We start from the raw sequence: 144,179 nt of genomic DNA, 5'->3' as shown, positions 1-144,179 counted from the left end.
TAGCACGGAAGAGGAGAGAAAACCCAGGGGACCTACCTCCTGGCAGCTTCATGTTATCGACACTTGGAAGGAAAACTTCCTTGTCCATCTTCTCCTCCGACGGCGTGCGCTCCACGGTGATCTGGTACAACTTCAGAGAGATGATGTCATGGTTGTCTGGGAGGAGGATGGGACAGAGTTATGTGCTGCAGGGTTACCTACCTATTCCATAACACTGATTTACCCCATGGTTTGCATATAACCCTATAACCCCCATTTCAGTCATCTAAGCCATATCCACCAGTTATGCCATAAATGTATCCACCTATGGGGGGGGGGGGGGGGGGTCCCCTGACCCCTGTCTTGCGGCTGTTTGCGCATAGATGGCTGCACATTTGTGATTCTCGCCATTCACTTCTACAGGTGTTCCAAAAAATATCTGAGCATCCTTACACATGCTTAAAGGGGTTGACCCATCTGGGACATTGATGGTCTAACCAGGCCCCTGATGAAGAACGACTTTGAAAACGCATAGGGACTTTGGAGATAAGGTATACACAAAGGAGGACAGGTTCATAGGGTTAACAGAGACCTACAGGGACGTTGTAAGAACTGGAATCAACTACCTGATTAACGCTGCTCCCCCTATTATCTCTGCTGACATTAAGGCCTCACGCACATGGCCATCGCATACAGCGGGTCCGCAATACACGGGGCACCGTCCGTGTGCGCCCCGATCTGTCACAAATTGCGGGGCCCCAATGCATGGAACGGCCGCACAACGGCCATGTGCATGAGGCCTAAAGGAGTATTCTGGATACATTAAGTTATTCCCTATCCGCAGGATAGGGGATAACTATTAGATTGGTGGGGGTCCTATCACTGGGATCCTGCCAATCATGAGAACGGGGGCCCCATACACCCTGCAGCCCCCCTGAAATGAAGGAAGTGGCCAGTCAGGCATGCATGTGGCAGATCCATTCATTTCTATGGGCATTCCGGAGATAGCCGAGTACAGTGCTCGGATATCTCCAGAATTCAAATAGAAATGAATGGAACGGCTACACGCACGCCTGACTGGCCCTGCAGCACATACAAGTCGGGGGACCATGGTCTTGATATGTGTGGGTCCAAGAGGTGTATAGGCCATAAATGTTGACATGGGAATAAACCTTTATCAACCCTTAATCCTACCTGTAAGGTCTCCTGTAGCTGCTGAAGCCCCAAAGTAATAACCACGGGGCAAGCGCACACCAGGAACATCCAGGCAATCCCTCCATTCCTGCTTTCCATCAATGTCAACCATGATCTGCAAACGATAGAGACGATGAAGATCACACGGTAAGAGTTTGGCAAGAATTGAATATCAGATAAATATCGCTCTCCTTAAAAGGTGAATAAGTAAAGGTTTTACTTTCGATGCGATATTTACAGTATTATTATTCCAAGGGGAGAAGGGTGTCCTGTCCATGGACACCGGGTATAACATTATGTCGCCTAGTCACTGTTTTCTGAGCTCAGCATCGCTGATCTGAACGCCGTGACCATGAAAACTGCTTACATACTGGAGAAGTAAGTAAAAAGGCATAATCTTACCGTCAGCCTACGCTTTACATAGCGTATGACAAGGAAAGTGTCGTGGTTGAGATTCCTAACCATGGCTGTGCATCCCCCGAGCTCAGTAGGATGGCCATCCCGGGTGTGATCATATATCAGCGATCCATTGCTCACCATTGCCGACACATAAGGAAATATACGCTGGTGAAAGAGAGCAGGGAAATATCAGGATGACTCTAATACAACCTCACACCGTAGTCTCCATACCGGATGTTACCAGGCCACAATGGTAATGAACAGTCATGCTAATGGCGGGTCTTTTCCTCATCCATCAACATGCTGCCAAATGTGGAGATGACCAGCTTCATGCCGACTGCCCCCTCATTACTATGACATAGGCCTCATGCACACGACCGTTGTTCTGGTCCGCATCCGAGCCGCAGTTTTTGCGGCTCAGTGCGGACCCATTCACTTCAATGGGGCCGCAAAAGATGAGGACAGCACTCCGTGTGCTGTCCGCATCCGTTGCTCCGTTACATAGCCCCGGATCCGAAAAAAACGGAACGGTCGTGTGCATGAAGCCATACAGAGAGGGCCGGCTAATATCGACCACCCTCATTAGGCGCTATGGGGGCGGGAGGGGTAAGTTGCTCAACACATTGCTGGCTTTGCTTGTTTTGGCCCTTTGGGACGGGCAGAAGTCAACCTGGCCTATTTTTTTTTGCCTCACTGAGGGCACCTCGAAACTCTTTTTGAGATCCTCCCTGTACACTACATTTGGCTGGTTCTTGAATTGTGCATTATATTACGGGAGCTCTGAGAAACATATGGTCTGTGCAGTAAGCCATGGCTGATGATCACGCCACAATGAGTTTAGTCTAGGAGGCAGAGCTCATCTTATCTAGCAGCTCATGAAGCTGCGTACAGGCACTAAACACTGGAAATTAATCCGTGCAGAAGGGAAATGACTGTATAAGATGATTACTGTCTGTAGAGATATATACAGTACAGACCAAAAGTTTGGACACACCTTCTCATTCAAAGAGTTCTCTTTATTTTCATGACTATGAAAATTGTAGATTCACACTGAAGGCATCAAAACTATGAATTAACACATGTGGAATTATATACATAACAAAAAAGTGTGAAACAACTGAAAATATGTAATATTCTAGGTTCTTCAAAGTAGCCACCTTTTGCTTTGATTACTGCTTTGCACACTCTTGGCATTCTCTTGATGAGCTTCAAGAGGTAGTCACCTGAAATGGTCTTCCAACAGTCTTGAAGGAGTTCCCAGAGATGCTTAGCACTTGTTGGCCCTTTTGCCTTCACTCTGCGGTCCAGCTCACCCCAAACCATCTCTATTGGGTTCAGGTCCGGTGACTGTGGAGGCCAGGTCATCTGGCGCAGCACCCCATCACTCTCCTTCATGGTCAAATAGCCCTTACTTTCAAAGTTTTCCCAATTTTTCGGACTGACTGACCTTCATTCCTTAAAGTAATGATGGCCACTCGTTTTTCTTTACTTAGCTGCTTTTTTCTTGCCATAATACAAATTCTAACAGTCTATTCAGTAGGACTATCAGCTGTGTATCCACCTGACTTCTCCACAACGCAACTGATGGTCCCAACCCCATTTATAAGGCAAGAAATCCCACTTATTAAACCTGACAGGGCACACCTGTGAAGTGAAAACCATTTCAGGTGACTACCTCCTGAAGCTCATCAAGAGAATGCCAAGAGTGTGCAAAGCAGTAATCAAAGCAAAAGGTGGCTACTTTGAAGAACCTAGAATATGACATATTTTCAGTTGTTTCACACTTTTTTGTTATGTATATAATTCCACATGTGTTAATTCATAGTTTTGATGCCTTCAGTGTGAATCTACAATTTTCATAGTCATGAAAATAAAGAAAACTCTTTGAATGAGAAGGTGTGTCCAAACTTTTGGTCTGTACTGTATATATATGGCAAGGCTCACCCTGAACCATGTCAGCCGATCAGCCAGGGCACAGTGCACCTTTATTCACAGTCTAGTGCACCTCGCTGCTTGCTTGTCCAGATTTGGTGTGCAAATCTATGCCAAAACGCAGGGTTAATGAACGTTACAGTTACTGATAATACAACCATCTGCATCCGTTATGAATGGATCCGGTTGTATTATCTTTAACATAGCCAAGACTGATCCATCATGAACTCCACTAAAAGTCAATAGGGGACGGATCAGTTTTCTATTGTGTCAGAGAAAACGGATCCGTCCCCATTGACTGGCATTGTGGGTCATGACGGATATGTCTTGCTCCGCATGCTGCAGTTTGCTCTCCGGTATGCGAACGCAACCAAACGAAACGGAAGGCTTTTTGGAGCACTCCATTCTGTTCAGTTACGTTTTGTCCCCATTGACAATGAATGGGGACAAAACGGAAGCGTTTTTCTCTGGTATTGAGACCCTATGACGGATCTCAGTACTAGAAAATAGAAACACTAGTGTGAAAGTGGCTTTAAAAGGTCATTCCGGCCATATAATGGTGATTATACTAACCTCAGTGATCCCCTCCTGCTGCTCCGGCAATGCCCGGTCCCTGCTGACACAGCAGGAAATGTCTGTGCATGGCACTCGGCCAATCACTGGCCACAACTATGACCCGCCTTACCCAGTGATTGGCTGAGCAGCATTCCCTGCTTTGTCTGGACATCAAGAGGAAGTTAGAGCACAGCCATGGACCCCGACAACATAGGAGCAGCAGCAGACGGGGAGGAGAGTATAAGCTGGGTTTTTACACACACCATTTGTATCCTACTGCAACCCGTATTGGCTGGAACACCCCTTTAAGCCTGTGCTGTTCATACTGGCTTTCAACATGAGGTAATCATTTACAAGGGGCACATTTTTTTCTATATAACCTTTGACTTGTAAGTTGTGAAAGGTGGAAGAGTGGAGAAGGAACCACAGACAGCTGTCTGAAGGGGGCACCGGAGCCCCTTTGCTCTAGCATGCAATGGGGGCCACAGCACCAAGATCTCCACATATCACAATTTTTCTAATACATGCATGACATGTACGAAATAGCAAGCAACATTTTACATGTATGAACAGAAATGATCCTGGAGTTATAGGCAAAAAAATTGCTATTTAAAGGTGTTGTCCAGTTTTCTCATAAAGATGGCCTATCCTCCGGATCGGTCATCAATATCAGACCGGCAGGGGGGGCGACTCCCGGCACGCCTACTGATTAGCAATTTGTGGAGAGCCGGCAGCACTCGTATGAGCACCGCATTCTCTTCAACGTTTACATCTGCTCCTTGCCATGGGATAGAGCAGATGCAATTACAATGCTCGCCGCCGCAATGTTGACAGCGAGCAGGAAAATCGTGAAGAGAACGCAGCACTGCAGTCTTTTCAAATAGCTGATCGGTAGCGCCGATCTGCTATTGATGAACCATCCTTAGGATACGTCATCTATATGAGAAAAAAGGAACCGACCCTTTAAAGGGGTATTCCGGCTGAAAAAGCAACTGCAAGGACCCCGGTTCTTACAGCACGACCGGAGTTAATAATCATGGGGTCAAGCGCTTACTCTGCTACAGAAACTGCCATACGGAGGGCATGCTCCTCCTCATCAAAACTGGGGGGGACACAGCAATTAAACTTATATTACCCCCCACACCCAGTGGATAGGTGAGGTGATGAATATTTCTAGTCGGAGTAGCCATTTAATGTTAGAGGAAGACGAGGCACAGGAGGCAGCCAGTGGCAGGAAATAGAAGAGCGATGGCAGATAGCATGTGCAGAAAGTGTATCACAAGAGAAAGAAGACGAAGAAAGGCAAGCTTATTAATAGAGCCACTTAATATACCTGATTCCCTGCGGAGTACCTTTTCTTCTGAGACGGCCGTCCAGAAGCAGAGGAGAAAGCACACACAACAAACATTGCATCTTAGTAACAGGAGGAGCCAGCACAGATCACCCGCTGAACGCGCCTCCGCCAGAGGGGGACCACACTTATTATACACCGGCAGTGTCCTAGAATATTACCACCTCATATATATATATATATATATATATATATATATACTGATCGCTTCCCCTACCATTACTCCCACCGACGTGTCCAATTCTGTATCGTCTTTTCTCTGCATCGTGTCATTCTTCTATTATTCCTCTGGGAAATGTATCGATGGCCTGACAACTTGTGTTACCACCCCCCAACGTGTCTCTAGACGCTCTCGGACAGTCAGCGATAGCAGAGCAAATGTAGGGGGCACAATCTACGGACAAGGGGGAATGGTACACCCCAGTTATCAATTCATCTATACATTTCCCAGAGGAAGAACAGAGGAGCGACTCTATGCCAACTTCTAAGAAAAGCCGCTTTTCCTCAAACAAACGTATCAAATAGAATCGCTTTTAAACTAAAATTAACATTTCTCTAATATTCACCTTGTCATTTCTTTCTCGCCTAATCTATTACCAGACACGGCCACATTAGAGGCAGCATCACCGAACAAAAGTTATAAACGCCTAATAAAACATAACCTTTAATATCACAAAAAAAAAAAAAATCAAATACAAAACTCCCACAATAATGTCACTTAATATTTAGTATATTAAAGGCACTACCGTATTGAGTATGGGTTACTTAGGTAGACTATGCTGTAGCCAGGACACTATGGGGGTCAGTTATCAAAACTGGTGTAAAGTAGAACTGGCCTAGTTGCCCATAGCAACCAATCACATTTCACCTTTCATTTTTCAGAGCTGCTTTGGAAAATAAAAGGAGGAATCTGATTGGCTGCTATGGGCAACTAAGCCACTTCTACTTCACACCAGTTTTGATAAATGACCCCCTACGTGTGTCCGGCCCTTCTGTACTCACGATGAATGTGGTTCCACACTGCATTAGGGCTTCTTGTGTAGAGAAGTGGGGTCCACAGTGAAGTTCGGTCTGCTGTCCCTATACGTCCCTTCACTACTCCTGCCTACAAGCGGAGCACCTGCCCCCAAAAGGGGCGACCCCACTTCTAGGTGGCTACACCCTTAATGCCCCTACAATAACCCTCATTTAATGCCCAACTTCCACAGGGTGGATCCCAGGATTTGAACGCCCCGACGCGTTTCTCCAGTGCCTAGGATATGCTGGTTCTTCAAGGGACCTTGGGTTAACTAGGCTATACAGACAATACTGTGTTAGAGATCCAGTGGCCACCTCCCATAGATGTTACTGTGCCCAAGGTATGTAGAGGCCAGCGCCTCTACGTAACTTAAGCACATCAAGCGCCAGCGCAGGGCTTAATGAATGACGCCATTAGTCTGTAAACAGTGGATGCTGATGGACATCAGGATGGCCGCGGCCCTCATGATTCCCCCATGTCTCCACTGTCCTGACTGCATCCTCTACACTGACGCCTGTATTTGCACATGGGCTGAATGTTTTAAACGAGGGATGCCCAACCTGCGGGACTCCAGCTGTTGCAAATCTACAACTCCCAGCATACCCGGACATAGTTTTGCCACAGGCTGGGCATCCCTGCTTTAAACAACGGCTAACCATGTGACCGCTGCCATTTTGATTGCCATAAATACGGTGCCCACCTCACCTGCATCCATTGTTGGCAGACTGAATTCATGAGCAGTGGGGGACAGAGGGGCTGCTCTAGCACAAGAGGGGGCTTGGCGTGCCCTACGCTAGTGACCACAAGATTATGGCATTTTATAGATTCTTCTAGGAGGCCGCCAACCCCTTTAATCTGCCTATGTGACCACAACAACCAGCAATGAGATCAAGAGAAACATGGCGTATGCCAATACGATCATGGAAAGCTACGGTAAAGGACGTCTCAGGTATCGTAGACTCGCACTTACTTCATGCTGCTTCTCCTCGTTCGGATACGTGTCCACAAACACGCCAAGCCCCACAAAGTTATGTTTACTTCCAAACACGGAGCCTGCAACATCAGATCAGACAAAATCACGTTAAAGCACATGGAGAAACGCTGCTGAAAAAACGTAAAGGGAAACGGCTTCTAACCTTCCTGCATTCGATCCTTGGTGAACCAGATGGCAAAGCCATCACCGTTTAGGTTTTTCTTGCCTTGTCCATGGATTTTGAAGTGAACTTGTAGCTCCCAATCCCGTAGGTAGCAGGGCTGGAAAAAATAATTTTATGTACAATATTTAAAGGGGTCGTCCCATGAAAAATATTCTTCAGTTTTCAAACCAGCACCTGGATCTGAAGACTTTTGCAATTGCATGTAATTAAAAATGTAGTATAACCGCTGAGTTATTGAAAAAAATGTATCTGTATAGCGCCACCTGCTGTTTGTTCTTATACTTATTTCTCTGTTCACTCTAGTAACATTGCTGAGGTGGTCGCACGTGCTCAGTTCCATCCTTCTCCTGATACCAACCTTATCTACTTTTAGAAGCTGTGAAGGGGAGAAAGCTGTGGTAGAAAGGACCCCCCCCCCCTTCTTGCCCCACTCAGCCCCTCTGACATTTCATGCTCCGATGCTCTCCCTTGCATCGCGCAGGACGAGGGTCGTTTTGTTTATATTTTCACACTGCTAGGAGGAGGCTTCCGCCTATCAGTGTTCTCGGTGACGTCACGACACTGATGGGCGGGCTTTAGCACTGGCTAGGGAAGCGCTAAAGCCCGCCCGTTAGTGTCTGTCAAGTCCCCGTGCTCACTGCTAGGCGGAAGCCTCTGCCTAGCATTCCCATGGAGAGCCCAGTACATCACCGGATCTGCTGAAGAAGCCTTTGCCTTGCGCGATTCAGCAAAGGGCAAGGGAGAGAATCAGCGCATCAAATGCTCTGATGCTCCACTCAGAGGGGCTGCCTGGGTAAAGATGGGGATATGTCCGGTTTTAGCTCATAACCTGGACAACCTCTTTAAAGGATAGGTCCTCAATATTAAAGTCCTGAAATACCCTTTAATAGATTCATGTAAAGCCTCATGCAGACATCCGTGGAACACTGGACTGGCATTGCAGGAGCGCACAGTGTCATTGGTTGCTATGACTCCGTGCGCTCCTCCAATGCCAGTCCGGTATCTCACGGACCGTGTTCCACGGATGTCTGCATGAGGCTTAATTATATGCATTCTGACAAGCTCTCTCTACCAATCACTTGACCAGGAGGATGAAGATTTCTAACTATATGAAACTATAAAGTAAAGCTAAGCCAAACCTGAAACAGTACAGCAATCCCTGTGTCTACTTACCATTCGGTTCCACACAGCCCCTCGTTTGCTCTGTAAGTCTGGGGTCAGGCGGACATATTGAGGAGTAACCAGCACACTGCCCATCAAGTCCCATAGTGATGAAGAAGAAGAGCCCACACCTGAGAAATAAAAAAATAAAATAACGTTGCTTTATGACCTCAAAGTTCCTGCAAAAAAAAATGCGTATAGCAGCACAACGAAAAAATAAATAAAACCTTATCTTGTGGTGGTGCCAGCCTGAAGTTCCCCCTTGGATGCGTCATGTATGAAGAAACCGCAGCACTCGCTTGTCTTCAATTCTGTGGAATTTATTTCACCAGCAAAAATGCGACGTTTCGACCGTAATGGTCTTTCCCAAGCCTGAGAAAGACCATTAAGGTCGAAACGTCGCATTTTTGCGAGTGCTGCGGTTTCTTCATACATGACTCAAAGTTCCTGCTGACATTCTGACGCAGCCCTGGACAGGGCCAGAACCATCCTCCCCCCGGAGAAGGCGCACATAAGGCTTCTTGCACACGAACGTTGTGTGCCCATGGCTGTATTGCAGCCCGCACGCCGCATTACGGATGCAAACTGCGGTTCCGCAATGCACGGAACGGATGCACAACGACCGTGTGCAAAAGGCCTAAGGATGATTCAGGAGTCCGCACAAGCGTCAAGAAGAGGAAAATTTCCGGCCCCATCCACAGCACCTCATCCATCCTGGGCCGCAGATATTCAGACTGAAGAATGTGACGTCGGTGGATATACGATTTCAGAGCCGCGTCATGTGACCAGGTGCCAGAGCGGCCGATCCAAACAATTTTCACATTTGCGTTTTGCATTCCAGTTTCGAGATCCGGCATTGATTGTCAATGGGGACAAAACAGAACAAACCAAATCAAGCTACGGTTTTGTGTCAGGTCTGCGAAACTTAATCCGACACTAAAAACAACCTAAGTCAGTGGTGCCGATGCCTGGGTGTCGGACCCCCACCGATCAGATACTGATGACCTATCCTGAGAATAGGTCGTCAGTATCAAAAATCGCAGAAAACCCCTTTAATGTCTCTGGATCTAGTGGGATGTGATAAAAGCTCCTGCAGCTGTAGTGTGAAGGATCCTAGTAGGATGACAAGTCCCTGAAAACCTCTCTAAGGGTACTTTCACACTAGCGGCAGGACGGATCTGTCCTGCCGCTATTTCGCCGTGCTGCCGCTCCGTCCCCATTTACTATAATGGGGGCGGAGCTCCGGAGCAGCACGGCAGTGCACGGCGAAAGGCCGCCGGACTAAAAGTACTGCATGTCCGACTTTTTAGTCCGGCGGCCTCTCACCGCGCACTGCCGTGCTGCGCCGGAGCTCCGCTCCCGTCCCCATTATAGTCAATGAGGATGGAGCGGCAACCAGCGGCACGGCAAAATAGCGGCAGGACGTATCGGACAGGGTGAACAGCCTGTCAGATCCGTCCTGCCGCTAGTATGAAAGTACCCTTAGGCTACTTTCATACTTGCGGCAGAGTGATCCGGTAAGCAGTTCCGTCGCCGGAACTGCCTGCCGAATCCGGCAAAACGTATGCCAACTGATGGCATTTGGAGAGACTTATCAGGATCCTGATCAGTCAGAAAAATGCATTGAAATGCCGGACCCGTCTTTCCAGTGTCATCCGTCAAAACGGATCCAGCATTTACTTTTTTCACCTTTTTTTCGGTATCCGCACTAATACATTCCTATGGAAAAAAATGCTGGATCCGGCATTCCGGCAAGTCTTCTGTTTTTTTGCTGGCGATAAAACAGTAGCATGCTGCGGTTTTCTTTTTTGCCTGATCAGTCAAAAAGATTTTACTGAAGACGTCCTGATGCATCCTGAACGGATTACTCTCCATTCAGAATGCATGGGGATACAACTGATCAGTTCTTTTCCGGCATTGAGCCCCTAGGACGGAACTCAGTGCCGGAAAAGAAAAACGCAAGTGTGAAAGTACCCTTCTATCCTCCTTGATTATTTGGGGTGACACATACTGGAGCAGTAGACGCACTGTATGAAGTTGCTGTGTGCACAGGCGCCAATCCCCCCCAGCCACATGATTACTCAGTACAACCCGCAGTCACACGTCCTCTCCACCCTTCCCCGCCGTCTCCCGGTCCTCTGGCCGCCCCTGTGCCACCTGACGACTCACCCTGATAGGGCTTACTCAGCGAGTGCTCCCTCTTCAGGTACTCCTCGGTCTGATCGGCAGCCGCAGTGCAGAGCCACACCAGCAGCAGCTGAATGACACCGGAGCACAAGCCCCCCGCCCGGACCCTGAACCCGACTCTCCGGTCACCCGCTGCCGCCATCTTGCTACTCTCCTCTCAGTAAACTGACAGCAACCAATCAGAAACCAAGGAGACGAAGCGGCGATCAGAAGCTTCCGGAACACTGAGCGTTACCATTGGAAATGCGAAGAACCAATGGGATGACAGATGGGCGGTGCTTCGTAAATGCTGCAGTCTGATTGGTTGGTTAAATGTGAGGCTGGTTACCTGGGTTACGGGGGCGGTAGTAATGTTTACTGTCAGTCGGGGGGAGCGCAGACTGTTACTACACAGCGCTGCCGCTAATTAGCCATTTATGTAGTTAAGAGCTCTCCCATCCTAATCTATTTTTAATATCTTAACCCCTTGAGGACTGGGTCAGCTTTTTGCCTTGAGAACATCACTCATGTTATTTTCATATTTGCAGTCCTTTGATATTTTTTGCTGACATGGCTGAGGCTTTAAAGGGATACTCCAGAATTCAGATATTGATGGCCTATCCTCAGGATAGGTCAATATGACATTGGCGGGGGTCCAACACAAGGCACCCCCACCGATCAGGCCTTGGTGCTGATAGAAACTTGCCAAGCACAGCACCCTCTATTGTATAGTGGTTGTATTTGGTATTGCAGCTCAGCCCCATTCACTTGAATAGGACTGAGCCTTGCCTAGGCCAGGTGACTGATGAATGTGATGTCACTGGCCTAGGAAGAGGCCCCCACCAGTCTGATATTGATGATCTATCCTGAGGTTAGGCCATCAAAATACCAGAGAATCCATTTAACCGCCTCCGGACCGCCTAACGCAGATGTGCGGTCCGGAGGCGGCATCGCTGCGCAGAGTCACGCATATACGCGTCATCTCGCGAGACGCGAGATGACGCGCTATGCCGGCCCGCGCATGCGCAGTTCGGGCCGGCATTTCATCAGGGACTAAATCGTCATCAGCTTGCCAGCCAATGATCGTGGCTGGCAAGCTGATGATTTTTAAAAAATCCAATCAGAGCGCCAGATAACAGATCATATTTGTAAATATGATCTGTTATATGGCTGCCTGCTCCTCTGCTGGTTCTTTTCGTCGGTTGGATCCAGCAGAGGAGCAGGCTACACAGTGAGTACACCAACACTACACACTTAGCCCCAGATCACCCCCCTGAACCCCAATTAACCCTTTGATCGCCCCTGTCAATCACTAGTGAAAGGGAAAAAGTGATCAGTGCAAACTGTCACTTTTTTTTTTCACTGGTATTGACCGTTAGGTTTTAGGTATAGTTTAGGCACCTTGGTTAGGTAGTTTAGGGATCGGTTAGCGCCCAGCCCACCGCACCGCAGTCCGTCATTCGCTGATTAGCGTATCGCTTTTATAGTATCTGGAAGTGATCAAAACTGATCACGGTCAGATCTATAATAGTACTAGTGTCACTTTAGTTCGCCCTCCACCCAAAACGCAGTGTTTGCCCGATCAGGCCTGATCGGTCGCCCACACGTGCGTTCGCCCACGCCCGCCCCACCGCAGTGACAAAAAAAAAATTTTTTTTGATCACTACACATTCACTTTACACGCACTGCGGCGATAAAAAAATCAGTTTTGATATTTTTTATCAACCGCAGCGGCCTCCGGTACTTCGCTAGCCTCCCATTTGTAAGACAGGCTTGCTTTTTTTCTTGGGTAGTCTCAGGGAATACCCCTAAATTTAGTTGCCCACATGTCAAACAGGGGGTATTCCTCTGAAGAGGCCTACAGGCTTCTGACCCAGTCGGATGTGGAGTGGGAACCCTCATCTGATGAATCCAGCGGGTCAGAATACGAACCTGTAGAAAGCAGTGGCTCTCTGACCCAAAGTTCGGACGAGGAGGCTGAGGTCCCTGATAGCAGCAGGCGTACCCGGCCCCGTGTCGCTAGACCACAGGTTGCGCAGGATCTGCTTCAAGAGCAGCAGAGTGGGGCTGGTGCTGTCGGATTACGTGGTGAGGCATACACCAGCAGCCCAGCCCTTCCTGGACCTAGTACCAGCACTGCCGTACAACCTGGTGAAGTAGCGAGCACCAGAAGGGCAGTTGAAGCTGGTACGGTGGCACGTGCAGTAGTGACCCCGTCGCAGCCACCGCAAAGACGTGCCCGTAGAGCCCCTAGAATCCCAGAGGTGCTGGCAAACCCTGATTGGCAGTCCCCAACTTCAGCCGCACCTGTAGTTTTCCCTTTCACTGCCCAGTCTGGAGTTCGGGTTGAGATGGCTCAGATCGGTTCGGCCCTGGGATTTTTTGAGCTGTTCTTGACTGCGGAGCTCTTAGACTTAGTTGTGGCCGAAACAAACAGATATGCCACACAATTTATCACCGCCAACCCGGGAAGCTTTTATACCCAGCCTTTCCGGTGGAAACCAGTCCAAGTTTCCGAAATTAAAACTTTTCTGGGCCTCCTCCTCAACATGGGTCTAACTAAAAAGCATGAATTGCGGTCATATTGGTCCACGAACCCGATTCATCACATGCCCATGTTCTCTGCTGCTATGTCCAGGACACGATTTGAGGTCATCCTGCGTTTCCTGCACTTTAGTGATAACAGCACCTCCCGTCCCAGAGGCCACCCTGCTTTTGACCGGTTCCACAAAATTCGGCCCCTCATAGACCATTTCAACCTGAAATTTGCAGATTTGTATACCCCAGAGCAAAACATCTGCGTAGAGGAGTCCCTGATACATTTTACCGGGCGCCTTGGCTTCAAACAATACATCCCAAGCAAGCGCGCCCGGTATGGGGTCAAATTGTATAAGCTCTGTGAAAGGGCCACAGGCTATACCCACAAATTTCGGATCTATGAGGGAAAAGATCAGACCCTGGAGCCGGTCGGTTGCCCTGACTACCTGGGGAGCAGTGGGAAGACAGTCTGGGACTTGGTGTCACCCTTATTCGGCAAGGGGTACCATCTTTATGTGGACAATTTTTACACAAGTGTGGCCCTCTTTAGGCATTTGTTTCTAGAACGGATTGGCGCCTGTGGTACCGCGCAAACTAGTCGCGCGGGCTTCCCCTAACGGCTCGTTAGCACCCGTCTTGCAAGGGGGCAGAGGGCCGCACTGTGTAACGAAGAACTGCTCGCGGTGAAATGGAGAGACAAGCGTGACGTTTACATGCTCTCCTCCATTCACGCAGACACGACAATACAAATTGAGCGAGCAACCCGTGTCATTGAAAAGCCCCTCTCAGTCCACGACTATAATTTGCTCATGGGAGGGGTGGACTTCAATGACCAGATGATGTCTCCGTATTTCGTTTCCCGCAGAACCAGACGCTGGTATAAGAAGGTGTCTGTATATTTAATTCAATTGGCTCTGTATAATAGTTTTGTTCTCTACAGTAAGGCTGGGAGAACTGGATCCTTCCTCAAATTTCAGGAAGAGATCATCGAGAACCTCCTGTATCCAGGAGGTTCCGTGGCCCCATCCACCAGTGTAGTTAGCCGTCTACACGAGCGACATTTCTCCAATGTCGTTGCCGGTACCTCAACCCAACCGTCACCCCGAAAAAGATGTTGTGTCTGTAGCAGGAGTGGAATAAGGCGTGACACCCGCTATTTCTGTCCTGACTGTCCTGACCACCCTGCCCTATGCTTAGGGGAGTGTTTCCGGAAGTACCACTCACAGGTACACTATTACCATAGGGATCATCTCACCAGGACAGGCACACAGGGCTATTAGGGCCTATTCACTCACACAGCTGCTGCAAACGTCTCCTTTCACATGGGACAAAGTGCATAACGCACTTCGCCACATCTTTGGGCGATTTGCGCTTTGCACATTGACCCATGGGGAAGGAGAGGTTTGTTCTATAAAGGTAAAAAAAAAAAAAAATAATATGAGACTTTGTAAGGAAAAAAGAGAAAAAAAAAAATCATCATTTTCCGCTAACTTGTGACAAAAAAAATAAAATTCTAGGAACTCGCTGTGCCCCTCACGGAATACCTTGGGGTGTCTTCTTTCCAAAATGGGGTCACTTGTGGGGTAGTTATACTGCCCTGGCAATTTAGGGGCCCAAATGTGTGAGAAGTACTTTGCAATCAAAATGTGTAAAAAATGGCCTGCAAAATCCGAAAGGTGCACTTTGGAATATGTGCCCCTTTGCCCACCTTGGTAGCAAAAAAGTGTGACACATCTGGTATCGCCGTACTCAGGAGAAGTTGGGGAATGTGTTTTGGGGTGTCATTTTACATATACCCATGCTGGGTGAAAAAAATATCTTGGTCAAATGCCAACTTTGTATAAAAAAATGGGAAAAGTTGTCTTTTGCCAAGATATTTCTCTCACCCAGCATGGGTATATGTAAAATGACACCCCAAAACACATTCCCCAACTTCTCTTGAGTACGGCGATACCAGATGTGTGACATTTTTTTGCTGCCAAGGTGGGCAAAGGGGCACATATTCCAAAGTGCACCTTTCGGATTTCACCGGTAATTTTTTACACATTTTGATTGCAAAGTTCTTCTCACACATTTGGGCCCCTAAATTGCCAGGGCAGTATAACTACGCCACAAGTGACCCCATTTTGGAAAGAAGACACCCCAAGGTATTCCGTGAGGGGCATGGTGAGTTCCTAGAATTTTTTATTTTTTGTCGCAAGTTAGTGGAATATGAGACTTTGTAAGAAAAAATAAAAATAAAAAATTCATCATCATTTTCCGCTAACTTGTGACAAAAAATAAAAAGTTCTATGAACTCACTATGCCCATCAGCGAATACCTTAGGGTGTCTACTTTCCAAAATGGGGTCATTTGTGGGGTTTTTCTACTGTTTGGGCATTGTAGAACCTCAGGAAACATGACAGGTGCTCAGAAAGTCAGAGCTGCTTCAAAAAGCGGAAATTCACATTTTTGTACCATAGTGTGTAAACGCTATAACTTTTACCCAAACCATTTTTTTTTTTGCCCAAACATTTTTTTTTTATCAAAGACATGTAGAACAATAAATTTGGCGAAAAATTTATATATGGATGTCGTTTTTTTTGCAAAATTTTACAGCTGAAAGTGAAAAATGTCATTTTTTTGCAAAAAAATCATTACATTTTGATTAATAACAAAAAAAGTAAAAATGTCAGCAGCAATAAAATACCACCAAATGAAAGCTCTATTAGTGAGAAGAAAAGGAGGTAAAATTCATTTGGGTGGTAAGTTGCATGACCGAGCGATAAACTGTGAAAGGAGTGTAGTGCCGAAGTGTAAAAAGTGCTCTGGTCATGAAGGGGGTTTCAGCTAGCGGGGCTGAAGTGGTTAAAGGGGTTGTCCAGTTTCAGGAGGAAACCGGACAACCCTTGGGATCCGCCGACAATAAAGAAGTAATAATTACTTACCTGACAGATCCGTCCGGGCTCTACTTACTCGGCTGCAGCGGTGGCATCATGTCGACAACACGTGACCACTGCAGCCAATCCCTGGTCTCAGCAGCGCGCCTAACAAGGTCTGCGATTGGCTGCAGCGGTCATGTGTTGTTGACATGACGTCGCCAGTGTAGCTGGCTAAATAGAAGCGGCTGCTGTGGGATCTGTCAGGTAAGTACTTTCTTGCAGGCAGAGGTCACACTAAATTTTTCCCAGAAAATACTCTTGGTAGTTTTCAGGAGTGTTTTTAGCCACACAGGAGTACGAAATAAGATGGTGGGTGGCTTTTTTTATTTTCTGGCGATATTTTTTATATTTTTCTGTTGATATAGCCGTATGAGGGGGGCACAAATTGTATGTTTTGGTGACACCATTGTGGAGTACATATAGCGTATTAACTTTATCTATTATAAAAGTAGAGAAATTGAAATTAGCTAATTTTTCCAATTCTTTTGTAAATTTGGTATTTTTTTAAATAAATAAAAATGAAATATTTTGACTCAAATTTACCACTGTCATGAAGTACAATATGTTATTGAAAGTCAATGGGGGACGGATCCGTTTTCTATTGTGTCAGAGAAAACGGATCCGTCCCCATTGACTTGCATTGTGGGTCATGACGTCTTGCTCCACATCCAATGACGGAAAGTAAAATACTCACCTCTCCTGCAGCACTGTGTCTCTGGTGGTTAGTGCCCACTACCCGTGTGTTTCCACACTAGTCCCACACTGTCTCCTGTTTGTTAGTTCCTACATCCCTAGGGTACACTCCTTCTGGCTCTTAAAGGGCTACTACATGGCCAAATCTTTCCCCAGCCAATAACCACATGCCCTGGGCTATTTTAGGCACCTCTGTATGTTTACCTGATTTGACCCTGTGCTACCTGTCCTGCTTATTGCCTGAATACCAGATTGAACGAGCTCAACTTGTCCTGACCTTGGCCTGTCCACTGACTAGCCTGTTGGCTTGCCATGCACTTGTGTCTCTTAATCCCCGTGGGTCAGTGGTCACTGAACAGAGACTTTTTTGAGAGGAGAGCAGAGAGCAGAGTCCAAATCCCTGTACATCGGTTCCAAGGAGGCCACTTAGGAGTAACCCCATACCAAATATATGTATTGATACAAATGCTTATCCTCAGTAATTGCCAAGATCCTTGGCCCATTTAAAAAGGCCTTAACATATATAGCAAGACGTGCCAAAGTTATTGTAAAGCGTGCGCTACTAAACCTTGCCCTGTCTAGATCTGAGCTATTTAAAACTTAGGACAGTATTAAGAAATCTGCCCCACTGTGCTTACAGAAGAGCAGCCAACAGATAGACAGGTGCTGGTGTCATTGGTTTTAGGAGGTGTAGTGGTCTCCGCCTTTTCTGCCTATAATTACACTATAAAGTTATGATTAGTAAGGTCAAAAAGGTAGAGCAGGCAGAAGTCAAAGTTGGAACACAGGAATATCAAGGGTGCGGTTCACAGCTTGTGCCAAGGAAATATACCTATATTCTGTAGAAATACACAAGTCATGACATCAGCTCAAGCTTCTGCAGTTCAGGCAACTCAAAAGAGACCCAATTAGATTGTCTTCTTGCCACTAATGTTCCTGATAGTTGAAATTTTGATTTCTGGTCAAAAAGCAGAGCAAATCCCGACAGGACTCCTAAGACACAGTAAGAGTCTAGACACCTTTCCATTGATTTATTTAATTGTTCACTTGCTTCCTAAATCATGCAAAATCAGGCAACTTTCTAGAAAGCCTTCATGAAAAACATTCTCCTATTTTGCTTCTTCAGAGGAGCTGTGCTCCTGTTTCTCCTCCCGTCTTTCATTGATAAAGTTAGGATTGGAAGATGTGTGGAGAAGGGAGAGAATCCAAGAAGGGCAGCTCACACAGCGTCTAGATAGGCAGGAAAGCACGCACAATACAGTTTGCAAGGGAAGACAGCAGCATCCTGGACACACAGATCTAACGTCACATCCACATTCAAAAAGTCCCAAACTAGGAGCAGCTTGTAAACTGAATATCGGGGGTCTGAAGACTGCAGACTGAAACTTACTACAACTTTGTTACGCAAGGTAACCACTAACATATGTAATCATTTTTTCCATATCAAAGGTGTCCTAAGTTTTTAAAGTATACAGAAGTCACACAGACCGGTGCTTACATAACAAAATGTAAAATGTGATTTTAAATAAGCATATTTTTTTTTTTACTTAAAGGATTGGTCTAACTTTTAATGATATATATATATATATATTGTGACACAGTGAGAGGTTTGGTCTGGGAAAACAGGTATTTTCCTCCCAGCATGTGCTGCTGGGCTGATTTACAGCCATGTGAGGTCAAATACCGGACCGGATTTTAAGTGCCGGTCCAGGTTTTGGCAGCACCTGGCTGTCCTTAAATAGGCAGCTGGGCTCAGAAGTGAGGTCTCTTTGTTGCGATCTCGGCGCCTTGGGTCTGGATGAAGGCTTTCTACCTGTTTGGCGTGAAAACAGGTTGGTGCTGCTATGGTCAAGGACTCTTTGAGGCAGAATTGCTGCAAGGTGTGAATTACCACCAACACCACAAGGTGACTTTTTGCTTGTTTATGACTGCTTGTTTTGTCACTTGCCATCCCACCTCCCACACTAACCTCACCACTATAGTTATCCCTGCCATAACCCACCTCTTCAACCTATCACTAACCACTGGCGTCTTCCCTTTTAAAAATTACATCATCTCAGCCATACTCAGGAAGCTTTCCCTGGGTCCATCCTCTTTATCCAGTTGTTGCCCCATTTTGCTACTTCTATTCACATAAAAACTTTTAGAACAACATGTCCATTTCGAGCTGTTCTCTCATCCCACTCACTTTTTGATCCGCTACTATATGGCTTCCGTTCCAATCACTCCACTGAAACTGCCCTAACCAAAGTCGCCAATGATCTGCTAGCTGTGAAAGCTAAACATCATTACTCTGTAGTCCTTCTACTTGAGCCGTCCTCTGCCTTTGACACGGTTGACCACTCTCTCCTGCTGCAAACCCTCTCATCCCTCTCTCTCTTGGCATCAGAGACCTGGCCCTCTCCTGGATCTCCTCATACCTCACCAACATAATCATCAGTGTTTCCCATTCATACACCACCTCCTCATCATGCCCCCTCTTCGTTGGTGTCCCTTAAATCTCTGTCCTGGGTCCACTAATTTTCTCTATTTTAATTTTGGCCTGGGACAGCACATAAAGTTCGATGGCTTTCAGTACCACCTCTGTACTGGTGCACATCTCTGGCTAAGATATCGCCTCCCTACTATCCAAAATCCAGACATGTCTATCAGCTATATCTTCATTCTTCTCCTCCCCCTTCTTAAAATTCAACATGAAAAAAACAGAATTAGTTATCTTTACCCCATGTCATTCAGCCTCCCCTAACTGACCTAGCCTTTACATTTTACAGCACCATGCCTTCTCCACACTCACAGGTCAGCTGCCTAGGGATAACTTTGCACTGTCCTTCAAACCACACATCCAAACCTTAATCTCGATCTAGCGCTTTCAACTAACGAATCCCTCTCATATTCGCTCCTTCCTCAACCTGGAGTCAACTAAAATGCTAGTGCATGCCCTTGTCATCTCCTGCCTGGACTACTGTAACATCCTCTGTGACCTCACACCCCTCCAACCTATTCTCAACTCTGTCCACTTTTCTCTTCTGCCTCTCTGTTCCTCCAGGTTGATCCTCACTGATGCAATGAGGGGGCAGAAGAACTGCCTCATAAGAGAGGAAAGGTTAAAGGGGTCATCAACATCTGATTGGTGATATACACTTTCTATGAGCCCATATACCTCTATGCTCAACAAGAGAGCCTAAAAAAGCAGAACATAGGGGGCATACGGCTTGGCTGATCGCTTCTGCTCTTTTGTTCCAGTGATTGGTGGAGGTAACAGAAACCGGATTCCACCGACTAAAACTTCTGACACGTTACTGTGAGATCTCAAAAGTCCACCAAAAATCATATTATAGACATACTAAAACTCTCAGCAGCATATCCTCACCATTAGGAGGCGGTATGTATATGTTTATGGCTCCTAATTGGGAGCTGCATACAGATTTGCCCTCTAGTGGTGAAAAGGTAGCCAAGATTTTTATATAGGTACATTTTGAGAAGGGGGGGGAGTGAACAGTTGATATACTGTGTCAAATCAGTTATACAGCTGCTTTATTATATTTAACAGATTTTTTGTACTGACTTGACAGAAGGTGTTGGGCATCTATGCCTACCCATAGCATTGTTGTACCAGTCCTGAAATAATCTACTGGTAGGTGGTTCATTTACAAGGAATTTTCCATTCTGTGACTAACTGTATAAATTATTGAAGGCAAAGTCTGAGATGTCACTCACGGAGTATAATCCCATTAGGCTCCATCACCAAAAACTATCTCAATTAACAATTAAACAGTCACTTTACTTTCACACAACCTTAAATAAATCAATAGCAAAAGAGGCCACAATAAATTTTTGTAATATGTTGTCAAGCTCTGATACATGAGCCTTAAAAGAGAACAGCAAGGAGGGAACCAGCCAGTAAACAAGGCACCAAGGACACTTCAACAAAGATAGTCAGGTAAATCCCAGGTTGAGGCAGGAAGCCAGAATGAAACAAGGAAGGTATCTAGGGAGCTTAGTATGTCTCGCCAAGAGGTGGAACAACTCAGCACTGAGCCAGGGCTCTGATCAGGTTTTTATAGCCAGAGGGGGTGTGTGTGTCCACCCCTGGTCTCCAAGGTGACCAGGAAGCTTCCTTTCCTGTGGCCCAATAGCAGGTGAAGGCGAGTCTGTGTGGGCTGGGAAACCTCCTCCAGCAAGGTCCACAGCTGAGGACTAAATGAGCGCATTAGCGGCTGGGAGACCTGTGGATCTGCCAGGCTGATGGGAGGCTCGTACCCTACAACCCCGGGGAAAGATGACGTCCCGTCTTCCTGACATATGTTTCATCAGTGATAAATGTCTAGTTCTCATATTTTCAGCTGTTTATCTCTTTGACCCTGTGCTGGCATCAGCCTCAGGGAACAAACTGCACATGCGCTAGCTGCGAGATCACGGTGCTCTAACTTTGTGACGTCCGGGAGCAAGGAGGAGATTCAGAGGATGCGGGCGGTGCTGGGCTCCTTCACAGTGGGCGTGGCTGGGCTCCAGAAACGTTAATAAAGCCCCTTGGGCTCCTTAGGATACTTTCACACTTGCGTTGTTTGATTCCGGCAGGGAGTTCCGTTGCCTGATCAGGCAAACTGTATGCAAACGCATGTCATTTTTTCTGACTGATCATGCATTTTTCAGACTGATCAAGATCCTGATCAGTCAGAAAAATGCATTGCAATACCGGATCCGTTTTTCCGGTGTCATCAGGCAAAACAAATCCGGTATTTATTTTTTTCTCATTTTTAAAGGTCTGCGCATGCGCAGACCAGAAGGACGGATCCGGCATTCTGGTATGATCCGGCACTAATACATTCCCATGGAAAAAAATGCAAGTCTTCCGTTTTTTTCGCCGGAGATAAAACCGTAGCATGATACGTTTTTCTCTTTTGCCTGATCAGTCAAAATGACTGAACTGAAGACATCCTGATGCATCCTGAACGGATTGCTCTCCATTCAGAATGCATGGGGATATGCCTGATCAGTTCTATTCCGGTATAGAGCCCCTGTGACAGAACTCTATGCCGGAAAAGAAAAACGCTAATGTGAAAGTAGCCTTACTTGCCTCATTTAAATATATATAAAATGCCTAAATAAAAGCACTCAGAGCTATGGGGAATGTATATTGTGGATGTGCTAGCGGCAATCTAGCAGCGCATGTCCGCAGCTCTATAGGCAAAACCCAGGTGACAGAATCCCTTTAATGAAGGGTTTGTTGAAAGGTTAGGTTCGCTTTAAATATCAGAATGCTTTAATATGTCATATGATCCTATAGAAATCCTTTCTGGTGTCTCCAACAAATAGTCGTAGTATCCATAGGTTGTACAAATTGAAACCATTGGAGGTGTGCTACTGATGTGTATGATGTAATGGACACCTGTGACTTTAAAGAGGTTGTCCCATGGAAAATATATGTATTATTGCAAGCGTCACCTGCTGTTTGTTAATTTCTTTATTTGTCCGTCCACCTTGACTAGTTGGCGGGACGCTTCCATCCTCCAGCTGGCTCTAGTCATATCTATTGTTAGAAGCTGTGACTGTTATAAGGAGAGAACAGCAGCAGGAAGGGCATGGACCCTGAGAAAGGACACGCCCCCTGAGCTGTGATAGGGAGAGCAGCAGCAGAGTAAGCATATGCCCCCTGAGCCACCAGCTTGATATAAATGTAGAACAGTAATTGCAGCAATTAATGGGGAGATCTTTGGATCCATGTGAGGTACAGGGCTAGTTCTAGGTTTGTTAGAGATTGTCGTGTACAATATGATATCCGATTTTCATGTTTTATATAATAATAATAGGATCACCCCTTTAAGCTTATGTAACAATGCCAAGTGAGCTGCTCCTGTTCTTGTCTTCAAGAGGGCACCAGCCAAGTGTGCACTGGCATTACGTAACCCTGATTGCTGCTGCCAGAGATGAAGAGAGGGCCATATGGCGTATCATGATAATTGCACAGCTATCCAACTGCGCTGATGAATACTTCATTCGCCCTGTCTCGCTTTTAACCCTTCCAGCACTACTTCTGGTAGATGGGTGCAACATAATGTTGAGCAAAAATGTGTGCAAAGAGCTTCTAATTTTCATATAGTAAGTATAGCACTAATACAATCTACTTTTATTCATGTTTCCAGTGTTTGCATGTGCCTTTGTGCATGGCAGTGTCCTTTTTGGCTTTTACATTGCAGCCATGGTAGCGTGCACCTGAACCCTTTTTTTCCACATTGTTTGGAGGTGCGGGTCTAACTTTGTTTACGTGGCACAAATCACATGGTGAAACATTTGTACAATCTATAGCCCATAGAAGTCAATGTAAATGTGAAGCCACTATCATTCTACAGAGTAACTTGTGTCTGACCTACAGCATTTGCTATGGGACTCTGGTGCATAGAGAGAAATTCAATTCTTTCTGCAACAACCATTAGGGGGAAGCTCCTTACATACAGATTTGGGCTGGGGCTATGCGGCGGAACAAGCGTCATGTGACCAAAGATCGCTGTGTAGCACTGCTTCTATCACAAGTAATGTGATTTTTTTTATTTTTTTTTCGATACAAGTCGTATCAATTTGGAGGTCACAACGCACTCCTATTCATGCACATTACTTGTAATGCCACACAGCAATCTTTGATCACGTGACGCTTATCGTGGCCAAAGTTGCCAAGAAGCCCCAACCTTGGACATCTATTATTGATATCAATGGGAGCTGCAGCAATCACGATGCGACATGCTCCCACTAGTGGCAGCTGCAGGCACAAAGATTATTACTACGTAAGGCTTATGGGACCTGCTGTGTGGCTCACCTCTGTTTCCTAGACCATTACACTTGTGGCAGGTCTAGCAGACAGCCAACACATTTTTTGTATTGCAGTGGAAGGCTCTTTACAGGCCAGGAGGAACCATAAAAAACGATGGTGCCTCCTCCTAAAGCATGAAATGTCATCCACACTGTGGCTCAGGCTCTGCTAATCCACTCACCATGTATGGTGTCTCCAGGATAGGGCAGGCATGGCTCCTGATCACTCCTCTATGACGGTATGTAGTGACTGGAAAAACGTGTTAGGAACATGAACATCTCTTCATTAGAAGTTCTGAGAAATGTGGCTAGTTCCTGAAGCCATTCCTCTTTGTTAGCCAAGCCTGAAGATGGCTGCTGATGGAGAGGCGTGTAACCCGACACATCCATAACCACCTGCCATTGACACTCACTGTGTCTTCTCTAGTTTCCTGCATGTCTAGGAGCCGCACAAGTGAAGCTTGGGGACGGAGAGAAGATCTGGATAATGATGACAAAGATCCATTAGTACCACAAGATAATTTAGACTAGAACCTTCAGAATCACAGGTGCATATCCATGAAGCAAACATAATTATAAAAAACAAAATGGCTGCACACCGATATACATAAAAAAAATAGAGCTAAGAAATAGGGGTCATTCTAAATAAAAGTGGTACAATACCGACTATAAATGAGTTAATGGAAGCTCTTAGCGCACATATTTGCTCAAACATGTGTCGGGCCCATCTACCAGGCGTCAAGGTGGCTTCCGCAGATGGGTCCCTAACACTAAATTTTCTGCCTTTCTTTGGACTTATTTAAGTCTACAATATTCAGGGCAGTGTAGAGACCAGCTACATACGTACTCTGCTCAGAACTCCCAGGTAGATGGGCGTGTTTAGTCTAAAAGAGGAGCTACCCTCAATATATACCACAAGAGAATTTAGACTAGAACCTTCAGAATCACAGGTGCATATCCATGAAGCAAACATAATTATAAAAAACAATGGTGTGCAGCCATTTTGTTTTTTATAATTATGTTTGCTTCATGGATATGCACCTGTGATTATGAAAGTTCCGTTTCTGATAAATAACCTCAGAAAGTTGCCTGAAATTACTAGATTACACAGCCAGCAGCTGGCCGGCCTCCCTCACTCCTGTCAGGCTGACAGGGCTCAGCACAGAGCTGAAAACTCTGCCACAGAGAAATGATTTGTGACGATGTAGCCGGCCTCCCTCACTCCTGTCAGGCTGACAGATCACAGCACAGAGCTGAAAACTCTGCCACAGAGAAATGATTTGTGACGATGTAGCCGGCCTCCCTCACTCCTGTCAGGCTGACAGGGCTCAGCACAGAGCTGAAAACTCTGCCGCAGAGAAATGATTTGTGAGGATGTAGCCGGCCTCCCTCACTCCTGTCAGGCTGACAGGGCTCAGCACAGAGCTGAAAACTCTGCCGCAGAGAAATGATTTGTGACGATGTAGCTGGCCTCCCTCACTCCTGTCAGGCTGACAGATCACAGCACAGAGCTGAAAACTCTGCCACAGAGAAATGATTTGTGACGATGTAGCCGGCCTCCCTCACTCCTGTCAGGCTGACAGATCACAGCACAGAGCTGAAAACTCTGCCACAGAGAAATGATTTGTGACGATGTAGCCGGCCTCCCTCACTCCTGTCAGGCTGACAGGGCTCAGCACAGAGCTGAAAACTCTGCCGCAGAGAAATGATTTGTGAGGATGTAGCCGGCCTCCCTCACTCCTGTCAGGCTGACAGGGCTCAGCACAGAGCTGAAAACTCTGCCGCAGAAAAATGATTTGTGACGATGTAGCCGGCCTCCCTCACTCCTGTCAGGCTGACAGGGCACAGCACAAACTGTGATAAAAGTAGATTCCTTTTAAAATTGCCGCTTCAGAGCCCTGTTGGGTGCCTGAGATGGATCGCAAACACAGTCTCCAGGGAACTGTTTTCTCCCTTCCTCTTCACTGGGAACTGAAAGCACAGTGCGCACGCTCTAATATGCGCGTTCACGTCTCACTAGCAGTCAGCTCAACCAGGAAGTAGCTGTTGCCTCAGGCTGAACAGTGTCTCGAGCTGCTGGTGTTGACGCAGCCCATCCTAGTGACTGTACTGGGCACTCTAGGACATGTTTCTGATGCAATGACTTGATGGCAGCCATTTTAGGGTCCCACAATGATAACTCCCTAGGGAAAATGAAAATGAACTTATGAATGTTTTTACTATGACATAATATTTCTTTTTTTTATTTAGTTTAGTTTCCCGGAGAACCCCTTAAGCACCACAGCAGCACTCTCTAGTCTAAAGCAATTGTAAAGATGGACAGTACGAAATACACACGTAATACTACTGCACACCGGCAATTTTAGGTAATCAGTATTTAGAACAAAGGCAATAAGTACCGTGCAGTTGAAAGGCAATGTACATATGACAAAATTACGTACAAATCATAAAGCAAGCATAAACACAGTGTGAGGTATTGCTCTAGTAGACAGGCTAGCGGACGCAGTATAGAGGCAATTAGGGCTGCAGCTAACGATTATTTGAATAATCGATTAGTTGTCGATAATTTTGTCGATTAATCGGGAAAAAACACCAAAATGACAAAAAAGGTGTTAATATGATTTTACTAGAAAAATTATGTACAAAGGCCATATTAAAACAAATTTAGGAGTTACATAATTATAAAAATTTTGCATTACAATGTAAAAAAGACAAGTTATGGGGGATCTGTGGATGGCACTGTTATGGGGGGATCTGTGGATGGCACTGTTATGGGGGATCTGTGGATGGTAGTTGTACTGTTATGGGGAGGGGGATCTGTGGATGGCACTGTTATGGGGAGGGGGATCAGTGTCTCCACAGATCCCCCTAATCATAACAGTGCCATCCACAGATCCCCCTTCCCACAACAGTGCAAAGATCCCCCTCCACATAACAGTGCCATCCACAGATCCCCCTCCCCATAACAGTGCCATCCACAGATCCCCCTCCCCATAGCAGTGCACAGATCCCCCTCCCCATAACAGTACCATCCACAGATCCCGCTCCCATAACAGTACCACTGCCATCCACAGACCCCCCTCCCCATAGCAGTGCACAGATCCCCCTCCCCATAACAGTACCATCCACAGATCCCGCTCCCATAACAGTACCACTGCCATCCACAGATCTCCCAATACACCAGCCTCATCAGTATTCAGACTATTCCTAAACTAGCAGTAACTTTTACTTGAACTTTAAATCGGCTCTATGATCATTATTACCTTACAATGAAGCTCCAGTAACAGGCAGAGCGGGCTGCCGCGTAACGTCACTCACGTAACATACCTGCTTCGCCCACTTTATGAATGAAGCAGGCGGAGCAGGCGCGTCACGTGAGTAAGTGACGTAACGCCGCTGCTGTTTGTCCCTAAGAGTATTATAATTTGTATGATCTAAGGATTCTAATAATGATTTAGTTTAAGAATAAGTAAAAGTCACATTATCAGAGAGGTTGCAGACACACGCTCTTGGTCCAAGAGACCAGTTAAAAAAAAAATCTGTTTGCTAAAAATAGCGTGGTAACCTCCTGCAGGATCTTATTGTTTGTTAAAAATATTGTAACGCCGCTGCCCGCTCTGCCTGTTACCGGAGCTTCATTGTAAGGTAATGCGCTGATTTAGAGTTTAATATAATTAGGACCTGACCTGGGTAAGGTAATTTTACTAGTTTATTTACAAATGCCTATCCAGGCAATAGAACCCGTCTTGACCCAGGTATAAATTAATACTTCACTTTTATTTGAATACAAGTAAAACCTAAATGCTGAGTGTGTGCGAGGTGCACTCTTTAATTGAACTTAAACAGAACCAAAAAATTAAGGGGTGTTAAAAACACAGTACCCCACTTCACTGGTAGGTGTATTGCTTTGACAATTAGGCGGGGTGAAGAGATGTGCACTATCTCTCACCCTTACCACTGTAAGGGCAGAACACTACCGTACCACCGTCCGCGGTGACTCTGCCAGCTGAGAATGGTTGTGATAACAGCCATATAGAGTGGTGGGAGAAATGGAAATATCAACCCACTATGTGAACGGCGCATAAAGCGTCTCAGTTGATCTCAGACTGGGATTAGTGGCAACTAACACCGCAACACGGACTCGGTGCACAGTAGCTAAAACCACAACTAACTTGATTGCTAAACCAAACCAAGCAACGTCGGCCACCTGACCGCTAGTTGCTGGTTAACAGTGGAGGGGTGCACAGCGATTAAAAACTAACACTGCCCCCCGACATGTTTCGCCAGTATTCTGGCTTCTTCAGGGGTTAATGGGCAGCCATGATTTAGAGTTCAAGTAAAAGTTACTGCCCGTTAAGGACCCGCAGGCATAGCGCCTGACCGCCCGCACAGCAACGAATCGGCCGATTATTCGATAACGGGATTCATCGACAACGAATTCCGTTATCAAATATTATCTTTGATTAATCGTTGCAGCCCTAGAGGCAATGACAAAGTCTTTAACTTAAACAGTTCGATGTTTATTCACACATAAGGAAAAACAAAATGACGGTTCACAGTCTTGGTCTTTGTTCACACCATGCAATATCCATAGAACAAAATCTTCACCTGGTTAGCAGTTTTCCACCCACAGTCCACACCAAGTTTTAGGGGCCTGTTTCCCGGGATGCGGCTCTCAGGTCTTTAGCACGGCACAAAATCACAAGTTCCAAAACACAGAGACTCCCCAGATTCTCTGTAAGATGGAGGATAAATCACACCCTGCTGAGACTGCTGGCTAGGTTTTATATAGTGCCTTTTGTACCTTAATGTATTGGTAGCATCCCCCCCTTTCCTTCCTGTGGGATTGGTTTATGAATAATGGGGTCTGGAAATAAATAATTAACCTCCTAGTTTATTACACACTGCCCTTCATCTTGTTGATGATTATATAGGTTGTATAGGTTTTATATAGGCTAAAAAAGACCCGGCCTGGAGCGTGGGGAGGAGCCACCCACCCAGCACTTTGGCTACTCCCAGTAAGAGCTGGCCTTTACAGCCATACTAACAACAAACAGTGTCAGTCAGCACTAGCTGCCGCTGACACTTAAAACTACCGGCTCTTACCTCACTGAGGCCAGGAATCTCGGTGACACATACCTTCCATCAATGACGGCCCCTTGCACCTTCCTACATACCTCCCCTTTTGTTCAACCCTGAGGGGGTGAACACCCGCCAGTGTAGTCGGGACAGGGCATCTGCGTTTCCCTGTAACCTGCCTGCCCCATGTTCCACGGAAAATTTAAAGTTTTGTAACGACAAGAATCAGCTGATGACCTGAGCATTCCTCTCTTTGAACTTGCTCATCCACTTGAGAGGGGAGTGGTCGGTCACTAGACGGAACTTTCTCCCCAACAGGTAATAGCAGAGAGACTTGAGTGTCCACTTGATGGCCAGGCACTCTCTCGCCACTATAATGTACCTAGTCTCGGCTGGGGTAAGCATTCGGCTCAGAAAAACAACAGGATGTTCCTCCCCATTGATGTCCTGAGGGAGTACAGCTCCGAGGCCTACTTCAGAGGCATCGGTCTGTACCAAAAAGTCCCTCTTACCGGGGACCCACACAGGGCCGACTTCAAAGCGGAGAAAGCCTTTTCCACTTGCTCGTTCCACTGAACCGTCACTGACTTGCATCCCTTCAAAAGGCCTGTCAACGGTGCCGTGACTGTAGCAAAATTGGGGACAAACCTCATATACAGTCCTGATCAAAAGTTTAAGACCACTTGAAAAATGGCAAAAAAATCATATTTTAAATTGTTGGATCTTAACAAGGTTCCAAGTAGAGCTTTAACATGCAACAAGAAGAAATGAGAGTGAGACAAAACATTTTTTGAGCATTCAATTAATTGAAAAAAACGATTAAACTGAAACAGGCTGTTTTTAAGCTGATCCAAATTTTAGGACCACATGCCTTTAAAAGGCCAAATCTGTGCAAAGATATGGATTCATTGTCATTTTCTGTCAGGTAGTCACACGTTGTGATGGCAAAGGCAAAAAAACTGTCCCTTTGTGAACGTGGTCGGATTGTTGAACTGCATAAGCAGGGTCTCTCACAGCGCACCATCGCTGCTGAGGTGGGATGCAGTAAGACAGTCATTTGGAATTTCTTAAATGATCCTGAGGATTATGGAACAAAAAAGTCAAGTGGAAGACCGCAAAAAATTTCATCAGCATTGAGCCGGAGGACCCAATTGGCTGTCCGTCAAGACACTGGACGATCCTCGACCCAAATTAAGGTCCTTACTGGTGCTAACTGCAGCCCCATAACCATCAGATGGCATCTGAGACTGAAGGGCTTCAAAAACAAAAAACGTCTTCAAAGACCTCGTCTCCTTGAGCGCCACAGAACTGCTCGTTTGGACTTTGCAAGAGAGCACCAAACATGGGACATTCAAAGGTGGAAGAAAGTTTTGTTCTCTGATGAGATTTTTTTTTACCTTGATGGTCCTGATGGTTTCCAACGTTACTGGCATGACAAGCAGATCCCACCTAAGATGTTTTCTACGGCGCCATAATGGTCTGGGGTGCTTTTTCCTTCAGTGGAACAATGGAGCTTCTGGAAGTGCAGGGGCGTCAAACGGCCGCTGGCTATGTACAGATATTGCAGAGAGCATTCCTCATGACTGAGGGCCCTCGTCTGTGTGGTAACGACTGGGTTTTTTAACAGGACAACGCTACAGTACACAATGCCCGCAGGACAAGAGACTTCTTCCAGGAGAATAACATCACTCTTTTGGCCCATCCTGCATGTTCCCCTGATCTAAATCCAATTAAGAACCTTTGGGGATGGATGGCAAGGGTAGTTTACAAAAATGGACAACAGTTCCAGACAGTAGATGGCCTTCGTGTGACCGTCTTCACCACTTGGAGCAATGTTCCCACTCACCTCATGGAAACACTTGCATCAAGCATGCCGAAAGAAATTTTGGAAGTAATAAACAATCACAGCTACTCATTACTGAGCTCATGTTTGGAAGTTGGATTTTTGTTTTGGGGGGGTTTAGGGTTTTTTGGGAGGTGTGGTCCTAAACTTTTGATCAGCTGAAAAACAGCCTGTTTCAGTTTATTCGTTGTTTTCATTACATTGAATGCTCAAAAAATGTTTTGTCTCACTCCCATTGCTTCTTGTTGCACGTTGAAGCTCTACTTGGAACCTTGTTAAGATCCAGCCATGCTAAATATGATTTTTTGCCATTTTTCAAGTGGTCTTAAACTTTTGATCAGGACTGTAGTACCCCACCATACCCAGGAACGACTTTACTTGCCGAGTAGTGACAGGTCAGGGCCAATTCCTAATTGCCTCAATTATGTTCACCTGAGGTTTGATAATTCCACGCCCAATTACATACCCCAGGTACTTGGTCTCTTCCAACCCTATTGCGCACTTTTTTGGGTTAGCGGTTAAGCCAGCTTTCCTAAGGGAGTCCACTACAGCCTGTACTTTAGGTAGGTGACTTTCCCAGTCAGTGCTGTGGATAACGATATCGTCCAGGTACGCCGAAGCGTACCGACTATGTGGACGGAGTACAATGTCCATTAGCCTTTGAAACGTGGCGGGAGCACCATGGAGACCAAAGGGTAGTACCTTGTACTGATACAGCCCCTCTGGCGTGATGAAAGCCATATTTTCCTTGGCAGCCTCTGTCAAGGGTACCCGCCAGTACCCTTTGGTGAGGTCCAACACATAAAAATAACGGGCTTGGCCCAACTTCTCAATAAGCTCATCCACTCGGGGCATGGGATATGCGTCAAACTTGGACACCTCATTCAGTTTGCGGAAGTAGTTACAGAACCGCAATGTCCCGTCCGGCTTGGGTATTAAGACTATCGGACTAGCCCATTCACTTTTTGACTCCTCGATGACACCTAGCTGGAGCATTAGCTGCACTTCCTCCACGATGGCTTGTCGCCGAGCCTCGGGTGCCCGGTATGGTTTTAACCGGTCTTTTGCCTGAGGCTCAGTGATAATGTCATATTGAACTATGGAAGTGCGTCCAGGGAGGTCCGAGAACACATCCGTGTTCCGACTAATGAACTCCCTGGCTTCCTGAGCCTGTTTAGAGGAGAGGCTGTCAGCAATTTTCACTGTGGCAGCTGCTTCCCTTGCTTCAGACAGAGGGGCCGAAACCGCTTCCCCTAGAAACCCTGGACATGGGCTGTCTTCCGTACAGGTTTCCCTATCTTTCCAGGGTTTGAGCAGATTCATATGGTACACCTGCTCCAGCTATCGCCTCCCTGGCTGGTGTACCTTGTAATCTACCTCTCCAATTTTTTCAAGCACCTCGTAGGGCCCCTGCCACCTATTTAGGAACTTACTGTCTACGGTTGGTACCATAACCAATACCCGATCACCCGGGTTAAAGGTCTGGACCCAAGCCTGCCGATTATAGATACTACTCTGGGCTCACTGTGCTGCCTCCATATGCTCCCTAACCAGAGGTAAAACTGTTTCCATCCGTCCTTGCATCTGGGTGACGTACTCAACAACACTTCTGTGTGGTGTGGGTTGTTGTTCCCACGTCTCTTTGGCCACATCCAATAGACTGCGAGGGTGTCTGCCGTATAGCAGTTCGAAGGGCGAGAACCCAGTAGAGGCCTAGGGCACCTCTCGCACTGCGAACATGAGATAGGGCAGAAGGTCCCAGTCCCTCCCATCCTTAGAGACCACTTAGCGGGGTTGTCTCCCCCTCTTCCACCGAAGTGTTGGTCACCCCTAGCACTGGTCCTTCGGACTCAGGTTCCCAGGGTTCTGGTCTCCCCCCTGAGCCGGGTCACATCTGTCTCACGGGTATCGGTTACTTTTGTGTCCGGCCATAGTGCCAGGAAACCAGGGTAGTCTCTCCCAATTATTAGTTCATATGATAATTTTGTGGCGACTGCCAACTCATGAGTCCACCTGCCAGCCACCGTTGATATAGAGACTAGGGTGGTGGGGTAGTCCTTTAAGTCCCCATGAATGCACACAATGCCGACCCTTCGGCCAGTATACTTGACGGGCCGCACCAGGGCAGCTCTTACCAGGGACACCAGGCTCCCTCAATCGAGCAGTGCCAACGCCAGAGTGTCCCCCACTTCCACAGGTGGCTATTGTCTACAGTCTTGGAGGTACCTGTGGCGCACAGCTTACTGGCATACAATGAGTGGCGGTAGCCATAGTTGGTATCCATGGGTTCACCCTGATGGGGACAGTCAGCCCTTATGTGTCCAGGCTCGTGACACCGCCAGCAAACCACCGGGGCTGGGTCTACAGGGGGTATGTCCCGGGTGGGCTTGGCTGGCACCGGCCGCCGGGTCTGGGTGGAGATTTCCAGGGTTTGACTGGCCCTCTCCCAAAAGAACCCCCCTGCAGATTTCTGGTGGCCTCGTAGCACTCCAGCAGGTCAGCCATCTCTAAGGCATTACCAGGAGACACCTGGCCGATCCAGTGCTTGAGAGGGTACGGCAAGCCCTCCAAAAAACATCCGCCAAGAGACGGTCCAGCATAGCAGTGGGAGTCAATATGTCAGGCTGCAGCCATTTCTGCAACCGGTGTAGCAGGTCATAATATTATGGTCTGGCGGGTTCAGCCGAGTTAAATTCCCATTGGTGCACCGGCTGCCCGCATCCTCCACCAATTGTGGGGTATTTATCTGGTAGACAGGCTAGCGGATGCAGTATAGAGGCAATCACAAAGTCTTTAACTTAAACAGTTCGGTGTTTATTCACACATAAGGAAAAACAAAATGACCGTTCACAGCTCTTGGTGTTTGTTCACACCATGCAATGTCCATAGAACAAAATCTACACCTGGTTAGCAGTTTTCCACCCGCAGTCCACAGCAGGCTTTAGGGACCTGTTTCCCGGCATGCGGCTCTCAGGTCTTTAGCACGTCACAAATTCATAGGTCCCAAAACACAGAGACTCCCCAGCTTCTCTGTCAGATGGAGGATAAACCACACACTGCTAAGACTGCTGGCAGGGTTTTATATAGGCCAAAACAGACCCAGCCTGGAGTGTAGGGAGAAGCCACCCACCCAGCACTTTGGCTACTCCCAGTAAGAGCCGGCCCAGATCGGCTTTACAGCCATACTAACAACAAACAGTGTCAGTCAGCACTAGCTGCCGCTGACACTTAAAACTACCAGCTCTTACATCACCAAGGCCAGGAATCTCAGTGACACATACCTTCCATTAATGACAGCCCCTTGCGCCTTCCTACAACAGGTACAAGCTTTGTAGAAACCATGTAATAGCATAAAAGCAAAGCTGCATAGTCAAATCTGTATCCAGTCTGGTCTGTCTGGAAATAATAAACTATAAATCCTACAACGACCAGGTTGTAGCATATATTACTCGAAAGTACACAAATAAAGACACAAAAAGCAGAAGAAAAGAGGAAAGAAAGTAGAAAAAGAGGTTAATCCCTCAAAAAGAGAGCAAAAAAAATACGCCTACTGCTAATAGAAATTTGTGAAGTCCAGGGGCTAAAAGCACATCCATCACGGACCGGGCTCATGCGCACGACTATATGCATTTTGCGGTCCGCAAAAAATACGGATGACATCCGTGTGCATTCCGTATTTCAGCTGGCCTCTAATAGAACAGTACCGTTTTTTTTGTGGACCCATTGAAATGAATAGTTCCGCATATGGTCTGCAAAAAAAACGGAAACTGGAGAATTAAGTAGAATGTAGGAACAAGGAAAGGGGACTCCATCTTAGATTTCCAATGTCTCGGAATGACCACTCTGGACGCCATTAAAAAATATCTTCATGCATTTTTTGTATCTTGAGCTGAAGAGCCTAGCAACAGAGAAAGCAAAGTAACTGAGGCAATTTAGGAATGGGTTTCCACACGAATGTTTCATATATATGGAGCACTTGATTCCAAAAGCTCCGAATAAGGGTTCATGCACAAGAACGGATTATCAGTGCGCATCCGATCTACATTTTTTGTGGGTTGGATGTGGATCCATTCATTTCGATGAGTGCTGTCCGCATCCGTATGTACGTTGCGTGGCCCCACGTTTACGCACAAGGATAGGACTGTTCTATTAGGTGCCGGCCGTTCCGCAAAATGCGGAACACACACGGCAGGTATCCGTGTTTTGCAGATCCGCAATTTGTGGACAGAAAAACAGCCAGCGGTCGTGTGCATGAGCCCTAACAGGGCAGGCCCACTAAAGGGGTAGCACAGTGCCCAGTTCTTTCTGACATCGCCAACACTGATCAGACACAGAGCAGAACATGCGGTACTCAGCAGAACCAATGGCGTAACTAGAAATGACCGGGCCCCACCAAATCCCACTCCTGAGGGTAGCCAAGATGGCACTCTCAGGCGATACCCGGCAGCCACAACGTCGATTTCCTACATGTATATACTGTATGTCATGTCACTGTATATAATGTTGAGGGGGCCCTGACACTTAATACAAAGTTGTCATTTTACAGAGATATTTCTCTCACCCAGCATGGGTATATGTAAAAATACACCCCAAAACACATTGCCCTACTTCTCCTGAGTACGGCGATACCAGATGTGTGACACTTTTTTGCAGCCTAGGTGGGCAAAGGGGCCCAAATTCCAATGAGTACCTTTTAGGAGGGCATTTTTAGACATTTGGATCCCAGACTTCTTCTCACGCTTTAGGGCCCCTAAAATGCCAGGGCAGTATAAATACCCCACATGTGACCCCATTTTGGAAAGAAGACACCCCAAGGTATTCCGTGAGGGGCATGGCGAGTTCATGTAAAATTTTATTTTTTGTCACAAGTTAGTGGAATATGAGACTTTAAAAGAAAAAATCATTTTCCGCTCACTTGTGCCCAAAAAAAAATAATATTCTAGGAACTCGCCATGCCCCTCACGGAATACCTTGGGGTGTCTTCTTTCCAAAATGGGGTATTTATACTGCCCTGGCATTATCTGTAACATAGCTAAGCCGGATCCGTCTTGAACACCATTGAAAGTCAATGTAGGACGGATCCTTTTATTGTGTCATAGAAAACGGATCAGTCCCCATTGACTTACATTGGGTGTCAGGACGGATCCGTTTGGCTCAGTTTCATCAGACGGACACCAAAACGCTGCAGGCGGCCTCCAGAGCGGAATGGAGACAGATCGGAGGCAAACTGATGCCTTCTGAGCGGCTCCTTTTCCTTTCAGAATGCATTAGGGCAAAACTGATCCGTTTTGGACCGCGTGTGAGAACCCTGAACGGATGTCACAATCGGAAAGCCAAAACGCTGGTGTGAAAGAGCCCTGACTTGAAGGTAAGTTTGCGGACTAAGACAGTGCCAAGTGTCCTGCCGTCCCAGGGGGCAGATAGCTGCAGGGGCTGCAAAAAAAGAACCTTCATGGAAAAACCCTCAAAGCTCTGAGTCATCCCAGCCCCAGCTGTAGTAGTCGGACTGGCCCACAGGGGTACAGGTGAATAAGGTGGGCCCCCAAAATACATTTTACTGATGGGCCCTAGGCACTGTCTGGGGGGCATTTTGGCCCAGGTGTCAGCACACCCTCAGTGGAAACGTTACAGGACGATCCCCCGTCATTACATGATAGGAGTTATCCTCCGACCGCTGCTCCCTGTATCTGTTTATCTAACCCCCTCCTATCTCCCAGGAGTACACAGAACAGGATTGCAGAATTTGGGCGGGAACCTGAGCTCAGCAGGCGGGACCCGTCACTCAGGGAATGTGCTGTCAAAAAGTAAGGGGCGTGTCCCAGACGGAGGCTCCTTTCTGACACGCCCTAAGACCTACAGAACGGTAGCTGTAGAAAGGTAAGGGGCGTGGTGCATGGCTATAAGGGGCGTGTCGTGATGGGTGCCAAAAGAGCGGGGCGTGGCTTGTCCTGGCGCGGGGCGTGGTTTACAGCGTCGCACACCCGGCCGTGGTCCCAGGGGAGTCACTCGCGCTATGGCCGGGCTGGCTGTCTCCATAGCCTGCTTGCTGACGGTCTTCTTCCTACCGGCGCTGGGCGCCTTTCACGGCAATTCTTCTTCCCCGGAGGACTTGCCTCTTATTCTCGGCTTCCGGCTGGAGAGCAGCGACCATAAGGCTGAGCTGTCCGCGGCCGGGGAGCTGGAGGTGAGGGAGGGCAGTAAGCTCCAGCTCCGCTTCTACGGACTCTACCTGCGGCCCGACAGCGGCCACCTGATCGCTTTCACCGAGGTGTCGGCGGGCCCGCAGGACAACCGGAGCTGCGTGGAGGACACCCGGGACCTGGTGCGGGACGCCGCTGGCTTTAACGTTACTGACGAGGCCGATGGGATGGCGGCCCTGCTGCGCCTGGAGGTGCTGCCGCTGCGGAAGAGCCAGAGCTCCCGGCTGTACATGCTGTGTACGCGCCGGGGCCCCGGCTTGCCGTGGACTCTACACCCGGGACCGGACGGGCGGCTGCGGGTGCTGGAGGAGCACAAGCCGCTGCTGCCCGTGTGGCTGCAGGGGATCATCATTGTGGTGCTGCTCTCGCTGTCCGGCATCTTCAGCGGCCTCAACCTGGGGCTGATGGCTCTGGACCCCATGGAGCTGCGGGTGGTGCAGCGCTGCGGCTCCGAGCGGGAGAGGAGGTACGCCTCCAAGATCGAGCCGGTGCGCCGCCAGGGGAACTACCTGCTGTGCTCGCTGCTGCTCGGGAACGTGCTGGTCAACACCACGCTCACCACCATGCTGGACGAGCTGATCGGCTCCGGCCTCTGGGCTGTGGCCGCCTCCACCATGGGCATCGTGGTTCTGGGGGAGATCGTGCCCCAGGCCCTCTGCTCCCGGCACGGCCTGGCTGTGGGCGCCAACACGCTGTGGCTCACCCGCGTCTTCATGGTGCTCACCTTCCCTGTGGCCTATCCGGTCAGCCGCCTGCTGGACTGCGTCCTGGGCCAGGAGATCGGCACCGTGTACAACCGGGAGAAGCTGCTGGAGATGCTCAAGGTGGGTAAGAGAGAGGCTGCTGGGCCTTGTAGTTCTCCAGCCAGGGCTAACGATCATTGTATATGTTATGGGTAGTATTTTGAAACTACAACTCCCAGCATGCTCTTCTAAGAACTGTCATAGAAAGGAATGGAGCATGCTGGGAACTGTAGTCTCACAACAGCCGGAGTGTGATATCAGCGGTCTGACTGATGCCGCTGATCTCTGGAATTTTATTCAACCTTAAAGGGTCCATCCTATCGCTGTCTAGGACAGGGGTGGCCAACCTGAGGTTCTCCAGCTGTTTCAAAACTACAACTCCCAGCAAGCCCACACTGCCTATAGCTATCAGCCTACAGCAGGGCATGGTGGGAGTTGTAGTATTGCCGCAGGTTGGCCATCCCTGGTCTAGGACATGCCATCAGTGTCACAGCGCGCTCTCCATTCATCGCTATGGGAGCTCGGTGCGCTCCACTGTCCCCGGAACCCCCCCATAGCCATGAACAGAGGGTGGCTGTGCATGCTGTTCACTTTGGGGGTCCCGTACTGTACCTAGGTATGGGTCCCACAACTAGGATCGGCTCCTATCTATCCTGATGGCCTATCCTAGTGATATGCCATCAATGTCCCAGATGGGCATACCCCTTTAAGGTAGCAGTGCACATTAAAGGGGTCATCCAACCCCTATAATGACCCCCCCCCCCCCCCCCCCCCCCGGGACCTGCGTCGCTCCTGATCCCCACACGGCAGCTGCTGCATCTCCCCGTCACGCGGATGAAAACATTCGGTGGGATTGCCATTGTCACCTGTGAAGTCGCGACCCCCCCCCCCCCCCCCAAAGTGCCGGATGTTTATTTCCGCGCGACGTGGGTTGCGGGAGAAGACCTTCAGGGGCAATTTTATTTTTATTTTTTTATTGCAATCTCATTTTGGGCTAAAAAAAAAAATTATTAAAAGTTTTCAGCAGTTTTTTGTGATACAGAGGTTAAGGTCTGTATGACACCGCCAGATTATCTGTCCAATCAGACGAATAGTCTGTGTGTGTGTAAACGACCATCTGCCCAATGATTGGCCAGGAGATCTGTCGGGTAATATAACAGCCTGTCCCTTTCTCTTTGCTCGGAATCCTGTCAGATCCTTATCTCTGATCTCCTGACCTTATAAACACTTTTACGCCATCTTCTATCAGTTTGATAACCATTTAGCTGTGATGAGTGTTTATGAGGTCAGGAGATCAGAGATAAGAGCTCTACACGAGTCTCCTCTGCAAATGGACTGAAATTTGACCCCTGTTTCACAAAACTGTTGAATTTTTTTTTAATAAAGACAGATTGCAAAAATAATTTTTAGCCCCAAATGAGTACAATGCAATCACAGAACTTGCCCTGAAGGTGTCCGTAGCCTTTAAGAACACTTGTTTGGTGGATGCTTGTTACTCTGCCGCCGTGTGGACCTTTTACACAGGCCGATGATGAAGCTGAAAGAAACTTTTGTTCTCAGTCAACGGGCGATCAGATGAGTGGCCGCCTGTTACCCGCTGATCAGTTCTTACATGTTGGTCTCCTGTGTGAATGGTGGAAGTGCTGCTGACAGAAACGTAGGCCGGGCTCGCACTGCCGGCAGGCTGTCCAGTATAGAATGCCGGGAATCTGCTCGACAAAAAACATCTTTTGTCCTGTTCTCTGCATATTTGCCGTATCGCGCCCCGATCACCACCAGACCCCATTATAGTTATTGGGGCAGGGTGGCATTGTGGTAGCGTCTGACAAGCTGCTCTCGGCTGGAACTGCCTACCGGATCGGCAAACGCAAATGTGAAACGAGTCAATCTTTTAGAGTATGTCTAAACGGCAATAGGAATGAATGGGGTCGTAGTGCGACTCTCAGATTTGCTACAACTTGCAAAAAATCGAGCACTGCTGTTGCAGCAAACATGGAAGCTGCAGCCCCTTTCATTCTTATGGCAGCCCTGCTGCACCGCGATACTTGGGTGCTGGCCACATGTCATGCCCACAATCACCATGTAGACGTTCCCTCGTGCGACCATTCGGGCATTTATCTGTCCACGTGAGGGTCTTTAGAAAAGCGGTGAACAATTTGCTATATGGTTGATCGCTGTTCGTTACCGGGTGTAAAAAGGACCCGGCCATACCGCTGATTTCAGTGGCACTAGCGTTAGTGAGAACCGGCAGGGAAGGTCCTGCCGGGCCTCTCTGGATCTGGCTTTTCCAGAAACGACATGATTGCCGTCCTCCCCCATTAACTATATTGGGGGAATGACTGAGAGCTGGCTGCAACCCAGATAGTTCATGGGACCAGACGGCAATCATGTAGTTTCCGGCAATGCCAGATCCTGAGACGCAGTAGGCTGTTCCCTGCCGGAGCTCGCCAACGCTAGTGTGAAACTAGTCTAATTTCTACAGATCCCTTCCGACAGCAGATATTGGGGATCGAACAGTTGGCTTTCTACATGTCCGATCCTTTTTTTGGGGTGATGAGCCACCACCAGAGGAGTTTGGCAGAGGCTGTGTCCCCTCCCTCACACCCGGAGAACATGCTAGCTGACCAGACGGTTGAGGGGACGGGTAGTGATGGCTGTCTAATATGTACGGCCGGCCATAGTTCTTAGTCGTTGAGACATCAGCTGTGTGACTTGAGATCTTCCTGGGAATATACTTTCATGGACGGGTCGTCCATGGACTAGCGACTATGTGGAGAAAATGGTAACTGCGATAAGCTTCTCTCCAGGCTAGGACAGCTACACCCGGTGAATGATCATTCTGGTCATCTTTAGCCAAATATTAATGGCCGCCTACTCGCCTAGGATGATTATGGTTAGCAACCATTAGTGGTGGTTTTTAGGTCCATGATTCTTCTGTGCTATCAAAGATCAGAGCGGAACAATTTGTGTCGGTAATGTAAGTGTTAGCAGTAACCTCTGCAGGTAATAATCTCAGGGAATGTGATGGCAGTCCATTAGAGGACCTCCTTTGGTCTGGTGCTACACATAAGATAATAGTTAGCTGGACCTGACCGCCGACTATCCTGTGTATGGTAGCCTCCTGACTCTCTCCCGATACTGTATCGGAGGCCTATCAAAGCCTTTTTTGGAAGGAGGGCACATGCCACCAGAGGAGTCTGGCAGGGTCTTACACCTCGTTGACAACACCATGTATGAGCGGCCAGCCAAGTTTTTGGCACCTTCTATGCCATTCGCAGACCTTCAGTCCCCATTTCTTGGCTAATAATCGCAAGAAATCCAGGGGACATGCAGCATCAGCCATCGGTGTGTCATGTGCCCTCGTAGACTTCCATAATGGATGGCCTTGTCCTGTAGAGCCCTAGGGGTTTTCCAGGATTTCACACGGGTTATAATGTCTGACGTCAGAATCGCATGTCTAAGATATAGAAAAAATGAAAAAAATCCAGTGTCACGCCCTCATTGCTGGTATGAGTAACTTAACGTGACCTTCTGGTTCAAGAGAAGAAAATTCACATAAGTTGAGGATTGAACACAACACTTACCTGGTGACCCCCTTTTCAATTTATTAGCTGCCGATCCATCAGTTCCCGGGCTCTCTTCCGGCCATCCTAGATGGGTGCACCGCTCCTCAGACGACCCGAGGTAGCCCAAGATGCTTCCTCACATGAGCAGTGCTGGCCAATCAGAGGGAAGCAGGAAGTGCATGGTATACATCAGGTAGTCTGAGAAGCGGTGCCGCCATCTTGGATGATGGAAAACAAAACCACGGAAACTGGATCTTCAGCAAAAAAAAAAAAAAATGAAATGGGGGGGGCACCAGGTAAAGCCTCATGCACACGACCGTAGTTATGGTCCGCATCTGAGCCGCAGTTGTTGTGTTTTTTTTTTTTTTTTTTCCCCCGAGGCCCTGCAAAAACATATAGCGTGTCCTATTCTTGTGTGTGTTGCGGACATAAATGGGCATGTCTACAATGGGCTTTCCGTTCCCCAAATTGCGGAAAGGCACACGGGCGGCTTCCGTTGTTTGCGGACAGCAAAAAACGGTAAAGTCGTGCGCATGAGGCTTAAGTCTCCTGTTTCCCAGTTAGGTCTCATGCACACGGCAGTATCCGTTTAGTGATGCGCAAAGAACCAAAAATAGGACCTGTTCTGTCTTTTTGCAGAATGGATGTGTACAGGACATGGATTACACTGGTGGGCGCTCCTTTCTTCTTCTTTTTTTTTTTTTTTTTTTTTTGTGTGGCGTGTACTCCATTTGCCGGAATTACACGCCGGATCCGGAAAAACGCAAGTGAACTGAAAGCATTTGAAGACGGATCCGTCTTCAAAATGCGTTCAGTGTTACTATGGCAGCCAGGACGCTATTAAAGTCCTGGTTGCCATAGTAGTAGTGGGGAGCAGTATACTTACCGCCTGTGCGGCTCCCGGGGCGCTCCAGAATGACGTCAGAGCGCCCCATGCACATGGATGACGTGTCCATGCGATCACGTCATCCACACGCGTGGGGCGCCCTGATGTCACTCTGGAGTGCCCCGGGAGCCGCACGGATGGTAAGTATACTGCTTCCCCGCTCCCCAGTACACTTTATCATGGCTGCCAGGACTTTAGCGTCCTGGCAGCCATGGTAACCATTCAGAAAAAGCTAAACGTCGGATCCGGTAATGCGCTGAAACGACGTTTAGCTTAAGGCCGGATCCGGATTAATGCCTTTCAATGGGCATTAATTCGGGATCTGGCCTTGCGGCAAGTCTTCAGGATTTTTGGCTGGAGCAAAAAGCGCAGCATGCTGCGGTATTCTCTCCGGCCAAAAAACGTTCTAGTCCTGAACTGAAGACATCCTGATGCATCCTGAACGGATTTCTCTCCATTCAGAATGCATTAGGATAAAACTGATCAGGATTCTTCCGGCATAGAGCCTGAAGTATTTCTCAGGATTCCAACCAGGGATGTCTACATCCCAAACCATGCACTTATCACCAAGCTATAGCATAGCCACATCGAGAGGCATGTTTTTCTATTCTATGGTGCCTTAATCCTGCATTCGGCCTGTGAATAAAGCAGTAATATGTAGATTAGCTTTCTGAGCAGATCTCGGTGTGGTGAAGCTGTAGTACATGGAGTATATGATAGGTAGATACTAGGACACCGCTCTGCCCTCAGCCTGCTGTCTAGCCCTGTCAATCAAGGGGAGTAGGGAGTGTGCAGAGCTCAGGGGGTGTTACAAAGCAGTGCTCCAAGGATGTAGCCCTGCCTTTTGGTGCTCGAACTTCTCATTTGTATATTAAAAACACAGATATCTCTGCAGCTATTTATCGTACAAACAAAATAAATGTACAGTTTTAGTCAGCAGGATGAGCCCCACAGGCGGTATGTTTGGTTTAATAGGGTTGATCCTGGTGACAGAGCCGCTTTAAATCCACGCCCACTTCAGATGCTTTGGAAAACTGTACAGAGGACAGATGGGAGCAGAAGTCACGGTACACTGTGTAGTGGTCATTCCCTTGAATGGAGCTGCAGTACTACAACATGGACATTACCCAGTGTACTGTGCCCTCTGCTTCCGCTCTCCACTGTGTAGTTTCCGCTTGGGGTGCGGGGTGTCGGACCACCCCATTCATCTGATATCCATGACCTCTCTGGAGGGTACATCAATAACTAAGTTTGGGGGGGGGGGGGGGGGAATGACGTCATCTGTCTGGTCGCAGCACCACCGCCTGTACGCTCAGCTAGTTATAATATTTTTTTTGCAAACTAAGTATTTCACAAAAGAGAACGAAAATGTATTGCAAGAAATGAGTGTTCTCTGCTGCGAATGGTGTCAGCAGTTTCCAGAGGTGGCTTCTGAGGTGACAACAATGACCTATATGAGGACAAAAAGCAACCGGTCCGAGTTCAGCCATCATTTTCCTATCTTCATGTGCAGCTTGTAGGTTGTATGAGGCGAGAAATCTGCATCTACGTTCCTCACGGTTCCTGTGGTTTGTTTTGCGCAGATTTTTGAGTTTTCAGTCATCATGTGGAAAATAAAAATTCTGAGTGGACCACAGTGCGGATCTCCCATTGAGGGGGGGGGGGGGGGGGGAGGGGGGACACGGTTTTGTGTGGATTTTAGTCGGGGAAAACTCATGTGGAAAGTCCACTACGTGAGCGTGGCCTAAGGGCACTTCCGGTACATGGGGCAGATTCCTCCTGTTCTTAACTGATTTGGCGTGACCACCGCTGGCTCTTTACCGCGTCCCATTGTTGCTTGATGGTGAAATTGTTCTGGTTCTGACAAAGCTGCCAGTTTGATTTGATGTACTGCTCCAAATTAATTAATTAAGATACGTGCACGGAGAGATCAGACAGACAACTCACTACATGGAGTTAATCAGTATCTCTGGTTTATTTCTGAAAACAACATGGGTTTCATGAGAGGAGGGAGTGGGAGGGGGGTGAAAGATAAAGTATATATTTTCTATTGGCTATGAACTCTCTACTTTTCTGTAACCTTGACGGCCAGAGGAAATTCCTTCTCCCTCCCCCCTGGGTGAAACCGTTACTTCTTTCTTTGTAGCTGCTTGCTTGAGCTGAACAGAAACCACAAAGAAACACATGATAAAAACACAAAGTAAGATTCTAGTTTATAGGTGTTGGCTGAATGCCTGGCCACCATCTTAGCTCAACAAGCAAGTATCCATTTTGTATCAATAGTCCATAACAGTCCCCCCTTGGAGACTTGATTGTAGACTTTCCCTTCGCCTAGCGAATCCCCTGGGCATACCATTCGTATCCTCTTCACCCGCAGTGGCGACAACCTACCCCTTATAGGTAGGCTCCCGGTTGCTCGGACTTGTGGTAATACCCTGGGATTCATCTCACCCTATCTCAGCCAGGCATCATTGTGAGGAGGGGGAGCTGTGTTGAACGATGTTTCCTTCTGTCCTTCTTCATCATAGAGGAGCATAATAGGTCGTTCATCAGTTTTCTTCATTCTTTTTGAAAAGCGGGTCACACAAATAAGAACGAGCTTAATCACTACATATATCACCAATATTATTAGGGCTACCTGCAATATTACCTGGACAATTCCCATGAGCCAACCCCCAATACCTTTGAACCAGTTATTGGGGTTAAGGGAAGAGAAGGTATCAGACCACCATGTATCTTTATCAGCTTTATGTGCATCCAGCCATTTATCTCTTAAATCCGCCATTTTCTCTATACCCACCTTAACTTGCAAATTACCCTGCGGGTCTATGTAATGGCAACAAGAGGGTCCCACAACCTGGCACATACCTCCATCTTTAGCTGTAACATAATCTAGAACTAATGTGTGTTGGTTGGTGACAATGATTAACTGGTTTTGCACAATGTTTGAGGTATTCATAAGTCTCATCACTTCCCATATTTGGTCATCCAGGTAGTCTGTTGCTACTACCAGATGATCCCACATCTGCACTATCATGGGATATATGAAGATGGAACTAACAGTTTTGTTGGTAATGCTCATCTCTACTACATGTGGCTTGCCATTTGGTCTGGGTGTGTTATCTTTGGCCCTATGATACAAGGTGTGTTTAGGTACTGCATTTATGCCAATTTCAGAGTGTGGTACTATAAAGGTGGCAGGAGTAAGCTTGGCGATGGTGCACAGTCCTGTGACATTCTCAGATAACCATTTGTATGCTTTGTGTCCACAAACTAAGTATATATCTTCTGGAACTGCTACTGCTGTGCCATTGAATAATCGGGTAATTAGTTTGGCTAATTGTGTCCCTTTCACCAACTCATATCCTTTTGACTGACTTTCGGTGTCGTTAGCTAATATACCTGTCCGGAGATCCTGTACAGTACGGTGGTTACAGGGCAGATCCTTTCCGTTCTCAGCATCTACACCAATACACTGCACGTGGCTGTCTGTTTTTGAATCATTGCAACCTGAGTGTATGTGTGGACTAAATGTCATACCTTTGGTTTGTACTTGGAGACAATAACAGTGTGTCCAGCTAGGAAAACATGTGACATTAGCCCAGTGTCCCATTCATTACCCAGTGGCGTGAACACTGCAGATATGCCCACTGTCAAAGTCATGATCAGTATGTGAATCCTCATGGCTTATTGTTCCAGGGTCGTCGGGACAGCCTTTACTCTTTTACAATGTGAGGTGTGGATCCAGGTAAGCCTCCATCGAGTTTCACAGAGGTCGGGGTAGTCAGCAACATCTGGTAAGGTCCCTCGTATCGTGGTTCGAGGGTGTTTCTGACGTGTTTCTTGACCACCACCCACTCTCCAGGTTTGAGAGTGTGTATTCCCTCTAGGGAGTCAGGATCTGGAATGGAAGAGAAAACTTGTGCACATATGTTAGACAATTGTTTACTATGGGCAATCACATATTTAGCAACAGATTCATAATGCATTTGCAATTGCTGTGGGAAGTACTGTCCCATCCTAGGCCGTGTCCTAAACAAAATTTGGTGTGGAGGCCTAGGGGTGTGTCTAACTGAAAATAGTGCTATTGGCAGGCATTGTACCCAACTGAGCCCTGTCTCCCCAGTCATTTTCAGCATCTTGGACTTCAGTACCCCATTCAGTCGTTTGACTTTGTCGCCGCTTTGGGGTCTGTAGGGTGTGTGATAGGCTAAGTGTGACCCTACCATCTTCCAGACTTCTTGGGTTAATCTAGCAGTGAATGCTGGGCCCTGATCACTCTCAATGACCTCAGGTACTCCGAACCTACAGACAAGCTCCTGCATCAGTTTTTTTGCAGTAGTGGTTGCTGTCTGGTTTCGGACGGGGTAGGCTTCTGGCCACCCAGAGAACAAGTCTATCACTACTAGCACATATTGAAACCCTTGGCACATTGGCATCTGGATGTGGTCAATTTGAATCCGTTGGAACGGGTACTGGGCTTTGGGGAGACATTTGGTTGGTGTAGGCTCAGGTCTTCCCGGGTTGCACTGCGCACAGATGAGGCAAGACTGAGTATGCCTCACCAGGACAGGGGTTATCCCTGGGGCCATTGTCTATTAGTTCTTTCATGATGGTCTTAGATTGGTGGGTGGGCCCATGAGCTATTGAAGCTATCAGAGGATAGAGAGCTTTGGGCAGAGATGCTCTCCTTCCTTGGGTCCACAGTCCAGATTCTTTCTCTTCTTGGGCTGACTCTTTTAGCCAATCCAATTTTTCTTGTGGCGTGGCCTGTTTCTGTATTTGTTTCAGGAGGTCCTATGTGATTTCTTCTTGTTCCAGGTCTTCCTGTGTTATCATAATCTGGTCTGACTGGACTCTTTCCTCTTTCACTGCTGCTTCCTTCGCAGCTTGGTCAGCTAGGGCCTTTCCTCTGGCTTCAGAGGTGTCAGCTCGAGTGTGCCTGTAGATCAATAAAATCTTCAGATTCTCCAGTATACTCCCCCCTTGGAAGAGGAAGGAGTGCAGCAGGATTGAGGATGCGGCACCTCTGAATGGTGACATTATCTGGCAGAAGCAAACTACACGGAAGCCGGAGGTGGCGCTGTGCAGTGAGGTGTTTAGGTTGAGTCTGCTGGAGGATGGCAGAAACGTCATGGAGAGCCAGAATAGTGAGGGGATGACCTAGCACAACGTCAGATGTGACGTTTAGAAGAGAGCTGGCAGCATGGATAGCTCTGACACAGGAAGGGGCTTCTCTGGCTACTGGGTCCAGTCTCTTTGTATGGTAGGACTTTGGGGTCCTTCAGGGTCACAGTGACTGGTGGGACACTGAGGTATCCAATATCCTGGGGTCCTCTGGCCCAGAGAGTATTGGGGATGAGGTGCAAAATGGTTTGCAGCGAATCCCCTTGCTCATATAAATCAGTGCAGAATTTTATTGTCAGACATCCGGCAGCCGTGGGTGTCACATAATTTGAGTAAAAACCACAAAGACCAAGAAGCGAGACAGTTTCTTATCAGAAAGAGGAGCTTAAACTAACACAGCAGAAACTAACATTTCTGTGAAAAGAAAAAAGGTGGGGGTCAACTGATCCCCCGCAGCTGTCCTGCAGTGTGGTGAAATGATCTGCTTGGAATGATCTGCAAATTTAGCTTTTGTCCATTTCTGTAGTTGTTCTATAAAGAATTCTCCAGACTCATGATCTTGGGGGTCAAAGTTAGCACCTTTTAAGTTCAGGGATGTGGATTTGATCCATTATCAGTGAGGAGTATTCACCTGTCTTGTTTTCCACTATACTTTGCAGGTCCGACCATGTGCACCCATAGGTTTGATGCACTTGGGACAGCTTCCTGAAAAAGGGCATGGGATGGGTCTCAGGGTCAGGCAGTAAATTCACTATGGTGAATAACTGTTGTGGGGTGAAAGACACATATTTTGGTGGTCCCTGTGGCCGGTTAAGTGCTAGGGCTTCTTTCAGTGTCTCAAGGTTTCCCTGCTCAATTTTCTGTAAGTTCTTTTGTAACTCTGTAATCCGACCCTGCAGTATTTGATCTTGTGAACGTCGTGATGGGCGCACGGTCATGGGTACAGTCCACTGTGGTGCCAGGGGTAAAGTTGGCGGATCCCCGTAGTCTGTCGGGGTACCCCGCGAAGGAGTCTGCATATTACCCGGTGCATTTTGTATGCCCATTGTGGATTCTGCAGCACCGTCTGCATCCCCCTGTTCTGCTTCATCAGGTTGCCCCCCTACCATTATAGGAGTAAGGGTGGCAGGTGAGTGGGGTAGCATGAATGTACCGTCCGGGTTTATCATCGGGTACAAGGTAGTAGGAAGGGGCAAGGGTGACATAGGAGTGACGGGGGGGGTCCGGACCGAATGATATTAAAGGTCCGTTCATGGGCGTTGCCTGGGGACAAGATGGCGCTGTAGCTAACACGGGAAGTGATGGGACGTGCCGGGGAGTAGTTACCAAGGTGTGGTTTTGTGGGTGGGGAACCCCACAGGGAAGGCACGTATCACGGGAGGAGGGATTCTGTTGACCACATGTTTTGCAGGTCCACCCACCTGCTTTCTTCCCGGCGCCATTATAGGGTGGTGGCAATTCATGTATCAATGCAACACCAGGCTTACAGAAATATCTCTGTCTTTTCTCATCAAAATTTAGTTCCCCCCCGGTCTGTTCAAATTCTTTACTACAGTCCAACCACACACGGACCATGTCTGTCAATTAATCATCTTCTAACTTCCCTCTCTTCTCGTTTAACAACACTTGCCAGGTAGCACTACATAGGATGCCTCCTTTACAGACACCTTTAACTCTTCTCCAACTTACTTAATCCTTTTATGAGGATGCCTCCTTTACAGACACCTTTAACTCTTCTCCAACTTACTTAATCCTTTTATGAAACGTTTGCCTCTCCTGTCCGCCACGTACTGTTCAGGTGAACAGTAACCCTTCGGGACACTTTCCTCATTTCCCATTATCTCTCGTACCTACTGAAGCCGCCTAAAGACCTCTGCATAGAGTAATCACTGGACGTGAAGACCTTTGAGTTCCGGTCAGCACACTCTGGGCTACCGCGAACCGCTCTCCACCCATCTGTGATCGTCCCCTTTATGGAGATTTGAGTCAGACACCGGGCTGAACTCCGATACAGGAACACAGGAGAACTCCGTGTCTCCAGTCAATGATACTTGTCAACAGGGTCTTCACAACTTATAGGCACAACACAGTACATCAAGACTTTAAGAAAACATATGGGGTTCTTACTTTCATGCCCTCGAGGACGTCCCAGACTGCTTCCGCACCCCTCCCTCAGACGAACACCAAGAGGCTACACCAGGGGACACTTTATAGGCAAGATGACTCAATTTTCCTACCTCATATCACGGGTTGCGATCCCGGTGTCCGTTAGTGCGCCTCTCCTCGTCTGGTCTCTGGGGGTACGGGAACAGAGGGTCCAATCCTCGAGCCCCACGTTGGGCGCCAAAATTGTTCTGGTTCTGACAAAGCTGCCAGTTTGATTTGATGTACTGCTCCAAATTAATTAATTAAGATACGTGCACGGAGAGATCAGACAGACAACTCACTACATGGAGTTAATCAGTATCTCTGGTTTATTTCTGAAAACAACATGGGTTTCATGAGAGGAGGGAGTGGGAGGGGGGTGAAAGATAAAGTATATATTTTCTATTGGCTATGAACTCTCTACTTTTCTGTAACCTTGACGGCCAGAGGAAATTCCTTCTCCCTCCCCCCTGGGTGAAACCGTTACTTCTTTCTTTGTAGCTGCTTGCTTGAGCTGAACAGAAACCACAAAGAAACACATGATAAAAACACAAAGTAAGATTCTAGTTTATAGGTGTTGGCTGAATGCCTGGCCACCATCTTAGCTCAACAAGCAAGTATCCATTTTGTATCAATAGTCCATAACAGAATAAGCTTACTTACGAAGGACGTGCTTAGTTTTTTTTTTTGGTTGCATTTCCTCCGGTCGCCTTTCAGATGTGCGTTTCGCCCCCTCTGTCTTTATTGGTCCTGATAACTCTGGATATTATCAGTTCACAGTAGTTTCTTCTCTGCCTGTCGCCTCCCCTGACATGCCTCACGAACACGACCATATCTATTTTGAGGTCCACAAAGGATAAAACATGTCCCCATACTTCTCTGCCAAATGCGGGTCACAAAAATGTAGATACAACACGGACACAAAATACATAGTGTGCACGAGTCCTTCGTAACTACTTGCTTCCCCCATGTAATGGCAATTCTGAAGCGTCTATTCTTAGGATTATTCCTACTAGATGCTTATGAATGGCAATAAAGGACCAGATGTGCGTTACCGGTTGGGTCTAGTGCTGGCAAGGACACCCCCCAACTGGTAACATCCATCTGGACCTTTATTTCCGACTGCTGGCAATTCATTCATAAGCTTCTAGAGGGAATAATAGAAGGATGGCAGAACATCGAGCTCCAGAATTGTGATGAAGGTAGTTACAAAAACACACGTCAGGAGAGGCGATATACGATCCTCTGCTATCTGCTCTGCCCTTTGTGTTGTGGTGACTGATTGTTCTGATGAGATACAAGGAGAACTTGCTATAAAAATACTTTTCAGTAAGCCCTACACAGTGTGGCGGAGCGTTGCAGACGTGCCTGACTGTCACTGATAGCGACCGCTCTGGACGTGACCGATCGTATTACTGGAGGGATTCACATTGTCTCTATAGAGCAGGGATGCTCAACCTGTGGCCCTCCAGCTGTTGTAAAACTACAACTCCCAGCATGCCCTGCTGTAGGCTGTACGGGCATGCTGGGAGTTGTAGTTTTGCAACTGCTGGAGTGCCGCAGGTTGGGCATCCCTGCTATAGAGGATACACCGTGTACAGCGGCTATGCTGGAATTTGCCCGTCATTGAAGCAAGGTGATGCCCGCTCCTGGTGTATGAGCAGAGATGATTAATTTCTGTGTGGCCTGAGGCTTCAGTTCTAGTGACTCGTGTGCAGGGTATATTAATGACGCAGTCGCAGGGCTATAAATGGCTAATATACTCTAGTCACTGCTAAAGTCCAGTCTGATGACAGGGACATTGACTGCAGGGTAATGGGAGCAGTCCTTATATATGGTCATGTATATGTTGGTCTTTAAGGATATGACACATGGGCATGACAATGTCCAGTACCATTCTTCATTCTGGCATTTTATTTATGAACCAGGTGGCTCAGGATGAGCATTGCTGAAATGTCGCGTGTACAGATATATGGCAGAATGACAGCTTGTGCAATAAACAAATGTTTTCACTCTTGGCGCAGGTTACAGAACCGTATAGCGGACTGGTGCGGGAAGAGATGAACATCATCCAGGGGGCTCTGGAACTCCGCACAAAGACAGTGGAGGATGTGATGACCAAGGTGGAGGACTGCTTTATGCTGCCCAGTGATGCCTTTTTAGACTTTAACACCATGTCCAGTATCATGGAGAGCGGCTACACCCGTATCCCTGTGTTTGAGAATGATCGCTTCAACATTGTGGACATCCTGTACATCAAAGACCTGGCCTTTGTAGACCCTGACGATTGCACCCCTCTGAGCACCATAACACGGTTCTACAGCCACCCTGTCCACTTTGTCTTCAGTGACACCAAGCTGGACACTGTGCTGGAGGAGTTCAAGAAAGGTAGGTGTCTGCCCAGTGTATCTAGAAAGAGACATTCATATTTCCCTAAATTTAAAAGGCTATGGACACCTCTGACAAGCAAAAAATGATTATTACCTATGTTAGTGGTTACCTTGAGTAAAAAATAAATAAATTGCACTTCGTTTCGGACTGCAATCTTCATCCCTTTATTCTTTATTAGACCCCCAGATATAGTTCACAACCTGCTCTTAGTTTGAGACTTTTCTCATGTGGACGTGTTGCTCCCAGTAATACATGCTAGATGAGAGATTTGTGTGTGCAGGATGCTGATGTCTTCACTAGCTTCATTCTTGGATTACTTTACCTAATACTGTCCCTGAGAGATTTGTAGCTAAGGGAATGAGGTGATATCAGTGATTGATAGCATAGTGTATATAATGGGCCCTTTACACCCTTTACAAAAATTGAACAGATTATCACTAATAAGTGGTACTATTAACGCTCGTTAGTGATGTGGTGTTAATGCGCCGCCGAATGATGCGGTTTTCCAGTTGCAGATCGTGCTGTGTAAACGGCATCTGCTGCCGGGAACCAAAAAGACAGTATCGGGAAGATCGTTAGCAATAGTGATCACTGATCCCCGTACTCTGGAGGAGATTGCACCGATCTCCTCTGCTGAAGCAACCCTTTCTTCCTGACAATCTACCAGATCGTTGTCCCGTGTAAAGGGGCCTTAAGTATACATGAAGAGATGGCTGTCGGCCACTGATAACCCCCCCTTCGTGTACCAATAGCTGTTCACAGGTGGTGGAAAAAGCAAGGATATAAATGTATAAACTAAAGGTTTTACTGAGTCTATATATCAATCTGCTCGGCTTCTCCTGCTCTATAACATGGTGCTTTCAGATTGCACTGCATTTTGTGGTGGCAGGTCCTCTTCAATACAAAGATTAGAACAGATGACGCTACAGAGCCAGCTGAAGCAGCCGCACAGACTCTACTATGGTCTTACATTTTTATTGAAAATTATTTAGAAAGTTGCTTCATTTTGCATAAGAAAAAATTATTGCTGAAGTGTCCAAAGCTTTTAACGTGATTCATTAACCAATATAGTGATTAATTTCTTATTCCCTCTTATTTTTCATTAAAGGGGTATTCTGGTTAGATTAAGTTGTATGGGGGTCCTACCGCTGGGTCCACCACTGATCATGAAAATGGGGGCCCCGGACCCCCTGTAGCTCCCCGAAATGAACGCAACGGCCGGTCGCACATATGCCTGGCCACTCCGTTCATTTCTATGGGAGTTCCAGAGCTGAGTAAATCGCTCAACTATCTCTGAAATTCCCATAGAAATGAATGGAGCGTCTGCATGCATGCCCAACCGGCTGCACCGTTTATTTCAGGGGGGCTGCAGGGGGTTACGGGGCCACCCATAATTCTTGCCCCTTCCATGACTCTTGGCCCAATTCCCACCTCTTGTTTGCTATCAGTTCAGTTCCTCTGGAGCAGCCGGGGGGTCCTGTACATTACTTGAAAAGGGGTTAGGACCATCCAAGGCTGGGACTCTTATCTCCAAGAGCCCTATTACAGCTGCCTGTATGGCTCTTCGATGACCCCATGGCCATATTGAATGAACCAGTATAACTCCAGAGCTCTGTATCTCCTAGCCGTCTGCTGAGAACAATCAGTGCTTCTTCTGATGTCAGCATAGCTCATCCTAACATCTGTCATCTGCGGGGGTTACAGTAGACGTACACAAAGGCAACAGATTGCTGGCATCTCCTCTAGTCACGTTCATGTTTGGTCTGATGCAGAACATTGAGGTTGTGCACACAGACCCACCTCCCTCTTATAGGTCCAAAAGTCATGTCTCCTGGAGTCTTAACGAAGGGCACCGCAGAGCTCTCCGAGCCCGGTTATCACCCTTCATTGTGTCATTACCTGCTTGGCACACAAAGCGTCGTTTATATCCCATCTACACTGCACCCATTGTATTCGTGGTGGAGCTGGGAATATTACACAACTGTAATTCTGCCCGTGTATTTGGTTTTCGTAATAACTGGATATTGTGAGAAGTTTATGGGAGCAGTTTGACGTGTCTTGCGTGCAGTGGTTTGGGCCATCCATCAGTGGGTGGAGAGGGCGTAGGCGGAGGTCTGTGATCACCGGTACGGCTTGGGTGCCCCATGTTTATCTTGTGATGAGGTATTTTAGGAGGTCAGCCCATACTCATGTGTTTTGTCTTTCTGTCCGTTCTCTGAAGGAAAGTCGCACCTGGCCATTGTGCAGAAGGTGAACAGCGAAGGAGAAGGAGATCCCTTCTATGAAGTGATGGGCCTGGTGACCCTGGAAGACGTCATAGAAGAGATTATCAAGTCAGAGATCCTGGATGAATCTGATCTTTATAGTAAGTTTAGATTTTAGGGCTTGTTCGAACGACAATTGTATAAGAGATGCAGAACCATTAATTTCAATGGGGCCGCAAAAGATGGGGAGAGCACATGGCAAATTTCTCTTCCGTGGCCCCGCAAAACAGATGGAACATATCCTATTGTCCGCAATCACGGACAAGAATAGGCATTTCTGTCATAGGGCTGGCCGTTCTGTTCCACAAAATGCGGAACGCACACGGGCAGTATCAGTGTTTTGCAGACCACAAGAACTGATGCGGTCGTCTGAATGAGACCTTACACATAGCCATTGTGAGGCAAAAGCCAGGAACACCCATAACTGTGCCCGAGTGGTAGAAAATCCACACCGTGCTAATGATTATGAAGGCTACAGCATCCTATATGTGATGAGGGCAACGTTAGAAAGGGTTTTACAGAAATGCTTGAAGGCCTGGGACCTGGGGGTTACAGCATTCAGTAAATGATTGGACCGGGTTGGGTACAATGCCAGAAAAGCCATTCATTTCACTGGGACATTGTTGGCTTCATCAGAGAGTGACTGTGTAATGGGCAATGTTAGGGTCGTATCTAATGGTCTAAAGGAGTTGTCAGAATATTTGTGGGGTCATTTATCAAACTGGTGTAAAGTACAACTGGCTTAGTTGCCCCTAGCAACCAATCAGATTCCTCCTTTCATTTTCCAAAAGAGCTGTAAAAAATGAAAGGAGGAATCTGGTTGCTATGGAATCTGGATAACTGAGCCAGTTCTACTTTACACCAGTTTGATAAATTGCCCCCCCCCCCCCCCCTAAGTGCCGGACCGATGCGCCTCTCCTCCTTTTGTATTCCCGCTCGTGTTTTTTTTTTCCTCAAAAAACTGCATCAAGTTGACATGTGTGGTTTCAGCCTTAGGTTCTCTTTTACAGAGGGTCCTTTTCTAAACCCCTGCACAATTTCTGCTGTACATGTATGTCGGGTCTTTAAAGATGATGCCTGGTCAGGGTTGAGAGCACGCCTGCTGATTGCTGACTTTCAACCTCTCAGATGCCATGGTCAGTTGCGACTGACCTCTGAGAGGTCATTTACAGGGAGCTATGGGAAACTCATCCCCCCCCCCCTTTGAGATTGCAAAAGATATTTGGTTATATATCAGCCTGAAGGGCCCCTGGCCTGCCATAGTTGCAGTAAACTCCTTTTAAGCCTGCCACAGGGCTTAATTTTATATATCGCCCCCTTTCCCGATTTTGAACATAAAAGTAAACCGTAAAAAAACATTGGTATGACTATGACCTAAAATAAGCCCTTACATAGACATGAAAAAAAGTTATGGATGTCAGAAAGAGGGGATGCAAAGATTTATTTTTGTTTGGAAGTTTTAATTTTTTTAAAATAAAGTATTAAAACAGAAAAAAAAATAATATAAAATCTATTCCGCCATCGTTTTTATGGGTTTTGTTTTACACCATTCACTGTGTAATAAGAAGGACCTGTTAACGTTATTCCATGGGTCGGGACAGAGATGCATTTTATATAATATAATTTTTTTTTTTTCATTTCCACCCTTTTTTGAATTTTGTGCTCACAACTACATAGCATGCAATATTAATTCTAATATTAGAAAGTACAATTTGTCCCGCTAAAAACAAGCCCTCATACGGCTGAACTGAAAAGTTAAAGCTATGGCAGAGTGTGAGAGAGTAAATAATGGAAAATGTCAGGAAGGGGTTAAAGGCGATCTGTCATTAAGATATTAGCAGTGTAATTAAGCACAATGCCTAGTAGGGATGGGATGGACCATTAAAACTGTACCTTTTCTATGTAAAACCATTGCTGCAGTCCGCTGAAACTATCATTTCTTCCTGTATGCAAATGAGCTCTAAGGTTACTTTCACACTTGCGTTTTTATTTTCCGGCATAGAGTTCCGTCACAGGGGCTCTATACCGGAAAAAAACTGATCAGTTTTATCCCCATGCATTCTGAATGGAGAGCAATCCGTTCAGGATGCATCAGGATATCTTCAGTTCAGTCGTTTTGACTGATCAGGCAAAAGAGAAAACCGCAGCATGCTACGGTTTTCTCTCCGGCCAAAAAAACTGAATAGATGCCTGAACGCCGGATCCGGCATTTTTTCCCATAGGAATGTATTAGCGCCGGATCCGGCATTCAGAATGTCGGATCCGACGTTCCGGCATGCGCATGCGCAGAACGGCAAAAATGTGAAAAAATGTACAAGACGGATCCGTCTGTCCGCATGACAACCGGAGAGACGGATCCGTCCTTGCAATGCATTTGTGAGACGGATCCGTCTCACAAATGCTTTCAGTCAGCGGCGGATCCGGCGGCCAGTTCCGACGACGGAACTGCCCGCCGGATCACACTGCCGCAAGTGTGAAAGTAGCCTTACCCGCAGTGACTTACCTCATTGGCACATGCGCCATACGGACCTTTGAGCTGGTCAGGAACCAGGTCCTGTACTGCAAAGTAACACAGGCGTGAGATTACAGGGCCAGGCAGTGCTGAATACAGACGCCTGGCTCTGTCAGTCAAACAATGGAAGGAGGGGCTTTGTTTGTGCAACGGCAGAGCTTGAGTGCACTGAGGGGCTAGAGCCTGCCCTCTGTGCACTTAAAACAGGATTTCCGGGAGTAGAATATTGATGTTCTATCCCCAGGATAGGTCATTAGTTAATGATTGGTTGTATAGCGGCTGTGCTTGGTGTTGCAGTCCAGGCCCATTCACTTCTATGGGGCTGAGCTGTGCCTAGGCCACTTGACCAATGAACATGACATCACTGGCCTAGCAAGAGGCAGCAGCCATGGCCTCTTCAGACTGCTGTTCGGCAGTGGAGCCAGAAGTTGAACCCTGACCGATCAGATATTGATGTACTCCTGGAAAACCCCTTTAAGAGCTCACTTGCATATTCAAAAGAGCATTACTTTGTAAAAGAGAATACCATTGGCGGGAAAAAAAAAAATGCAGAAATGTCAGAAACCCAAGAATGGTGTGTGTGTGTGTGTGTGTGTGAACATAACTTTAACGGTTTTTGGAACAAAAAATATTTATTTATTGTATGCACTTGTATAGCGCTGACATATTCCGCAGCTCTTTACAGGCATTGGCATCACTCACTGTCCCCAATCAGTATGTCTTTGGCGTGTGGGAGGAAACCCTGCGAGCACAGGAAGAACATACAAACTGCATGCAGATGTTGTGCTTAGTCGGATTCGACCCCAGCGCTGCAAGGCACCAGTGCTAACCACTGAGCCGGGCCACCATGCTGATGTTTAGCATAGGTCTTGAATATTAGATTTGTGGGCATCTAGCACCTGGCACTCCTGCTGGTCAGCTGTTCACAACAGGCAGTGGCACTTATTTGAATGTTGGCGGAGCTGCAGTAACCTGGCATGACCACTACACAGAGAACGGCGCTGTCTGCTTCCATTCTGGGTTCGTTCTAGTGCCAGCAGCTGCTGAGAGCAGTGGATCGATGGGGGTGGAGGGGCTTATAAAAAGTATATAAAGGTGTACAGCCCATGCCGAAAGAGCGGAGCGAAGCTCGGCGGTTGAAGGGGGAACAGCGCTCGGCTGAGTGTTTTGCCTCTTCATTTTAGCAATCTGTGGGTGCTATTGCCACCCAGACCCCTATGAGCAAAGCTCTGAGATGTCACCAGCTGATTAGTAAAGGTGCTAGGTGTCAGACCCCCACCGATTTGGGTATTGATGACCTAGAAAACAACTTTAACCTCTAGGTTTGGCTAGGGAAGGGTTAAAACGAGCAGACTGGCTTCATAACTAAACTTTTAGAGTTTTGTTTTCTGTTCCCGGTGTGTGTAATCCTTGGCGGTCTGGCCCACCTATTTTCTCCCCTCATGTCCCTAATCTGCAGCCTCTTTAACCCTTGATTGTGGGGGACCTGTAGCTCCAGACATGCTGTCCCCTAGTTGGTTTGCTTGAGCCTGTTTACTTCATTATTGAAAGGGGAGATAAAGACCCCGCTATGGTGAGACTCTGAGATACCTTAGACATGGGCAAAGCATCCCTGTGTTGGAGCCTGGGCTTTAGAAGCGAGGAGTAAGGATCTGCCGGCGGTGAAAGCCTGCGGTTTATTAGCTCCCGTGCGCTCGGCATTTTATTTGCTCAGTCTTTCCGAAGCCAAAACAAGCGAATGCACAAGCTGACCTGACAAGCCCCTATGTAAACCTCTGCCGTGGTTAATAATCGCCTGCAACAAGCCAGCGATTGAGAAGACAGACGTTGTCAACCAAGCATTGCTTACCTGTCGGTTTTCTGTCATCACACCTGTCCGCCTGCTAGAGACAGTCTAATGATATGCATCGGGGCACATCACTGGGCAAAACTAGAGTAATGTTGGCGGAGCGATGCATTGAGACTTAGAAGTCCGCTCCTCTTCTGCCTCCATTCACAGAATGCAAGCAGCAAAGTATTAGCGGGGGCAAGGCCATGGGGAAGCTGAACTGCCAGCCGTAGCTTTGCCCTGTTACCCGGATTGACCCTGTTCATCAAGGGAGCTATTCAGGGACTAGACAGCCATTGGGAAATTGCTTGTAATACAATTCCCTATTTATTTGAACTATGACCTACCCTCCGGATAGGTCGTCAGTATCTGATCAGTGGGGGTCCGACACCTGGGACTGTGCCAATCAGCTGTGCTCTCAATAGCCCCTCAGCCTTCTCCAGTGATGTCATGTTTATCGGTCACCTGACCTAGGCGCAGCTCAGGCCCCATAGAAGTGAATGATGTGATCTATAAAATCGTTTTTTTGACACAATAAAAGCACACAGAGCTATGGGGACGGGATATTGTGGATGTGCTAGCGGCCCATGTCATCAGCTCTATAGGCAAAATCCAGGTGACGGGTTCCCTTTAAGCTTCATTCACACGTCAGTGATTGTCATCGAAAACCAGGACTGGAGCTACACAGAGATGAGATATACACCTGGTTTGGGCTTTACAATCACTGATGGAAATCACAGACCGAATCGGTGAAGAACTAGGCCTTAGGCTCTTCTCAGTTTGGTCTGTGGCAAAATTGGGGACTTTTTATTTATTGTATTGGGCGACTGTTATTTGGCTTCATTTTCTTCTTCTGCGGTGAGTACATCTGTACGGCCATTATGCAGAATTTAGTGTCGGGCGAATCTTTCTTGCTCTAAATGGCCTGACGTACCTCCTGGTCTTCCACCGCCTCACACAGTTGTCCTCTTCTTATAGATGCATTCTGTATCTTGATCCCCTGGGCTGGTTGTTAGTTTTTTTTTTTTTCATTTTTTTTTTTTTTTTTTTTCTTTGTAATTATTTGTTCTCTCATTAATTATTCAACCTCTCCCCACCAGCTGACAATCGCAGTAAGAAACGCGTTGGGCGTCGCCAAGACAAGAAGGATTTTTCAGTTTTCAAAGATACAGATCATGAATTGAGAGTTAAAATCTCCCCTCAGCTGCTCCTTGCTGCCCACAGGTTCTTATCCACAGGTAAGGGGGAAAAATGAGACCATACACAACGTTTACACAGGCTTTTTTTTAAAAATCGGATTTCTTATATTTTAGATTTTTAAATGTTAAACTGGATCTGTCAAGCAGCAGGTCTTGACACCAGTGTGAACAAAGCCCTGAAGGGATTATGCAAGAATGGATGGTGTTTGGCAAACCCCCCTGCTTTCCGACACTGGCTCCCCGCTCCTTTTCCTCCATGCGATGCTCCTCTGGGCTCCCTTGCTAAAAAACTGCTGCCAATCACTGGCTGAGGCGGTGACCAGATCCCCTTGCATCATGTGACCATTTGCCGTGACGCAAAGGGAGCCACTCGCTGCCGCAGCCAGTGATTGACTGCAGTTTTCAGTGAGGGAGCCCAGCAGAACATCTTGGGCCCAAGAGGAGAAGGAGCCAGTGTTGACTTTGCAAGTGCGACACAGGGAGGGTTGCCCCAAAAAATAAAAATTTTGCACAAATACTTTAAGGGCCTTTTACATGGACTAACTTTGTAGGCAATTATTGGGAATTACCCAGTCACATGCAGCAATCATCTACTGTATGGGAATAAATGATCACCGCTGTGATCACTCTACCACCTAGAGAATCATTGTTTCTGGGCAGCAGATGCCAGTTTACACAGAATGATCTGCTGCCCAGAAATATTTTACTCGTTTATCTGGTGATCAGTGGCACCTTTTATACAGGGCGATTATTGGGAATGAGCATTAATAGGATGGATCATTCCTATTAATTGGACTGTGTAAAGGGCCTTAACATTGCTTCTTCACTCAACTTCCTTGTTCTTTCAGAGGTGGCCCTGTTTGCACCTTCCTTGGTGTCGGAGAAGACACTTCTGCGTCTCCTGAAGTATCCGGATGTGGTGCAAGAGCTCCATTTCAATGAGGATGACAAGAAGACGTCAGAGCATTATTTGTATCAGCGCAACAAGATGGCTGACTACTTCATCCTGATCTTGCAGGTGTGACTTTTGTGGATATCGAGTGAGACTTCTAAGGCTGGGTTCACACCTGAGCGTATTCGATAAGCGCTGTTTACAGGCGTTTTTGAGGCCTTTTTTGTATTGTGGAAACGAGCATCGTACGCGCGTTCTTGCTATTGACCACAATGAAAACCAGAGGTGTTACGCGCGACAATACGCCCCAAAGAAGCTCCTGTACTTCTTGGGGCGTAGGGCGTTTTTACAGCGTGTTCGTACGCGCTGTAAAACGCTCAGGTGAGAACCATGCCCATAGGGAAACATTTGGTTTTTGCCTGTTGAGCATTTTACAACGCGTAGGAACGTGCTGTAAAACGCTCAGGTGTGAACCCAGCCTAATGGTAAATTCAGACACCATGGAATCTGCCTCACAAATCTGAGACTCTCTCAGGTTTCTGCCATGGATATGCAGTTTAACATGCCAGTTGTTTTTTGCCCTCTGGAATGGGATTAATCCACTGGTGCCGACCCACCGTGGCATCTGCAGCAAGAACTGACTTCTCAGTTCTTTCTCTTCAGCGGATTTCTGATCCGTGGTGGAACGGTCCAATTGCATTGTGAGATCATGTTTGTGAGTGCGTATTAATGGTAATGCTTGATAAAAACCAGCTACTATAACCCTTCGGTCTCGTTCACACAGTGGATTTTGCCTCTGCTCTTCAATGTCCTCCGTGATATGTGTAGGAGCTATGGAAAGATCTGGGCAAGCAGAAGACCATGCAGATGTTGTGCTGGTGGGGTTCAGAGCAAGCAGCCATGCTCTCCACTGGGTCTCTCGGCCGTCTGGTTATGTTTTAATATTCTGTTCCCCTTTTTCTTTCTAGGGGAAAGTTGAAGTTGAGGCTGGGAAGGAGAACATGAAATTTGAGTCTGGGGCCTTCTCATGCTATGGTGTCATGGCTTTGAGTACTCCATCAGCTAATGGTAAGTACTTCTGGTTCCTCACCATTTGAGCCTCTGTCTCTGCTTCTGAACCCCCATTTCTCACCTCCTTGTGTGGCCATTACCTTCTTCTTTTCTTTCCTCCTCATATTCCCATCTCTTTTCTTACATCCATCTCCCAGCTCCTGTCCGTCCCTCCATTAAAAGGGGGTCTCTGTTTTCGAGGTTGGCAGGTAAAAGAGACTGCATGCGTATGTATAGCGTGTGCTCCCACCATTTGCACAGCTTATACAAAGTGTGACTGCAGTGTACTATGGCGCCCCTATACTTCACACTATGTTAACAGCATGGTATTAACTGACCCATTTCTATCTCCTCTAACCTACCACACATGGGAGTCTTGCATGTGGTCTATACATATAGGTCCCTGATGGTTACTTTTCAGGAATCGGTTCCTGTTTTTTGGGATCTGTTCTTGTAGTAACTGTTCACGATGGAGCACAACTAGTAGGCACGGATATAACCGAAAGCTGTGTCCTGACAATAGGCTTGCTTTGATTTAGTTCTTCCTAGTGCCATAAGGACACTTATGGTACATCTGCACAGTAGAAGCCTATGGGTTTAAAACCCTACATGTACATCAGGCCAAAGCAGAAGTTGATTGTGGGCAGGTTTCTTCACTCTACCAGATGTCTGTAGTATCAAAATAAACAAAAAACCCCACAGGGTTGTGGCCACCAAAAGAGTTATATTCCCTGCATATACTGCCCTCTTCTGGTAGAATAGAGAACCCTGTTATTTTTATTTTATTTTTTTTGTACAGGGCTTAAAGGGGTTGGCCCATGTGGTATTTTATGACCCATCTAAAGCATATGCTATAAACATCCAATAGGTCTCACCTCTGAGACCTGCTTATATCTCAAGAACGGGGCCCCCGATCTGAATGGAGGGTAAGCCGCGCAGGCGTGGATTCTCCTTTCACTGCTGTGAGACTTCCAAAAATTATCCGAGGACTGGAAGTCTAGTGGCTGTGAATCTTAATTGGCAAAGCCAGGCGAGATGACCATGCAGAAACCTGGTCCTGTCAATCAAGAAAGGAGAGGGAGGGGCTGGAAGAGGAAGTAGGAGGAGCAAGGATGCACTTGGTGGTTTAGGCCTACCCTCTGTTGCACTTAACCATTCATTTGCATATGGATTAAAAGTACTTTATTTCCAGAATTGCGCAATGGATTGCCAAGTGAAAGGTATTCTTGCATTCATATGAACTAGGCCTACAAGCCATTGTGCCTGGTTTATCATTGAATTTTCTGCTGATAAATTCCCTTAAGGGCAAAAAAATGACTGGAATTTTATGACAAAAAGGGAAGTATACATCTGTTTCTTGCCCTGTGTATGACATTCTGTTCATCACCTTCCCCATCTATGACAGAGCTCCGCTCCCCATCTCATATGGGCAGTCTGAACAGGTCTACATCCCTAAGCCACGAGCGCTCAGACTCCATCTCCTCCAACATCAGCGGCAGCAACACGCAGCTCAGTGCCCATGTGCAGTACACGGCAGACTTCAGTGTGCGGGCCCTCGGTGACCTGCAGTATGTCAAGGTGAGTCTACGTTATTATGCACCAGTTACATGACTGGTCAGGAAGTGAGTGCGACGCCTCCACGTTGAAGGGGAAGTCCTCTTTTTAGACCACTGCTTGAATTAGTGGCAAGGGAACCTGTCATGAGCTTAATGCGGCCTTAACCAGGGGGAACATAAAATGCCCCTTATTACAAAAAATAAATAAAAATTTTACTCTGAAACCATTCTCCATTCCATAAAAAAAATGAGGGACAATGGGAAGCTGTATCCTCTGGTTTCTTTCCCGCGTTTACTCGGCCAGCTCGCCTTGATTATAATAATGAAGTGACTATTCATTTGCATCGTAGACGGTAAGATGGGATTGTTTACATATCGTTAGGACTGCAGTTCAGCCTGTTGGCCACTAGATGTCAGCACCTTTGAGTGGGAAGGTCTGATAATGGTGAAATGCAGGAGTCAGTAAAGGGCCCGGTCAGCAGATGGAGGCTAAAAATTGTGACCTATCTGATATGTAACTTGTCTGATCACTACCACCTCAAGGTATTTATCTGGGAGGTATTAGTCCATGTTGCTTTACAAAAAAAAAACAACACGTTTTATGGCACTTTTTACGTGTTAAAGTGGCCCTCCGACCCCTGGGAAGGGGGGAGATCGCATTAAGAGCTCATTCACACAACCTTATGGGCGCAGTGTCTATGTTGCAGTAACAGCTAGTCCCTAATACACATGCACCAGCCTTGTGAACTCTGTACGGCGGTGCAGACCCATTGACTTCAATGGGTTCGTGAGCCTCAAGATACGGCAAAAGATAGGACATGTCCTGTCTTTTGCGGTGCAGAGGCACGGCGCTCAGAAGCGCTTCCGTGGGTTTTCAGGTCCCTACCTCCGCACAGCAGAAGACGAGACACGTCCTATCCTTTTGCCGTATCTTGGAGATTGCGAATCCAACGGTTGTCTGAATGAGACCTAATTGTGGAATAAACAGAATAAGAACATTTTATTTTTTATCTTTTCAGCTACAGATCCATTTATTCCCGGGACCCTCTTGTGTCATCCAAAATGGCCGCACCACTTCTCAGACTTGTCCGGTCCTGCTCTCGGATTGGCCAGCACTGTTCACATGAGCTGTGCTAGCCAATCCAAGGGCGGCAGGAAGTGTTTGGGGCTACCAAATGCACAGTACTCATCAGGTAGTCTGAGAAGTGATGCGGCCATCTTGGATGACAGAAAAAAGGCCTGGGAATTGGCAGATATGTGGCTGGATAGGAGGGCACCAGAGAAATGTGATGTGTGTGTGTGTTCCCCGGACATGGAATTGTGGGTCCGCAATTCCGTTCCCGAAAAAAATAGAACATGTCCTATTCTTGTCCGTGGACAAGAATGGGCATATTCTATTAGTGCCGGCAAAATGCGGAGCGCACATTGCTGCTGTCCGTGTTTTGTGGATCCGCACAAGCGGACCCTTTATGTGATTATAATTTATTTATTTTTTGCTCATTGGTTGGCGCTAGGGCTGCAGCAAACAATTATTTTAGTAATCGAGTATTTTAACGATTTTTTTATTTTTACAATTAATCTAATAAGAAGAAATTTATTAATAGACTGGTTTCCTTTATAAAAACTCATCAGACCCGCTGCCATCAGTCCCCAACACCCTTCGTGCCCCCCTGTGTGATCAGCCCAAGTGCATCAGTTCCTCCCCCCGTGCCATCAGCTCCGTTTCCCCAGTGCCGTTAGCTCTCCCTCACCCCAATGCCTTCAGCTCCGCACCCCCAGTGCCTTTAGCTTTCCCCCACCCAAATGCCTTCAGCTTCACTACCCCAGTGCCTCCATGCCATCGAAACAGCTCCCTGAACAGTGGCCTGCACACAGTCCCTTGTTTCATGGGACAATGAGCTCTTGCCTGCTATGGGCCCAGCTCTGTGAATGGGAGCGCACCCTATCTCTGTACACTCCCATGCCGTGCACTCCAGGGTACAGGAGTGATGCTTCTGTTTACTGGAGCGCAGGACATCAGTGTTACAGGGATGCTGTGCTCTCGCGGGTACAGGCAGTGAAAGGGCGGCCAGCAATAAGATTACCTGCACTTAGTCCAGCAGCAGGCAATACCTGCCCTCCCCCCTACAGGATGCTCCTCTTGCCTGCTATCTCTGTACACACTGATGCCGTGCGCTCCCATTCACAGATGGCAGGCAAAACGGGCGCCCTGTAGGGGGGAGGTATGGTCTGCTGCTGGGTGAAGTGCAGGTTCTTCTGGACACCCTTTCAGTACTGGTGCCCTGGAGCGCACGGCATCAGTGTGTACAGAGATGCCGTGCGCTCCCATTCACAGATAGCAGGCAAAAGGAGCGTGGAGCGCTGTGTTTTTATTGGCCGCCACACACTTTGCTTATCGGCAGATGCGCACGCACACAGGGATTTTATTATAGAGGATATGGAGTCTTTTACTCTGTACAGGGCTGAGATGCTCTACTAGCAGGATCTTCATTTTCTCTCGGCTCTGTCAGGCAGGGAGCCGACGGGCTCCTTATCGCTGCTCTCTGATATTATAAACACTCTTCAAAGCTCAATCCTGATTTTCTTATCAGTAAGATAAGTGTTTATGACCTCTTAAGGTCCCTTTACATGGGACAATGTACAAGCAGATTGTTGGGAAGGAAGTGTACCTTCCTGACAATCTGCTGTTCGCTAGCGGAGGCCACCGGTGCATATACATGTGGCAATCTCCTCCCAGAGTATGGAGAGGAGTGATCGTTAATGCAATCTCTTTTCCCCATACTGTCTTGTTGTTTCCCGGCTGCAGATGGTGCTTACACAGCACAATCTGCCACCGGGAAACAAGGATTTTTTTTTTGTGCTGCACAAATGATCATTCATCGGGTAATTGGTGGTGGATTTACACCGCCAGATAATCGCTAACTAGCTTTGCTATGAACTCTCGTTAGCGATGAGCTGTTCAATTCTTAATCCTTGTAAAGGGGCCTTTAGTAATTTAGAGATGAGGGTTATTAGATGACTGGCACAAAGTTGAAAGTAGGATGCACCACAGCTAGAAAAAACTGTTGGGTATCCCAGACTCACAAATTCTCCCCCATACGTCGGTCCCCTTGGCGGTGAGGGGAGGGGACGGGCAATGGCTGGCGGTGATGGGGACGAGCCTCCCTAGCATCACCGCCAGCCATTGGCTGCTGACCCCCCACCCCAGCGCATGGGGTGAAGCAGCTGCCACGGTGCAGGGACCAGGAGCGGTTTGGGGAGGCATTTGTTAGTCTCAGATAACCACTTTTAATATTTTGTGACAGAACAGCTCAATATTTTTAATAACGAATAAAGACCAATTGAAATATTTATATTTTTTTGCCCCAAATGAGTAAAATCCCAGCATAAAAAATAAAATAAAAATATTGCTCCCGAAAGTATACACAGCCTTTAAAACCCTATTTACTTTAGGTCCTGTCCAACACACACTTTTGGCATGTTGGGTAAATTTTTTACCATGGCAGATACTCTAGATCAGGGATCGGCAACCTCCGGCACACCAGATGTTCTGAAACTACAACTCCCAGAATGCTCTATTCACGTCTATAGGAGTTAGAAGAACCGCCAAGTATGTTTGCACACTGGGAGTTGTAGTTTCACAGCAGCTGGTGTGCTGTAGGTATGCTGATCCCTGTTCTAGTGAGTTGGGTCTCTTCAGGACATCTTGCTAGATGTCTTCGGGGTTAATCACTCCATGTACGCGGTGAACCTAGCTGACGTCATGGCGGTTGTGTCTTCATTGAGCAGTGGCTGGACAGAGTACCATACTGGTTTAATTATAAAGGATGAGAAGTGATGTTGGCTTCTTCTTTCTTTCAGATCACCAGAGAACAGTATCAAGGTGCCCTGATGTCTTCCCGTATAGATAGTAGTCCACATTCGCCCGAGGGAGGAAACCACAAACCGGACAACACCTTGTCGGAGCGCAGCGAGGTTTTGGTGGATGAAACTACCAGTCTCCTGAACCAAAGGAACTCTCAGCACAGCTTACACCATAACGCGGTTTGACAGCACAGTCTGCCCTGACGGAGCGCTGCTCCACTCGTACTTTATCTGTCTAGACAAACCGCGATATCTTACTGGACACAGAGTGGCAATACACTGCATGCAAAGCTTTATCTTCCATGGGTCATCCAGCAGACGGCCAGAAAGCCCTGGTGTCTGCGGAGCTGCACTCTTCATGCCTGGTGGGAGACTGTTTTGCAGGAGCATTATATATTTTTTTTTATATCTATTATTTTAGGATGCTCTCCAGATCTTCTGCAGGGGATAATATTAAGCATGGTTCTGCAAGCTTCAGAGAAGAAACAGGAGATCACAAGGCTACCAAAGGGGATCTGGCAGGGCAAGGCTCTGCAATAATATGGGAAAAGCGTGATGCTGGGTCAAGCATCATCTCAGGGAAGGATTTCTACATGTGCACTGGTGACCCCCAAATTGAAATAGGGGATCGATTTTGTCTGTCTTCCTGCGGGGAATGGGTAGCATTCAGTCTTCCTTTATGTGGGCTTTGTACCCACAGATTGCCCATTCTTCCACCACCCACCTGTCTGTCCTTACAGTGGGTAACTAGTGGTCTTGACTGTTCAGCACTATAGCTCCTGCCAAGTTACCTGGGTATTACAGCAAGCAGTGTTATTGTCCAGGACTCCATAGACCTGCAATAATACAGGAGTCTTGCTCCATTATTAAGCAGTTATCAGTGTTGGTAAAAAAAAAAAAAATTGTTCACGCCACTTTCCATCAGTGTTTTGGCCATGCTTTCTTTGGGCTGGGGTTCGGGGTTTATACGTAATCGGTACATAATCTGGCTGTGAGAAGAGAGCCTACCACCGGTGGTGTATCCAGACCTCCGCATTACTGACCAGGGTCTATGATCTGTATGGATGGTGTCTGTGCTCGCAGCAGAAGCCTTCCCATATGCACCTTCTATACCTATAAAAGACGCCCTCCACATCATAATCACCCCATAATTCTAGGTAACCTACGCATTGGGTGTAGCGCTACACATCAGATTGGCTCTCGGTATAAATCACTATGGAATTACTACAAGACTGACTCCTCTTCTGCCAGACGGTGCCGACAATAGAGTATTTTCTTATGCTGGTTAAATGCCATACTTATGTATATAATGCCCCCCCCCCCCCTTATATAAGAGAAAACAGCCAAGGGTTCACTGATCTCGCTGCTGCTCTATGGTCTGCCCAAAATCATTTCAGTTCCTTATTCGGAAACGGTTTAGCTTCTTGGGCAGATTTGGCAGCCTTAAAGGGCATCTGTCAGCAGATTTGCACCTAGGAGACTGACCTGTTACATGTGCGTTTGGCAGCTGAAGGCATCTGTGTTGGTCCCATCTTCATATTTGCCTGCGTTGCTGAGAAAAATGATGCTTTGTTATATGAAAATGAGTCTCTAGGAGCAACGGGGGCGTTGCCGTTACACCTAGAGGCTCCGCGCTCTCTACGACGGCCGCGCCTGATGTTTTCACTGCCACAATGATAGTGGAGAGAGCGCAGCTGGTGCCCGGAGATCTAAGCCTTTAGGTGTAACGGTAACGCGCCTGGTGCTCCTAGAGGCTGATTTGCATACATTAAAACACCATTTTTCTCAGCAATGCGGGCGCATATGAACATGGGACCAACACAGATGCCCTCAGCTCCCAAGCGCGCATATAACAGGTCAGCCAGTGTCATAGGTACAAATCTGCTGACAGATGCCCTTTAATGTAAGAATACGTTGTAGTAAGGAGGAGGGGTGAAACTTCTATGAAAGGAACGAATTTTGGCTTGCTGACTGTTTTCAATCCAGAGGCCTCCTCTGGGTGTATGACTTGTATCCAGAGATTATTTCTAGAACTTGCGTTCTGTCGTTGGTTAACTGTACCATATAATCCCGTTATTTCCATGGTACTTTGGTATGTCTATAATGGGCCTTTCTCAGATTCACTGTGTGTTTAGGAGAAGCGGACCCCATAACTCGTGAGTAGCCGCTTTTCTTGCCAGAGTAGAAGAAGTTCAGGTTGCCTCATACAACTTCCTAATCCGGACGGGGGAACACCAACCTATCCAGACTAAGGCCCCTTTCAGACGAGCGCGTGTCTCACTGCGCCGGGCCTGACCTCCCAGCACTGCCGGGGTCACAGAGCATTATACTGATTTATGATGCTATGTAACCCTTACAGTTCTGGAATGTATTGGATAACACTGGTCGCATTATGTCAGTGTCATCTAATACATTTTAGTACAGTAAGGGTTACATGGCATCATAAATCAGTATAATGCTCTGTGACCCCGGCAGTGCTGGAGCTACACTGAGAGGGGCCTAAGCGTACGTAGTAATCAAAATAAATTGACAAAATCGTGTTCTGTTAGGAGCCTCCATAGCACCGGATCGTCTATGAACATGGCTACAAATGGGCAAAGATATCACGCCCTGTCCACTACCATGGGCGCAGCACTTAAAGAAGGCTTGGTCGCCTCTCCGGACATGTCTGTTTTAGATATGACTTGTATAATAGCTCTGTTGTGCCATTCCTTCATTATTTCTACTAGAAGACTGTTCCGGGACACCCCCCCCCCAACTGGTATCGCCCAGATGATCCTTAATTGCAAACTGCTAGTAATTCATTCATAACTTCTAGTAGGAATAATAGAGGTATGCCATAGTCATAAGACTGATCCAAGTAGCCTGAAATCAGGTAGCATGGAAAATTCTTGATCGGCTGTTATCCACACCCTCTGTACTGATCAATAACGGTCACGTATAATCGCTGTCACTATGGGGCCTTATACTAACACTCTGATCAGCAGAATGAACACCATTACTAGGTGTAAGCCATTGGGCATGGGCAGATCTAGTGCTCATAAGAATGCATTACACAGGGTGGGCCAAAAGTTCATAACCCCCTATTGAGTTAGGACAAAAAGGGAAGAGCAGCATACCTCATAGGTACAGCCATCAGTCTTCTATATAACAGTAAGAACATGGCCAATCCAGTTGGGTATATCTACCTTAAAGGGGACATTCAATTACAAGTACATGATCCCTGGTGGTCCAAAGACTGGGATCCCTGATACCCTTGAGTGAACGGAGCAGTAGTACTTGTGACCCTGCCCCATTAACTTCTATGGGGCTTCGGAGCACAGCTCTGTTATGTCAATCGGTCCCATAGAAGTGAATATGGTGGTCACCCACATGCACTACGGCTCCATTCACACAGGGGACTTTGGGGAGGAGGAGGTAATCTTGTGATTAGGAGTCAGGGCCTCAGCAATCATACATTTATCACCTTCAGACCATCATTTTACAGATTATATATGGATATACTGGCTTTCTGTGACACTGGTATGTGTGTGTGTATTTGAGAGTAAAAAGTAGATTGTGAGCTCCTAGTAACAACAGGGACCAGTGTAATTGGTGACAGTGTGTGCAGCACTACAGAATATGATGAGTCGCTATGTAAGTGCATTGCAATGCTTTATATCGTACTGATCCAGAGTTACATCCTGTGTTCTAATCCAGAGCTGCATTCACAATTCTGCTTGTTGTGATTGGAACCAGTCCCTATGCACGTAGCTGTAATGTGATTTAGGTCATTGGATTACTATAAAGATGCCAATACACAGAATAGACCAAACAAAGCGTTCAGCTTTGAAGGCTGCAGAATTATGAATACAGCTCAGGATTACCATACAAACTGTAACTCTGCATTAAAGGTATTTTCTGGTACTTGATGGCCTATTCTCAGGATAGGTCACTAACATCTGATCGCTGAGGGTCCGACACACCTCGCCCCCACCAATAAGCTATTTCAGCCCAGTGCCAGAAGCGGAAAGCTCTGATTGCCACCTAGTGGCCATGCTGGGATACTACAGATCAGATTCCATGCAAGTGAATGAGCTAAGGGTACTTTCACACTAGCCAGGGTCTGTGCAAGGATTTTTGCGCACACAAGCAAAGCTACATTTTGGCGCCCCCCCCCCCCCCCCCACCACTACTCAGTGGGGGTGATGTGACATGGAGGGGGGGGGATAAATGTGACATTTCTCCCCCTCCGTGTCACATTTCTCCCCCTGCTTTTTACATCACCCCCTTTGTGTCACATATCACCCCCTGCTTTTTGCATCTCCCCCTCGTGTCACATTTCTCCCCCTCCATGTCACATCACCCCCTGCTTTTTGCATCTCCCCCTCCGTGTCACATTTCTCCCCCTCCATGTCACATCACCCCCTGCTTTTTACATCACCCCCTTTGTGTCACATTTCTCCCCCTCCATGGCACTTTTCTCCCCATGTCACATTCCCCCCCCCCCCTCTATTAATGTTGTGTAAAAATAAACATGCTCCTCACCTGGCCCTGGTCATCTGCAGCAGCTCCCCTTCTCCTCTGTGTGGTCCTGGTATCTTCTCTCTGTGCTCCCGAGAAGACTTTGAGGACCTTTCCCACTCAGCCAATCAGTTGCTGCAGCTGTGTCATGTGTCAGACCAGTGATTGGCTCAGCAGGAAATCACTGCCCTGACACGTGACACAGCTGCGGCCACTGATTGGCAGAGTGGGAAAGGTCCTCAAACAACTTGTCAGGACTCTGGAGCCCAGAGAGAAGATATGAGGAAAACAGCCACAAGAGGCCAGCGGCATGCAAGTGATTCATGGAAAAAAAAGTTTCATTCCCCCCTTTCTGAGTGCCCTAAGGCGGCTGCTTGGTCTGCCTTATTATAGCGCCGGGCCTGAGACTAGCGGTTTTCTTTTCTGGCATTGAGTTCCGTCCTAGCGGCTCTATACCGGAAAATAAAATAAGCAGTTTTATCCTAATGCATTCTGAATGGAGAGCAATCCGTTCAGGATACATCAGTTCAGCCCCGTGAAGGAGCCCAGCACCGCCCCGCATCCTCAGAATCTCCTCCTTGCTCCCTGACGTCAGAAAGCCAGAGCGCAGTAATCTCTCGATGCGCGAGCTAGCGCATGCGCAGTTCCTTCACTGAGGCTGATGCCAGCACAGGGAAGGAACACTATGACGACCCTGCGCATGCGCTAGCTCGTGCATCGCGAGATTTCGGCGCTCTGGCTTTCTGGCATTGGGGAGCAAGGAGGAGATTCTGAGGATGCAGGACGGTGCTGGGCTCCTTCACGCTAGACTCATCTCGAGGTAATTTTACATGGATCAAATAGTTTTTTTTTTTTTGTTTTTTTTTTGTTTTTTTTTACACAATAAAAGCACAGAGAGCTATGGGGACTGGGTATTGCGGATGTGCTAGCGGCGATCTAGCAACCCATGTCCTCAGCTCTATACATCAAATCCCGGTGACAGGTTCCCTTTAAGTTTTTCTGCAAAACAGATCCGGTTTTCAGTGCAAAAAATAAATAAATACCAGATCCAGTTTTCTGGATGACACCGGAGAGATGGATCCGGTATTTCAATGCATTTGTCAGACAGAACCGCATCCGGATCTGTCTGACAAAAGCCATCTGTTTGCGTCCGGATTGCGGTGACGGAACTGCCTGCCGGAATCCTCTGCCGCAAGTGTGAAAGCACCCTAAGTAGCAGTGGACAGAACCTTGTTAGCTGCTTGAAACAGCTGATCGTCAGGGGTGCCAGGTTTTGGACCCCGCCAATCTGATCCTGAGAATGGGCTAAGTATTGGAAAATCCCTTTTAAATTGGAGAAGTAATGCACTGAAATAAAAAAATGTATTCAACTTTTTATAATAGTTCTATATGTAAACTGTAATATAATGCTCAAAGGGGAACATACACCAGTACCAGGAGAGCGTTCATTTCACGGACTAGACCGCGCATGAACATTGGGATGATTTTGTACACATCAAGGTTCATTACTCCTCCTCGGGTGTGAACGGGCATTTTGACAAACTGTACAAGGTTTTACAGATACGACTTTGCTGTCACGCGCTCTGTAGAAGAGGGAAGCTGCTTACTGACAATGCAGCGGCCTCCATTCTGTCGCTGCTCGGTTTCTTTAGTAGTAGGATATTAATGCATATAATATGCTAGTTTTAAAGAATTATCTGAGGTTAGGAAAAAAAAGTCCCTTCACCCAGAAACAGCGCCACTTGTGCCCATGGCCTGTGTCTGGTATTGCAGCTTAGTCCCATTCACTTGAATTGAGCTGCAATACCAGTCGCAGCCTGTGGACAGGAGTGGTGCTGTGTCTGGGGAAGACAGTGATGTGAGCTGATCCTTTTTATGTAAAGGGATTTTTAGGTTATATGACTTGGGGTGAGTTCACATCACCATTATGAATTCCGTTAAATATGGTTATAACGGAAAATAACATAATCCATAAGACGGAACTCAGAACGGGAGCCTTTAAGAGGCATTCCGTTTTCATCCATCATAATAGAAGTCTATGGCCAAGCATAACGGATCCGTCTAGTTTCCGTTATGCAGGACGGAAAACAAAGTCCTGTTGACAGGAAACCAGGCGGATCCGTTATGATTCCCATAGACTTCTATTATGACGGATCAAAACGGAATGCCTCTTAAAGTCTCCCGTTTTGACTTCCGTCTTATGGAATCCTTAACAGTGATGTGAACTCTCCCTTAAAGGGAATCTGTCACCGGGATTTTGTGTATAGAGCTGAGGACATGGGTTGCTAGATGGCCGCTAGCACATCCACAATACCCAGTCCCCATAGCTCTGTGTGCTTTTATTGTGGAAAAAAACCTATTTGATACATATGCAAATTAACCTGAGATGAGTCCTGTCCCTGACTCATCTCACATACAGGACTCATCTCAGGTTAATTTGGATATGTATCAAATCGGTTTTTTAAAGCAATAAAAGCACACAGAGCTATGGGGACTGGGTATTGTGGTTGTGCTAGTGGCCATCTAGCAACCCATGTCCTCAGCTCTATACACAAAATCCCGGTGACAGGTTCCCTTTAAAGGGGTTGTATCATCTTGGACATTGGGGGCATATCGCTAGGAGGTGCCCCCAATGTCTGAAAGAGGCAGTGCACTATTTTTGGAAGTCCTATTGAAATGAAAGGGAAGCGTACTGCGCAAGCGCGGCCACTGCTTCATTCACTTTTATGGGGCTGATAGAAATAGGCGAACCAGCATTTTGGGCAGTCCCATGGAAATAAATGGAGGGCGGCCGTGCATGCGAGGTGCGCCTTCCAGCACTTGGTGGGCTCTGTTCTAAAGATGGGTGCGGGTCCCAGAGGTGGGACCCTCACCTATCAGACATTGGGGGCATATCCTAGCAATATGACCCCAATGTCTGAGATGAGACGACCCCCCTTTAGAGGGTGTATAACAATATGGCTGCTTTCTCTCTGAACCGTGCAGGTTGTGTGTGATCACATATCATGCCCCTGACTTGTACCTCTAATAGAAGGGTGATACATCACCCATAGTCACATTGTTAAAAAAAAAAATCTATATATATGGAATATTGTAGGAGACTATGCAACATTATAAAGTGCAGCGTGAGATAGATATATTTATATATATATATATATATATATATATCACACTTATTTTTTTATTTTTATTTTTTAAAGGGGTTGAGCCACCATTTATCAAAACGGCTTTATTCTACAGTTAGTGGCCTACCACAGGGTGCCTGTAGCAAATCAGTCCTGATGTGAAGTTGCTGCAGGTTACGTCCGGCATTGAAGCCTTGTAATGTAGGACGCACAATCGTCATTGGTAAGATGGGGTGTGGTTAGTGTCACATGATCTGCTGATATCAGGACACATCTCGCTGCCCTTAGGCATGATGGGACAGTAGAATTTAAGCATGGAGGATATGAGAACGTCAAATTAGGTATATTTAAACAAAAAAAATGTCCACGAAGAAATGGGATCTAGAGTAAAATACACTTTAGGGGACGTTCACATGGCAGCTTTTCAAGCAGAATTTTGGTGTGGACAGCTGACCCGAATTCTTGCTGAAAACCTGTCAATGGGCACGTCCTCTCTGCTTCCCATACATCTCAATCGGAGGCAGCACTGAGGATCGCGGAAAGGACATGTCCTTTCTTGCTGCCGCTCCGCAATCCTCAGCACTGTCTTCTATTGAGATGTATGGGAGAGTGAGTGGACGCTGTTGGCGGGTTTTCGGCAAAATTTCAGTGCAGCTGGCCGCGCCAAAATTCCGCTTAAAAAGCTGCCGTGTGAACATCTCGTTAAAGTAAAAATTATTTTATGGCCCAACCCCTTTAATGTATAATGTTGCATGGAGTCAAACAGCTGGGGTGTCACGAGTTGGACCCCCACAATCTGACATTGGTGATCTGTCCTGAGGATAAGTAATCCGTGTGTCCGTAAGTCCTTTGTATAACCTAGTAAATCCCTTTTAAAAATAAGCCTAATGTATAAAAGCATTCGCCGTTTATCCATCCCAACCAATCAGATTCCAGCTTTGTTATTCCAGGGCTCCGGTCGTGATCTAAAAGCTGTGATGTGATTGGTTGCTATGGGCACTGATCAAAGTACACGAGGCACAAGCCATACGTCATTACGTGCGGGTGTGGCAGATCACTGGATCTGATCCTTCTTGCTCAGGGACTGGAAGCAAAGCTAAATTTTAAAATTAAAATCTATTCCTGTTTACGGGGTTCCAAAGAAGGGAAATTGTTTTATGTTCTTTTTTTCTTTTTTTTTCCCCCTGTGTGTTCTTTACCCTCCGGAGGGGTAGTGGTTGAAAAAGTGTATGATTTATGATGACTGTAAATATATAAATTGTTTAATTATTAAAGAGTTTATTATTTAATTGCGCTGTCCTTGGGAGACATTTTGTGCGTGTGCTGCAGAGATTGGGGGGAGATTTATGTCATGGTCTGTTACCCATAGCAACCAATCACAGATCCACTTTCATCTCTCACACTGCTGTTAAAAGATAAAAGCTGCGCTGTGATTGGTTGCAGTGGGCGCCAGGTTTTATTTTAGCCTCTTTTCATAAGTCCGATTCCCGTTGTGTTGTACACCATTTTGTCCTATAATTGAGCTGTTTCCTTTATTCCACATGTGATTTTATATTTTTTTTTTTTATTAATGCACTCTAGTAGAGAGATGTAAACCCGCTATGCGTGTGGGAATAGCACCTTCCGAACCTGACACAAGGGGTCCTCGTTCAAAACTGACCGAAAAATTTAGCTTGGTTTACCCACAGCAACCAATCCCATCACAGCTTTCATTCTTACAGAGCCGTTTAAGAAATGAGAGCAGAGCTCTGATTGGCTGCTTCTGGTATAAGGCCACTTTCACACAGTAGTCAGTGATTGTGAGCCAAAACTAGGTGCGGGTCAAAAACGCAGAACTGGAGCAACTCTGTCCATCCTTCCTAATCTCTGCGGAGGCTCCACTCCTGGTTTTGCCTCACAAGCACTGACCAAACACTGGGAGAGACTGGTGTAAAGTAGAACTGGCTTAGTTGCCCATAGAAGCCAATCAGATTCAACTTTTCATTATTCAGAGCTTGTTTGGAAACTGAAAGGTGGATTCTGACTGGTTGCCAAGGGCAACTAAGGCTACTTTCACACCTGCGTTCAGGTGTCCGCTCGTGAGCTCCGTTTGAAGGGGCTCACAAGCGGCCCTGAACGCAGCTGTCTGGCCCTAATGCATTCTCAGTGGAGGCGGATCCACTGAGAATGCATCCGCCTGCCAGCGCTCAGCCTCCGCTCAGTGAGCGGACACCTGAACGCTGCAAGCAGCGTTCGGGTGTCCGCCTGGCCGTGCGGATCCGTTCCGACTTACAATGTAAGTCAATGGGGACGGATCCGCTTGAAGATGACACCATATGGCTCAATCTTCAAGCGGATCCGTCCCCCATTGACTTTCAATGTAAAGTCTGAACGGATCCGCTCAGGCTACTTTCACACTTAGAAAAAATTTCTAAGTTATAATGCAGACGGATCCGTTCTGAACGGAGCCACCGTCTGCATTAATATGAGCGGATCCGTTCAGAACGGATCCGATCGAACGCTAGTGTGAAAGTAGCCTAAGGCAGTTTTGATTTGCACCAATTTTGATAAGTCTCCCCCACTGTGTGAAAGCGGCCTTAGGCTGGTTTCACACGGGCGTTGCGGATTGGGGCCGGATGCGTTCAGGGTGCGTTCAGTGAAACTCGCACTATTTTGCAAGCAAGTTCAGTCCGTTTTGTCTGCGATTGCGTTTAGTTGTTCAGTTTTTTTCCGCGCGGGTGCAATGCGTTTTGATGCGTTTTTCACGCGCGTGATAAAAAACGGAATGTTTACAAACAACATCTCTTAGCAACCATCAGTGAAAAACGCATCGCACCCGCACTTGCTTGCGGATGCAATGCGTTTTTTTACACAGCCCCATTCACTTCTATGGGGCCAGGGCTGCGTGAAAAACGCAGAATATAGAACATGCTGCGATTTTCACGCAACGCAGAAGTGATGAATGGGTCAGGATTCAGTGCGGGTGCTATGTGTTCACGTCACCCATGGCACCCGCGTGGAAATCACGCTCGTGTGAAAGGGACCTTAGTCGGTGTTAATAAATAAAACCGCCACCTACTTCGATTCCCATGTCCTAAGCTGGCGATTAGTATGTAAAGCAAATGCGTCATTAGGCCTAGTAAACATATTCTCACAAAGAAGACACGTCCACTGAAAAGCTATTCGACCCAGCTCCTATAAATGCACACTGGCTTGGCCGAGCATGCATGTGTTTTTAATGGGGATGGGGCAATACGCCACTGACTGACATCTCAGCAGCAACTTATATCCCACAAGGGACCATGCAAAATATATAAATGTGGTATCTCTAATCGTACTGACCTGGAGAATGAAAGTAAAGCATCATTCACGTGTCCGTGCCTAAATCCGTGAAAAGGTTGTCAGTGATGCCTCCGTGAAGGATCCGTTTTGGGTCCATTTTTTTTTTTTTTTTTTTTTGCTGTCCGTGTGTCATCTGCGTTTCACTGACACTGAAAAGCATCTCTTCCTAATGATCCATGAAAATCAGATGGTATCTGTGGTTTTCACGGACCCGTAGACTATATAGATGGACAAAATAGAGCATGCTTCCGTGCTAGAACACTGATGTGTGAATACATTAAAATGAATGGGGACATGTGCTGTCTGTGGAGAACACGTACAACACACGTCCGTGGAACACTGACATGTGAATGAGGCTTAACAGATCAGTTTTACCCCAAAAACTAAGGGGGGGGGGGGGGGAATTAATAGTCTGATCTGTTGATAAGCCATCAGAATAAAAGGAGTGGCGAACCCATTTAAGAAATGTCCATGTGACTATTGCTGGGAATACTCCAGTTGAAGACTCTATAAGGCCTCTTTCACACTGCCCTATGGCTATTTCAGTGTTTTGCGGTCCGTTTTTCATGGATCCGTTGTTCAGTTTTTTTGTTTCCATTGTGTTTCTGTTTTTCCGTATGGCGTATACAGTAATTACATAGAACAAATTGGGCTGGGCATAACATTTACAATAGATGGTTCTGCAAAAAAATGGATACGGAAGACATACGGATGCATTTCCATATGCATTCTGTTTTGTTTTTTTGCGGACCCATTGACTTTAATGGAGCAATGGAATGTGATCTGCGGCCAAATATAGGACATGTTCTATCTTTGCACAAAACTGAGATACGGAATACATACGGATTACAATCCGTTTTTTTGCGGACCCATTGAAATTAATGGTCCCGTATACGGACTGCAAAACGGAAAAAAAAAAAAAAACGGTAGTGTGAAAGAGGCCTAAGGCTAGGTTCACAGCAGCGTTAGAGGTTTGACCGCAGAAATTTTCTGAAAATTTTACCTGTGCTATTTAACACCTTGACCCAACCCAAATTCTGAATCTGTGGGGTCTGTCGGGCGCAGTGCTTTTCCTTCATCCACTGATGGAGAAAAGCGGAATTCCTAACGCAGATGTGAACATTGCCAGAAAGGGGTTTATATATGTAACGTTATAGGGGAACCACATAGGCAAGCGGATAGGGGTTGTCCTGATATAAAGGGAACCTGTCGCCTCTACTATGCTACCCTCACTGAGCGTTTCTAAATGTTCATTGTGTTACCCTAAACATATAACTTACACTTTTAATTTCATTTGCAGACGAATTCGATAAGTTTTATGCATTTTTGCACTTCCTGCCTTTTATGCTAATGAACATAGGAGCCATATCTTACTTGTGTGACCGGAGAAGTCATATTTTCAAGCTCTGACTCATCTCAGGTTAATTTGCATATGTATCAAATTGTGTCCTCGGCTCTATACCCAAAATCACGGCGACAGGTTCCCTTTAAGGGTATATTCACATGTGCAGGGGGTTTTTTATGCACTTTTCGACGCCAAAGGAAGGAGTGGATTAAATAAATGAAAAAGTAATAGCCGTTCTTAACATAATAAAAATTAATTAAAAAAAAAAACCTGCCCATGTGACTATAGGCACTGCTTATATGAAGTCTTTCGCTGGTGGAAACTGGCGCAGCCTCCCTCGCCAAAAAGCTGCTGCGCAGCATCCGCTTTCCATTGTTTTTAATAGGAGGCCGTGAACATCGTAAGAGTCCTTTCTTGGCACGCTGTCTGGACGGACGCCACTAGAAACTGTGGCAGGTGTCTCCTCACAGCTTAGGTCTTTTTAATGGGGCTTCACTGCGAGCAAATCCGCGGCAGAAATACACAGCGCGTTTTACCTTTGCACTTTATTAAAATCCTCTGGGCGTAAGTATTCAGGATCTTTTTTTTCCCCCCCCAGACTCTTCATAGACAATGATGTTTTCATTCATTCAGTGAAAGCAAACAAAGGGGGTCATTTATCAAACTGGTGTAAAGTGGAACTGGCTTAGTTGCCCATAGCAACCAATCAGATTCCTCCTTTCATTTTCCAAAAGAGGTGTCCAAAATGAAAGGAGGAATCTGATTGGTTGGTATGGGTAACTAAGCCAGTTCCACTTTCCACCAGAAATAAAGAGAAATCTAAATAGCAGACATTGGTCGAGCCCCGCCTCTGTAGCCCTCTGCGGTCCTCAGGCTGTGCCCTGGGCTTGCAGTGTGAATGGAGCTGTAATTTGATGCCTGGCTTGGAATGTATTGAATGCGGATGTGACTGTGGCACCGGTGCTGGCAGACACACCGCGCCGCAGGGCGCAGGGCTCTACATGCGGGTACACAGCGTGCCCTGCCCCCCGCATAATAATGGAGCCCTGTGTTCTCTGCACCAGTCTTTCCACTGGCAGAATCTTTCCATTGTTTTTATTCCTGAGCCCCTGGTACGGAAGGGGTTAAGCCCGACTTGGCTCCACTTCTTGTTTACAGCTGCCTGCCTGTAACCACGCCCCATTTTCACGACACTAGCTTTTTATTGGTTGGCGGGGAGTGCCGCGTTTAGGCTGAAATAGCGGCGGCGGCTTATGATTGGCCGCAGTACTTCTAGTATGCGCGGGGCGGCTTTTGCCTCCACCAAGATGGCCGCTGCTGCTTTGCGGCTTTTACTAGTGGCTGGATTTGGGGTGACACGAGCGGCGTCGCTGGTAGATGAGGCCGGTGGTCAGGCCCAGGTGTTGGGGTTGCGACTGGAAGATGGAACTGGAGTGTCTATGAGCGGCGGGGTCATTAGGGCTCGTCCTGGTTCTCTTTTCCGTCTCCGTCTGTACGGCTCTGGTTTACGGAATGACACCTGGCCATGGCTGTCTATTGGGGCCCCTGAGGGCCAAGGCTGTACCCCTGCGGCACAGTCTCCCTTGAATCTCCTGGATGATTTCGTGGTGTGCAGTGAGCACTCGGGACTGGTCACTGTGAAGGTTCAGGATGGGGTCACAGGGGGGAAAGGCCTCGCCTATCCCCTGTGTATCCGCCAGGGGGCAGAATGGGTCATATATCCAGGGGGTGACACAGTTGTCACAGTGGCAGAGGATGAAGAAGAGGAGAGGCCCCCATGGGTGAGGGTAGAGCAGGCGCAGTGTGTCCCGTTTTCACCCAGCCCTAGGTCTCAGGTGGTGGGCCTCAAGTGTTCCCCAAAAGAATACCTGGAGGTGTGGGTCCTGGCTCTGCTCATCGTCCTGTGTGTACTGCTGTCCGGCCTTCTTCGAGGAATACAGCTCAGCACCCTAATTCTAGAACCCCCTGAACTTGGCATCCTCAAGGACTGGGGCTCCCCCTCGGAGAGATCGGGTGCCACCCGGCTGGATTATCTCAGGACTCGATGGGGAGGCTACACGCTCATCTCCCTTTTGGCCTTGTGCTGTATTACTAATGCAGCTGTCGCTGTCCTCCTTTACCACGCCATAGGCTCGGTTGCTGGCGCTATTTTTTCAGCAGCTGGACTGCTCTTATTTGCTGGAGAAGCCATGCCCGCTGCCGTTACTTCTGTCTGGGGTCCTTGGTTGGCATCCAAGTGTCTCTGGCTCACCCACTTCTTTCTGCTTCTGCCCGTGCCTGTTTCGTTTCCCCTATCCTGGCTCCTCGAGAAGGTCTTTGGGCAGGACCCAAGCTGCTGTCGCCTGAGATTGCGAATTTTAGAACTGGCCAGATGTGGGGATCCCTACATTGAGCTGGTACGGGATGAATTCAGCAAGGTAGCGTTAAGGAACCGGACAGTGGAAGACATATTGACACCCGTGAGCGACTGCTTCATGCTACCAAGCGATGCCCTACTGGACTTTAACACCATGTCCAGTATCATGGAGAGCGGCTACACCCGTATCCCGGTCTACGAGAATGAGCGCTCCAACATTGTGGACATCCTGTACTTGAAAGACCTGGCCTTTGTAGACCCCGACGATTGCACCCCTCTGAGCACCATTACACGGTTCTACAGCCACCCCGTCCACTTTGTCTTTAGTGACACCAAGCTGGACGCTGTGCTGGAGGAGTTCAAGAAGGGTGAGGGGATACGGCTATGTCGGAGCTGGGTCTGTATATGAGTGTCTGCTATTCCAGATAGATGGGAAGGAGGTCCCCTACATCAACCATGGGGGTACCTTCTTGCAGTGATGGTAGCAAGAGATACAAAAACTATCCCATTATACAAGCATCATCTCCTAACCAGGGATCAGCAACCTCCAGCTGTTCTGAAACTACAACTCCCAGAATCCTCCTTTCACTTCTATGGGGGTGACCACAAATTGAGTTAAATGTGCATGCTGGGAGTTGTAGTTTCACAGTAGAGGAAGGTTGCTGATCCCTGCAAGCTACGTGATGTCCATGGCAGGTACCACTTGGTGTCGACTTCCTCTTGCTGTGATGTGCTGTTCTGAAACCATGGCTGGCCTGTTCTCATTCACATGCTGTTTTATGTGTCTTCCCAGGCAAGTCCCACATGGCCATAGTACAGAAGGTGAACAACGAAGGAGAAGGAGACCCGTTCTATGAAGTGATGGGGCTGGTCACTCTGGAAGATGTTATCGAAGAGATTATCAAGTCCGAGATCCTGGATGAATCAGAAGACTCCAGTAAGGAGACGGGGAGGAGGTTTTCTTTTCGGAGGAGGGGAGGGGAGGGGGGGATATGCATTATGAAAGTGGCCATGCACAGAAAGGGCAGAAGCTTTGGGATCTTGCAGTAAGTACATGAAGCCCACTAAATTTCCACCCATGTGGCACCAGTATTGGTATAATTTATATACTGTATAGCAGAATAATTTGAGCATGGTATGGCACTAATATAGCTACAGTGGGGCTGATTTACTAATCCTGTCTAATGTGTAATTAAAAAAATGAGAATCGTACATCATACAGCACATGACGATCTCTTTCTAAAAAAAAGCTAGAACCAGCCCTGTACCTCACATGGATCCAGAGATCTCCCCATTCATTGCTCTGCTAGATTTAAGTCAAGCTGAAAACTTAAGGGGCGTGTCTCAGCTCTGCCTATCGCAGCTCAGGAGGCGTGTCTCAGCTCTGCCTATCGCAGCTCAGGAGGCGTGTCTCAGCTCTGCCTATCGCAGCTCAGGAGGCGTGTCTCAGCTCTGCCTATCGCAGCTCAGGAGGCAGTTAAATGGATGAAACTGAGCATGTGCGGGCTTCTCAGTGAGCCGGACAAATAAAAAAACAACAGCAGGTGGCGCTATACAGATACATTTTCTTGAATAACTCAGTGGCTATACAAAATTTTTAATTACATGCAATTACAAAAGTCTTCAGATCCAGGTGCTGGTTTGAAAACTGTAGAAATATTTTGTGGGACAACCCCCTTTAACCTCTTCAGGTGGGGCGGTGATCGGAGCCCGGTGCCTGCTCAAATCATTGAGCATGCACCTCGGCTAAATGCGCTTCTAAGCCTTGTAACATCCCCAAAAATTAAAAGTTTCAAGTAAAAATAAACGAAAATGTAATTTTCCCCAAATAAAGTTAAAAAATTGGTAAAAAATAGGGGGGAAAAAACAATACATATTAGGTATCACCGCGTCCGTATCGACCGGCTCTATAAAAAGATCACATGACCTAACCCCTCAGATGAACACTGTAAAAAATAAAAACTGTGCTAAATAAACAATTTTTTGTCACCTTACATCACAAAAAGTGTAATAGCAAGCGATCAAAAAGTCATATGCACCCCAAAATAGTGCCAATCAAACCGTCATCTCATCCCGCAAAAAATGAGACCCTACCTAAGATAATCGCCTAAAAACTAAAACAAAGGCTCTCAGAATATGGAGACACTAAAACATGATTTTTTTTCAAAAATGATATTATTGTGTAAAACTTACATAAATAAAAAAAAAGTATATATATTAGGTATCGCCGCATCCGTAATAACTTGCTCTAAAAAAATATCACATGACCTAACCCCTCAGGTGAATACCATAAAAAATAAAAACATAGCAAGTGATCAAAAAGTCACACGCACCCCACCGCGTCCGTAACGACATGATCTATAAAACAGTCATGTTACTTTCCCCGCACTGTGAACGCTATAAAAATAATAACTGAGGAAATTGAAATTTTGCCCACCTTACTTCCCAAAAAAGGTAATAAAAGTGATCAAAAAAGTCGCATGTACGCCAAAATAGTACCAATCAAACCGTCATCTCTTCCCGCAAAAATCATACCCTACCCAAGATAATCGCCCAAAAACTGAAAAAAACTATGGCTCTTAGACTATGGAAACACTAAAACATGATTTATTTATTTTTTGTTTAGAAAATGAAATCATTGTGTAAAACTTACATATATAAAAAAATTGTATACATATTAGGTATCGCTGCGTCCGTGACAACCCGCTCTATAAAAATAACACATGATCTAACCTGTCAGATGAATGTTATAAAAAACAAAAAAAAACGGTGACAAAAAAGCTATTTCTTGTTACCTTGCCTCACAAAAAGTGTAATATAGAGCAACCAAAAATCATATGTACCCTTAACTAGTACCAACAAAACTTCCACCCATCCCGTAGTTTCTAAAATGGGGTCACTTTTTTGGAGTTTCTACTCTAGGGGTGCATCAGGGGGGCTTCAAATGGGACATGGTGTCCAAAAAAACAGTCTAGCAAAATCTGCCTTTCAAAAACCATATGGCATTCCTTTCCTTCTGTGCCCTGCCGTGTGGCCGTACAGCAGTTTACGACATTTTTGGGTGGTTTCTATTATGTAAGCCTCACAAAGTGACTTCAGACCTGAACTGGTCCCTAAAAAGTGGGTCCTTAACCAGCTCAGCCCCCCTAGCTTAAACCCCCTTAATGACCAGACCACTTTTTACAATTCTGCACTACACTACTTTCACGGTTTATTGCTCGGTCATACAAATGAATTTTACCTCCTTTTCTTCTCACTAATAGAGATTTCATTTGGTGGTATTTCATTGCTGCTGACATATTAACTTTTTTTTATATTAATCAAAAATGACCAAAATTTTTGCAAAAAAATGACATTTTTCACTTTGTGTTGTAAAATTTTTCTAATAAAACTACATTTCTATATAAATTTTTCTCTAAATTTATTGTTCTACATGTCTTTGATATAAAAAAAAAATGCAATAAGTGTATTTTTATTGGTTTGGGTAAAAGTTATAGCGTTTACAAACTATGGTGCAAAAAAATTAATTTACGCACTTTGACTTTCTGAGCACCTGTCATGTTTCCTGAGGTTCTACAATGCCCAGACAGTAGAAACACCCCACAAATGACCCCATTTCGGAAAGTAGACACCCTAAGGTATTCGCTGATGGGCATAATGAGTTCATGGAAGTTTTTATTTTTTTGTCACAAGTTAGCGGAAAATGATTATTTTTATTTTGTTTCTTACAAAGTCTCATATTCCACTAACTTGGGACAAAAAATAAAATTTTACATGAACTCGCCATACCCCTCACGGAATACCTTGGGTGTCTTCTTTCCAAAATGGGGTCACTTGTGGGGTATTTATACTGCCCTTGCATTTCAGGGGCCCTAATGTGTGAGAAGTAGTTTGGAATCCAAATGCGTAAAAATGCCCTGTAAAATCCTAAGAGTATTTATTGGAATTTGGGCCCCTTTGCGCACCTAGGCTGCAAAAAAGTGTCACTCATGTGGTATCGCTGTACTCAGGAGAAGTAGGGCAATGTGTTTTGGGGTGTATTACTGGAATATCCCTTGAAGCTGGACATTAACATAAGATAAGAGGCCCAACCTGCTGATTAAGAGGGCATTGGCCAGCGATCTATGTGTATGAGGGACCTCCTGACTCCACCAGTGACACATTATCTTAGCCTGCCCAATTCTTTGTCCCCTAATGTGCCGCTCGCTTCTCCCCACTGTACTGAGTAGAGCCTGCATGTTTATGGTGGAGTAATCATATGAGATGTCAGCTCTGACTTTGTTCCTATAAAAACTGAACAACATGATGTCCATTGTGGTCGTTGATGATAAAGTATGGCTAATAAGTAACATAGGCAGCAGTCTGATATCTGTCTTCTTTCCTCCTCTTTGTAGAGCATAATGTAAAGAAGAAGCAACCCAAAGTGCGTCCTATCCCAATGTCTCGTGGTGGGGAAGACCTGTCCTTTTTCAAGACCTCTGACACAGAACAGAAACTCAAGCTGTCACCCCAACTCTTACTGGCGACCCAGCGCTTCTTATCACAAGGTATTTCCGTTCCAGAGTCCTTGTCTGGTGCGTCACTGCTGGATTTCTACAGTCTGTCTCCTCTCGTTCCAGTTTCCCGGGGGATGTCACTCCCATCAGAATACAATGCTAAATGTCTTACCTATTATTGAAATGTCTTTACATTACAGTCATACGTGAAGAAATCACCTAGACGAGTCCCCTTTTGAGAAGACATTTTAGGCTACTTTCACACTTGCGTTCAGAGCGGATCCGTCTGGGGTCTGCACAGACGGATCCGCTCATATAATGCAGACGATTGGATCCGTTCAGAACGGATCCGTCTGCATTATAGTTTAGAAAAAATTCTAAGTGTGAAAGTTGCTCAGACGTCCAGACTTTACATTAAAAGTCAATGGGGTTGCAAGCAGCATTCAGGTGTCCGCCTGCTGAGCGGAGGTCAAACGCTGCCAGACTGATGCATTCTGAGCGGATCCGCATCCACTCAGAATGCATTAGGGCTGGACGGATGCGTTCGGGGCCGCTTGTGAGAGCCTTCAAATGGAACTCTCAAGCGGAGTCCCGAACGCAAAGGTTCAGCTGTTTTCTTGCCTAGATCTAGTTGTGGGAAAGCTTGCTGACAATCTATATGGCCACCATTACAGCCTCAAGGCTCTTTCCAAGACTCCTGTATGGCAAACTCTTAGGCCCCTTTCACACGAGCTAGAATTCCACGTGGGTGCAATGCGTGATGCGAACGCATCGCGCCCGCACATAATCCGGACCCATTCTTTTAAATGGGTCTGTGTACATGAGCGAGTAGTTTTCTCGCATCACTTTAGCGTTGCGTGAAAATTGCAGCATGTTCTATATTCATCGATTTTTTCATGCAACGCTGGCCCTATTGAAGTTAATGGGGCTGTGTGAAAATCGCATCCGCAAGATGCGATTTTCACGGATGGTTGCTAAGAAATGTTGTTTGTATACATTCAGTTTTCTATCAAAATGCAGTAAATCGCATTGCACCCGTGCAATAAAAAGAACAACTGAACACGAAAACAAAACTGAATGGCTTTATTTGCAAAATTGCGCAGTTTTCACTGAACGCATCCGGACACGCTCGTCTGCAAGGGGCCTTAGTTATGCAGCTTGGGAAGAGGGATGCATCTTCTCTTAATATTGCAGTGTTATCCTTAGGATAAAATGGGTCTGACTGACGGTACAATTGGCGGTGGTACGATGTGCTATGAAAAATATTCCATTGCATGGCCTCTTCCATCCCTTCGAGGATAGGTAATTAATATGTACTTCTGCCAAACCCTTTCAATACAAGGCTTCTTTCACACGCTAGTGAATCGTGGAGTCTGTGGTCTGCACGTACCACTAACGTATGTATTAACACATAGATTTTTCACAGAAGCACTCCCTATTTTTGCCTATGATTATGGATCCCTCGCTCACATTATAGTCTATGGGTTTGTTCAAACCAGAGACACAACACGGATGCATCGGTGTTTTGGGCCATGGTTTTCACAAATCGTTGCTAGGAGATGCTCTGGAAATACATTTTCAGCCTAGCAGTGTATGTGGAATTATGATAACACACTGATCCTTCTCGAAGTAACCACAGACCATCTTTTCTCATGTCATCTCGTACACACACGTGTGAAGAGACCTACGTCTGTGAAACCTACTGCAAATCTGCAGCAAAATCCCTGCCAAATTCGCATGTAGATCAGGCAAACTTTTGTCGCAGATTACTTCCTGTGTGGATATTCTCAGCATTGCAAATTAACTGCGTTGTGATCAGCGAAAAGGAAAAAAAAATTGAACATCTGAGCTGAGTTGTTCTCTTTGATAGAAGTGGAGCTCTTCAGCACCTCCCGAGTGTCAGAAAAGGTCCTCCTGCACTTATTAAAGCTTCCAGGGGTCACTCAGGAGGTAAAGTTTGATGACAATGACCGCCTGGCCCCTGAGCACTACCTCTACCAGCGCAGCCAACCTGTGGACTACTTCATTCTCATTCTGCAGGTGAGTGTATTAGGGGAAACGTCTATGGCGGTCCGTTCCGTACTCCACTGATCTTACTTTGTATTTCATTTTCAGGGCCGAGTACAAGTGGAAATTGGAAAGGAAGGTCTGAGGTTTGAGAACGGGGCATTTACTTACTTTGGGGTGGCTGCACTGAGCCCCTGTCTACTAGGTGAGGGCATCGTCTATGTGGTATAGCAGAACTGAAGGACCACTAGAACTATAGATAGAGGATGTACCAGTGTTTTAATTTCTTTATTTAGGTCACCAATCTCCTACCAGTGGTCAAGACCAAAATGAGTCTCCAGATTCCGGCTTCTACTGTCCAGACTATTCTGTGAGAGCCTTATCTGACCTTCAGATAATCAAGGTTAGGCACAAACCTCTTCTGAATCCCTCCATCTCTTCCAAAACGCCTTCCCTGTTTTGGCCAAGGCCTACTGAGGGGGCAGAGCTTCGCGTCTACCTATTGCACGCCGAGGAGTTTAGGAAGGTTTCTGCAAGCTGCCTCCCTACAAGAGATTACATATGTCTAGAAACCTTGCATTTGTTTTTCCACATTTCAGGTTTTTGCAGAACATGATCAAGATGGAAAAGAGGTCATGATTTTATTATTGTTGTTTTTTTTTTTTACCATTCTGTTCCTTTAGGGCACTTTCACATCTGTGTTTTTACTGGATCCGTCAGCAAAAAGCGGATCAGGTTGCATTATCTCTAAAATAGCCAAGACGGATCCATCTCTAAAACCATTGTAAGTCAATGGGGGACGGATCCGTTTTCTTTTGTGTCAGACAAAACGGATCCGTCGCTATTGACTTACATTGTGAGTCATGACGGATCCGTCTTGCTCCGCATCCCAGGACGCACTCAGAAGCGCTGCTTGCAGAGTTGTCCGCGATGGGAACGCAATGAAACGGAACAGAATGCATTCTGGTGCATTCCATTCCCTTCAGTTCTGTCCCCATTGACAATGAATGGGGACAAAACTGAAGCGGTTTCCCCGCTATTGAGATCCCATGACGGATCTCAATAGCGGAAAGGGAAAGCGCAGCCTAAGCTGTAAAAGTTGTCAGGTTTTAGATTCATGCTGCTCTAAAAAGATGTGGTAAAGGTATGAATTTTCTGGATTTCTAAATGTATTGGCCATGCTTGTACCCAGGTCTCCCGGCTGCAGTATTTGAACGCTCTCCGGACCTCACACTCGCACACCAGCGCTCAGTCTCCAGACAGCATAGAACTGAAGATATTTCCAAGCAGCCAAACTCAGCTACTGAATGACAAGAATGTCACCTCAGGTACAGGTAAGGCAGATTACAAAACGAGTTAATGGATCTGTGTTCAAAAATTGATACAGTGCCAAATTATCTGCATCCATCTAGCTGTGAAATTCTGTCTAGTCTGCAGTTTTTTTTGGTGGGGTGAAGTGTTCAGCTAAGGAGGGAGGTATATAAAATCAGACTATCGCAACGCGAGCCACAGTATAGGCCGACAGTAAAGCAGTAGTCTATATGAAAGCTAAAGGACAAATCCAGCTCATCATCCTTGGGCTCATCGCAGCGATGTCAGAAGGCCCCACGGAGCAGCTGTAAACCAAGCCAAATGACATGTCAGGCGGTTCGCCTGTGCAATTTGCAGGTAAAATTCATTACCTGCTAAATCCTGCACCCATTAGGGTCTGTTCATCGATGATTGCACAATTTCGCAGGTAAATTGCAGTTTTACCCACAAAACAGGCTGAACTGGATGGACGGATGCAGACCAATTCAACATGCTGTCTGGTGCAGTGTTCAGCTGCAACACAGGTGCTTCATTGGGCCTTAAAGGGGTTTTCCAGGAGTTTGATACCGATGACTAGGCTTGTGCAAATCATAGATCCGAAGTCGATTCGTTCATAAACTTTGAAATGCTTCTGTACAGCATTAAAATGTATTGGCTCTGTGGAGGAAATGTTTCTCTCGCCCAAAGTTGCGCGAGATTTCAGTAAATAACTTCGGTATTCCTATCTGCTTATGGGAATCCAAAGTCGTATTCGGTACTGGCTGGTACCTCGGTACCAAAGCCCACTTTGGAATCCTGTTTTCTAATGTTTTTAAGTAAGCAGATAGGAATACCGTAGTTATTTACTAAAGTCTCACACAACTTTGGTTAAGATGAAGTTTTCCCTCATGGAGCCAATTTTAATGGTGTACGGAAACAGCATTTCAAACAACGTTTTTGAATGATCTAGGATCCGAAGCTTGATTCACTCAGGCCTAATGATGACCTACCTCTGAACACCAGGAACCCCCGCCGATCAGCTGTTTGAGAAGGCACTTTGTGAGCACCGCAGTCTTCTCACAGCTTTTCCTAGGCCAGTGACAACACTTTCATCGGTCACGTGGCCTTGGAGCAGCTCGGCCCCCTCTTAAGTGAACGTGGCTGAGCTGCCATACCAAGCAGAGCTTGTTGAGCGCGGAGGGGGCCGCGGTGCTCACAGGGACACCAGTGCCTTCTCAAACAGCAGATCGGCAGGGGTCCCTGGTGTCGGACCCCCACGATCAGATACTGGTGACCTATCCAGAGGATTGGTCATCTGTATTAAAATCTTGGAAAACCCTTTTAATCATAAATGTCTCAAAAATCCCCCGTTTGACATCTTCCCACCCTGGACTGTAATAGAACATAGTGAGTTCTTGCCCCCAAACCACTGTACTGTTACAGCACCTTCTCTCGCTGGTGTCGGCAGCAATATACAGCTGCCATAAGGCCAGGATTAGAGAGAGTTCTGCAGCCAATACCTAACGCAGCACCTAAGGAATGGTCTCTCTGACGGCCCATCACGCTGGGTTCAGACCTGAGCGTACTGAACGTACACTCTGTATGCGCGATTGTAAAGGGCGTTTACAATCGCGCATACAGAGACAAGCGAACGCCCATTGTCGCGCGTTCCCGCTGAAGTCTATGTACGGGAACGCGCGACAAGAAGCCCCAAAGAAGCTCCTGTACTTCTTGGGGCGTCGGGCGTTTTCACAGCGCGGTCGTACACGCTGTAAAATGCTCAGGTGAGAACCATTCCCATAGGGAATCATTGGTTCTTGCCCGTTGAGCGTTTTACAGCGCGTAGGAACGCCCTGTAAAACGCTCAGGTCTGAACCCAGCCTCAGCGTCTAGCCCTGCACTGCGACTGAGGCACGGCTTAATAGATTGCATGTTATGATGATAAAAAGAAAAATCGCTGCCTCCTGAAGGCCCAAAAAAGCTTGCACCCTAAAGGGGTTAGGTAATGAAAGTCATTATGAGAATTAGTGACTTGGAGGTCCCTTCAGACGACCTTTTCACTGCAACCTGGTGAGAGGTTTTTTAACTGACTTTTCCTTTAGCTGCAGATTTCATTTTTTGCAAAGCAAAGAGGCAAATCTGGAGCTCCAGCATGGGAAGCATGTGGTCTTTCCCCTGATTTGTCTGGAAATATTCTGCAAGGCCTTTACCAGCCCGTCAGTGTGTAATCTGTGGGCGCGCTGACTGACGTACACTTTTCCGTTGTTGATCTCTGTAACCCTGTCTGTTCCAGCACTTCTTTTCAACACTGCAGTTATGGGCACAATTGAGAGTGTCAGCTAATAGCAGAGGTAACTCCGTGTATAACTTATACCCTGTGTGCTTGTGCTGCTAATGATCACTACACCCATCATCCTCTGCTTGCTGCACATTGAATAGGTTAAAGGGAATCTATCATGGCATCATTTTCCTTTTCATTCCTACTTCTACATTAGTTTACCCAATTAGTGGATATGCATGACCAGTCTAACAGTTCTGTAACTGGAGTTACTGGTTTCTGTAGCCTACGGCTTGTTGGCTTATTCCACACTGGCAGCCTTTATTAAAGGGTCTCTCTGCCTGTAACTCGTCTGTTCATGTTATGTGTCGGTGAAAGCAGAAATTAAGGGTGATGCTATCGCAGCCAGGATAGCAGAGTAGCGGTCATCCCATGGAAATTAATTGGATCGCTGCGCGAGTCGCAAAAAAAACCCCAGCAGTGTTGGATTTTTTGAGACTTGCGCTGCGATCCCATTCATTACTATGGGATCACCACTACTCTGCTATCCCGGCCGCGACATATCGTGCGACCTTTTTCGCTATGCAAATTATATCACGGTCTGCTCCCCTAATAAGACAAATGAAAAGCTGAACTTACCTTCTATGGGCGCCTTCAAACATGGCAGATTTTGTTGGAGAAAACGTCTGTGACTGAAAATCGGTTCCATTCATCATCATCATGGGGTTGTTTTGGCAGGAAGCACATGGATTTCTGCAGTTCCCATTCAGATTAATGCAACCGATTTTTAGTCTCAATAATATTCCGAAGACACCCTAAAGGTCCCTCTGTTCCAGTGCTGCAAGTGATGACTCACGTCACCACTGTCAAGGTAGGAGACCATTTATGAATAATGTGATCACAATGGGGATCAGACCCCAAGCAGGCAAGTTCAGCTTTTTTCTTTGATTTTTATAACCCTGATAATTAAAAAAATAAATGTCTGACAACCCCTTCAAATGATTTCTTGCCCTGGTTGGACAATTAAGTAATAAATTGAGAAATTTCCGCCTTTCAACACATTGAGCAGAATTTCTTCAGAAAACATGTAGTAATGAAGTAGACACAATCTGCATGATCACTAAATGGAACCCCCCCCCCCACCATGATAGATTCCCTTTAAACTTTGCCGTTTGCTGTGTTTTATCCCACACCGATGAGCACGAGTGTAATGTGATTTCTTCTGTCGCGCCTTTCATTTACTTCTGCTCAAAGCATCCATGAAATTTAGAGAATAAATATTACTATGTAAGGGCTCGTGCACAAGAACGTATCTTTTTTATTTTATTTTTTTGTTACATTTTTTTGAGGGGACCCATTCACTTCAATGGGAACGGAAATGACTCTGTGTGCATTCCGTGTCCGCGTGGCCATTCCGCAAAAAAATAAAATAGAATATGTCCTATTATTGTCCGCATTATGGACAAGAATACAACAGTTCTATTATTGGCCGGCCCTTCTATTCTGCAAAATGCGGAACGCACACGGCCAGCAACTGTTTTGTGGATCCGCAATTTGCCGACCCCAAAACATCTAACAGTCGTGTGCATGAGACCGAGGCGCTACAGAAGGCAAGCTGTCACAGATCCATGCTCGGTGTTAAATGGGTAGAGCTAGCTTTTTGATACAATGCTCACTACATACGCTAATGCTTATGGTCGCTTGGAATTAGAGAACACTGCTGCAGGCTTTATGTAGCAAAGGGCCTGTGCAAAATGAAAAGTGAAGCGCCATCTAGTGTCCCAGTTAGGGATTTAAAATCTAACAAAAACATTTTTGGGAGAGCCTGTTCCCATTCAGCATCTTACACCAGGAGGGCCAGAGCAGATAGCCAGTTGGATTTTGTGTGTGGGGGGGGGGGGGGGGGGGGGGACCCGTTGAAATAAAGGAGTCCACATCCTATCCGCAAAAAAAAAAAAAAACTGAACGGAAACAAACAGCTTTCGTGTGCATGTAGCCTTTTACATCCCCCATGTAATGACAATTCTGGACCATCTATTCTCATCACTCCATGTTGTGTAATTCCTTCATTATTCACGTTGGAATTTGAGTCACCAGCAGTTTGCACTAAAGGTCCAGCTGGGTGTTACCAGTTGGGGTGTGTCCTTGCACAGACTGACACTATCCAATCAGTGCTGCCACTGTCAGACTGTGCAGGGACTAGGGTTGTCACGATACCAAAATATTGATTCGATTTTGATACCATGAAAAAGCATTGCGATACTTGATACCACGCAGAAAAAAAAAAAAGCCAAAAAAGCTGCGTGCATTCCGCATTTTATGGAACATTTGGCCCATAACAGAACAGTCCTATCCTATTTTTGGGAGGGACAAGGTGCCAAAAATGTTTTGATATTTATTTATCCCCCCCCCCCCCCACTTTTAATATTTTTGTGTTTTTGGTAAATTAAAATTTTATTTAATAACTATTAGGGCTCCATTCACACATCCGCAAAACACGGACAGCGGCAATGTGCATTCTGCATTTTGTGGACCGCACATTGCCGGCACTAATAGAATATGCCTGTTCTTGTCCGCAATTGCGGACAAGAATAGGACATGTTCTATTTTGCGGAACGGAAGTGCGGATCTGCAAGAAATGAATGCGGACGTGTGAATGGAGCCTAAGGGGGCTAGAACCCTTATCCTATTCACCCTAATAGAGCTCTATTAGGGTGAATAGGATTTTACACTCCGCCTGCTGCCCTGGGCTTTGTGCACACTGCAGCAGGGATCCGACCATGGCAGCCAGGGCTTCAGTAGCGTCCTGAATGCCATGGCTCAGATCGGAAGCTGCCAAAGTGATACATGATGGGGTTAATGTGAGGCACACGTCCAACCGTTCCTAGTGATAAAACTCCCATGTGCCTCATAATAACCCTATCAAGTATTCATATCCTTGTATAATGGGCAACATGGGGTTAATGCATGAGCTACATGAACAGTCACTTGCTATTGGCACAGTCTTATGAATTATGACTTCAAATCCATGCGCCTCATATTAAAGGGTTTCTGTCACCAGAATTAACCCTATTAAACCACCTGACGTTAGCGATGTGCTAATGTCAGCTAAACCTAACTAGTCTATTCCTACTTTTATCTAAGCCCCTGTTACTGCAGAAATATAACTTTTTTATAATATGCTAATTACCTCTAGGAGCAGGGGGGAGGGGGCGTTGTTCCTGCTCCTAGAGGCTCCGTTCTCCCACCTCTGGCCACGCCCTGCTACACTAGATTGACAGGGCCAGGCAGCGTTGGTCTCCTACCTCCGGCCCTGTCTGCAGTGTAAATCTCGCGTCGTTCCGTATTCGGCGCAGTGAGTGAAGGGCGCTCGCTGGCTGCCTCACTGTGCCTGCGCCGAATACCGAGCGCACAGGGCCGGCAGTTGGAGGTGAACGCTGCCTGGCCCTGTCAATCTAGTGTAGGAGGGCGTGGCCAGAGGTGTGAGAACGGAGCCTCTAGGAGCAGGAACAACGCCCCTCCCCCCGCTCCTAGAGGCTAATTAGCATATTATAAAAGTTATATTTCTGGAGTAACGGGGGCATCGATAAAAGTAGGTTTAGCTGAGATTAGCACATGCTAATGTCAGCTAGCTTAATAGGGTTAATTCTGGTGACAGAAACACTTTAATAAGTGGCCTGTATTCTGTAACTCACATTAACCCCACGTTTCCCATTATGTGAGAGAGTACTTTGGGGGTCACTTACTATTGGGCTACATTCACACGACTGTATGTTTTGCGGACCGCACATGGCCGTTACTCTTATACGAAATTCCTATTCTTGTCCGCAATTGCGGACAAGAATAGGACATGCTCAATGTTTTTTGCGGGGCCGCGGAACGGAACAACTGATGCAGACCGTACACGGTGTGCTGTCCGCATCTTTTGCGGCCCCAGTGAAATGAATAGGTCCGCACAATTGCGGAACGGATGCAGACTCATTCATATGGTCGTGTGAATGAGCCCTTAACGTGAGGCACATGGGGTCCAGTCCAAAAGCATGTGCCCAGCCTGACATTAAAAATAAGTGACCCCCATCATGTTTAAAACATGGCAGTGGCAAGATTGGGGTTATGAGTCACATTAACCCCAATCTTACTGGCTGCCTGTTACATATGTTTTTTTTTTGCCTGCCTGCCTTTATTTTGAGGCAGGCTAGTCACTGTGTGGGGGTGGGGGACCTGCTATGCTGGCTGTGCAGTGTACTAATGCACACTGAGGCCTCATGCACACAACCGTGCCATTGTTTGCCTTCCACAATTTGCAGAACGGAACAGGTCGCCCATTGTAGAAATGCCTATTCTTGTCCACAAAACGGACAAGAATAGGACATGTTCTATTTTATTTGCGGGGCAACGGATGCAGACAGCACACAGAGTGCTGTCCGCATCTGTTGCGGCCCCATTGAAGTGAATTGGTCTGCACCCGAGCCGCAGTTTTTACGGCTCTGATGCAGACCCAAACATGAGGCCTGACGCTGAGGAGCACAGGACACTCGGGAGGAGGCTGCTGCCTCCACTGTTCGCCGAGCTCACTAGCTAAGATGGCGCAGCAGTTTATTCCCTCTCCCTCCTGCTTTAATTAGCCGCACATTCATTTGCAGGCGGTTTCAGTGGCGTCCGTGTCATAGGAGGGAGGGACTCCCTCCTGCTCCACTGTCTGGCTGTAGAGAACATAGTGCACGCCGATCTCGGCACGTGCCATGTTCTCTTATAAGAGGAGATACTAGGCTGCGCAGCCTAGTATCGCAATAACGCAAATCCCGGTACCGAATTGGTACAGGCACTAAAGTATCGATTGGCTATCGAAATTTCGATAGACCCTAGCAGGGACACACCCATAACTGGTAAAAAAACATTTGGACTCTATTGCAGGCTGCTGACTGTTCATTCATAACTTCTAGTAGGAAAAATAGAGGAATGGCACAACACAGAGTTACAGTAAACGAATGCAATTAGTTACTAAAACAGCCGTGTCGGGGGCTCTTTAAAGCTATGGTGTACTAGAAGTGATCTGAATGCTAAGGCTAGTTCACACCTGCAGGAATTCACCGCATCCAGGAGGAATGCCCACCGGCCCCATTTATTATAATGGGGTCCGCCGGCTATCCGTCTGCATTCCGGACTGCTACACGCTGCGGTTTGTGTCTGGCCGATTCCCGGCATTCACACTGCAGGTATAAAACTAGCCTAATTCACTCCCAGGGTTCTGATCTCTGAAGAAATATATGCTTTTAGCCCAAAAGGTATAATAAGTGCTGTCATAGCTCTGAAAAGATGGTGAAGAGAAGCTGCGGTGCCCACCTCTCCTGGCTGCTGCTTCTCTGTGCTCCGGGTCTTCAGAGTATCCCTTTTGCTCTTTGCCTCATTCATCATTTCTATGGCACGTATATTTGCACTAAAGAAGAAAACATAAGAACATTACACAATCTTATTCCTCATGAATAGGCCACATTTATTGTAAACCGGCTGCTCCGGTCTATCGAGGTAATTTAGTTTCCTCAGGTCACACTGCATCTTCTGTTACTTTTCACATGGCTCGAGGCTGCTCCTTCTTATGCAGAAAATAGTGTAACCTACCTGACAAACAGATCTTTATCCACGGTCAATCATGCTGCTGAAAACGACAGTAATAATATAGCAAAAACATTTTTTCTAGTCACAGATACATTGGGCATATATTATATTTTTTTTAAATGGATGTTCTTTCTACAGCCTTCTGCCGAAGTGAACATGAGATGATCTGTAAATTACAGTTTAAAGGGGGCGAGTAACTGCTTCTTCCCATTGAAGTAAATGGGAGGGTGGAGCTGTAATTACTCTGTGTTTTGAGGGTATGCTCACAGGTTGTTGTTTTTTTTATTAAAGGTTTTCGACACCAAAATACTCAGTAAAAAAAAAACAAAAAAAAAAAAACGGCTGGACTGCAGATAGGGAAAGTTCAACACCCAGGCTCTTCGGCTACATGCACATGACCGTTGTGTGTTTTGCGGTCTGCAAATTGCGGATCCGCAAAACATGGATGGCGTCCGTGTGTGTTACGCAATTTGCGGAACAGTACAGACAGCCATTGATATAACTGCCTATTCTTGTCCGTTTTGCGGACCAGAATAGGACAGGTTATTTTTTTTTACGGAGCAACGGATGCGGACAGCTGTCCGCATCTTTTGCGGCCCCATTGAAGTGAATAGGTCTGCGTTGAAGACGACTGATGCGGACCAAAATAACAGTAGTGTGCATGAGGCCTTCTTCTGAGAAGCCATGCTGTTTGTGGTTTAGCCAGTTCTTCCATGGAAGAGATGTTGTCTGTCTGGAGCATATATACTGTTCAGCCTTGACAGTGCCTTACCACACCTGTAAGCTGCCCATACCATCAGAGATGCAAGCTTTTGAATGGATACCAAGCTGGGTGGTTCCTCTCCTCTTGAGTCTGTAGAACACAGCATCCATGGTTTCCCCAAAAAAAAATCTAAGCTTTTGATTCATCAGACCACAGAAAAGCATACCATTTTGCCTTAGTCCCCTCCAGGGGTGTTTTGAGATTTTTATATTGATGATCTGGCCTCAGTATAGGTCATGGGGGTCTGACACCTGTGAGCACAGCAGCCTTCTCTCAGCCCAATTGACAACACGTTCATATGGCATAGGAACAGCTCAGCCCCATTTAAGTGAATGGCGCTGAGCGTGATTCTGAGCACAGCCGTTCTGAACGGATCCGATCATATTAATGCAGACGGAGGCTCCGTTCAGTACGGATCCGTCTGCATTAATAACTTAGAAAAATTTCTAAGTGCGTAAGATGCCTGAGCGGATCCGTTCAGACTTTCAATGTAAAGTCAATGGGGGACGGATCCGCTTGAAGATTGAGCCATATGGTGTCATCTTCAAGCGGATCCGTTCCCATTGACTTACATTGTAAGTCTGAACGGATCCGCGCGGACAGCTGAACGCTGCAAGCAGCGTTCAGCTGTCCGCCGAGGCGAGCGGAGGCTGAACGCCGCCAGACTGATGCAGTCTGAGCGGATCCGCTCCATTCAGACTGCATCAGGGCTGGACGGAGGCGTTCGGGTCCGCTCCTTCAAACGGAGCTCACGAACGGACCTATGAACGCTAGTGTGAAAGTAGCCTAAGCTGTGAGAAGGCCGCGCTACTCCTCATAGGAGCACCAGTGCCTTCTCCAACAGCTGATCGGCCAAAACCCACGTGGGTTTCTCCAGCTTTCTGAATGTTTCGATGATATTATGTATAGATGGTGGGATATTCAAAGCCTTCACAATTTTACATTCAGGAACATTTTTCTGAAACTTCCATGATTTTTATTAGTACCACTTACTCTTCCAGTCATTTGTCGCCCCTGTCCCAACTTCTTATAAGCGTTGCTGCCATCTAAATGAGTTAATATTTTTCATGAAATGGTAAAATGTCTCACTTTCAACATTTGATAAGTGTTTTATGATCTTCTCTGAATAATAATAAAAAAAAAGGAGTCTGAGATTTGCAGATCTTTTGGGGTGCAATAATACCCTAAATGTTACCATCCACCCCTGACAGGTTCAAAAACCGCATAAAAAAAAAGGCACATGTGAAACACCGGCATAAGGGCTCATGCACGCAAAAGTATTTTGCCCGCATCTGATCCGCAAAAGCTGCAGACAGCACACTATGTGCTGTCCACATCCATACGTCCATTCCGTCACATCCTGTTCTTGTCCATTTTATGGACAAGGATAGGACTATTCTATAGAGGCCAAGACATTCTGCTAAATGCACACAGCCATTATCCGTATTTAGCAGGACCGCAAAACAGGCTATGGTCGTGTGCATGATTGCTAAGGCCCCTTTCACACGGGCAAGTTTTCCACGCGGGTGCAATGCGTGAGTTGAACGCATTGCACCCGCACTGAATCCTGACCCATTCATTTCTATGGGGCCGTGCACATGAGTGGTGATTTTCACGCATCACTTATAGAGCATGCTGTGATTTTCACACAACGCGTTTATCAGGCAACGCAGGCCCTATAGAAGTGAATGGGGCTGCGTGAAAATCGCAAGCAAGTGCGGATGCGGTGTGATTTTCACACACAGTTGCTAGGAGGCGATCGGGATGGGGACCCGATCATTATTATTTTCCCTTATAAACATGGTTATAAGGGAAAATAATAGCATTCTGAATACAGAATGCATAGTACAATAGCGCTGGAGGGGTTAAAAAAATTATAATTTAACTCCCCTTAATCCACTTGCTCGCGCAGCCGGCATCTCCTTCTGTCTTCTTTTTTGCTGTGTGCAGGAAAAGGACCTGTGGTGACATCACTCCGGTCATCACATGGTCCATCACCATGGTAAAAGATCATGTGATGACCGGAGTGACGTCACCACAGGTCCTGTTCCTGCACACAGCAAAAAAAGAAGACAGAAGAGAAGCCGGGCTGCGCGAGCAAGTGGATTAAGGGGAGTTAAATATAAAAAAAATTAACCCCTCCAGCGCTATTGTACTATGCAGTCTGTATTCAGAATGCTATTATTTTCCCTTATAACCATGTTATAAGGGAAAATACAATCTACCCAGTACCCAACCCAACCCCGAACTTCTGTGAAGAAGTTTGGGTACCAAACATGCCGATTTTTTTTCTCACGCGCATTTTCCCGCAACGCACCTGCCTCTTATCCGGGCAAAAAACATGACACCTGTGTGAAAGAGGCCCAAGATGAAGGTTAGTTTTTGAGTGCACGTTGTTGGGAAAGGTCCAGGCTTAGTGTGTTTGTATCCAGAACGCTAATTAACTGCTTGCAAATTATCTTCTGCACTGTGATATGAATGTGTCAGGAACCAGCCAGACGTGGAGATACCTAACTGTATTTTTCACTTTACAGAAACAAAGAAAGATGCTGGAAGGCCGAGTGCTGAAATGGAGAGGAGAGCAGAGGGCTCATCACCCTAAACCACCCTTACCTCACCAGTGAAGCCTGGGATCAACCTTACCTAGAGACTCCTTAGTGGAGTGGATAGTGTCTTACCTGTGCCACGTTATTCTTCTACAATGAACAGTACTTTGTGAAGACAGCATTAATGTAGTAGATTTCCCTGGCAGGTCACAGGGACATCGCCTTCTCCGTCCCTGGAGTAGTTGTACATAGTGTTATAACACTTCTCCTGTGGAGGGTGAGCCTGAAGACTGTGAAGGTGTAGGGTATAATAATAAGCTAGAGCATTTATAGACAAGATATGTTATAGGTTTATTTTGTATTAAGCTAATCCGGGGCTGGGGTATGGAAATTGGAAGCATTTATGACAATGAAAACAATTTATCCTTAAGATCTGTAATGTGTGGTGACTAGAACAGGATTTCTTCTCCCCCCTCTGACCACATCCGCACCAGTACAAGTATGGTATATATCTCGTCTGCGCAAACATCCACGTCGTTTCACTGCGTCATCTGATAAAGCTGGAGAATGGTTTGTGATAGTCACTGAACATAATGCGGACCCTGAAGTCTCGGGGTGGGTTCACATGGAGGATTTCAGTCGGCGACAAAATCCTCAGCATATCTCGCGGCAGAAACTGCTGCACGGTTCTGGGGTTTGTGCCGCGGACATTGAATGAGCTAAACCACAAGCAGGCTCCGGGTACAGCTTTGTGAGGGGTCCTCGCCAACAATGGACCTGTACATTTTTGGCACAGTCAAACTGCGACGTCCAAAATCCTATGTCTGAACATACTCTCAAGATGAAAACACATCAGCAATACCAGATGGAGCCAGGTCTGCAGCTGTGTGTCCTCTGCAGTCCTTTAAATCCAGGAGACCTTTACAGTGATGTAGAAGAAAGAGAGACAACTCCCGGTGACCACCTTCTGCTGCCTGTCCAAGAAACAGCACACGTAAGCAAGGGCTAGCATGGAAATCCACACAATACCTGCTACAAGCATTAGAGAACTAGAGGTCCTGCCACCCTCTAAAGACGTCTTTTCAGTAATAATTTAATTCCCCATTAAAGTTGCGACCTATGGAGGGCAGCATACTTGCCTTCTCCCAGCTGCTCGGGCCCCTGTGCTCCAGTCCCTGCTTGTCCGTTCCTTAAGTTGGCAAGTGTGGTAGATGCCCGAGGAGTCCAGGGATACTCAAAAGTGTTTCAAAGCTGAGCAACCCCCTGGGGCAGATTTTTCTCATTATTACCCTGGGTTTACACCTGAGCGTTCGCGATGGAGCGCTCTGTATGCGCGATTGTACGGGCGTTTACAATCGCACATACAGAGACAAGCGAACGCCCATTGTCGCGCGTTCCTGAAAGTCTATGTACGGGAACGCGCGACGAAACGCCCCAAAGAAACTCAAGAACTTTTTGGAGCATCGGGCGTTTTACAGCGCGATCGTACGCGCTGTAAAACGCCCAGGTGAGAACCATTCCCATAGGGAAGCATTGGTTTCTCCTTGTTGAGTGTTTTACAGCGCGTAGGAACGTGCTGTAAAACGCTCAGGTGTGAACTTAGGGTAAGGGTTGATTCAGACATCCGTAGTTCAGGGTCCGCATTCATTTCAATTGGGCTGCAAAAGATGCGGACAGCACACCATGTGCTGTCCGCATCCATAGTTTTGTTCTGCCACCCCGCAAAAATACAGCATGTCCTATTTTTGCCCACAATCGCAGACAAGAATAGGCATTTCTATAATAGGGCTGGCCATGTGCGGTCAGCAAAATGCGAAACGTACACGGCCGGTATCCGTGTTTTGTGAATGTCTGAATGGACCCATATAATTATGAGTAAATTCAAAGCTGTGTGTTAGTTACTATTCGCCTTTTCAATAAGGTGTGTCCATCCCTACACAGTCTGACACTGGTCACACTAAGGTTATTACCATGTGGCGCAGTCGTGTCACATTTGTGAGTCAACCACGTTGCGTTTGAGTACCGTGTGGCCGTACAGGGCTTTAAGCTAATGAAGACTGCACTGGTTGGTCTATTGTTAATGACAGTGCTGGCCATTAAACCCCAAAACACAAAAAGCTGTACATGTACGACATTATGCACCAGCAATTGTATGGAGCAGGCTGCTATGGTGAGCATGCTCCATACCCCGGCTATATTATACAGCTGGCACCTGGCTACAATGACAGGGAACAGTGATCTTGCTAAACCCAGTCATTAACCCTTCAGATGCTGCAATGAGCGTTGATCTCGGCATCTGTGGAGTTAGGCTGAGGGATGCAGCTCCTTCTGATCTGAGCCCCTGCCGTGAAATGGTGGGGCTCCGATTGGTTACCATGGCAGCCTGGATTCTGCTATGGTAAGCTCCATGCTTCTCTGTGCAGGAGGCACAGCTCAGCAAGGAGCGCATCAGAATGTCATATTAGGGTGACTAGGACAAAGGATCAAAAGATCCCAGGTTCTAGCCGCTGTAAAAAGTAAATAAAAAAAATCTAAGTTTGTCACCCCTTCACAACTGTTCGTTATGCAAAAAAAAGCTCTAGACCGAAATATAAAAAAAAAAAAAAAAAAAAAAAAAGTTATGACTGACAATATAGCAATGCAAAGAAAATAGATTTTTATATATTTTTTTTTTTTACCATAATCGTATTGAGCTGCAGAATTAGGACATGTCATATTTTGCTCACAGTGAACACGATTATGTCAAAACCCCAAAAACCTTGGCGGAATTGTGTTTTTTCCCCAACTTCACCCTACAAAGAATTTTCTTTCCTGTTTTCCAATACAAGGCATGGTAAATGGCTGCATTAAAAAAATGCATCTTGTCCCGCAAAAAATAAGCCCTCATATGGCTACGTGAAAAAATAAAATAAAAATAAAAAGTTACTGGTATTGGAACGTGGGGAGGAAATATCAAAAATGTAAAACTTAAAAAAATAGGTCCGGTCTTTAAGGGGGTCAACAGTGGCAACAAACTAAGGCTACTTTCACACTACCGTTTTTTCGGATCCGTCATGGATTTGCAAAAACGCTTCAGTTACCATAATACAACCGCATGCATCCGTCATGAACGGATCCAGTTGTATTATGTCTTCTATAGCCATGACGGATCCCTCATGAACACCATTGAAAGTCAATGGGGGACGGATCCGTTTTCTATTGTGCCAGAGAAAACAGATCCGTCCCTATTGACTTACATTGTGTGTCAGGACGGATCCGTCTCGCTCCGCATCACATCGCGGATAGAAAAACGCTACAGGTAGCCAATCAAGTATTTATGGGACTAGTGGGAACCCCACTTTCGGCAACCTATGAGTGTGTGGATCTACAGGTGCAGCTGTAACATCTGTGGGCAAATGTGCCACAGGCTACCATACAGAACCTGTATACCTCCACGTCCAGCCGTATCTCAGGCAGTTTTGTCCTTTCGCTCTATAATTGTAATCACTTACCTATATCATTACATTCACACAGAGAAAGTTTAATTCAATTCTAACAACATTTTTTTTTTAATATAATGTGTCATTAGGTTTTTTCCATTTTTCATCACTTGCCTTGTGCAGCACAGTCCTTCTGTCCGAGTCTATCTTCGTGGGGTCAGCACCATTCTCCAGTAACAGCTGGACTACTTGGAGGTGTCCACAGTATGCGGCACGGTGCAGAGCCGTACTGCCGCCATGTGTCTGCGAATTGCTGTCAGCCCCGCTCTCCAAAAGGAATCTGCACACTGACAAGTGACCGTGCCGACTGCTATAGTGCTAAAGGAGAGACCAGGGACAAAAAACGTCATGGTAGAAAGACTGCCACCTCTGGACAAGGACAGAAATGGAGAGCTCACTGCAAGCGGGTGGCCTTATACATAACCTAGAGAGCAGGTCACTTGGTTTTTTTTTCTTCCCAAAATCTGGTTGAAATTTGTCAGGAATAAAAGGGGGAGATTCGTGAGGGGAACTTGTGAGTTTTGCAGGATTCTGTGTTGCCATCATTTACACCAAAGTTCTTCAAATGTTTGATAAATTTGGTGCATCTTTCAGCCTGGCCTCATGCAAGCGAACGTGTGCGGCCTGTGCTGCGGACCACAAATGCAATGCATCGGCCGTGTGCCCGCCATTCACTTGAATGGGTCTGCGATCCACAAGATTCAGTCCGGACCGCAAAAAAAATAAAAAATATAGAACACGTTCTATTTTTTTTTGCAATGTGGAGGCACGGAGCGCTCTGTGCCTCCGCACCACATCTTGCTGACCCATTCAAGTGAAGGCTGCAATACGGGCACGGGCCACACACAGGTTTGAGTGCATTGGCCCTAACACTTCTGTCTTGAGAATGCAATGCACCATCATGTCCCCATTGTCATCAAATATGGGGGAGGGGGTGAAAGGGGTCCGACTCCCAGCAGCAAGCAAAATGGGAACACCTCGGCAGTAACCAACTTCAACCACTACACAGTTAACAGATGATTGGCAGGGGTGCTAGGATAGGTCATTAGTTTTAAAATCCTGGAGAACCCCTTTAGGGCACCTTCACACGCGGCAGATTTTGTGGCAAAAAATTCTGCGACAAAAAATCAGTTCCGTTAATTTAAATCGGGCAGCAAGCACATGGATTTCTGCAAGCTCCATTAGGCCCCTTTCAGACGAGCGAGTGTCACGCCCCGGACTCGCAGTGCAGCACCCGGCCTGACCTTCCAGCACTGCCGGGGTCACCTAGAATTATATTGATTTATGCCGCTGTGTAACCCTTACAGTCCTGGAATGTATAGGATAACACTGACAGCATTACGTCAGTGTCATCCAATACATTCTAGAACTATAAGGCCCTTTTCACATGAGCGAGTTTTCCGCACGGGTACAATGCATGACTTGAACGCATAGCACCTGCACTGAAGCCTGACCCATTTATTTCAATGGGTCTGTGTAAGTAATATTTTACTTCACACATCAGTTGTGCGTTGCGTGAAAAACGCAGCATGTTCTATATTCTGAGTTTTTCACGCAGCCCTGGCTCCATAGAAGTGAATGGGGCTTCAGTAAAAAACGCATTGCATCCGGAAACAAGTGCGAATGCAATGCGTTTTTCACTGATGGTTGCTAAGAGTTGTTGTTTGTAAACCTTCAGTTTATCACGCACATGAAAAACACATCAAAACGCATTGTACCTGCACGGAAAATACTGAACAACTGACCGCAATTGCAGACAAAACTGAATGAACTTGCTTGCAAAATGGTGCGAGTTTCACTGAATGCACCTGGAGCCCATCTGTCACGCTCGTGTGAAAGAGGCCTAAGGGAAAAGGTGCGGGTGCGTTGCGGGAACATGTGCGATTTTGCCGTGTGAGTGCAAAACATTATAATGCATTTTGCACTCGCGTGAGAAAAATCAGCATGTTTGGTACCCAAACCCGAACTTCTTCACAGAAGTTCGGGCTTGGGATCGGTGTTCTGTAGATTGTATTTTCCCTTATAACATGGTTAAAAAAATAAATAAAATAATTTAACTCACCTTAATCCACTTGATCGCGGCATCTCTTCTGTCTTCATCTTTGCTGTGTGGAGGAACAGGACCTGTGGTGACGTCACTCTGGTCATCACATGATCTTTTACCATGGTGATGGATCATGTGATGACCAGAGTGATGTCACCACAGGTCCTGTTCCTGCACACAGCAAAGAAAGACAGACAGAAGAGATGCCGGCTGCGCGATCAAGTGGATTAAGGAGAGTTAAATCATTATTATTATTTTTTTTAACCCCTCCAGCCCTATTGTACTATGCATTCTGTATTCAGAATGCTATTATTTTCCCTTATAACCATGTTATAAGGGAAAATAATAATGATCGGGTCTCCATCCTGATCGTCTCCTAGCAACCGTGCGTGAAAATCGCATCGCATCCGCACTTGCTTGCGGATGCTTGAGACTTTCACGCAACCCCATTCATTTCTATGGGGCCTGCGTTACGTGAAAAACGCACAATATAGAGCATGCTGTGATTTTCACGCAACGCACAAGTGATGCGTGAAAATCACCGCTCATGTGAACAGCCCCATAGAAATGAATGGGTCGGGATTCAGTGCGGCTGCAATGCGTTCAACTCACGTATCGCATCCGCGCGGAATACTCGCCCGTGTGAAAGGGGCCTAAGAGTCCACAGCGAGACACTCGCTCGTATGAAAGGGGCCTTAAGGTGAATAGAAAAGAAGGCTAAAAAAGTGGAGTAGAGAAAGGAGAGAAAAGCGTCTAAAGCTAGTTTCACACTAGCGCTTGTACGATCCCTGCCGGATCTGTTTGTATCCGGCATCGCAGGAAGCTACAGGGTTGCTGTACAGCCCCATTAACTATAATAGGGATCGGCAGAGATCTGGCTGCAACATGGCAAATATGCAGAGAATCGGCGGACGAAAACCGCTGCACTGTTCCCTGCCGGATATACAAGCGCTAATGTGAAACTGGCCCAACATGTCTGACCGTAATAATAAATCTGAGAATATAACATTACTGACAGCAATTGTTATTAATCTGAATTTCCTTCCTGTTACCTATGGGTTGGTGGACACATTTTCACAGGTTACACAGAGGATGGCCTTATATATCCGCAATACATGTGTTTTCACCTTTTTTTTTCTTTAGTATTTGTAGGCCAAAACCAGCGGTGAAACAGAGGATGTCTAATGGAAAGACGTGCAATTTCCCCTCCTGGTTTTAGCTTTAACCACTTCAGCCCCGCTAGCTGAAACCCCCTTAATGACCAGGCCACTTTTTACACTTCTGCACTACACTACTTTCACCGTTTATCGCTCGGTCATGCAACTTACCACCCAAATGAATGTCACCTCCTTTTCTTCTCACTAAGGCTGTATTCACACGTCCGCAATGTGTTTTGCGGATACACGGATCCGCAAAACACGGAAAGCGGCAATGTGCTTTCCGCATTTTGCGGACCGCACATTGCCAACATCATAGAATATGCCTGTTCTTGTCCGCAATTGCGGACAAGAATAGGACATGTTCTATTTTTTTGCGGAAACGGAAGCACGGATGCAGAAGTGCGGATCCGCAAATGTGGATGCGGACAGCACATTCCGTCCCCATAGAGAATGAATGGGTCCGCACCCTTTCCGCAAAATTGCGGAAAGGATGCGGACCCATTTTGCGGACGTGTGAATGGAGCCTAATAGAGCTTTCATTTGGTGGTATTTCATTGCTGCTGACATTTACTCTTTTTGATATTAAATCGAAATTTTTGCAAAACATTTTTTAATTAAAACTACATTTCTATATACATTTTTCTCTAAATTTATTGTTCTACATGTCTTTGATAAAAAAAATAAAAAAAAATGCACTAAGTGTATATTTATTGGTTTGGGTAAAAGTTATAGTGTTTACAAACTATGGTACAAAAATTGGAATTTACGCACTTTGACTTTCTGAGCACCTGTCATGTTTACAATACCCGGACAGTAGAAACACCCCACAAATAACCCCATTTCGGAAAGTAGACACCCTAAGGTATTCGCTGATTGGCATAGTGAGTTCATGGAAGTTTTTATTTTTTGTCACAAGTTAGCGGATATATATTTTTTTTCTTCTTACAAAGTCTCATATTCCACTAACTTGCGACAAAAAATTAAAATTTTACATGAACTCACCATACCCCTCATGGAATACCTTGGGGTGTCTTTCCAAAATGGGGTCACATGTGGGGTATTTATACTGCCCGGGCATTTTAGGGGCCCTAAAGCGTGAGAAGTAGTTTGGAATCCAAATGTGTAAAAATGCCCTGTGAAATCCTGAAAGTACTCATTGGAATTTGGGCTCCTTTGCGCACCTAGGCTGCAAAAAAGTGTCACACATGTGGTATCGCCGTACTCAGGAGAAGTAGGGCAATGTGTTTTGGGGTGTCTTTTTACATATACCCATGCTGGGTGAGAGAAATCTCTCTAAAAGACAACTTTTCCCATTTTTTTTTATACAAAGTTGTCATTTGACAGAGATATTTCTCTTACCCAGCATGGGTATATGTAAAAATACACCCCAAAACACATTGCCCTACTTCTCCCGAGTACGGCGATACCACATGTGTGACACTTTTTTTGCAGCCTAGGTGCATCTCGCAAGATGATGCGCCGGCGCGTCTAGGAGGAATAACAGGGCCGCCGCCAGGATGCAATCCTGCGTGCGGCGGTCCTGGGATGGTTAAAAACTGACCAAAATATTAAAGTGTGAACGAGGGCTAAGGATACTTTCACACTTGCGGCAGAGGATTCCGGCAGGCAGTTCCGTCGCCGGAACTGCCTGCCGGATCTGGCAATCCGGACGCAAACTGATGGCATTTGTCAGACGGATTTGGATGCGGATCCGTCTGACAAATGCATTAAAATACCGGATCCGCCTCTACGGTGTCATTTGGAAAAACGGATCCGGTATCAATTTTTTTTGCATTTTTAAAGGTCTGTGTTTTGCCCGAACACTTGCCGGATTCTTGGCCGGAGAGAAAACTGCAGCATGCTGCGGTATTTTCTCTGTCCAAAAAAACATAAGAGGGACTGAACTGAAGACATCCTGATGCATCCTGAACGGATTTCTCTCCATTCAGAATGCATTAGGATAAAACTGATCATTTTTTTTCCGGTATTGAGCCCCTAGGACAGAGCTCAATACCGGAAAACAAAACCGCTAGTGTGAAAGTAGCCTAAAGCACATGGTACAGAAAATGGACAGTCTCACTCACCAGAGCTGTGTAGCCGAAGTTATCAGCCAGGTTGGGATCAGTGCCCTTCTCAATAAAGCGCTGCACTCTCCTCAGGTCTCCATCCATAGCAGCCGACCATATACCTGTAAACAAACGGTACACAACCATGAGACCATACAACAACCTCAAACGTGTCTAGCAGATTCATGTCTGACAATTTAGTGTATCCGTTCTGCAATTTTGCGCAACGGCTGGGGACCCATTCATTTCAATGGGGCCTCCAAAGACACGGACAGAACAGTGTGCTGTCCGCATCGGTATTTCTGTTCCGTGGCCCTGCAAAAAAGATAGAGCAAGTCCAATTCTTGTCCGCAATTGGGGACAAGAATAGTAATTTCTATCAGAGGGCTGAGGGCCGTTCTGTAAAATGCAGAACGCACACCGACGGTATCCGTGTTTTGCGGATCGCAGGGAACAGATACGGTCATCTGAATGAGACATTTCTAGCGTCTCTACAATTCTTCTCTCATGATAGGACACACACAGTATAAAATGACCTTCACACATGGAGAGATGATAAAGAACTGTTGGGAGTCTGTGGAAAGACCCTAACCATGAGAGTGAAGAGGCCATGGCCCGGCCTGTGGACAACGCCTTTAAGAAGGTGTTGTATTGATGGGACAAGTGATAAATGTCTGATTGCTGGAGGGCTGACCGCTGGGATCCTCACCTACACCAAGAGCGGGGGGTCCTCAAGTCCCCCCTTTGAATGCAGCAGTGGTGTGCATGTCAGTCCCCCCCCGCTCCACTCTCCTCTATGGTGGGACTGGGTGTTCTACAGAAGTGAATGGACGGACCAGCACTACCGCTTGGGGACCTCCATCATCATGATTGCTGAGGGCCCCAGGGGTCAGACTCAAACACTGGATTTAAAAACTGTTGCAAATTTTAAGTTCTCAGCACGACAATTTGTTCTACAGGAATAGGGTCCATTCACACGTCCATAGTGTATTGCGGATCCGCAATACACCCGGCCGGGACTCCCATAGAACTGCTATTCTTGTCCGCAATTGCGGACAAGAATAGGACATGTTCTATTTTTATTTTTTTTCGGGGGATCCATTCCTGCCCCATTGAGAATGAATGGGTCCGCACCCGTTCCAGATATTGCGGAACGGATGCGGACCCATTCCACGGACGTGTGAATAGATCCTAAGGTGACTTGCACACGACACGGACATTTTTAACGTACGTTTATTTCACTGATGCCTTTGTGAGAGTCAAAAGTAAAAAATGGACCCATTCAATTGTATGGGGGCAGCCTGTCATTGAGAAACAGACAAGATAGAACATGTTCTATTTTTTTACGTCCGTTTTTTCACTGACAGTCAAAAAAACTGCCGTGTGAATAACCCCACATAAACGACCATTGGTCTTAAAACGGACGTCTGATGGCCGTTAAAAATAAAAATGTACATCACATGTCCGTTTTTTCACTGTCGTGTGCATGTAGCCTTAAACTGTGGATTTTACCCTTTGCAATGCACAAGGAGAAATCTGCACGTAAAGGTTTCCCATCGTGTGTGGACGCATCCTTACAGAGCCGCTCACCGAAACAACTTCAACAGTATCTTCAGACATGGCAGGAACACTGCAGTCATTGACCTGTGGTGCTGATTTGAAATCCTCACCATATCAATTTAGGCCTCATGCACACGACGGATCCGAAAAACACAGACACTGGCCACGAGTATCCCGCCGTATTGTAAAAACACAACAGGGGGGGGGGGGGAAATATATCAAATGTTTTACATCTCCTTTGTGGTGTTAGAAAGTCACTAGTTTGGCGCATTCCATTTTTGCACAAACATTTGCAACTTTTTGGGGGTTTGTTACGCCGCACGTCACTTTATTTTTTGCGCTACTTGCTTATATAACACCAACATATTCCGCAGCACGTTACAGATATCATTATCATAAAGCTGTCCCCAGTAGAGCTCACAATCTAAGGCCTCATGCACTCGACAGTGTTTTTTCACTGTCAGTGATTTGGCTTCAGTGGTCCGTGTCCGATTTTGCTTCAGTTGTTTCCTTGTGTCTTCCTTTTTTTTTTGTCTGACAGGGGGGAAAAAAAAAAAGGAAGGTTAATGAAAAAGTGTAATTTTATTGCACCAAGGTCTTGTAGAAAAAAAAAAAACGGACGCGGACGACATACCAGTTGTGCATCATATTTTTTTTTGATGGACCCATTGACTTGAATGGGTCTGTCCTCCTTTTTTCCACTGACAAGAATAGGACAGGTTATATTTTTTTGACGGACTGGAATCACGGACGTGGAGAAAAAACGGAGGACTATAGAAATGAATGGGACCTCCGCTAAACTGTGAAAAATGACGGAACAGACGCGGATGCACACAACGGTCGTGTGCATGAGGCCTAAGTTCTCTATCCGTATGTCTCTGCAGTGTGGGAAGGAACTGGAGGAAACCCACGCAAACACAGGGAGAACCTACAAACTCCATGCTTGATAAATTTCCCCCAAATTCGCAATCATGGGCTGTTAGGCTACTTTCACACTAGCGTTTTTTGCGGATCCATCCTGGATCTGCAAAAACGCTTCCGTTACAATAATATAACCGCATGCATCCGTCGTGGATGGATCCGGTCGTATTATGTCTTCTATAGCCATGACAGATCCGTCTTGAGCACCATTGAAAGTCAATGGGGGATGGATCCATTTTCTATTGTGCCAGATTGCATCATAGAAAACGGATCCGTCCCCATTGACTTACATTGTGTGTCTCGCACCGCATCCCAGGACAGACAGAAAAACGCTGCAGGCAGTATTTTGGTGTCCGCCTCCAGAGCGGAATAGTGACTGAACGGAGGCAAACTGATGCCTTCTGAGCGGATCCTTTTCCATTCAGAATGCTTTAGGGCAAAACCAATCCATTTTTGAGAGCCCATGACGGATCTCACAAAGGGAAAGCCAAAACGCGACTGTGAAAGTAGCCCAACATGATTCTTGTCCATGACAAGGCGGCCTTCGTGTCAGTGCTTCTCCATTGTCCTGCTCCGTCACATGATGGACACCAATGGCACTTCATGGTCTAGAACAAAGTCCATAAGGTTTCCGTCACATGCTGCCATTTTCTGACCCCATCAGATGCAGACTGATCATAAGCTAGACCCGGTGGGACCCACTGACCATACGGAGCTTCCAACACAGATGCGAATCTCATCGGGGGCATGTCCTTTAACCACCTCCGGACCGCCTAACGCAGATGTGCGTTCCGGAGGCGGCAGCCCTGCGCACAGTCACGCATATACGCGTCATCTCGCGAGATGACGTGCTTTGCTGGCCCGCGCGTGCGCAGATCGGGCCGGCATTTCGTACAGGAGTATTTCGTCAGCAACCTGCCAGCCAATGATCGCGGCTGGCAAGCTGATTTTTAAAAAAAATCCAATCACAGTACCAGATAGCAGATCATATTTGTAAATATGATCTGTTATATGGCTGCCTGCTCCTCTGCTGGTTCTTTTCGTCGGTTGGATCCAGCAGAGGAGCAGGCTTCACAGTGAGTACACCAAACATCACACTTTAGCCCCAGATCACCCCTTTGATCGCCCCTGTCAATCACAAGTGAAAGGAAAAAAGTGATCAATGCAAACGGTCACTTTTTTTTTCACTGTTATTGACTGTTAGGTTTCAGTATAGTTTAGGCCCCTTGGTTAGGTAGTTTAGGGATCAGTTAGCGCCCAGCCCACCGCACCGCAGTCAGTTATTCGCTGATTAGCGTATCGCTAATCAGCATTTGTACTTTTATAGTATCTGGAAGTGATCAAAACTGATCACGGTCAGATCTATAATTGTATTAGTGTCACTTTAGGTTCGCCCTCCACCCAAAACGCAGTGTTTGCCCGATCAGGACTGATCGGTCGCCCACACGTGCGTTCGCCCACGCCCGCCCCACCGCAGTGACAAAAAATATTTTTTTTTTTGATCACTGCACAATCACTTTACACGCACTGCGGCGATAAAAAAAAATCAGTTTTGATATTTTTATCAACCGCAGCGGCCTCCGGTACTTCGCTAGCCTCCCCTTTGTAAGACAGGCTTGCTTTTTTTTCTTGGGTAGTCTCAGGGAATACCCCTAAATTTAGTTGCCCACATGTCAAACAGGGGGTATTCCTCTGAAGAGGCCTACAGGCTTCTGACCCAGTCGGATGAGGAGTGGGAACCCTCATCTGATGAATCCAGCGGGTCAGAATACGAACCTGTAGAAAGCAGTGGCTCTCTGACCCAAAGTTCGGACGAGGAGGTTGAGGTCCCTGATAGCAGCAGGCGTACCCGGCCCCGTGTGGCTAGACCGCAGGTTGCGCAGGATCCGCTTCAAGAGCAGCAGAGTGGGGCTGGTGCTGTCGGATTACGTGGTGAGGCATACACCAGCAGCCCAGCCCTTCCTGGACCTAGTACCAGCACTGCCGTACAACCTGGTGAAGTAGCGAGCACCAGAAGGGCAGTTGAAGCTGGTACGGTGACACGTGCAGTAGTGACCCCGTCGCAGCCACCGCAAAGACGTGCCCGTAGAGCCCCTAGAATCCCTGAGGTGCTGGCAAACCCTGATTGGCAGTCCCCAACTTCCGCCGCACCTGTAGTTTTCCCTTTCACCGCCCAGTCTGGAGTTCGGGTTGAGACAGCTCAGATCGGTTCGGCCCAGGGATTTTTTGAGCTGTTCTTGACTGCGGAGCTTTTAGACTTAGTTGTGGCAGAAACAAACCGGTATGCCACACAATTTATAACCGCTAACCCGGGAAGCTTTTATGCCCAGCCTTTCCGGTGGAAACCAGTCCAAGTTTCCGAACTTAAAACTTTTCTGGGACTCCTCCTCAACATGGGCCTGACAAAAAAGCATGAATTGCGGTCATATTGGTCCACGAACCCGATTCATCACATGCCCATGTTCTCTGCTGCTATGTCCAGGGCACGTTTTGAGGCCATCCTGCGTTTCCTGCACTTTAGTGACAATAGCACCTCTCGTCCCAGGGGCCACCCTGCTTTTGACCGGCTCCACAAAATTCGGCCCCTCATAGACCATTTCAACCTGAAATTTGCAGATTTGTATACCCCAGAGCAAAACATCTGCGTAGACGAGTCCCTAATACATTTTACCGTACAATACATCCCAAGCAAGCGCGCCCGGTATGGGGTCAAATTGTATAAGCTCTGTGAAAGGGCCACAGGCTATACCCACAAATTTCGGATCTATGAGGGAAAAGATCAGACCCTGGAGCCGGTCGGTTGCCCTGACTACCTGGGGAGCAGTGGGAAGACAGTTTGGGACTTGGTGTCACCCTTATTCGGCAAGGGGTACCATCTTTATGTGGACAATTTTTACACAAGTGTGGCCCTCTTTAGGCATTTGTTTCTAGAACGGATTGGCGCCTGTGGTACCGCGCGAACTAGTCGCGCGGGCTTCCCCCAACGGCTCGTTACCACCCGTCTTGCAAGGGGGCAGAGGGCCGCACTGTGTAACGAAGAACTGCTCGCGGTGAAATGGAGAGGCAAGCGTGACGTTTACATGCTCTCCTCCATTCACGCAGACACGACAATACAAATTGAGCGAGCAACCCGTGTCATTGAAAAGCCCCTCTCAGTCCACGACTATAACCTCGACATGGGAGGGGTGGACTTCAATGACCAGATGTTGTCTCCGTATTTAGTTTCCCGCAGAACCAGACGCTGGTATAAGAAGGTGTCTGTATATTTGATTCAATTGGCTCTGTACAATAGTTTTGTTCTCTACAGTAAGGCTGGGAGAACTGGATCCTTCCTCAAATTTCAGGAAGAGATCATCGAGAACCTCCTGTATCCAGGAGGTTCCGTGGCCCCAACCACCAGTGTAGTTAGCCGTCTACACGAGCGACATTTCCCCAATGTCGTTCCTGGTACCTCAACCCAACCGTCACCCCGAAAAAGATGTAGTGTCTGTAGCAGGAGTGGAATAAGGCGTGACACCCGCTATTTCTGTCCTGACTACCCTGCCCTATGCTTTGGAGAGTGTTTTCGGAAGTACCACACACAGGTACACCTAGCATAGGGATCATCTCACCAGGACAGGCACACAGGGCTATTAGGGCCCATTCACTCATACAGCTGCTGCAAACGTCTCCTTTCACATGGGACAAAGTGCATAACGCACTTCGCCACATCTTTGGGCGATTTGCGCTTTGCACATTGACCCATGGGGAAGGAGAGGTTTGTTCTATAAAGGTAAAAAAAAAAACACCAGTAAGCAAACAGGTTAATGTTCAGTTAAAAAAGTTAAAGTTTATATGTTATGTTGAAAAGTTAATAAAATTATTGCGTTGCGGCCTGGTTTTTTGTTTTTTTTTGTTTTTTTACCTTCCAGGTGGACCAACCGATCGACCAGCTGCAGCACTGATGTGCATTCTGACAGAAGCATTGCGCTGCTGTCAGATTACACGCAAGTCGGTGTATGCGGCGCTGCAAGACGGGATTTCTACTCTGCAGTAACAGATACGTTTGCCGAAGCATACGAGCTGAGGAGGAGGCGGCGTTCCTATGCTTTGGCAAACACTTTGTATGTATATATATATAAAAAAAAAAAATCCCGGCAATGATTTATTCATCCACATCGATTGATGTGAATGGAGAAATCTGGTTTGCCAGGGCATACGAGCTAAGTGGGTATGGATGTAGGGCAGACGCCTTTCCCCTCCATTTTTTTTTTTTTGGCAGAGATTTTTGCATCCACATTGATCAATGCGAATGAAGAAATCTGTGCCGTTCATTTTTTTCTTTCAGCCCAGAGGCTGAACGGAAAAAAAAATATCTCATTACCTGTATGCTCAATATAAGGAGAATAGCAGAAACTCCTAATGCTGGCCATACATGTAATGATTGCGGAGACCCTCAAATGCCAGGGCAGTACAAACACCCCACAACTGACCCCATTTTGGAAAGAAGACACCCCAAGGTATTCGCTGAGGGGCATATTGAGTCCATGAAAGATTTAAATTTTTGTCCCAAGTTAGCGGAAAGTGAGACTTTGTGAGAAAAAAAAAATAAAAAAAATCAATTTCCGCTAACTTATGCGAAAAAAAAATTTCTATGAACTCGCCATGCCCCTCATTGAATACCTTGGGGTGTCTTCTTTCCAAAGTGGGGTCACATGTGGGGTATTTATACTGCCCTGGCTTTTTAGGGGCCCTAAAGCGTGAGAAGAAGTCTGGGATCCAAATGTCTAAAAATGCCCTCCTAAAAGGAATTTGGGCTGCTTTGCGCCCCTAGGCTGCAAAAAAGTGTCACACATCTGGTATCGCCGTACTCAGGAGAAGCTGGGGAATGTGTTTTGGGGTGTCATTTTACATATACCCATGCTGGGTGAGATAAATATCTTGGTCAAATGCCAACTTTGTATTAAAAAATTGGAAAAGTTGTCTTTTGCCAAGATATTTCTCTCACCCAGCATGGGTATATGTAAAATGACACCCCAAAACACATTCCCCAACTTCTCCTGAGTACGGCGATACCAGATGTGTCACACTTTTTTGCTGCTAAGGTGGGCAAAGGGGCACATATTCCAAAGTGCACCTTTCGGATTTCGCAGGCCATTTTTTTACACATTTTGATTGCAAAGTTCTTCTCACACACATGGGCCCCTAAATTGCCAGGGCAGTATAACTACCCCACAAGTGACCCCATTTTGGAAAGAAGACACCCCAAGGTATTCCGTGAGGGGCATGGCGGGTTCCTAGAATTTTTTATTTTTTGTCGCAAGTTAGTGGAATATGAGACTTTGTAAGAAAAAAATAAAATAAATAATCATCATCATTTTCCGCTAACTTGTGACAAAAAATAAAAAGTTCTATGAACTCACTATGCCCATCAGCGAATACCTTAGGGTGTCTACTTTCCGAAATGGGGTCATTTGTGGGGGTTTTCTACTGTTTGGGCATTGTAGAACCTCAGGAAACATGACAGGTGCTCAGAAAGTCAGAGCTGCTTCAAAAAGCGGAAATTCACATTTTTGTACCATAGTGTGTAAACGCTATAACTTTTACCCAAACCATTTTTTTTTTTGCCCAAACATTTTTTTTTTATCAAAGACATGTAGAACAATAAATTTGGCGAAAAATTTATATATGGATGTCGTTTTTTTTGCAAAATTTTACAGCTGAAAGTGAAAAATGAAATTTTTTTGCAAAAAAATCGTTACATTTTGATTAATAACAAAAAAAGTAAAAATGCCAGCAGCAATGAAATGCCACCAAATGAAAGCTCCATTAGTGAGAAGAAAAGGAGGTAAAATTCATTTGGGTGGTAAGTTGCATGACCGAGCGATAAACGGTGAAAGGAGTGTAGTGCCAAAGTGTAAAAAGTGGCCTGGTCATGAAGGGGGTTTCACCTAGCGGGGCTGAAGTGGTTAAATGGGTCCTCCGAGGCGGAGAATAACCAATGGTCGGGGGCTGGGCATTGTGCAAGAGGTTAGAGGGCTCCATGTCCAGCGTTGGGCGCCTGTCTCTGCCGCTTCCGTGATGACCTCTTGTGACCCGGGCCAATGACTGGCCTCAGCACCGAACCTGAGCAAACAGGCAAGTCCATGTACCATTCCCAGTCCCCTGACCACTGGTTTCCAGCCAGAGAACCCCTTTATTGTTAGATAAACAGAGCTTGTGAAATCCCAGTTTTTGGATGACTACTAGCATGCATGCTGGGGATTGTAGTGCAATGGGAAAACCACAGGACGGTGCATGTATGTGGTGGGTTACCTCTCTGGAAGTCCATCTCCTGCACCGTCTCCCGCACCCCCGGGGCCGCTCCCGTGCAGCACACGTCACACCCCCCGGGTCCCTTCCCCTCTTCATGGTGACAGGAGCTGCCATCGCCGGCCTTCATGGCACTGACTTCTATATGAAGCGCACTAAGCCGCCATATCTCCCGACCCACGGGTGCCGGCAGCCGGCCAATCAGCGGAGCAGAAGCCTCAGCCAATCACACCACGATTACAAGCTTTCCCTGCATTGCCTACAAACTGCCAGCAGATGGCGAACTAATAACAGTTTTTAATGGATAATAAAGTCTCGAATAAGTTACATAATTATTATCATCATTTAAAATATATATATTTTTTCTTTTTTTTGTTAAATATTTTTTTTTTTTAGTTCCATAAGAAGTGAAATACCTTCGTATGATGGAATCTATTGCTGTGGTATGCCCAACTTGTCCACCAGGTGGCGCTGTGGTGACACTTTTTGCCAGCGCGCGCTGTGGCCTGGGTTCTGCTGCCTTTGTAAGTCTGTGGTACCTGCAGAGTTTTCTGGGAAGTTTGGCCTCAGTTCAGACAACTGCAGGGGTGGACTGGGAACTTAAAGTGGCCTGGAAAAAATACTTAAATTGTCCCTCGGGTCCAAATTGATGGAAGGCAGGGCCAGGAATACCATATCTTGGCACATTATACCACCCCAAGAGAGCCGAATACCACAGTCCATCACAATATACCGCCAGCAGCACAAAATACATCCCCAAAAACTTCCATTGGCCGGCTATGAGAAGGGCTCAGGCGGCCTCCTGGGCATCGGCCCACCAGGAAATTTCCCTGTAAGGCCTATGGCCAATCTGCCTTTGGACAGCTGTGATACAGATTATAAGAGCTGAATCACTGACTGTCTACCGGGTCTAGGATTTATATGCAGGGATTATCTTTAGGGTCCATTCACATGTCCGTATCCGTTCTGCAATTTTGCGGAACAGGTGCGGACCCATTCATTTTCAATGGGGCCAGAATGTGCTGTCCGCATCCGCATTTGCGGATCCGCACTTCCAGATCCACACTTTCGTTCTGCCAAAAAATAGAACGTCCTATTCTTGCAGATAAGAAAAGGCATTTTCTCTGAGAGTGGCAGCGATGTGCGGTCTGCAAAATGCGGAACACACATTGCAGGTGTCCGTGTTTTGTGGATCTGCAAAACACATACGGACGTGTGACTGGACCCTTACTTCAGCCGTCTTAATCGATGGAGGCCTCGGTTTATTCATGTTTGCAGCATAGCCAGTTTGATGCCATTTTCGAACCAGACTCTGGATACGACATTTAGCTGGTGGTTTTGTTCCTTATTTGTCGGCAAAGGTCTCTTGCGTTTCCTTAATCTGCTTCGCACATAGCCTTCCACAATCACTGTTCACTGTTCCATCTTTCTGACACTACAGGCCAGTTTTATTAAACTGAATAATAAATCAGTCTTTGTTGCCTATAGCAACCAATCAGAGCTCAGCTTTCAGTTCCTACAGGGCTCTGAAAAAAATGAAAGCTGAGCTCTGATTGGTTGCTATGGACAACTAAGACTGATTTACTATTAGGCAGTCTGATTTGGAGATCTTGGAGGCGGCTACTTTTTCGTGTGCCATCCTGTATAACTCCAACATACTCCATAGCACGTTACAGAGATTATTATCCCCAGTAGGGATTCCAATCTAAATTCCAAATAAGGCCGAGTTCACACTTCAGTTATTTGGTCGGTTATTTCCATCAGTTAGGGCTCATGCACACGACTGCATGCCCTCCGAGACATATAATCCGTGAATGGGCCATATGTCCCGGAGCGGCATTGATCTCTGAGTAGGCTTCACTACTGGTTTTGGCTCACAATAAGCCTCTTGCACACAAACGTATTGGTTCTGTTCCATGCACTGGGGACCGCAACTTGCAGTCCCCAATACATGGGCAACGTCTGTGCGGCGGCCGGAACGGATCCAGACCCATTTAACTTGAATGGGTCCATGATCCGTCCGTTCCGCAAAAAGATCAAATTCTAATTTTTTGCGGAACGGAAGCACGCATCGGAACCCCACGGAAGCACTCCATAGTGCTTTCATGGGGTTCCGTTCCATGCTTACATTTCACACCGCATTTCCGGATTTGCGGACCCATTCAAGTGAGTCTGCAAATCCGGAGATGCGGTGTGGAATGGAAGCACTACAAAAGCCAGTGCCCCGTGTATTGCGGAACTGCTGTATGCGGCCCACAATACAGCCACGGGAGCACAACGGCACTGTGCAAGCGGCCTAAGGGCTCATTCAGACGACCGTATTTTCAGTCCACATAGATTCTGCAATTTTGCAGATCGGATGCGGACCCATTTATTTCAACAGGGTCACAAAAGATGCGGACAGCACACTGTGTGCTGTCCACATCCATACTTCCGTTCCGTGGCCCCTCAAAAAGATAGAGTAATTGCGGACAAGAATAGGCATTTCTATGACACTACTGGCCATGTGCAAAATGCGATAAGCACGCGGCTGGTATCCATGTTTTGCGGACCACAAAACACATACGGTTGTCTGAATCAGACCTAGCTGATGGAAATAACTGACCAAATAACTGAGGTGTGAACCTATCACTATGTTTTAGAGTGTAGGAGGAAACGCAGGCAAACACGGAGAGAGCGAGAGAGCATACAAACTCCAAGTTTTCCTCGGTTGGATTTAACCCCTTAGTGATCAGCCTATTTTGGGCCTTTGTGAGCAAGGAATTATTTTTTTTTTGTTTCATTTTTCCATCGTAACATTCCAAGACCTAGATTTTTTAAAAGAATTTTTCATCAAAGTAGTTGTGTGAGGGCTTGATTTTTGTGGGACAAGTTGTAGTTTTTAATGGCACTATTCTGGGGTACATATAACTCCATTAATATTTATTACATTTTTTGAAGGGGGTGGAAAAAAACTGAAAATGCACCATTGACTTTTTACAAAAGAATTTTAAGTTATGCACTGTTCACTTGCGGCATAAATAACAGGTTACTATCCTCAGTAAGGCTACTTCCACATCTGCATTTTAGCATTCCGGTAATCTGCACCCGCACTGCCGCTGTGCCCTGCTGGATCCCTATTCACTATAATGGGATCTGTTAGGTGTCCGACGAGAATGCGGTTTTTCTGCTGAAAAAAAAATTAATACATTTGCATGGAGTGGGGGATTTTTGACAGAAAGTGACTTTGATGCTGGAAACCCATTATAGTGAATGCTTTCAAAAATGGAAGAGTTAGGCCACTTGCAGACGACTGTGTCCGGATTAGGTCTGGATGCGTTGCGTCTGCGATCAGGGAAAATCGTGCGAGTAGGTACGCAATTGCAGTCAGTTTGCGTTTTGCACACGCATGATAAAAAACTGACTGTGGTACCCAGACCCGAACCCGGACTTCTTCACTGAAGTTCGGGTTTGGGATCAGTGTTCTGTATATTTTATTATTTTCCATTATAACATGGTTATAATGGAAAATAATAGCACATTCAGAATGCTAAGTAAAAGGTGGGGTTAAAAATAAAATAAAATGTAACTCACCTCATCCACGTGGTGAGCGCCGTGAAGTCAGTGCAGGTCCTGCTGACTGAAGATAGAAGAACCTTCTATCTTCATTCAGCAGGACCTGCGCTGACGTCACCGCGCTCACTACGTGGTGAGCGCGATGACGTCACCGAAAGTCCTTTTCCAGCCAGGTCCTGCAAGAAGAAGAAAACTAGCCCGTCTGCGCGATCAAGAGGATGAGGTGAGTTACATTTAATTTTATTTTTAACCCCACAATGGACCTTTTACTTAGCATTCTGAATTAAAGAATGCTATTATTTTCCATTCTAACCATGTAAATGGGGTCCCAGGTAACGCGTCCCTCGTCTCCTTAGCAACCATGCGTGAAAATCGCATTGCATCCGCACTTGCTTGCGATTTTCACACATCCCCATTCATTTCTATGGGGCCTGCGTTGCTTAGAACCCCCCCCCCCCCCCCCCCCCCGCAGAATATACACTGCCTGTCCAAAAAAAGTCGCCACCTGGATTTAAAGGGGTTCTGCACTTTCATTTAACTGATGCTCTATCCTCTGGATAGATCACCAGCATCTGATCGGCGGGGGTCTGACACCCGGGACCCCCAACAATCAGCTGTTTGAGAAGGCAGCGGTGCTCCAGCAGCTACTGTACCAGCCTGTGGGGGCAGTGCTATGATCTGGGGTTGCTGCAGTTGGTCAGGTCTAGGTTCAGTAACAGTATGTGCTCCAAGAACTAGGTCAGCTGACTACCTGAACATCCTGAATGACCAGGTTATTCCATCAATGGATTTGTTCTTCCCTGATGGCACGGGCATATTCCAAGATGACAATGCCAGGATTCATCAGGCTCAAATTGTGAAAGAGTGGTTCAGGGAGCATGAGACATCATTTTCACACATGGATTGGCCACCACAGAGTCCAGACCTTAACCCCATTGAGAATCTTTGGGATGTGCTGGAGAAGGCTTTGCGCAGCAGTCAGACTTTACCATCATCAATGCAAGATCTTGGTGAAAAATTAATGCAACACTGGATGGAAATAAATCTTCTGACATTGCAGAAGCTTATGGATACAATGCCACAGCGAATGCGTGCCGTAATCAAAGCTAAATGCAGTCCAACGAAATATTTTTGGTGGCGACTTTTTATGGACGGGCAGTGTAGAACATGCTGCGATTTTCACTCAACGCACAAGTGATGCGTGAAAATCACCGCTCATCTGAACAGCCCCATTGAAGTGAATGGATCTGGATTCAGTGCGGGTGCAATGCGTTCACCTCACACATTGCACCCGCGCTGAATTTCTGCCCGTGTGAAAGTGGCCTTAAAAGGGTTATCCAGTAATTAGATCATCAGTATCAGATTGATGGGGGTCCGTGACACATGGCCTAGTTGCTGCTTAGTCTCATTGAAGTAAAAAAGGGCTGAGCTGCAATACCAAGTACGGCCAGTATACAATATAGCTGCTGGGAGCCGGCTTCACTCACCAGACCTCCGGTGAGCATATCAGCTCCCTGAAACAGCTGATCGGTGGGGGTGCCTGGAATTGGAACCCTGCCGATGTGATCATGATGACCTACCTTGAGGATAGCTCATCATTATCTTTACCTGGATAAACCCTTTAATAGTTTATTTTTATCAAATGAATGAACAAAAGAGAAATGAGAAATTGAAATCTGGTCAATATTCAGTGTGACCACCATTTGCCTTCAGAACAGCATCGGTTCTCCTAGGTGCATTTATTGAAGGAACTCGGCAGGGAGGTTACATCTGTGTCTCATGTCCGGCTCTGACTTCTTAAGAACATTGGAGGTAATTTACTAAAGGCGCCCAGCCACTGTTTGGCAAAAAAAAGCCAGACTACAAAAAAATGTTTATGCCAAAATTAACATTATACTGTCACATGGGTGTTTTTGCTCTGTGTTTGACATTTCGGAGTGGTGGGGGCTGTTTCACACGAGCGAGTCCATTGCGGGAATCACGCTTTGTGTGTGAGTGTGATCCTCTGCTCTGGCTTTATGTCACTATGATTCTGTGGGAAAAAGACTATGCAGAGACACATAGCATTATAAATCATGATAATGCCGTGTGCTCCTGCAAGTCCAGAGCAGAGGATCATACTCATACATGGAGCATGATTCCGCAATGGACTCGCTCGTGTGAAACAGCCCTTATACCGGTTTCCAGGCGTAAATGTTGGTGAAAAATGACTCCACGGTGGTTTTTGTCTCCAGGCACATGGTTGTAGTAGATGCGCCTAATTTATGATGAGACACACCCCTCATCATAAATGAGCCGAATCTTATGGCAGCACAAGGGGAATTTAAAACCAGCATAAAAAGGCGGTCTTAGTAAATGACATCCATTATTCAGTGAGCTACTGCTGCTCCCATGTTTGCCTCTACCACCACTCCCCTTCTCTCCTTGCTATGTGTGTAGTTGCACAGCTGCTTCTAATTGTGTCACGGATGATGTTGCAGATAGCTGGAACTTATGAATAAACGTCCGACTGGCTTGATCCCAAACTAAGGAGCATATAGGTGAGCCCTATAAAACCCTAAGAGCTCTCCCTGACTGCTATGCCCATGCAAGGGTCTCAATGGTAGACGATTGCATGCCCACGTACCTAAGATTGTGCGACACCTTAAAACCCTATAATAGTGAGGGGACACGACCACCGGCTCCCTGCACTTAATATGGACAGAGTCAAGGTCACCTAGAATCAAGCCAGCAAGGAAACACAATACATGAAAAGACTTATCTGAGTAAACAGCAGCAGCAGCCTCCAGCAGTGAACACTTCATCCAGGAAGTAGTATAAACCGCAAAGTGAGGCAGTATGGGAGGGAATATAAAGGGAGACGATTAGTCTAAATAGGTGACACCTGGGAGAAGGAAAGGAGATGACAAAGTAAATCCAAAACAAAGAACATCATGCAAGAGGTAGAGAAGGACGTCTGCCAGACCTTCTCACAGAACTGGCGGTGACAGTACCCCTTCCTCTATGGGTGGACTCCGGACACTCATAGCCCACCTTCTCAGGATGAGACCTATGGAAAGCCCTGATGAGACGAGTGGCCTTAATGTCCGCCACTGGGACCCACATCCTCTCCTCAGGACCATAACCCTCCCAATGAACAAGTGTAACATCCCAGAGTATGTCACTAAACTCTGTCTCCCTGCTACAACATGTCAGGTGTAAATGTATTGTCATCTTGTGTAAGTTAACTGTGCATTTGCATCATTATATGTATTTTCCAGGCCTGTGTGATATATAATTGCTGTAATTTCCATGTACACCAGCAGGTGGCAGCAATGTGTTTAGTTCAGTTTAGCATATCTAGACTGGAATAGTACATTCAAATCTAGCTCCCCCCCCCTCTTTGAGGAGGTGTGGAATGTTCCCACTTCCTGCCTCATGGGGAGGAAAGAAAGTTATAGTTAGTGTGCCAGCCCCCCCAGGAGCACAGGCACATAGTATAGAAGCAGAAGAGATACTGATCCCTGCCATACATTGCCTATACCTGCTGGGACCCAAGACTATTGCTGTAACTTGTATGGATTTAAAGCTGCCATTCAGTAAAGACAAGTTAGATCATATTACCTGTTTAGATCTTATTTACTGCTATCAAAGTTCCTCAATTACTCCTATTAACAACACTCAATTTATTGCAAGTGAGCCAGGATCCAGGAGTCCAGACGTACCAAGGTAGGAGACACCGTTGACACTACCATATCTGCTATACAGAGACATTATCCCCCTCTGGCATTCCTCACTTGGTACATGGGTTATAACATCTTAAAGGGCCCTGCTACAGTACCTGCGCAAGCTGCAATTGGCGTCACGAACTACTATAGACTAATACACATATCTATCCTGACCCACTGCATTGTACTGGTGTCCCGCTCATTGCACAAGGTACTGCAGAGAACCGCGGATAATGCGAGAATCCACAATCCTAGAGACCTGAAATTCAAGATTACCATCAACAACAATCGGAGGAGGAGGCAAAGAGGAGGGTACAGTGGGTTGGACATAAGGTTTTAACAGGGACCTGGGAAAAACATTATGGATCTTCCAAGTCTGAGGAATATCAAGACGGAAGGCAACGGGATTGATGACGGACAAGATCTTGTAAGGCCCAATAAACTTAGGACCCAACTTCCAGGAGGGAACCTTCAGTTTGATATTCTTTGTAGACAACCACACCAGATCACCAACATTCAGGTTCGGACCAGGCACGCGTCTCTTATCCACCACACGCTTATATCTCTCACTCATCCTTTTCAGATTACCCTGAATCTTTTTGCCAAATAAATGACAAAGACGAGGAAAATCTCTCCTCATCAGGTAAACGAGAAGACCCCTCTCCAGAGAGTGTCCCAAACTGCGAATGAAACCCATATGCACCAAAAAATTGTGACTTATGAGAGGACTCCTGGCGACAGTTATTTAAAGCAAACTCAGCAAGGGACAAAAAAGAATACCAATCCTCCTGATTCTCCGCCACAAAACAGCGCAGATATGTCTCCAGATTCTGATTGACGCGTTCGGTCTGACCATTCGACTGCGGGTGAAAAGCAGAAGAGAACGACAACCGAATCCCCAAGCGAGAACAGAAGGCCTTCCAGAATCTGGAAACAAATTGCGTGCCCCTATCAGAAACGATCTCTGAAGGAATGCCATGCAATTTAACAATGTGATCAACAAACGCTTGCGCCAACGTCTGTCGCCGCCAGACATCTGAGAAGCTCTGACAGACGTTCTTCAGAACCTCCTACTTGAGGTTTTTTGTTTTGCTTTCGTTTTGTCATCTCGTTTCCCTCTCTCAGCTGTCATCTAGTTGCACTGATTGCATCCCTTTAAATCCCCTCCCATACTGCATCACTTTGCGGTTTATACAACTTCCTGGAGTGTGTGCATGCTGGATGCTACAACTGATGCTTCTACAGATAAGTCTGTTCATTTATTTGTGTTTTCCTGTTTGCTTGATCCTAGGTGACCCTGACTCCTTCCGTATTAAGTGTAGGGAGCTATTATAGGGTGTTCAGGTGTCATACAGTCGAGGAACGAGGGTATGCAATCATCTACCATAGAGATTTTTGCATAGGCTAAGCAGTAAGGGAGAGAGACAGGGCTGTTACAGGGCTTACCCTTTGGTTCCTTAGTTTTGGATCAAGTCAGTCGGATCTTCATTTGTGTCTTCTAGTTTTCTGTAACACCTTCCGTGACATTATAAACCGCCAAAACCGTCTCAAGCATGGATCCGGTTTCACTTTTGACTGAACACATGCAGGGTCTTTCATTGGAGGTAGCAGATCTCTGTAAAACTGTATCTCAGTTTCAGGTGACCGGTTCAGCTTGCTTTCATGGAGTTTGTTCTGAGCCTAAGATCTCGCTCCCGGATACGTTCTCTGGGGGTAGTGAGAATTTTGTTCGTTTTAGAGAGGCTTGCAAACTCCATTTTCGCCTACTTCCCCATTCCTCTGGTGATGAGGAGCAGAGGGTGGGGATCATCATCTCGCTGCTCAGGGATAACGCTCAGTCTTGGGCCTTTTCGCTGCCGGTGGGGGCTTGGCCCCTCCGTTCAGTGGATGATTTTTTTTTATCCCTGGGTCAGATATATGATGATTCGGATCGTATTGCTCTGGCTGAGTCTAGACTACGTCTTTTATGCCAGGGTAAACAGTCTGCAGAGATATACTGTTCAGAATTTCAGAGATGGGCAGCTGATACTGGTTGGAATGATGCTGCACTCCGAAGTCAATTTTGCCATGGTCTTTCAGAGGGATTGAAAGATGCATTTGCCTTTCATGAGAGACCTACCTCCTTGGACTCTGCCATGTCTCGGGCTGTTCGTATTGACAGGCGTCTTAGAGAGAGAGGAGAGATCACTCCTTCCTGTCATGCTCAGTCCAAGGACAGTGTGGCTGTCTCTTTCAGTGTGCAGGGGTCTCAGTCTCTCTCAATCCCCTCTGAGCATGAGCCCATGCAGTTGGGTTTGCTTGCCTCTGACAATAGAAGATTCAGCTCTCAGAGGAGGGTTTGTTTCTGTTGTGGAGGTATAAATCATTTGGCAAATATTTGTCCCTCTAGGATATTCTGGCAGTTTTTTGAGAGTAATAAAGAAACAAAAAGAAAAAAATCCTCTAAAAACTTTCCATCTGTTACTATTGGCAAGGTTGATGCGGAAAATGAAGGTTTTCCGTTTGCTTGTAGTTCCCGTTTTGTCCTACCTGCCAGGTAGGACTAAATATTTTTTGTGAGATTTTTGTACAGTCGTGGCCAAAAGTTTTGAGAATGACACAAATATTAGTTTTCACAAAGTTTGCTGCTAAACTGCTTTTAGATCTTTGTTTCAGTTTTTTCTGTGATGTAGTAAAATATAATTGCACGCACCTCATACGTTTCAAAGGCTTTTATCGACAATTACATGACATTTATGCAAAGAGTCAGTATTTGCAGTGTTGGCCCTTCTTTTTCAGGACCTCTGCAATTCGACTGGGCATGCTCTCAATCAACTTCTGGGCCAATTCCTGACCGATAGCAACCCATTCTTTCATAATCACTTCTTGGAGTTTGTCAGAATCGTGGGTTTTTGTTTGTCCACCCGCCTCTTGAGGATTGACCACAAGTTCTCAATGGGATTAAGATCTGGGGAGTTTCCAGACCATGGACCCAAAATGTCAACATTAGCCACTTAGTTATCACTTTTGCCTTATGGCACGGTGCTCCATCGTGCTGGAAAATGCATTGTTCTTCACCAAACTGTTGTTGGATTGTTGGAGGAAGTTGCTGTTGGAGGGTGTTTTGGTACCATTCTTTATTCATTGCTGTGTTTTTGGGCAAAATTGTGAGTGAGCCCACTCCCTTGGATGAGAAGCAACCCCACACATGAATGGTCTCAAGATGCTTTACTGTTGGCATGACACAGGACTGATGGTAGTGCTCACCTTTTCTTCTCCGGAAAAGCCTTTTTCCTGATGCCCCAAACAATCGGAAAGAGGCTTCATCAGAGAATATGACTTTGCCCCAGTCCTCAGCTGTCCATTCACCATATTTTGTGCAGAAGATCAATCTGTCCCTGATGTTTTTTTTGGAGAGAAGTGGCTTCTTTGCTGCCCTTCTTGACACCAGGCCATCTTCCAAAAGTCTTCGCCTCACTGTGCGTGCAGATGCGCTCACACCTGCCTGCTGCCATTCCTGAGCAAGATCTGCACTGGTGGCACTCCGGTCCGGCATCTGAATCCTCTTTAGGAGACAATCCTGGCGCTTGCTGGACTTTCTTGGACGCCCTGAAGCCTTCTTAACAAGAATTTAACCTCTTTCCTTGAAGTTCTTGATGATCCTATAAATTGTTGATTGAGGTGCAATCTTAGTAGCCACAATATCCTTGCCTGTGAAGCCATTTTTATGCAACGCAATGATGGCTGCACGCGTTTCTTTGCAGGTCACCATGGTTAACAATGGAAGAACAATGATTTCAAGCATCACCCTCCTTTTAACAGGTCAAGTCTGCTATTTTAACCCAATCAGCCTGACATAATGATCTCCAGCCTTGTGCTCGTCAAAATTCTCACCTGAGTTAACAAGACGATTACTGAAATGATCTGAGCAGGTCCTTTAATGACAGCAATGAAATGCAGTGGAAAGTTTTTTGGGGGATTAAGTAAATTTTCATGGCAAAGAAGGACTATGCAATTCATCTGATCACTCCATAACATTCTGGAGTATATGCAAATTGCTATTATAAAAACTTAAGCAGCAACTTTTCCAATTTCCAATATTTATGTAATTCTCAAAACTTTTGGCCACGACTGTAGATAGTGGAGCAGCTGTCAATCTCATTGATAATCAATTTGCTATAACACATGGTTTCCAGGTATGCACTTTGGGAAAGGATATACCTGTTTTTGCTATTGATTCCACTTTCTCAGAAATCGTTAAGGGGCATAGTTCACAATATCAATTTGATTGTGAGTGATACTCATGTTGAGGATGTGTTATGTTTCGTCCTAAGCGGGTTGCCTACTCCTCTAGTGTTGGGGCTACCCTCGCTCACTAAACATAACCGCACCATTGATTGGCAAGCGAGGCAAATAAATGGTTGGAGTGACTTTTGCAGAGAGAATGCCTCACGACATCTGTTTCAGAGGTTTCTACTAAGACTGTACCATCTTTTCTCTCTGAATTTTCACATGTGTTTTCTGAGAGTGGTGTTCAGGAGCTGCCCCCTCACCGGGAGTACGATTGCCCTATTAATCTCATCCCAGGCGCCAAGCTGCCTAAATCTCCTTTATACAATCTCTCCCAACCTGAAAGGGTCGCTATGCGTGCTTATATCTCTGAGAGCCTGCGAGCCTGAGAAAGGGACACATATGATCCTCGAAGTCACCTGTTGCCGCTGGTTTTTTCTTTGTTAAGAAAAAAAAATGTTCTTTAAGACCATGTCTGGATTTCAGGGAGCTGAACAGTATCACAATTCGTGACCCTTATCCGCTTCCTCTGATCCCCGACCTGTTTAACCAGATTGTTGGGGCTAAAGTTTTTTCCAAGTTGGATCTAAGAGGGGCATACAACCTGGTCAGGGTCAGAGAAGGAGACGAATGGAAGACGGCCTTCAATACCCCTGAGGGCCATTTTGAGAATTTGGTTATGCCTTTTGGTTTGATGAATGCTCCAGCCGTCTTTCAGCATTTTGTGAACAGCATTTTTTATCATTTAATGGGGAAATTTGTACTAGTGTATCTAGATGACATTTTGATTTTTTCTACTGATTTCAAAACTCATTGGGACCACCTAGGTCAGGTCTTGATCATCCTGCAGGAGAATAAATTGTACGCTAAACTGGAAAAATGTGTGTTTACTGTTCCAGAAATTCAATTTCTGGGGCTTCTTCTCTCCGCTTCTGGTTTTCGCATGGACCCCGAGAAGGTCCGCGCTGTGCTTGAGTGGGAGCTTCCTGAGAATCAGAAGGCACTGATGCGTTTTTTGGGTTTTGCCAATTATTACAGGAAGTTCATTTTGAATTATTCCTCTGTTGTTAAACCACTCACTGATATGACTGGAAAGGGGGTAGATTTTTCCTCCTGGTCGGTAGAAGCGCGTAAGGCCTTTTCTAGTATCAAGGAGAGTTTTGCTTCCGCTCCCATCTTGGTACAACCTGATATCTCTCTGCTCTTCATAGTTGAGGTGACGCTTCTGAGGTGGGTGTGGGTGCGGTCTTGTCTCAGGGTCCCTATCCTGCCAAATGGCGACCGTGTGCCTTTTTCTCGAAGAAACTCTCCTCCGCAGAGAGAAATTATGATGTGGGAGATAGGGAGTTGTTGGCCATCAAGTTAGCTTTTGAGGAATGGCTCTATTGGCTAGAGGGAGCCAGACACCCTATTACCGTGTTTACCAACCATAAGAATCTGGCCTACTTGGAGTCAGCCAAGCGTCTGAACCCGAGACAGGCCAGATGGTCTTTGTTCTTTTCTAGGTTTGATTTTGTTGTCACGTTCCGCCCTGGGGTTAAGAATGTGAAGGCGGATGCCCTGTCACGTTGTTTTCCGGGAGGTGGGAATTTTGAAGACCCGGGTCCCATTTTGGCTGAAGGTGTCTCTGCTCTTTACCCTGAATTGGATGCAGAGGTTCAGGCAGCCCAGGCAGAGGCTCCTGATCTTTGTCCTCCTGGGAGGTTGTTTGTGCCTCTCGCTTTAAAACACAAGGTTTTTAAGGAGCACCACGATACTATCCTTGCTGGGCACCCAGGAGGTAGAGCCACAGTGGATCTCATCGCTCGGAGATTCTGGTGTTCGGCGCTTCGTAAGTCGGTTGAGGGTTTTTTGGCAGCCTGCGAGACCTGCGCTCGTGTCAAAGTCCCTCATTCACGGCCATCAGGTCCTCTCCTCCCGTTACCCATTCCTTCCCGTCCTTGGACACATCTGTCCATGGACTTCATTACAGACCTGCCTCGTTCCTTGGGGAAGACTGTGATTCTGGTGGTGGTGGTGGACCGTTTTAGAAAATTGCTGCATTTCATTCCTTTTCCTGGGTTGCCCAATACTAAGACGCTAGCGCAGGCATTTATTGATCACATTGTCAAATTGCATGGTATTTCTTCAGACATAGTCTCTGATAGGGGCACGCAGTTTGTTTCCAGATTCTGGAAGGCTTTCTGTTCTCGCTTGGGGGTTCGGTTGTCATTCTCTTCTGCTTTCCACCCACAGTCGAATGGCCAGACGTAGCGCGTCAATCAGAATCTGGAGACATATCTGCGCTGTTTTGTGGCGGAGAATCAGGAGGATTGGTGTTCTTTTCTCTCCCTTGCTGAGTTTGCTTTAAATGAATGTCGTCAGGAGTCCTCTGATAAGTCACAATTTTCTGGTGCATATGGGTTTCATCCGCAGTGTGGGACATTCTCTGGAGAGGGGTCTTCTGGTTTACCTGATGAGGAGAGATTCTCCTCGTCTGTGTCATCTATTTGGCAAAAGATTCAGGATAATCTAAAGAGCATGAGTGAGAGATATAAGCGTGTGGCGGATAAGAGACGTGTGCCTGGTCCGGACCTGAATGTTGGTGATCTGGTGTGGTTGTCTACTAAGAATATCAAATTGAAAGTTCCCTCCTGGAAGTTGGGCCCGAAGTTTATTTGGCCTTACAAAATCTTGTCCGTCATCAATCCTGGTGCCTACCGTCTTGATCTTCCTCAGACTTGGAAGATCCATAATGTTTTTCATAAGTCCCTATTAAAACCTTATGTCCAACCCATTGTACCCTCCTCTTTGCCTCCTCCTCCGATTGTGGTTGATGGTAATCTTGAATTTCAGGTCTCTAGGATTGTGGATTCTTGTGTTGTCCGCGGTTCTCTCCAGTACCTCGTTCATTGGGAGGGTTATGGTCCTGATGAGAGAATGTGGGTCCCAGTGATGGACATTAAGGCCACTCGTCTCATCAGGGCTTTCCATAGGTCCCATCCTGAGAAGGTGGGCTCTGAGTGTCCGGAGTCCACTCGTAGAAGGAGGGGTACTGTCACCGCCAGACATCTGAGAAGCTCTGATAGACGTTCTTCAGAACCCCCTACTTGAGGTTCTTTTGTTTTGCTTTCGTTTTGTCATCTCGTTTCCCTCTCTCAGCTGTCATCTAGTTGCACTGATTGCATCCCTTTAAATCCCCTCCCATACTGCATCACTTTGCGGTTTATACAACTTCCTGGAGTGTGTGCATGCTGGATGCTACAACTGATGCTTCCACAGATAAGTCTGTTTATTTATTTGTGTTTTCCTGTTTGCTTGATCTTAGGTGACCCTGACTCCCTCCGTATTAAGTGTAGGGAGCCGGTGGCCGTGTCCCCTCACTATTATAGTGTGTTCAGGTGTCATACAGTCGAGGAACGAGGGTATGCAATCATCTACCATAGAGATTTTTGCATAGGCTGAGCAGTAAGGGAGTGAGCCAGGGCTGTTACAAGGCTTACCCTTTGGTTCCTTAGCTTTGGATCAAGTCAGTTGGATCTTCATTTGTGTCTTCTAGTTTTCTGTAACACCTTCCGTGACAACGTCTTAGCATTGGGTAACCCAGGAAAGGGAATGAAATGCGCCATTTTGCTAAAACGGTCCACTACCACCAGAATCACAGTCTTTCCTGAGGAATGAGGCAGGTCCATAATGAAGTCCATGGACAGATGCGTCCAAGGACGGGAAGGAATGGGTAACGGGAGGAGAAAACCCGATGGCCGTGAATGAGGGACCTTGGCACGAGCGCAGGTCTTGCAGGCTGCCACAAAACCCTCAACCGTATTACGAAGAGCCGGCCACCAGAATCTCCAAGCAATGAGATCCACTGTGGCTCTACTCCCTGGGTGCCCAGCAAGGACAGTATCGTGGTGCTCCTTAAAAACCTTGTGTCGTAAAGCGAGAGGCACAAACAACCTCCCAGGAGGACAAAGATCAGGAGCCTCTGCCTCCAAATCAGGATAAAGAGCAGAGATGACCACCCCTTCAGCCAAATGGGACCTGGGTCTTCAAAGTTACCACCTCCCGGAAAACAACGTGACAGGGCATCCGCTTTCACATTTTTAACCCCAGGGCGGAACGTGACAACAAAATTAAACCTAGAAAAGAACAAAGACCATCTGGCCTCTCTCGGGTTCAGACACTTGGCCGATTCCAAGTAGGCCAAATTCTGATGGTAATAGGGTGTCTGGCTCCCTCCAACCAATCGCGCCATTCCTCAAAAGCTAATTTGATGGCCAACAACTCCCTATCTCCCACATCATAATTTCTCTCTGCAGAGGAGAGTTTCCTTGAGAAAAAGGCACACGGTCGCCATTTAGCAGGAGAGGGACCCTGAGATAAGACCGCACCCACACCCACCTCAGAAGCGTCCACCTCAACAATAAAAGGTAGAGAGACATCAGGTTGTACCAAAATGGGAGCGGAAGCAATATCTCTTTGATACTAGAAAAGGCTTTAAGCACATCTACCGACCACAAGGAAAAATCTACCCCCTTTTTAGTCATATCAGTGAGTGGCTTAACAACAGAGGAATAATTCAAAATACATTTTCTGTAATAATTGGCAAAACCCAAAAACCACATCAGTGCCCTCTGATTCTCAATCAAGCACAGCGCGGACCTTCTCAGGGTCCATGCGAAAACCAGAAGCGGAGAGAAGAAAACCAAGAAATTGAATCTCCAGTTGAGCGTACAATTTATTCTCCCGCAGAATCAGCAAGACCTGATGTAGGTGGTCCCAATGAGTCTTGAAATCAGGAGAAAAAAAATGTCATCTAGATACACCAGAAAAAATTTCGCCATTAAATGATAAAAAATGCTGTTCACAAAATGTTGGAAGACGGCCGGAGCATTCATAAAACCAAAGGGCATAACCAAATTCTCGAAATGACCCTCAGGGTATTGAAGGCCGTCTTCCATTCGTCCCCTTCCCTGACCCTGACTAGGTTGTATGCTCCTCTTAAATCCAACTTCCTTTAGCCCCAACAATCTGGTTAAACAGGTCCGGTATCAGAGGAAGCGGATAAGGGTCACGAATTGTGATACGGTTCAGCTCCCTGAAATCCAGGTCTTAAAGAACCATCTTTTTTCTTAACAAAAAAAACAACAGTGGCAACAGGTGACTTCGAGGGTCGGATGTGTCCCTTTCTCAGGCTCTAAGAGATATAAGTACGCATAGCCACTCTTTCAGGTTGGGAGACATTGTATAAACGTGATTTTGGCAGCTTGGCGGCTGGGATGAGATTAATAGGGCAGTCATACTCTCGGTGAGGGGGCAACTCCTGGACACCACTCTCGGAAAACACATAAGAAAATTCAGAGAGAAAAGATGGTACAGTCTTGGTAGAAACCAAGAGACGCCGTGAGGCAATTCTCTCTGCAAAACTCACTCCAACCATTTATTTGCCTTGTTTGCCAATCAATGGTGGGGTTATGTTTAGTGAGCCAGGGTAGCCCCAACACTAGAGGAGTAGGTAATCTGCTTAGGACGAAACATGACATATCCTCAACATGAGCGTCACCCACAGTCAAACGGATATTGTGAACTATGCCCTTTAACGATCTTTAAGAAAGTGGAGCAGAATCGATAGCAAAAACAGGTATATCCTTTTTTCAAAGTGCATACCTGGAAACCATTCATTATTGCAAATTGATTATCAATGAGATTGACAGCTGCTCCACTATCTAGAAAAAATCTCACAAACAATGTTCTTGCTGTCTAGCGCCACCCTGGCAGGTAGGAGAAAACGGGAACTACAAGCAAACGGCAAACCTTCAATTTTCGCATCAACCTCGCCAATAGTAGCAAATGGAAAGTTTTTAGAGGTTTTTTTTTATTTTTTATTACCCTCAGAAAACTCCATGAATCTCCTAGAGGGGCAAACATTTGCCAAATGATTTATACCCCTACAACAGAAACAAACCCTCTTCTGAGAGCTGAATCCTCTACTATCAGAGGCAAGCAAACCCAGCTGCATGGCCTCCTCCTCAGAGGGGATTGAGAGAGACTGAGACCCCTGCGCACTGAATGAGACAGCCCCACTGTCCTTGGACTGAATATGACAGGAAGGTGTAGTCTCCTCTCTCTCTCTCTCTCTAAGACGTCTGTCAATACGAACAGCTAGAGACATGGCAGATTTTAACGAGGCTAGTCTCTCATGAAAAGCAAATTCATCTTTCAATCTTTCCGAAAGACCATGGCAAAATTTACTTCGGAGTGCAGCATCATTCCAACCAGTATCAGCTGCCCATCTCCGAAATTCAGAACAATATATCTCTGCGGACTGTTTACCCTGGCATAGAATTCAGCCAGAGCAATACCATCCGGGTCATCATATATCTGCCCCAGGGCTACAAAAAATTCATCCACCAATCGGAGGGGCCGTGCCCCCACCGGCAGCAAAAAGGCCCAAGGCTGAGCGTTATCCCTGAGCAGAGAGATTATAATCCCCACCCTCTGCTCCTGATCACCAGAGGAATGGGGAAGTAAACGAAAATGGAGTTTGCAAGCCTCTCTAAAGCGAACAAAACTCTCACTACCTCCGGAGAACATATCCGGAACTGAGATCTTAAGCTCGGAACAAACTCCATGAACACCAGCAGAACCGGTCACCTGAAACTGAGACACAGTTTTACAGAGATCAGCTACCTCCAGCGAAAGACCTTGCATGTGGTCAATCAAGGCTGAAACTGGATCCATGCTTAAGACGGTTACGGAGGTTTATAATGTCACGGATAATGTTGCAGATAGCTGGAACTTATGAATAAACGTCCGACTGGCTTGATCCCAAACTAAGGAGCATATAGATGAGCCCTATAAAACCCTAAGAGCTCTCCCTGACTGCTATGCCCATGCAAGGGTCTCAATGGTAGACGATTGCATGCTCACATACCTAAGACTGTGTGACACCTGAAAACTCTATAATAGTGAGGGGACATGACCACCGGCTCCCTGCACTTAATACGGACGAAGTCAGGGTCACCTAGAATCAAGCCAGCAAGGAAACACAATACATGAAAATACTTATCTGAGTAAACAGCAGCAGCAACCTCTAGCAGTGAACACTTCATCCAGGAAGTAGTATAAACCGCAAAGTGAGGCAGTATGGTATGGAATATAAAGGGAGACGATTAGTCTAAATAGGTGACACCTGGGAGAAGGAAAGGAGATGACAAAGTAAAACCAAAACAAAGAACATCATGCAAGAGGTAGAGAAGGACATCTGTCAGACCTTCTCACAGAACTGGCAGTAACAAATTGTTATTCAGCTTTTTCTACAAATGCCCTCTCATTCCTTGCCTGAGCTTAGGTTCCTAGTTTACTAGTTAAACAGTGAAGGTGTATTATTCTGATCATCTGCCCATGAACTGAACTTCTGCCTGTTTACCGACTCTGATTCTCTGCTGTATGCCCTGACGTTAGCCTGTCTACCATATTAATCCTTTGCTGCTTGCCCTGACTTTAGATTGTTTCATGGAATTGCATAAACCTTGCCTGTTCTGACCTTATTCTTTTTAACAACTAAGAGTATTGCTTGACCCCTTGGTACTTTGCCCTGGTGTCTCTGACCACTGAGTAACAGAGTAACACGCCTTGTCATAAATTAGACGGATCTAATGGCAGCACAAGGAGGGAAACTAAGAGCAGTGTAACAAACTAACTAGTAAATGAACTAACTATAAACTAGTAAATGTGCCCCAATACATTTTGGATGTGACTTTTTGACTGCATTTGACAAATAACTGCATTTGACAAATAGAGAAACCAAGAACGTATTTTTTTTACAGTCATACACATGTAAGCCATGTACCGGGTGGGCTCCCCAGGATACAACAAAGTCACGAATGAGGAAAGCAACTCTGACACCAGCTTTTGCCAAAACAGAATTTTACTAACACGTGATAATGAACACAACCACAAATGCTGAGAACATAAAATAGATTTACATACTGTCACGGACGGTGTACAGGAAACAAAGCAAAGCAACATGCATAAATGACTCGCTGGATCCAAAAGCTAAGGAACCAAAGGGAGACCCCTGCAGAAGACCTGGCACTTTCCCTGGCTGCTCAGCCTATGCAAAGATCCGAATGGTGGAAGTTTGCATATCCACGTACCTTGACTATATAACCCCTGAGCACCCTACAATAGTGAGGGGACACGACCACCGGCTCCCTACACAAGATACGGAGGGAGTCAGGGTCACCTGGGATCCAGCAAACAGAAAATAACAGATAAATGTTCAACACTTAACTTTGTAGCAGACAGGAGAACAAGATCAGCATGCACACACACTCCAGGAAGAAGTATAAGCCGCCCAGAAAAGCATTCTGGGGAGGAATTTAAAGGGAAGCAATTAGTCCAACACATGACAGCTGAGAGAGGCGAACGAGATGAGGAACTGAATACCACAACAAAGAAACTCAAGGAGGAGGTTCTGAAAGGCCTCTGTCAGAGCTTCTCAGCTGTCTGGTTGTGACAGTACCCCTCCCTCTACGAGTGGACTCCGGACACTCAGAACCCACCTTCTCAGGATGGGACCTATGGAAAGCCCTGATGAGACGAGAGGCCTTAATGTCCGTCACTGGGACCCACATCCTCTCCTCAGGACCATACCCCTCCCAATGAACAAGGTACTGAAGAGAACCGCGGACAAGACGAGAATCCACAATCCTAGAGACCTGAAATTCAAGATTCCCATCAACCATAATCAGAGGAGGAGGCAAAGGCGAGGGTACAATGGGTTGAACATAAGGTTTCAATAAGGACTTATGAAAAACATTATGGATCTTCCAAGTCTGAGGAAGATCAAGACGGTATGCAACAGGATTGATGACAGACAGGATTTTGTAAGGCCCAATAAACCTAGGACCCTAACTTCCAGGAGGGAACCTTCAATTTGATATTCTTGGTAGACAACCACACCAGATCACCAACATTCAGGTCCGGACCAAGCACACGTCTCTTATCTGCCACACGCTTATATCTCTCACTCATGCTCTTTTTATTATCCTGAATCTTTTGCCAAATAGATGACAAAGACGAGGAGAATCTGTCCTCATCAGGTAAACCAGAAGACCCCTCTCCCGAGAAAGTCCCAAACTGCGGATGAAACCCATATGCACCAAAAAATGGTGACTTATCAGAGGACTCCTGACGACGGTTATTTAAAGCAAACTCAGCAAGGGACAAAAAAGAACACCAATCCTCTTGATTCTCCGCCACAAAACAGTGCAGATATGTCTCCAGATTCTGATTGACGCGCTCTGTCTGGCCATTCGACTGTGGGTGGAAAGCAGAAGAGAATGATAACCGAACCCCCAAGCGAGAACAGAAAGCCTTTCAGAATCTGGAAACAAACTGCGTGCCCCTATCAGAGACAATGTCTGAAGGAATACCGTGCAATGTGATCAATAAATGCCTGCGCCAGCGTCTTAGCATTGGGCAAACCAGGAAAAGGGATGAAATGCACCATTTTGCTAAAACGGTCCACCACCACCAGAATCACAGTCTTCCCCGAGGAACGAGGCAGGTCCGTTATGAAGTCCATGGACAGATGTGTCCAAGGACGGGAAGGAATGGGTAAGGGAAGGAGAGGACCTGATGGCCGTGAATGAGGGACTTTGGCACGAGCGCAAGTCTCGCAGGCTGCCACAAAACCCTCAACCGACTTACGAAGTGCAGGCCACCAGAATCTCCGAGTGATGAGATCTAGTGTGGCTCTTACCCCCGGGTGCCCAGCAAGGACCGTATCGTGGTGTTCTTTAAAAATCTTGTGTCTTAAAGCGAGAGGCACAAACAACCTCCCAGGAGGACAAAGATCAGGAGCCTTTGACTGGGCTGCCTGCACCTCTGCCTCCAATTCAGGAAAAAGAGCAGAGACCACCACACCTTCAGCCAAAATGGGACCCGGGTCTTCAAAATTCCTGCCTCCCGGAAAACAACGTGACAGGGCATCTGCCTTCACATTCTTAACTCTAGGGCGGAACGTGACAACAAAATTAAACCTAGAAAAGAACAAAGACCATCTGGCCTGTCTCGGGTTCAGACGCTTGGCTGACTCCAAGTAGGCCAGATTTTTATGGTCAGTAAACACGGTAATAGGGTGTCTGGCTCCCTCTAGCCAATGGCGCCATTCCTCAAAAGCCAACTTGATGGCCAACAATTCCCTATCTCCCACATCGTAATTTCTCTCTGCGGAGGAGAGTTTTCTTGAGAAAAAGGCACACGGTCGCCAATTGGCAGGAGAGGAACCCTGAGACAAGATTGCCCCCACACCCACCTCAGAAGCATCAACCTCAACTATGAAGGGTAAAGAAACATCAGGTTGCACCAAGATGGGAGCGGAAGAAAAACTCTCCTTGATATCAGAAAAAGCCTTACGCGCCTCTACTGACCAAGAAGAAAAATCTACCCCCTTTCTGGTCATATCAGTGAGTGGTTTAACAATAGAAGAATAATTCAAAATGAACTTCCTGTAATAATTGGCAAAGCCCAAAAAACGCATCAGCGCCTTCTGATTCTCAGGAAGCTCCCACTCAAGCACAGCGCGGACCTCGGGGTCCATGCGAAAACCAGAAGCGGAGAGAAGAAACCCCAGAAATTGAATTTCTGGAACCGCAAACACACATTTTTCCAGTTTCGCATATAATTTATTCTCCCGCAGGATGAGCAAGACCTGACGTAAATGTTCCTTATGAGTTTTGAAATCGGGAGAAAAAATCAAAATGTCATCCAAATACACCAATACAAATTTTCCCATCAAATGATAAAAAATGCTGTTCACGAAATGCTGAAAAACGGCTGGGGCATTCATCAAACCAAAAGGCATAACCAAATTTTCAAAATGGCCCTCAGGGGTATTGAAGGCCATCTTCCATTCGTCCCCTTCTCTGACCCTGACCAGGTTGTATGCCCCTCTTAGATCTAATTTGGAAAAAACTTTAGCCCCAACAACCTGGTTAAACAGGTCCGGGATCAGAGGAAGCGGATAAGGGTCACGAATTGTGATACTGTTCAGCTCCCTGAAATCCAGACAAGGTCTTAAAGAACCATCTTTTTTCTTAACAAAGAAAAAACCAGCGGCAACAGGTGACTTCGAGGGTCGTATGTGTCCTTTTCTTAGACTCTCAGAGATATAAGCACGCATAGTGATCCTCTCAGGTTGGGAAAGATTGTATAAACGAGATTTAGGCAGCTTGGCGTCTGGGATGAGATTAATAGGGCAATCGTACTCCCTGTGCAGGGGCAAATCCTGAACTCCATTCTCAGAGAAGACATCCGAAAATTCAGAGAGAAAAGATGGTACAGTCTTAGTAGCAACCTCAGAAACAGATGTCATGAGGCAATTCTCTCTGCAAAAGTCACTCCAACCATGTATTTGCCTCGCTTGCCAATCAATGGTGGGGTTATGTTTAGTGAGCCAGGGTAGCCCCAACACTAGAGGGGTAGGCAAACCGCTAAGGACGAAACATGACACATCCTCAACATGAGCATCACTCACAATTAAACGGATATTGTGAACTATGCCCTTTAATGATTTCTGAGAAAGTGGAGCGGAATCAATCGCAAAAACCGGAATATCCTTTCCCAAAGTGCACACCTGGAAACCATGAGCTATTGCGAATTGACTATCAATGAGATTGACCGCTGCTCCACTATCCACAAAAATCTCACAAAAAATGCTCTTGCTCTCTAGCGCCACCCTAGCAGGCAGGACAAAACGGGAACTACAAGCAAACGGAAAACCTTCAATTTCAGCCTCAATCCTGCCAATAGTAACAGACGGAACATTTTTAAAAGATTTTTTCCTCTTTGTTTCTTTATTATTCCCAGAGAACTGCCTGAATCTCCTAGAGGGACAAATATTTGCCAAATGATTAATACCTCCACAACAAAAACAAACCCTCCCATGCGGGCTGAATCTTCTATTGTCAGAAGCAATCAACCCCAGCTGCATGGGCTCCTCCTCAGAAGGGGCTGACAGCGACTGAGACCCCTGCACACAGAATGGGACCTCTGCACAGTCCTGGGACCGAGTATGACAGGAAGGAGAGATCTCTCCTCTCTCTCTAAGATGCCTGTCAATACGAACGGCCTGAGACATAGCAGAGTCCAAAGAAATAGGCCTTTCATGAAAGGCAAATGCATCTTTCAATCCCTCTGAAAGACCATGGCAAAATTGACTTCGGAGTGCAGCATCATTCCAACCAGTATCAGCTGCCCATCTCCGAAATTCTGAGCAGTATATCTCTGCGGATTGTTTACCCTGGCATAAGAGACGTAGTCTAGACTCCGCCAGAGCAATACGATCCGGATCATCATATATTTGACCCAGGGCTAAAAAGAATTCATCCACTGAACGGAGGGGCCGTGCCCCCTCCGGCAGCGAAAAGGCCCAGGACTGAGCGTTACCCCTGAGCAGCGATATAATGATCCCCACCCTCCGTTCCTCATCACCAGAGGAATGGGGAAGAAGGCGAAAATGGAGTTTGCAAGCCTCTCTAAAACGCACAAAATTCTCGCTACCCCCGGAAAACGTATCCGGGAGCGAGATCTTAGGCTCAGAACAAACTCCATGAACGCCAGCTGAACCGGTCACTTGAAGCTGAGAAAAAGTCCTGCGGAGATCAGCTACCTCCAATGAAAGACCCTGAAGGCGTTCAGCCAAAAGTGAAACCGGATCCATGCTTGAGACGGTTATGGCGGCTTATAATGTCACGGACGGTGTACAGGAAACAAGGCAAAGCAACATGCATAAATGACTCGCTGGATCCAAAAGCTAAGGAACCAAAGGGAGACCCCTGCAGAAGACCTGGCACTTTCCCTGGCTGCTCAGCCTATGCAAAGATCCGAATGGTGGAAGTTTGCATATCCACGTACCTTGACTATATAACCCCTGAGCACCCTACAATAGTGAGGGGACACGACCACCGGCTCCCTACACAAGATACGGAGGGAGTCAGGGTCACCTGGGATCCAGCAAACAGAAAATAACAGATAAATGTTCAACACTTAACTTTGTAGCAGACAGGAGAACAAGATCAGCATGCACACACACTCCAGGAAGAAGTATAAGCCGCCCAGAAAAGCATTCTGGGGAGGAATTTAAAGGGAAGCAATTAGTCCAACACATGACAGCTGAGAGAGGCGAACGAGATGAGGAACTGAATACCACAACAAAGAAACTCAAGGAGGAGGTTCTGAAAGGCCTCTGTCAGAGCTTCTCAGCTGTCTGGTTGTGACACATATACCCAGCCCGAAGGCTAAGACCCCTGTGCTGCACAACACCGCTCCCTCTGATAGATGCCGGAAGAAATTGTGCGGTAATTGATCTACTGGCGGGCACAACTAAAACTGCCTCGCCGTACCTATTATTACCCTGAAGCAAACACGAACAATTGTTCGGGTGCTTAGTATGGGCTAGCCTGCGGTGCAACACAACAGTTTACAGTCTTCCATAACTAGTCCGGAAGCACGTGCCTGAGTATTATTCCTGAGCAAAAACGCTGAACTGGATCGAGTTCTAGGGGGTGTTTATCAACTCTCAAATGTGCAATGTCCCTTTAAGTAATGGAGTCCTTGTAGTAACAGTAGCAACACTTTAGGCCTGACACAAAGCGGAGACCCTAACTAGCTAACTACAGGCCTGGTCTCAGTCTCTAGGCGCCAACACTGCAATGAGGTGCGTGTACGATCTTACCGACCAGGCTCTGCTCTTCTTCCGCTGATGACTCTGAACCGAACAACCAGTCTCTCCAGCAAACATGTAGCTTTGTTCCTCAGCTATCAGCCTTCCTGGAAACAATCCTCCTTTCCCTGGACAGGATCTGGGTCTTGGACAATGATCAACTTCACTGTGGGGTCCTCTCACTCCTGAATCCTTCTTATTCTCTGCTCACACACAGCTTCACAGTCTCAGCTAGCTTCTAAGATGGCTGCTGCCTCATTTCTAGCAGGTACTTAAACTCCACCGTCTTTGAATATTCAAATACCTGCAGTCTGTTATCTGTGTTTAAGAAACAGCGGCATCTTGTGGCCAACCAGTAGAATATCAGTCCTGATTATTTAACTTAAAGTGAGTCTTTCACCTAATCTGAGCGTTTTAGACAGCTCAGATCAGGTTATAGACTTTTTGACCCTCATTACAATCGTAACTTTCTTTTATTTGTCCCTCCTCCAGATCATGAAAAAAAAACTTTTAAAATGTATGCAAATGAGTTTCTGAAGGTGCCCAGGGGTGGTGTTACTTGGCTATGTACACAGAAAACACACCTCTTTCAGCCCTCTGGCTGTCTTTAGTTGATATGAAAATCTGTTCCTCTGCCCATAATTGGCAGAGCAGTGCGCAGGTGCGGGCCAGTTCCCAGCCTGACTTTTTCTCTTGCCGCTTGTAACGGATCTCCTGGCACCTCGACGATGGATGCTCCCAGTGCTTCCCGAGGACT

The 144,179-nt window shown here is 46.5% G+C and overlaps 4 protein-coding genes across 8 annotated transcripts in view; 2 read left to right on the top strand and 2 right to left on the bottom strand.

Moving 5' to 3' along the window:
• The window catches only part of LMAN2L (lectin, mannose binding 2 like), a 13,396-nt gene extending 2,316 nt beyond the window's left edge, over positions 1-11,080 (bottom strand). Inside the window, exons 1-8 of one of the 2 annotated variants that reach the window (XM_044279236.1) lie at positions 10,916-11,080; positions 8,759-8,877; positions 7,565-7,682; positions 7,399-7,481; positions 5,393-5,419; positions 1,576-1,737; positions 1,174-1,288; positions 37-156 (exon numbers count right to left, since the gene is read on the bottom strand). In XM_044279236.1, the coding sequence (XP_044135171.1) occupies positions 37-156; positions 1,174-1,288; positions 1,576-1,737; positions 5,393-5,419; positions 7,399-7,481; positions 7,565-7,682; positions 8,759-8,877; positions 10,916-11,075 (904 nt within the window). In that variant the 5' untranslated portion in view covers positions 11,076-11,080. The remainder of the gene's footprint in view (positions 1-36; positions 157-1,173; positions 1,289-1,575; positions 1,738-5,392; positions 5,420-7,398; positions 7,482-7,564; positions 7,683-8,758; positions 8,878-10,915) is intronic. The other variant, XM_044279237.1, reaches the window with a different exon arrangement.
• A 25,684-nt stretch (positions 11,081-36,764) lies between these two features.
• On the top strand, positions 36,765-69,325 carry CNNM4 (cyclin and CBS domain divalent metal cation transport mediator 4). Of its 2 annotated transcripts, XM_044283092.1 has the most exons (9): positions 36,765-37,814; positions 51,482-51,845; positions 54,070-54,213; positions 59,553-59,690; positions 60,500-60,669; positions 61,512-61,611; positions 61,752-61,802; positions 62,999-63,171; positions 67,011-69,325. In XM_044283092.1, the coding sequence occupies exons 1-9, from the start codon at positions 36,804-36,806 to the stop codon at positions 67,197-67,199; spliced, it is 2,340 nt and encodes a 779-aa protein (XP_044139027.1). In that variant the 5' UTR covers positions 36,765-36,803; the 3' UTR covers positions 67,200-69,325. The 2 variants fall into 2 exon arrangements, with proteins under 2 accessions (XP_044139027.1, XP_044139028.1); XM_044283093.1 differs by lacking the exon at positions 61,752-61,802.
• An 11,244-nt stretch (positions 69,326-80,569) lies between these two features.
• CNNM3 (cyclin and CBS domain divalent metal cation transport mediator 3) lies at positions 80,570-101,089 on the top strand. Of its 3 annotated transcripts, none has more exons than XM_044279231.1 (8): positions 80,570-82,031; positions 82,457-82,600; positions 86,058-86,210; positions 88,030-88,199; positions 88,275-88,371; positions 88,463-88,569; positions 89,359-89,500; positions 100,648-101,089. In XM_044279231.1, exons 1-8 carry the CDS (start codon positions 80,585-80,587, stop codon positions 100,713-100,715), a joined length of 2,328 nt encoding a protein of 775 aa, XP_044135166.1. In that variant the 5' UTR covers positions 80,570-80,584; the 3' UTR covers positions 100,716-101,089. The 3 variants fall into 3 exon arrangements, with proteins under 3 accessions (XP_044135166.1, XP_044135168.1, XP_044135167.1); XM_044279233.1 differs by lacking the exon at positions 100,648-101,089 and adding an exon at positions 91,750-91,807 and having other exon boundaries at positions 89,359-89,494; XM_044279232.1 differs by lacking the exon at positions 100,648-101,089 and adding an exon at positions 91,750-91,807.
• A 148-nt stretch (positions 101,090-101,237) lies between these two features.
• On the bottom strand, positions 101,238-118,367 carry ANKRD39 (ankyrin repeat domain 39). Its single transcript, XM_044279235.1, has 4 exons — positions 118,184-118,367; positions 109,427-109,530; positions 104,253-104,456; positions 101,238-101,633 (listed from the first exon to the last, which is right to left on the bottom strand). The coding sequence occupies exons 1-4, from the start codon at positions 118,308-118,310 to the stop codon at positions 101,496-101,498; spliced, it is 573 nt and encodes a 190-aa protein (XP_044135170.1). The 5' UTR covers positions 118,311-118,367; the 3' UTR covers positions 101,238-101,495.
• Between the last annotated feature and the right edge of the window lie 25,812 nt (positions 118,368-144,179).

Source organism: Bufo gargarizans, chromosome 2 (assembly GCF_014858855.1).
Source record: "Bufo gargarizans isolate SCDJY-AF-19 chromosome 2, ASM1485885v1, whole genome shotgun sequence".
NCBI lineage: Eukaryota > Metazoa > Chordata > Amphibia > Anura > Bufonidae > Bufo > Bufo gargarizans.
This window is presented reverse-complemented; position numbering and strand designations above follow the sequence as displayed.

Bases quoted from the DNA above. Each gene is read 5' to 3' on its own strand.
- ANKRD39 (XM_044279235.1), bottom strand. From the start codon at position 118,310: ATGAAGGCCGGCGATGGCAGCTCCTGTCACCATGAAGAGGGGAAGGGA. The intron at 104,457-109,426 runs GTGAGTGAGACT...TCTCTCCTTTAG, and splicing joins ACTTCGGCTACACAGCTCTG to CACTATAGCAGTCGGCACGG. The intron at 101,634-104,252 runs GCAAGTGATGAA...TTTCTTGGACAG, and splicing joins GAAGGACTGTGCTGCACAAG to GCAGCAGAAGGTGGTCACCG.
- CNNM3 (XM_044279231.1), top strand. From the start codon at position 80,585: ATGCGCGGGGCGGCTTTTGCCTCCACCAAGATGGCCGCTGCTGCTTTG. The intron at 88,200-88,274 runs GTGAGTGTATTA...TTTCATTTTCAG, and splicing joins ACTTCATTCTCATTCTGCAG to GGCCGAGTACAAGTGGAAAT. The intron at 89,501-100,647 runs GTAAGGCAGATT...TTCACTTTACAG, and splicing joins GAATGTCACCTCAGGTACAG to AAACAAAGAAAGATGCTGGA.
- CNNM4 (XM_044283092.1), top strand. From the start codon at position 36,804: ATGGCCGGGCTGGCTGTCTCCATAGCCTGCTTGCTGACGGTCTTCTTC. The intron at 60,670-61,511 runs GTGTGACTTTTG...TTTTCTTTCTAG, and splicing joins ACTTCATCCTGATCTTGCAG to GGGAAAGTTGAAGTTGAGGC. The intron at 61,612-61,751 runs GTAAGTACTTCT...TCCATCTCCCAG, and splicing joins GAGTACTCCATCAGCTAATG to CTCCTGTCCGTCCCTCCATT.